The sequence below is a fragment of the Microcaecilia unicolor genome, unplaced genomic scaffold (genome assembly GCF_901765095.1).
Source record: "Microcaecilia unicolor unplaced genomic scaffold, aMicUni1.1, whole genome shotgun sequence".
Lineage (NCBI taxonomy): Eukaryota > Metazoa > Chordata > Amphibia > Gymnophiona > Siphonopidae > Microcaecilia > Microcaecilia unicolor.
Genome location: NW_021963039.1, coordinates 145,600 through 289,778, shown reverse-complemented (window position 1 = coordinate 289,778; position 144,179 = coordinate 145,600). Strand labels below are relative to the sequence as shown.

Here is a 144,179-nt window from a genome sequence, read left to right as displayed (position 1 = left end):
CACCTGAGGCTCCTGCCTCAGCAGAGGAGAAGAGGTAGCAAGGAGAAGGAACTGGCAGCACTTGAAAATGCTCCAGAGTTGCCTGCCTCATCAAAGGTATAGAGGAAGGAGCTGGGAGGAACTCACAGATTTTCCCTCTCCTCTTTCCCATTCCACTCAAACTGAGCATGATTGAACAGGAAGGCCCAAAGACATAGAGCAGGTACGGTTCTCCTCACAGCACCATCTTGGATCTTCTCATCTAGTCTATCTATCTATCTATCTATCTATCTATCTATCTATCTATCTATCTATCTATCTATCTATCTATCTATCTATCTATTGATATAAACACACTTTACTCATAAAGAAACCTCCTTCTACATGCTTATAATTGTTTTCCAAGCAAATCATAAGATTATCTGAGATTTTGTGAACTGTAAACTATTGGACATCATACCATCCCTTATAGTACTACCACTATCCATATGCAGTGTACCATAGGAAACACTACTCCATTTTATGCAGCACATTACCTACAGATGAAGTACTGAAACTATCCCTACATGAGGAAACAGTGAGAATAGATCATATATCTACAATTCAACTTTGACCCCTACATGCCTTAATTTCCACATGGAAATCAAATTGTATTCTATAATAATACATATATGATCATTTTGCCTTTCTGGTACAAAAGGTGGTGGACATGACACGTCACTTAGATAAAATTATAGACAGTGTTTGGGGGGAAGCTGGCTATTTGGTACACGTGGTACCATTGACTTAGTTAATGTGGTAAGGAGGTTCTGGAAGCCAACTTTACGCTCTTAAGTAAAGAGTTGAAACCCAGAACCTCATGGTAGTATTTTTGGAAATGTTCTTTATTCTACATGCAGGACCCAACAGGCAGGCTGCACTCTAGGTTCTCAAAGCATGGCTGAGATAATGTTGCATTGATGAGGGGTTTTGATTTGTTAGGAACTGTGCAGCATATTGGTGCAGAGAGAGCGCTATCTAAAAATATGGCTCTGTTTTAACCAGGATGGAAATACGGCCACTGGTGCTAACATCTAAAGAAGACATAGAACAGTTTGTAAATTAAAATCTAGTGGAAAACCAACAGTGCTCAGAGCATATGCTTCAGAGTAAGGGATCTTTGAAGGATATTATCAAAACAAGGAAGTTAGAGCATTCCAATAGAGGGGTTACAAAAAAAGGCAAAAGTAAGTCAGGAAGCTTCTAAAGGGAGAGCAAGAGTAAAGATTTCAAATTATCCCTGTCAATGCTAAACAGTATGTCAATGCAAACAATAAACACACTTTGCAATATCTGTATACAAATGCTATAAGCCTAAAAAATATATGAGAAGAGTTAGAATATATAGCACTAAATTAAGAGCTAGGTATAATAGCATTTCATAGACATGGTGGAAGGAGGATAATCAATGGGACACTGTGCTACCAGAGTTTAAATTATATGTAATTCTAGAGTGAATCAAATTGGAGGTGGGTTGGCACTATATGTTAAAGATGGAATTGAGTCTAACAATAACAATTCATCAAAGAAACTGATAGTAATGTGGAATCCTTTGAATAAACATTCCATGTGTGAAGGGAAGAGAATAACGGTGGGATTATGCTACTATCCACCAGGCCAGAAAAAAAACATTCAGATAATGAAATGTTAGGAGAAATTAGTGAAGCTAGCAAATTTTGGCAACATTCTAAAAAGAGCTGATTTCAATGTCACGTCAGGGAGATAAAGTACCTAGATGAAATAAATGACTACTTTATGGAGCAGCTGCTTCAAGAACAATCAAAAGGAAGGGCTACAATAGATCTGATCCTTAGTGGAATGCAGGAAATTGGTGTGAGAGGTACTGGCTTTGGGGCTGCTTGGCAATAGTGATCATAACTTGATCAAATTTGAAATAATAACCAAAGTGAAGACACTAATGAAATTTACTGTACCAGTCTTTAACTTTCGAATGGGCTACTTTGATAAAATGAAGACATAATTTTAAACAAAAAGCTAAAAGAAGCAGCTGAATGGGTGAAGGGCTCTGTTTACTAAGGCACACTAGCATTTTTAGCACATGCTAATGCTAGAGACATCCATATATTCCTATGGGTATCTCTAGTGCTAGCGCATGCTAATTTTTAGCGTGTGCTAAAAACATTAGTGGGCCTACAATGAGGCTTAGTAAACAAGAGTTTTAATCAGCATGGAAGTGGTTTAAAAATACCATCTTAGAAGCCTAGACCAGTTGTATTCCACATATCAAAAGAGATGGTAGGAAGGCAAAAGGACAGCTAACATAGATAAAAGGTGAAGTGAAAAAGGCTATTGGAGCCAAAAGAACATCTTTCAAAAAATGGAAAATGATTTGAATCTGAATGGAAAAAAAAAAAAACCCAGCATAAGCACTGACAAGTTAGATGCAAGTCATTGAGAACAAAGCTAAAAGACAACTTGAAGAGCACTCAAGGAAAACAATGCTTTAGTTGGAGAGATCAGATGAACTCTTTGCTTTGTGTAACCTGGGGTTGATGGTTTTTTTTGTTTTTTTTTTTTACCTCCGGGTGAGGGCTGCATTGGTCAGTGGTCCTGCCATGAGTATAGGTGCTCCATAGCAGCAGGACTGTTCCTGAGCTGTCAGAGACTTATTTTAGTAGGGGTGGCAGCAGCAAGAAAGGTCCTGGCTGTGTCAGAGCCTTATTATTTAATAAAATACCAATTCATTTTCTTGTCAAATCTCTTGGCTGTGTGGATTTTTTTTTTTTTTTTTTTTGTGGAAATACAGAAACTGTGACCTTTCTGTTCATTTATTTATATGTTGCAATTCCTCACTCCACCATTAGGGTTTTTTTTTTTTTACTTTTAGCTATTACTGAGAAGGAAGGGAGCTCCCTGTGCCAGAAATGGTATTTAAGGGAAATGATGCAGAGGGAAAAGAAGCAAACAGAATGTTAAGATTATTAGGAAAGGAACAGAGATAAAACAGAGAATTCATATTCATCTGTACCGGTCCATGGTGAGACTACATATTGAACAGTGTCCAATTCTGTTGCCGCAGCTCAAAAAAGATGTAATAGAACTGAAAAGGTTCAAAAAGGGGTGATTAAGGGAATAGCATGAATATCATATGAAACAAGGCTAAAGAAGTTAAGGATCTTCAGCTTGGAGAAGAGACTGCTGAAGGGAGATTTGACTGGGATCAATAAAATCTTGAATGGAATAGGGTACATGCAAATTGATTGTTTATTCTTTCAATAGTACAAAGTCTAGGGGACACTACATAAAGTTACATAGTATCAGCTTTAACACAAAATAGGAAAAAAAGATTTTTTTCACTTTACATATAGTTAAGCTTTGAAATTCATTGCTGGAGCAGATGGTAAAACAGTTAATGTAGCTGGGTTAAAAAAAAAAAAAAGAGTACATGCCTGAGGAGTAGTCTATAAATCATTATTAAGGTAGACCTGAGGAAAGCTACTGCTTATCTCTGAGGTTAAGTAGAATGGAATCTTGCTACTTTTTGGGATTCTGACAGGTGCTTATGATCGGGACTGGCCATTGTAAGAAACAGGACACTAAGGAGCACTTTTACTAAGCTGCGATAGGCTCTACACGCATGCGGCATGTGGCCAAAATGAGACTACCTACCGCCAGGCCATCACACCCTCCTGGTGGTAATTTCAGATTTGGCGCTCGCCCATAAACACCTGGATAAATTATTTATTTCCTCCTACGGCAGTAATCGGCACTTGGTGTGCGCCAACCTGTCACCACACGTGTAGCGTGTGAACCTTTACCGCTAGGATCAATTGGTGGCATTAAGAGCTCAGGCTGGTTTTGGGCACGTTGGTTTCATTTTTACCACAGGCCCTTTTTCCCGTCCCATTTAAAAAAAAAATGTGAGGATGCGGTAGAAACTGGCCCAGCACGCGCCCAATACACGCGCCTAAACTACTGTAGGCCACTTTTTACCACGGCTTAGTAAAAGGACTCCTAGGCTAGATGGAACCTCGGTCTGACCCAGTGTGGCAAATCTTATGTTCTTATGGGCCTGATATCCAAAAACTATGTAACCGGCCAGGAATGGCTTCTGGCTGCTTGAATAGCGTTTAGTGCCTAACCGCAGATATTCAGTGGGAAATAACCGGTTGGCATCGTAAGTAGTATAGTATACTATGCCATACTTTGTATTGTTATTTGAATGTTTTTAACTGCTGTAATTGTCTATTGCTCATGTTGGATTATATTCTTGTTGTACACCGCCTTGAGTGAATTCCTTCAAAAAGGCAGTAAATAAATCCTAATAAATATCCATGGTTAGCAGCTAGCCACTAACTGGCTATATCATGTGACATAGCTGGTTAGGTGAGGATATTCAGCACAAAAACAGTTATGTTTAGTGGTTAAAATAGGCCACATAAATACAGGCCTGTCTTTAACTGTTAAGTACTTAACCAGTCAGCACTGGAATATTGGCTTAACTGGTTACGTTGCCATGGTCAAACATGAAACCGATATTCAATGCCAGTCGCCTAAGCATTGAATATCCGGATTTAACGTCGCATTGCACAGCAAAATCATTGCCTGCTGCTGGCTGAATATAGTGGGGTATGTTCTTATTGTTTTTAAGAGTGATTTTCAGTATGTTTTTTACCCAAACCAGTAAAATCTACCCAGAACTACCTAAATTTTAGGAAATTATTGAAATCAGTATTGTTTAAAAAGGCTTATTCCCCAGGTTCAACATAATCAGAATTATACCTTACCATCATATGATCCAATGGACACTAATTACACATTATTATCTTCTTCATTTTATTATTGATAAATTGTTAATTCTATCTTACTTAATAACTATTGCTGTTCAATTGTTATTCCTACCCTGCTCTTAATTTGCAAAACTGTACTTATTTGCACTGCAACTTTACTACAGTATTATTGTAAGCCACTTTTTTTTTTTTTATTAAATTTCAAAATAATACATTCACAATAATAAATGTATAGAAATCAGGAAATACATCCAAAAGATTAAAGAACCATCCATTACATTTTCATGGATTTTCAAAAGAATATCTTTCTTACTTAGTCCACTATAAACGATCAAGATACAAGGTATTGATCATAGGAAACAAAAAGAGTAAAGAAACTCTTACATAAACATAAGGAGGACAGAATCACAAGTTTGCCTGCGGTTCAACTCCCTACTGGTGCCTCCTAGGCTTGAAGATCCCTGCTTTCTTTACTTATTATAGGAGCTTCAATTTTTCTGGATAAAAAAAAAACATAATGAACATTACCAAAAGAAACAAGACATCTGCACGCAAATTTCAGCTTAAATGATCCTCCCAGGAGAGAGTTCGAGGCCTAAGCCCCAAAATTCTCACCTTTCTTTTGTGTAGGTTTGCTGACGTCAGGAAAAATCTGTATCTTTGAGCCAAAAAATTGAGCTTCCCTAAATTTGAAGTAAAGGCGAAATATATTTATTGTAAGCCACTTTGAGCCTGCAATCAGTGGAAAATGTGGGATACAAATGTTGATAAATAAATAAAAGAAAGATTCACTAGATTGGCGAAATATATGTACAAGAAGTAATAAATAAAAATTCATTCTAACCAACTTCCTGAACTACAGTGCAAAACAACTTGTTAGTAAGGTAAGACACAAAAAACATGAAAATTCTAAATTCGGGAAACTTGGCACTCTTTTGTATTCTTACATCACAATAAATTTTCATATTTAGAAATAGGTATCAGATGATTAAGGTACCCTCTCAGATACAAAACATCACTGACTACTACTCTGTTTCAAATATATGAAGGTCACTGAAAGACTCCATGCATTGAAAACATGTATTATAAAGAGTTGGTTCAATATTCAACAGGGTTTAACCATGCAGAGATGCTTCTGCCCAGTTAAACCTTGTTGAATGACCCGGCACACAATATTCAGTTGGGTTAGTGCTGCCGAATGTCTCCACTAACTGACCATCTCCTAACCAGTTAAGTTAGGGGATGGAGTGTGGGGTGGAGGGCCTACTTAGCCAGTTAGCAGTGATTTAACACTATCATGTATTTCGTTACCATGTAACCCAAAACCCTCTGTAAAACCAAATGTATATTCTCTTCTACTTCCAGTATCCATGATGAATTGTAAGCCACATTGAGCCTGCAAAGAGGTGGGATAATGTGGGATAGAAATGCAATAAATAAATAAACTAAGTAATTGTATAAAGGTTCCTTTTACAAAAGAGCAGCGGGCTTACTGCCTGCACAGTGATTCAGCTCTGCTGCCGGGCACCCCTGATAGTTCCGGCTCCCACCACGTGCCTTTTCCTGTGCTGGGAAATAGTTTTGTATTTTCCAGCACCAAGGGCATGCTAGCAGTAATTGAGCAGCACCATACACTGCCCGTTTACCTCTGGGCTACAGCCTTAGCCCTTAGCACCTCCTAAATTGGAGACGGTAATGGCTCCACCGGCAAATGGCCACTCACCAATGCCTTTTCTTAGAGTAAGGCAATTTCCTTCCCCTTCAAAAAGAAGACTTTTACCCCTGGTGGTAAAATGTGGCCTCGGTGCATGGCAAACCCACTTGCCAATGCCACCACAGGGCCCTTTTTACCACTGCTTGTAAAGGGAGCTCAAAGTTAGGACCATAAAATAGCTCTCCTAACTTATGTGCCTCAGATTAACCGGGCACTGGTCTGAATATCAGTCGGCACCCGGTTAACTTCTGGGTGACTTCTGAGACCCAGATATTCAGTGCTGGGAATTGCACTTGCCCTGCTATTGAATATCCAGGGGCAGCTCAGAAGCCACATACTGCTGCGGGGTGGTCAATCTGGCGGAGTTACTTTAACATGAGATATGCTTACCATTTTAAAATATATGTTGTTGAATAAATAGAAGGAAATTGATGTGACATATTCAGTACATTATGCAAATATGGAAGTATATTTTCAATATTGCTATAATAGAACTGTGTATGTATTAGTTCTACAGTTAATCTAAGTTTAATAAAATCATATGATAGAAAAGGGAGCACAGTTAAATCTTGGTAAGGTACTGGTTGCTCTTGAGAACACACTACATTGATATATCTGCATATTAGGGTGTTCTATAGCAAATTACATACATATACAGTACACTGTATTATGTTTCTGACCCAGAAATCCTACAACATAGGTTCCCAAATCTAATCTGGGGATTCCACAACCAGTCAGGTTTTCAGAATAACGTCAACGAATATATGTGAGAGAAATCTGCCTCCATTGTATGCATAAGCACTACGGATATTCTGAAAACCTACTGCTATGAGTTCCTGGGTAGGCTTCAGAAATCTTAGCCTACAGCCTAAGAGGAAATGGCCTTACTCTGAAGCAATAGGAGATTTTTGACATGAGTTGCACAGGACAGAATCTTTTAGGAAAATTCAGCAGAACACTACAAATAGCTAAGCCTTCTTGATGTTATATATTTATATACCTTTTTGCTAGCCCAGCCTGTTACATATTAAGCTGTATTTCTATCTCTGCTCTTATCGTTATCAAATTTTATTCACTAAATATTTTGCTTATTTACCTTAATCTCTGTTTTGTTTAAGCTGTTCAGTATAAATGGTTACTTTTGTATTGAACCAATATGTCTTTTTGTTGCTTTTTTATACTACTCTAAATTGCTACTTAAAGGTGCCTTTTACCTAAGCTGCAGTAAAAGGGGCCCTGCAGTTGTGGTGGGGGCCGTTTTTCCCGTGTGCCAGGGGCCCTTTTTAACGCAGGCGGATAAAATCCCCCCCCCCCCAAAAAAAAATGGCCATGCGGTAAGATTACTCTTACCGTGTGGCCATGCGGCAGGGAGCACTTACCACAACCCATTGAGGGTGGCAGTGAGGGCTCCTGCGGTAACCCGTCAGTAACTGGGCAGCGATTACTGCAGGGTTAGTGCCACAGTAAAAATTCTAATAATACTTTCCGGCATGCACTTGAGCAGGAACTACCTCCGGCGGCCGGGTTGGCTAACGTATTTCCAGCTTGCCATGCGACAACTCTTTCATAAAAGGACCCTAAATGCCTTTCCAGCCTACCCCTTGTTCATCCACCCTAGTGTCTGGTTTTCTTTTTGGGACATATTAACAAATAACCAACATTAATCAATTAAAAATTGTGAAACACTTGATTGATATTAGACAACATTAGTACAAGCTAGTAAAAAGACCTTTGTTCAGTGCAATATTTGTGATGCCCTAGCCCAGCTTCTCCAATCAAAATAAATAAATACATAAATCAATAGCTTCAATTAAAGGAAGCCCCCTGACAATGCAGTATCTGATACTCTTATTCTTAGAATGAATAAACAACCCCCAAATAGAAGGATTACAGTGAAGTCTGGTTTATTTATGACCTATAACACAGAGACAATCCATTTACCAAAATGATACCGGTACAAATGCTTCTGCTGTTTTGGAAATTATGATACTCTTGAAATATAATCCAAAATGAAGAGAACCTCAGAGATGAAGAGACCCTTAACACAATCACACACCCTAGGCACTGAAAAAAAAAACCCAAAAAAGAAAATTACTACTACTGAGAGACCCCATGGCAACACAGTCTGGAAAACCTCAAAAATGCATAAGGTCTTCCAGGATCTTCAGCTATCAGAAATACAAATCAAATATTAGTGCAATCAAAAAATAGTGCCAGAATATTGGGCCGCTTGTGCCAGAAGACCAAGGTCCTGAGGGACATGGGCAGTGTTCTAGACAATCACATAACATCGGCAGAAGACCTTCCTTTAGATTGTAAGCTCTCTTGAGCAAGGACTGTCCTTCCCCATGCTAAAATTGTACAGCGCTGCGTAACCCTGGCAGCGCTATAGAAATGCTAAGTAGTAGTAGTAGTTTTTCTACCTTTAAAGTTTGGCTGATTTGTGCTGTACAGCCACAGAGACATAGACGAGATCCGGTATAGATGCGGAGAAGATATGATGGACATAAGGAAGTGTGCAGAACTGTTGTGAAGGCATTACATCTTTTTCATTGTAGGCTTTTTTGTTATCATGAGGAAGAGGAAGATCAAGCATAAACCAAGTGTGCATCCTGTCGATATTCCAAACAAAAAGTTAATTCATATTTTGACCTCCTTAACTTCAAATCCTGCCCTTTGGATAATAGGGTCATCTGTGATCCCCCTCCCTACAACCTCTCTTGCTAGGTAAACTTGTACCCCTGAAAACTCATCTTAGAAACATTGGTGTAATTCTGAATGCAGAACCTTTTTTTTTAATGTCATGTGGAGGGGCATTTTGACCAGGGGACGCCCATCTCTAAGGACGCCCATCTCCAAGACGGCGCCGCGAAGGGTAAAATGGCCTTAGCACACAGAAATGACCTGCATAAGCACATGCTAGGGCCACTTTTAGTCCCACAGTTTGCTAAAAGGGTCCCAAAGTATTCTATAACTTACACAGGTATAGGTGCAATCCACGCATGCTCATGTCCACCAGTAAAGAACATACCATGAAATTTTCTTCTAGTTGATATTTTATGAGATTATTTACATGCATAAATGACTAGAATATGCCATTTATCTTCTGCTGCTTAAAGCTAGCCAGTTCTTTAGAGAATTACCCCTCTGTATAGTGCTACTGAAAATTTGTGGATAGGGGAGTTATACATTTTAGTGGCAGATTCTAAACATATAAATACTTACAATATGGGGCACTGTGTATTTTATCATGGAAAGTTCATTTGAGCAAAAAAAAGTTAGAAAAATCTTTCTTGTTAATAATATGCTCATGGACGTGCACCATAAAAAGTGAAAGATTATTTTTTTTTTAAATCATTATTAATGAGTTGCTTTGATACAAAATCCTGTAAAGCAGCTCATTAATAATGATTTTTGCAAAAAAGATGAACTTGAAAACATTTTGCAAGATGTTTTTGCAAATAAGATAACTGCACCTTAATAGCTGTAATTATCTAAGTGTTGTCAGACTGGGAGCAGAGGTGCACATGAAGCCCTGTTTAAAGCAATCATTTGGCCCAGTAACAGTGATCACAGGGTGCAAAATTTGTGGTGGTTGTCAAGCAAATGAGATTTCCCTTTTATCTCATTTATGGACCAAAAATGACCCAAGAGTGTACTGTTGTAAGCCTCTTCTATGTTATTTCTATGTCAGAACTCCATTCCTTTCAAAGAGGTTTTCTGTGGTTCCTCATGCTATCGACTGCCTCCTTAAGCTTACCTCAAAGGTTATATTGTCAGTAGGAAGCAGGATCTCTATTTATAATCATTCGCCCCATTAGTTCCATCTTACAAAAATGAATGATTTATTTGTTGCATTGTATCCCACATTTTCCCATGTGCTCCTTTACTTCTCAATGTGGGTCAGCCAGTATCCTTTTTCAAGAAAGAATTGGTGGGATAGGAGCAAAACATGATGATTCATGCCCCATACTGACCACACAACCTCTGGGTTAATCGTTGTGAGGTAAAGAGTGGAAGAAGGCCCAAAAGGCATATGGGTACCATTTTGTTACTGGACAGTAGGCTTACAAAGAAGCTGGGCTGGTTGCAAGGGGTACTTCTCTTTGCATTTTTAGTTTGTGCATGGATGGGGTGGGATAGCCTTATGATGGCTTCAATACAACTAACAGTGGTGAAGAGGAGCTTTGCCTCTGGCTGTGCAGATACTTCATGCAAAGCCAGGCTTCATTGTGAGGATAATTCTATAAAATGTACTTTAACATTTATATGCTGAGAATGTTCTTACATGATTAGAATTAGTGGTATATATTGTAAAGGGGATCCTCTTTCCTCCTGGGTTGCAGCTCTTCCAAGAAAAAACCCAAACAAAAAAAAACACACTCCGGTATGACTCCCCTTTGTCTCAAAAACAAATATAAGGAAGCTTTTATTGAATAGGAAGAACGTCCCTCCTTCTCCCAATTGCTTCTCCAAAACAACAAACACTGCTACAACCATGCAGGCTTCAACCGCTGCTTTCTCTCCCCGGTCCCCTGGAGAGTAGCAGGAAAAGAAAAAACTAGGCTTTCAAAACACAGTTCAATTTTAGCCAAGCTTCAAAACACAGCTCAGTCCAGCTAGGCTTTCAAAACACAGTTCAATTTAGCCAAGCTTTCCAAAACACAGCTCAATTTAGCCAGGCTTTCAAAATACGTTCAGTTCTAGCCCAGCTTTCCAAAACACACAGTAATGGCTTTGCGCGGGCTCAAAGCCTAGGGTCCCACCCTCTTGGTCAGTCATACTCCTACCTGACCTCCTCCCGCTTGACCCGGCTTGGCCCCGCTACTTCCTTGGCTTTCGCTGAGCCAGAGCTGAAAAGTCCATCGGCTCCTCCAGGGTGTTCTCCGGTTCAGTCAACTCCATAGGGCAAGGCTCACTCTCTGCCTCTCTCTCCTCAGGAGCCCAATCCATATTCTCTTCACCCCGCCCTTCTCCCAGCTGCTCACCCTTTCTTTCATTAAAGCTCTTTGGTGTCTCTTCTTTCTCCACCCACCTGTTCCACCACCTCTTCCACCAGGTTGGAGAATCAGCCTTATTCCTTCCCCTGCGGCCCTCCTCTGGAGACTCCTGGGAATGCACATAGTTTCTCTTATCCCCGGTCTCCCTTGGGGCATGCTGGGAGTTGTAGTTCTTTATTTCTAGTTTTTTCCTGGGGAAGGCCTGCCTATAACGGGGGTATTCTGGCCTATCCCAAGGTTCCTTTGGGGCCTGTCCTACATACTCTTTACATACCCCCCCCCCCTTAAATTTCTACCCCCGCATTGAAAAGGAAAAATACCTCCTATTCCCTCTTCCTCAGCCTCAGGGTCTCGCCGAGCCTGAGAGCGGGTAGTGACCAACACTCTTTTTCACTAATACACTCGGTAAAGGGGGGCCAGTCCCTTCCCAAAATCATCTCCTGTGGCAGTCTGGGCAGAACGGCAACGGCTATCTCTATCTCCCCTGTGGGCCCCTGCACGTGAACCCTATGGAGGGTATAACGAGTACTGGCCCCATGTATACATTGAATAGCCACTGCTCCCTCATAGGTATCCTTACCTCCTGTCCTCCTCTTTCTTATTTGTTCCCATAACCTCCTGGAGATCATGGACTGGTCTGCCCCGGAGTCTAATATGGCTACTATCGGTAAACCCTCAACCTCCACCTTAGCAGTATACCGAGGTCTAAACCCTTGGGCAACCTGCGAGGTCTATCCCTCTCGACCTGGGCAATCCCTCCTGAAGTGCCCCGCCTTCCCACACTTATAACAGAATTTTCCTTCATACGAGGGGGCCTTTTTTCCAGGGCCCGAGGGCACTACGGGCTTTTTACCACCCCTTCCGTAATCGGGTTTCCCCCCCTGGGGATCTGTCTTAAAGACGGAACTTTTGGAACCCCAGCCTCCCACAGGTCGGGGCTTACCCCCCTCCAGGTCGGGTTCTCCCCAATGTTGGGCTTCCAAATAACACTCCAACCCGACTGTCACGGCCTCCACCGTCTTACAGCCCCTTTGGACCAATCCTGCCCTAATCTCCCTAGGAAGGCCCTGCAGGAACTACTCCACTACTAATTCTTGAAGAATCTCTCCCGTGGTGTGGCGATCAGGTTCCAACCATTTTTTTATCAAGTCCATCAGTCTAGTGGCCAGCGCTTTAGGGGTTTCCCCCTTTTCCCATTTAGTAGACCGAAACTTACGCCTATAGCCTGGGTACTCAGTCCATACCGGTCCTTCAAGGGCCTCTCTCAACCTCCCATAGTTGGCAGCGTCCCCAGGAGCCAAGTCTCTAAAGGCTCTTAGAGCCTCCCCAGATAATGAAGGCACTAATCGCATGGCCCACTGCTCTTGTGGCCACCCTGCGGCCACCGCCACCCTCTCGAAGGCGGTCAGGAAATCATCTACATTATCCTGCTCAGACAACTTTCCCCAAGTAAGTGAGTTCAGGGATAAAGGTCCTACCGCACCGCTTCCTCCTGGCCCCTGTCCAGTTGCTCCGGCTCCACCGCCCCTGGGAGCCTCGATCCCTCGCTGAAAAAAGTCCTGGAGCATATTCAGCACCGGTTGTTGCTGCTCTCGTGCCGCCGTCAAGAAGTCTTCCACCATCTTCCTCGTCAGTTCTTGCTGTTTCTGGAACTGCATCGTCATCCAAGCGAAGATCTCCTTGGGGTCCATCCTTGCTCCGGAACAGCGACTCCTGGTGAAAAAAAAACAGAGGACACCTCCAAGTGCGGTTTCACTACTTATATTTCCCCTTTTTCTAGGATCCCTTTATTTCCCCCAATCTAGGCCCCGCTTACCGGAACCCCAGATGGGTCTGCGCCTTTCTCAGCGTTGGCCCCTCCGTCGGGCTTTTCTGTCCTGCTGGTCTTGGCCTCCTCGAGCGACAGGTCCGCGAAGCGATCCCACTCCTGACACCAATTGTAAAGGGGATCCTCTTTCCTCCTGGGTTGCAGCTCTTCCAAGAAAAAACCCAAACAAGAAAAAACACACTCCGGTATGACTCCCCTTTGTCTCAAAAAACAAATATAAGGAAGCTTTTTATTGAATAGGAAGAACGTCCCTCCTTCTCCCAATTGCTTCTCCAAAACAACAAACACTGCTACACCATGCAGGCTTCAACCGCTGCTTTCTCTCCCGGTCCCCTGGAGAGTAGCAGGAAAAGAAAAAAACTAGGCTTTCAAAACACAGTTCAATTTTAGCCAAGCTTCAAAACACAGCTCAGTCCAGCTAGGCTTTCAAAACACAGTTCAATTTTAGCCAAGCTTTCCAAAACACAGCTCAATTTAGCCAGGCTTTCAAAATACAGTTCAGTTCCTTGCTTTTAGGTGCAAATACTCCCTCCCCTTGTAGAAAGCCGCTAGCAACTGCCGGAGCGGTAATGATGGCATAGGGTTTTAACCAGGTTTATGGTTGCCATAAGTGTGTGCACCTCTGTTATAGGCACATATTTTATCTGTTACACTAGGAAAGTAGGTACTTACTTTACTTTATAGAATAGCTGCCACACATATGCTGTGCCTAAATATAGGTATATAATTATAGAATCCCCCCCCCCCCCCCCGTGTTGCTGCTGCTTTAGTCTATTAACATTGTTCTCCAGGCTCCCTACTAATCTCCAGCAGAACCATTAAAAATCTGATAATTTAAACTATAAAAGAAGATAGTGGATCTGTAATACATTGGGCTTCTCAAATAGAGAAATTTTCTGAGAAAATTTGGTCTGCATTAATCTCAAATGTATTCTTCCAGTCACTGTGGGAGAACATCACCATTAATTTTTCAAAAGTACTATTTTACAACAACCCTAGATTTCAAGGCAGCATTACATATATTTCTTTTGTACCGAACTTGAACAATTAATGATTTGTATTTTTTTCTTATTATATGTTAATCTGCATAAATAATTTATTAAACACATGTAAAGAGTCTTGGTTTTGTTACACTGCCTTTCTATGGTTTTACATTTATTATACACAGGTACTTTCTCTGTCTTAGTGGGCTCAAAATGTAAATTTTTGTACCTGGGGCAATGGAGAATTCAGTGACTTGCCCAGAGTCATAAGGAGCTGCAGTGGGACTCAAACCCAGTTTCCCAACCCACTGCACTAACCATTAGGCTACTCCTCCACTCTGCACATTGTTAAAATAGTTAAAAATAAGCGACTCACACACAGAGTAGATCACCAAATAGATAGACAGTGGAGGTAAATTTCAACATTTTAGGGATAGAGTCTATATATCACACCTAAAAAAACGGCGCCAAAATAAAATACGCTTAGCACTTGTTCACAGGTAATCATTTGACCTAAATGTTGAGATTTAGACGGCCCGAACCGTATTATCGAAAGAAAAGATGGCCGGCCATCTTTTTTAATAATACGGTTGGCTACGCCCCTTTGCGGAGCCAGCCCCGAAGATGGCCGACCATCTATTTGGCCAGCGCCATTCTATTATGTCCCTCCACGCCAAGGAAAACTTGGGGCCCTGTTTACTAAGGTGCGTTAGCGTTTTTAACATGCCTACAATTAGCATGTGCGCTAACCATGTACGTGCCTATAGAATATTGTGGGCATGTGCGCAGTTAACACGCTTACATGGTTAACACATGTTAAAAATGCTAACGCACCTATAATGCGGCTTAGTAAACAGGGCCCTTGGTGTAAATGCTGATACCTAAATTAGGCATGGACTGAACAGCGCACATAGTTTTTAGAAACACTCACGACCTGCCCATTCCATGCCCCTTTACCAACTATGCACCTTAGAATTTATGTGCATTACTTTACAGAATAAACTTAGGGGTCCTTTTACAAAGCCACAGTAAAAAGTGCCCTGCGCTAGTTTTGGTGCGTGAAATTGGCATGCGCTGGGTCACTTTTTACTACAGTGGGAAAGAGGTATTTTTTAAAATGGGGCAGAAAATGGTCATGCACTAATATTAAAATTATTTTGCAGCTATTTACTGCCTTAGCCCTTACTGCAACCTATTTAGTAGATCGTAGGAACTCATATGCTACTCATGCAGTCATCAGGCAGCATGCGGCAATATGGCCGCACTCTTGATTACCATCGGGAATGCCCCTGCAGTAGAAAATAGAAAATTATTTTCTGCCATGGGAGACTGCATGCCAAATTTGGAACTACCACCTGGCTCCTGTGCTAACCCAGCAGTAAGGCTGATTTGGCATGTGCTACCCATGCAATAACCCTACTGCAACTTAGTAATATGGACCCTTAGACAGTTGTATTCATAAATTCTAATCAATGCCATTCAGTGTCAATAATTGCTTTTTAATTGGCAATTATCAGTGCTTATTGGCTTGTTAGCTAATTAGATTGCATGTACAAATCCAGAATATGACAGGATTTCTGCACGCAACATTATCTGCACAATATAGAATCCAGGGGTTAATGCACAAATGTATCCAGATCCCAATGTGGCCACATTTTGCCTATATGGCTGCATCAGGGGTAACATAAAAATAAACATACACAATAAATAGTATACAAGCAAATCATAATACATAATAAAATCATAATTAGAAAAATAATAAATCATACATAGAAACAATAAATCAATATGCAATAGTGTAATCATAAAATGTTAAATATTCACAAGCTTGTGCAATGATACCTCAAAGCTTGACTCAATAGTACATGTACATTTTTTCATACAGTGTACATTAATGAAAGGGTTGTTTTACGAAGCCAAAGTAAAAAGTGGCCTGCGGTAGTATGGGCATGTGAAATTGCCATGTACCACTCCAGAATTTCCAGAATTTTAAATGAAAGTTGTAAATGGCCATACACTAATAATATTGGTATGTGGCAATTTACTGCCTGAGTCCTTACTGTCACCTATTTAGGATACAGTAAGGGTTCACGAGCTAACTTGGTGGGATTTGGGACAGCACGCTAGGATGGCTGATTACCGCCTGTAATGCCTACACCACACCCCCCAATAGGAAATAGAAAAATATTTGCAGGCACGGGAAATGCCACATGGCAAACACAAAACTACCGCAGTGTGCCCAGATTTCAACCCAAATCGGGAGATAGGCGCCCATCTCGCGAAGGCGCCCAAATCAGTATAATCGAAAGCCTATTTTGGGCATTTTCAACTGCACTCCGTCGCGGTGAATGAACAAAGTTGATGGGGGCATGTCGGAAGCGTGGTGAAGGCGGGACTGGGTGTGTTTATCGGCCAAGCAGAGATGGGTGCCTTCACCCAATAATTGAAAAAAATGGCCGTTTTTGGCGCGAAATTAGGACACTTTTTTTTACCCTTTTTTTTCACGAACAAGTCCCAAAAAAGTGCCCTAAATGACTAGATGACCACCGGAGGGAATTGGGGATGACCACCCCTGACTCCCCCAGTGGTCACTGATCCCCTCCCACCAAAAAAAAAAAAAAACTTTAAATGAATTTTTTTCCAGCCTGTATGCCAGCCTCAAATGCCATACCCAGCTCCATCACAGCAGTATGCAGGTCCCTGGAGCAGTTGTTAGTGGGTGCAGTGGACATCAGCCAGGTGGACCCAGGCCCATCCCCCCTACCTGTTACATTTGTGCTGGTAAATGGGAGCCCTCCAAACCGCCCCCAAAACCCACTGTACCCACATCTAGTAGCCCCCCTTCAGCCATAAGGGCTATGGTAATGGTGTAGAGTTGTGGGCAGTGGTTTTTGGGGGGGATTTGAGGGGCTCAGCACCCAAAGGAAGGGAGCTATGTACTTGGGAGGTATTTTACTTTTTTTTTTTACTTGTTACAAATGCCCCCTAGGGTGCCTGGTTGGTGTCCTGGCATGTGAGGGGGACCAGTGCACTATGAATCCTGGCCCCTCCCATGACCCAATGCCTTGGATTTGTTCATTTTTGAGCTGGGCGCCTTCGTTTTCCATTATCGCTGAAAAACGAAACCGCCCAGCTAAAATCCGCACATATCCGATGCATTTGCCCAGCACAAACCGAATTATCGAAAAAAAGATGGCCACCCATTTTTTTTTTCGAAAATATGGTCTTCCCGCCCCTTATGTACCCGTTTCCGGACATAGACGCCCATGGAGATGGGCATTCATGTTCGATTATGCCCCTCTGTGTCTACCCCATGGTACTACTGTTTTGCCGCATGCTATCCATGCAGTAGCCCTACCATGGCTTAGTAAAAGGATCTTAAAGAGAACGGTCACATGACTGCTTTAACAAATTTAAAATACTAATAGCTCCTTTTACAAAGCCATGTTAGCTATTCTGGCATGGCAAATGCGATGAAACCCATGCAATTCCTATGGGCTTCATCACATTTACTGCATGGAAACCGCTAAAGTGGCTTTGTGAAAAAAGCTCAAGTAAACTGCACCACAAAGAAAATGTTCTATTCGATGTAGAGACTTAAATGTATAAAACCTTTCTTTCCATGAGATGTTTTTCTCAATCTAATACAATCAATGGTATTAAGGCACTTAGATTACTGCAACGAAATCTATGCAGGATGCAAAGAACATTTAATCAAGAAACTTCAGACTGCCCAGAACACAGCGGCGAGACTGATCTTTAGAAAATCAAAATTCAAATCTGCCAAGCCCCTTCGTGAAAAATTACACTGGCTTCCCATTAAAGAACGCATCGCCTTTAAGGTCTGTACCTTGATTCATAGGATCATCTACGGAGAAGTTCTCAAATACATGTTAGATCTGGTGGATCTACCACCCAGAAACAGTTCCAGTTTCTCTCGATCCTACCTACCAGACATCATCACTGTGTGCAGCACAATTATCACAAAGCAACAAAATCTGACGCTTTTGTGCTCGCATTCTAGTGTCTAACTTTTTTAGCCACTGCTTCCAAATTTCCCCAGTCATCCATGAATTTGCATTAGCCTCGTATGACACAGTAAGTCGCTTAACATTCTTGAAGCAACGGGGCTGTTTCCTCTTTCCAATGACGAGTGGTTCCAACTTCTCACTCCCATCCATATTGCAGCAAAGGAGGATCGTCAGTCAGTCCTTCGACGTTTTACCTCCTATAGTTTTGGCTTATTTGAATGCAAGTGTTCCATCAGGAATCGCTCGCCAGTAGAGACCGTTTTCGTCAGGATTGAAAATGTCACGAGGTAGGAAGAACTGAAACAACCCAATTTTCAGCACCAAAGTCATCAGCGTCTTGTTTTTCACCATGCTGTTTCTTGAATTTTATGTTGTTCCTCTCCTTCCATCTTTCCAACCATCCAACAAATTTGAATTGTTAGTCCAAGACTTTCAGCTAGCTGATTAGCTTTCTCCATAAGCAGTGGACCACTGACAGGAAACTGTCTGCTCCTGACTTGAGAAAACCACCGAAGAAGAGTATCTTCTACCTCTTCAGCTTTTCCCGCCCGATTTGTTTCCGGTGTGGATTTGTACTGTTTTTTCAGTCTTCCAGAAGCTGGTCTTTCTGCTTCAAGATACGTGAAATTTAACTGGGATTGACACCATATTCTTTAGCAATAGATGCTTGACTTTGTTTTCTAATTTTTTAAGAACTTCTATTTGTTCAGCCAGTGTTAGTCTTACAGTTGAGCGACGATGACAACTGCAGTGTACACTCTAACACCATTCTTTTGCTTATTCTACCTGTAGCAGTTAAAGAGACGGTAAATTTGAAATCTCATTGGTTGTCAGGCACCAATCGGCTTCCATATTCTGTGTGCAAACTTATGTGGAGTCTTTCCTGCAGAGGAGCGGTCTTAAACCATGCATATAAGCGAATCTTGCACTTATCAGTGGTGCACTAAACCGAAGTTTGTCCCCATAGAAATTGATGGCGCCAAAAATGGGACCGAAGTACGGCATTTAGTTAAACAGAGCATGCGCTTATCCGACGTGCACTTAAATGGAGTGCACTGTATGTATATATATATATATATATATATATATATATATATATATGCAGACAAAGTTGATGGGGGCGTGTTGAAGGCGTGGTAAAGGCGGAACTGGGGCGTGGTTATCGGGCGATCAGAGATGGGCGCCTTTCGCCGATAATGGAAGAAAAATATGCATTTTTAACGAGAATTTAGGGCACTTTTCCTGGACCCTGTTTTTCCACGAATAAGGCCCCAAAAAGTGCCCTAAATGACCAGATGACCACTGGAGGGAATCGTGGATGACCTCCCCTGACTCCCCCAGTGGTCACAAACCCCCTCCCACCACAAAATATGCCGTTTCACAATTTTTTATTTTCACCTTCAAATGTCATACCCACCTCCCTGGCAGCAGTATGCAGGTCACTGGAGCAGTTATTAGGGGGTGCAGTGGACTTCAGGCAGGTGGACCCAGGCCCATCCCCCCCCCACCTGTTACACTTGTGCTGGTAAATGGGAGCCCTCCAAACCACCCCCCAAACCCACTGTACCCACATGTAGGTGCCCCCCTTCACCCCTTAGGGCTATAGTAATGGTGTAGACTTGTGGGCGGTGGGTTTTGAGGGGGATTTGGGGGGCTCAACACCCAAGGGAAGGGTGCTATGCACCTGGGAGCTCTTTTACCTTTTTTTTGTTTTTGTAAAAGTGCCCCCTAGTGTTCCCGGTTGGTGTCCTGGCATGTGAGGGGGACCAGTGCACTACGACTCCTGGCCCCTCCCACGAACAAATGCCTTGGATTTATTCGTTTTTGAGCTGGGCGCTTTCATTTTCCATTATCACTGAAAAACAAAAACGCCCAGCTCACAAATTGTCAAATAAAACATGGACGTCTATTTTTTTTCGAAAATACGGTTCGGTCCGCCCCTTCACGGACCCGTTCTCGGAGATAAACGCCCATGGAGATAGACGTTTTCATTCAATTATGCCCCTCCACGTATCTATAGGGAAAAGATATTCATGATTAAAAAAAACCTACAGAATTTACTTGCACTAGAAAAACAATGAAGTTCATTTTAATATAATAACTTGACCTATTAAATATTAAGACAATGCAAAAAAAAAAAAAATGAAAGCAACACATGTAATAGTAGTACTTGGTCTAACCTATAAAGTATAAATGAAACTTCGCTATACTGGGTATATATGTACTGCAATCAGAATAATGTAAGTAAAACCATAAAAATGGGGAAAATCTTACTTAATCTCTTAGGAAAAATTGACATCATATCAAATACCAGCTATACACTAGCAAAGCATAGAACCTAAGATAAATGTAGCACTTATAATAAAGTAGATTTCAGATAATCGGGACACCGGTTAATTGGAGCGGCCATTTATTTGGACCAAAACTGGACGAACAAAAACAAAACACATTTATAACGGTGAAAATTTGCTCTTATTTGGGACAATGTGCCGTTTAATTGGGCCAGTAGCGTCCACGGAATGTCATGGATTCATCACTTTCCCATTAAGTATAAATGGGCAGCTGCATTTGCGTGCATGTGCAACTGAAGCTATTGAAGAAAAATTGCTCACATCATCTTCAACAGCAAAGGAGATCGTTTATAAGTAGTGCAGTTTATTGTTGATAGCTGGTGAAATGTTAGCATCACAACTATTCAGCATTGTTTTGCTCACTGTGGGTTTAAACACCCTGAATTGGAAACCCAGGATACACTGAAAATGTTATAGAAAATGAATATGATGTTATTGAAGCACACCATGTGGAAAATTATGAAGAGTTTTCATCCATTGACAATAATCTTCAGTGTTACAATGAAAAAGAGGGTTGTGAGGATGAAATCGTTGAGCAAATTTCAGTCAGACATTTGAAGATCTCAAAACATCAGGAAACTGAAGAGGATGACACAACTGAGTTTGAACAAGTGACAAACCAGGATGCCAGGAGATTTATTTCTGGATTAAAACTTTATTTCATGCAGGAAGGCAATGAAGGCAGTACTTTAACTGCTCTAGAGACCAGTGCCGATTTTGTACAGCTGTAGTCAATGAAGGGTGCTTGTCAAGGTAAGCTCAATCGATACCTCCAATGATAACATAGTACTGTGCTGTATTCAATGAGCAACTTTTCCTTTATTTCAACTTTTGCATTACAGAATAAATGTAACATTTTAAATCATACTGTACGGTTCTTCTTTTCTTCAACTTTAGTGCTTAACAATAAATGATAAATTTTATCTTTTACCTGACGCTAGTACTGTACTCATTTTTTCAAGGTACCTGATGACTTGTTTACTTGGGGCAGCCACTTAATCGGGACAAAGTACTGTGATCCCGATGTGTCCTGATGAACTGGAATCTACTGTATATTATCAGTCAGTAAAATGAGACAATCAGTATGAAATTATGTATGTGTTGATATAAATGCTGAAACAAACATTGGTACCAACGAGCTTATAAAGCGAGATATGGGAACACTCATATGTGTGTGATATGAAAGTAAATTAAGCCTTTCTTCTAAATGATGACTACATATATGTGACTTAACATTAAACAACCTTTGTTTAGTAGCATCATATATGGAATTCCCCTGTAAAAGTGTAAATGATGTGGAATGCACAGCTTCAAATTGGGCATATCTTGTGCATGGATTTGGTAGTCCATTAAATTACAGGGGCAATTCTATAACAGAACACCTAAAAGTCATCTGTTAAGAGCCTATTCTATAAAAGAATGCAGCTGCATATTTTGCTTTATAGAATACTAGCCTAGCAGGTGTTAACTTACCCATCATTTATGCATAAACACTTATGCCAGCCATACAGCTGGTGTATTAGCACCTAAATACTGCAGATATGCACCTAGTTTACAGTATTTCTAAGATACATATGCAAGTTTGTATCTTGCCCATGCTCCACCCCTGTGTATACCACCCTTGCAAATGTGTGCTATGTAAGTTAAGTGGGTATTTGCATAACATAAGCATTCACAATCCCCTTCCTCTACTTCCTTTTCAAAACAATGTAAAAAATAAAAACACACAAAACAACTTGAATGTGGCAATAGCTAGCCATAGCTTTATTAATTATCTGACCAAAATCTTGACAACTTCATAACCTCAGCAAAATTTATCCTTGAAATTATTAACATTTAAAATAGAAAATTGTCAGTCGGTACCAAACTAACTGCATCTCATCCAGACAAGCACTTGAACAAGCCACAAGGTATAGTCCAAAGTATCGCCAGACCTTGCTATTTCCTGAGTTCATGATGGTATTGTACATGGACCCCCATCCTTTCCCCCTTGCTTTCCTAGTAAAATCTTCCCTTGCCAAAAAAAAAAAAAAAAAACCTCCAATGATACTATCCAAATGGGAATGGCCCTTGCAGCTCTTCTGTGACAACACCTCATCCCCCAACTCCACAAGCTTGTAAAAAATAAAAACAATGCTTCCTCCCTTAAAAAAAAAAAAAAAGACATCAGGGAGGGTGAGAGAGTGAAAACCGTCCACCCACCTGGGGCTCTCACAAAATAATACTTGACACACCAAAATGCCTGGCTTAGCTCATCAGGGCTGGGCTCTGACTGATTCAGTGCCATCTCCCGTGCACCAATCAGAACCAATATTCTATACTGTTCCCAAGCCCTAATTCTCTCGTTCACCCAGCCTCCTTTTAACCTATACAGATGAGGGAAGGATTGGCTCAGGAGAGGTGTCTGCTGATTATTGCTTAGGTGGCATGTTGACAAACACTCATGTTTGTGCATATGCAGTTGCCCGTGCATGTGCCTTTATGTTAGTATTCTAAACATTTATGCACATAACACATGCACAATTTTTAACACCTATTTTATGAATTGTCACATATATGTATAGTCTCAATTTTTTAGAGAAACACCCATTAAAAAAACAAGGGTGTGGGATGGGTTCTCAGTTGGGGGGAGGGGTAAGGGGGACTCAGATGGGAGAAGGGTGTGGGATGGGGGTTCTCAGTTGGGGGAAGGGGGTAAGGGGGACTCAGATGGGAGAAGGTTGCAGGGTGGGGTTCTCAGATGGGGGGAGGGGGTAAGGGGGACTCGGATGGGAGAAGGCTGCAGGGTGGGGGTTCTCAGATGGGGGGAGGGGTAAGGGGGACTCGGATGGGAGAAGGCTGCAGGGTGGGGGTTCTCAGATGGGGGGAGGGGTAAGGGGGACTCAGATGGGAGAAGGTTGCAGGGTGGGGGTTCTCAGATGGGGGGAGGGGGTAAGGGGGACTCAGATGGGAGAAGGGTGTGGGATGGGGGTTCTCAGATGGGAGAAGGGGGCTGGAACTGGGGTTTGAGAAGGGGCCATATGGGAAATGGGGGCCATGCATGGGGCTGGTAGGAAAATAGGGCATGCGTGGGTCAGGTGGGAGAATGGTTCTGGGGCTGAAAAGGGGGGCTCTAATACAAGGCATGTGGATGAAGGGGGCTGGAACTGGGGGCTGAAAAGGAGGGTAGGTGGGATAAGGGGGCTAGTACTGGGACTGGAGGCTGAAAAGGGGCAGGGGCTGAAACTGTGGGTACTGGGGACTGAAAAAGGAGATAGGGAGAAGTGGCTGGGGCTGAAGCTTGGGGCTGGTGAGAGAAAAGGGCTGGGGACTGGGGTTGAAACTGGGGGCTGAAAAGGGGACAGGGAGGAGTGGCTGGGGGCTGAAGCTCGGGACTGGTGGGAGAAAAGGGCTGGGGCTGAAACGGGGGACTGGTGGGATAGTGGGGCTGGACCTGGGGGCTGAAAAAAAGGGGCAGAGAGAGGGGCAGAGCCTGGATGGAAGGGGGAGCGAGAGGGAGGGCAGACCCGGATGGATGGGAGAGGGAGGGCAAATGGTGGATTGAAGGGGCAGAGAGAAAGGGCAGACAGTGGATGGAAGGGATAGAAAGGGCAGACAGTGAATGGAAGGGGCAGAGATAGAGGGCAGATGTGCACAAAAGGGGCAGGGAGAGAGGGCAGACATTGGATGGAGGGGATAGCAGAGAGGGCAGACACTGGATGGCAGAGAGAGAGTGAAGACAGATGCTGGATGGAAGGAAGACAGTGAAAAGAAGATGAGGAAAGCAGAAACCAGAGATGACAAACTGTAAATAAAATATATATTTTTATTTTTTTGCTTTAGGATATAGTATTGTAGCTGTGTTAATAAATGTTCATAATAGAACATGTCAATAAGGTAATCTTTTTATTGGACTAATTTTAATACATTTTGACAAACTTTCGGCGAACAAAGCCCCCTTCCTCAGGTCAGGATAGGATACTGTAACAGCTCTACACTGTATTGACCTGAGGACGGAGGTTTTGGCCTCTGAAAGCTAAATGTATTAGTCCAATAAAATGGTATTATTTTATTTTCTATATTTGTTTTATTTCTATTTGTTAATTTGTAAAGTGGTGATTGGTATTTGTTAGTTTTTTTTCAAATTTACATCTGTTGTCTTTATATTTTGCACAGTACTAGGGGACATTTTCTGTTTCTGTGGTGTTGTATTGTATGCAGAGTCTGGCATCTTGGGAGTTCAGTTTAATTTTTGTCTAAATAGAAAGTTTAAATATTACTACTTATTCTATAGTGGATTAGGGTGTATCTGTGTTTGTGAAAAAGACATGGTTTTCAGTTGGCATTGACTGTGCAGGATCGACAAGTCCTGGAGCTGGGGGCCTTGGAGCTCGGAGGGAGGGGTGGCCGGCTCTGGAGCTAGGGTGGGGGTGGAGCTAGGGTGGGGCGGGGCTAGGGTAGGCGGGGCTAGGGTGGGGCCCCGTCAAATTGGTCTGCATAGGGCCCCGCACTACAAATTCATGCTATCCTCCTTCCAGTCCTCACTATTCCTTGCCAAACAGGACTATTACACCCAATTGACTAATTCTCTCAGCTCTAACCCTCGTCGTCTCTTCGCCACCCTTAACTCCCTCCTCAAAGTGCCCTCCGCTCCCACCCCCCCGTCACTCTCTCCTCAATCACTGGCTGACTACTTCCGCGACAAGGTGCAAAAGATCAACCTTGAGTTCACTACCAAGCCACCTCCTCCTCTTCACCCTTCAACCCTCTCCCTCAACCAACCAACCCAGACCTCTTTCTCCTCCTTTCCTGATATCTCCGAGGAGGAAACCGCCCGCCTTCTTTCCTCCTCAAAATGCACCACTTGTTCCTCTGATCCCATCCCCACCAACTTACTTAACACCATCTCTCCTACTATCACCCCCTCCATCTGTCATATCCTCAACCTCTCTCTCTCCACTGCAACTGTCCCCGACACCTTCAAGCATGCTGTAGTCACGCCACTCCTCAAAAAACCATCACTAGACCCTACCTGTCCCTCCAACTACCGCCCCATCTCCCTCCTACCCTTCCTCTCCAAGACACTTGAGCGCGCAGTCCACAGCCGCTGCCTTGATTTTCTCTCCTCTCATGCCATCCTTGATCCGCTTCAATCCGGTTTTCGCCCTCTTCACTCGACAGAAACAGCACTTTCTAAAGTCTGTAATGACCTGTTCCTTGCCAAATCCAGAGGCCACTACTCCATCCTCATCCTCCTGGATCTATCCGCTGCTTTTGACACTGTCAATCATGACTTACTTCTTGCCACACTGTCCTCATTTGGGTTCCAGGGCTCTGTCCTCTCCTGGTTCTCCTCCTATCTCTCCCACCGCACCTTCAAAGTTCACTCTCATGGATCTTCCTCCACCCCCATCCCCTTATCTGTTGGTGTTCCCCAGGGATCGGTCCTTGGACCCCTTCTCTTCTCAATCTACACCTCTTCCCTGGGCTCCCTGATCTCATCTCATGGTTTCCAGTATCATCTCTATGCTGATGACACCCAACTGTATCTCTCCACACCAGACATCACCGCGGAGACCCAGGCAAAGGTATCGGCCTGCTTATCCGACATTGCTGCCTGGATGTCCAACCGCCACCTGAAACTGAACATGTCCAAGACCGAGCTTATCGTCTTTCCACCAAAACCCACTTCTCCTCTTCCTCCACTTTCTATCTCAGTTGATAACACCCTCATCCTCCCCGTCTCATCTGCCCGCAACCTCGGAGTCATCTTTGACTCCTCTCTTTCCTTCTCTGCGCATATCCAGCAGATAGCCAAGACCTGTCGCTTCTTCCTCTTTAACATCAGCAAAATTCGCCCTTTCCTCTCTGAACACACCACCCGAACTCTCGTCCACGCTCTCATTACCTCTCGCCTGGACTACTGCAACTTACTCCTCACCGGCCTCCCACTTAGCCATCTATCCCCCCTTCAGTCTGTTCAGAACTCTGCTGCACATCTCATATTCCGCCAGAACCGATATACTCATATCACCCCTCTCCTCAGGTCACTTCACTGGCTTCCGATCAGATACCGCATTCAATTCAAGCTTCTCCTTCTTACCTACAAATGCACTCAGTCTGCTGCCCCTCACTACCTCTCTACCCTCATCTCCCCTTACGTTCCCGCCCGTAACCTCCGTTCACAGGATAAATCCCTCCTCTCAGTACCCTTCTCCACCACCGCCAACTCCAGGCTCCGCTCATTCTGCCTCGCCTCACCCTATGCTTGGAACAACCTTCCTGAACCCTTACGCCAAGCTCCCTCCCTGCCCATCTTCAAGTCTTTGCTTAAAGCCCACCTCTTCAATGCTGCGTTCGGCACCTAACCCTTACCGTTCAGTGAATCCAGACTGCCCCAATTTGACTGCCCCGATCGGACCGACCGTTCACTTGTCTATTAGATTGTAAGCTCTTTGAGCAGGGACTGTCTCTCTTTGTTAAATTGTACAGCGCTGCGTAACCCTAGTAGCGCTCTAGAAATGTTAAGTAGTAGTAGTAGTAGTACTAAGACCGGCCCTGCCAGGGAACCTAGCATTAGGACTCCACTGATATGGCCAACATCATAGGAGTGATACTTAGTGATTTTGAGCTATAGCTCTATGTGCAATTTTCTAAAATATGACACATAGGTTTTCATACCAGTACTTATATGTGTATGTTGCATGTACAAAATATTTCCTCCCACTCCATGTTTAGGGGAAATACAGGTGTATTTATGATGGACCTCTGCATATTTTACAATAGACTCTGCTTTTAATGAGTCTTTTGTAAAATTGCCTGGACACTGTAAACATTTTGACTTGTCCTATTTCTGACCTACATATGTTATTCAAAGTCTAGATTCACATGTCCAAGCTGACACCAATATACTGATCTTAGCTTAAATAACAACTTAGAAAAGCATTTACACATTTTGAGCAGTGAAAGTACTACTTCTAGCTACTGCAATTCTATGTTAACTAATAATCTGCATATAAAAATTAATTGCCTACAAAATGAGGTGCAGTGTCATTCAATTTATACCAATACACAAAGAATCTCAGACTACGTGAAAGAAATGTGCTGAATAAAAATAGTGTAGGGAGAATTTTAAACATTGACAGAAAACCTACAGGATCAACGTGCACCTTAAATTCTATCCTGTGATTATATAACAAATGGAGCTTGGCAACACTCTGCCTAGTGTCAAATTTTCATACTAAGGAATGATGTGATTCTGACAGAGAAAAATGAGAGGTAAAATGCAGCTCATTATATGCAGCCATTAAAGAACTGTGTTAGAAATGTGACATCCCCACTGTGCTATAAGCAATGCAATAATCGATCTGTTATCAAGGAGGGCTTGGGCCATTTCCACTTAGGTTTCTAAAGACAATTTTTTAAGTTCTTGTGTAAATTGGTCTGTCTGAAAAATGCCTTCCTCTACCCCATTAAAAGTATGAACAAGCTTCCACAATCCACCTACTTTTAACCAGCTTTAAAAAAAAGGCATTTATTCTGGTAAATTTAAGCCAAGGGAGTAAAACATGGTAACATATTAACATCGGAAACAAGATGGATGGATTCAAGATGAATGTTCCAAGAAAACCAAAAGTCCAATATCTTCAAAAATATAAAAGGTTTTATTCTCCAATAAAACAATGTGAGTTGTGTGAACAAATCAGACTCAACACGGGTCATGTTTTGGCGATAAAGCGTTCTTAAGGGGTCATAACTGAGAGCAAACATTCTGTTACTGTAGGAAACACTGCACCACTTTTAACACTGAGGTTTTTCTCCTTGCTGTGATTGCATTTACTGTCAGTTAAGACCCTTGAAGAAGGTTTTATTGTCAAAAAATGGCCCATGTTGGGTATGATTTGTTCACGTAATTCACATTGTTTTACTGGAGAATAAAACCTTTTGGGCTTCTGTTTTTCTTGGAACATTCATCTTGAATCTTGAAACCCTTTGTTTCATCTGTTTGACTACTGTGGGAAGCACTATTTTTCCCTTTTTAATATAATAAAATAGTAAATGGTGATAAAAATCTATCATTTTCAAAAATATACACAATTTTCTTTACCCCTCCTTAGCCAGCCACAAAGCTATTACCTTAGCAATGTATATGTAAGATGTGGGATCAGTGGTAGGATTGTGTCAAAATTAAGGTTGACTGTTACATTAGAAGATTTATATGAGCAATAAAGTGACACAGATATCTAAGGGCCAGCTCACAGTTTTGGTTTTGTGACCCCTATCTTCAGACCAAACTTGCAGTATGAACCATATAGATGGAGAAAATGATCAGCTATGACAATCAACAATTTAAGTGCTATCCCTGCATTTACTAATGCATGTATTCAGCATCAGTATATGTATCGGTAGTAGGGCTGAATATATTGAAAGTGTAGTGCCTGTGCTGACATGGTTATGTTTGTTATGATTATTGTAGCTGAAAATTTTCCTTATGTGGTTTATGCTACAAAAAACTTACTCAGGGCAGTTCTCCAAATGGGCACCTCCATTTAGGTGCCCTGAGGAGGTGCGGTGAAAGCCCAATCTATAACAACACCCCAGCACCTAGATTATGTTATAGTCTACAATTGTAACCAGGTATTGGCAAGCCTAACATTTATATACCCTCAGCCAGTCTAGCTGTAGACCTGGTGTAATGGCAGGCATTTCATTGCAGCATGGATGTGTTGTTACAATATTCTATAAGTTAGTGAATAAGTTGGAGTTCTGTCCATGTCCTGCTCATGCTCCTCACGTTTATGTATGATGTCATTTATATATGCTGTTACAGAATAGCACATAGGTGCTGGCACTTTCAGGAGTAAGTATACTTGTGCATAAAGCAACACTTTACATATTGACCTTACATAAGTGCTAGTATTCTATAGATTTATGCAGACAAGTAGCATGGAAATACAGATGCATAGATTACAGAACTGACCTTTACCTGTTTAGTTTAGGCCTAGTATCAGGCAGGTCTAAACTAAGTGTGTAGCTTATATAGATTGGGGGCAATTCTACAAATGGACCCCTCTATTTAGGCACCCTAAGGATGTGGAGTGTGAACCTATTTTCTAATGGCATCTAGGCACCTACATTTCTTTATAGAATACTAGCATAACCTGATATCATTACATCTAACATTTACGCACCCGCATTTACACCAGACAAAGACCTGACTTAATTTCAGCCACATAAATGCATCAAGGATGCATGTAACTTACAGTAAGTTATGCCTGTAAATGAAAGCCCTGCCCATGCTCCACCCATGTATATGCCCCCATATATTTGTACACTATCCCCCAATTTGGGTGTGCAATATAATTGAATAATATGGTGCAGGATCCACGTGTAAATTCTACTTGCGGTTCCAAAAAAGGGGCATAGCCATGAGAGGGTCATGGACGGATCAGGGGGCCTTCCTTTAATTTACATGCTTTGTTATAGAATAAAGGGGGTCCATGTCTAATTTAAGTGTGGGGATTTATGCCAAGGTTTCATTGGTGTAAAATAATCACACCGAAATGTACTCACGTCTCCTGGCAATAAATTCTATTATGTTAATCATGCCTAAATTTAAGTGACGTGTACAGAATATTATTTCTTGGTGCTATGCATCCCCAGCCACTGATGAACATATAATTTCATTTGAATATCAGGACATCTGTACTTAATTTATCTTCCAATTTAGTATTCATTATCATCCCCCTTTCTGTTCCCTTTGACCCCTTGTATAAACTGCCTAGCTGTCCATTTCCTATCAATAGATTTGAAACTTCTAACTTGTTAGATCTCTTTGCAATGCCATGGCACTACCTCTCTGCCATAGAGATAGTGACCATTTTACACAGCCACCATGGCTAAGCTGCTAGTGATTAAGGTCAATATGTAAAGTGTTGCTTTATGCACAAGTAGGAGTAGCAGGTAGGCATGAAAAAAGACAGGAAATTATTATTATTAGCATTTGTATAGCGCTACCAGGCGCACGCAGCGCTGAACACTGGACATAAAGAGACAGTCCCTGCTCAAAAGAGAAAATGGAAATGTCCTGATGATTTATCACTAAGGCAACAAGAAACATAGCAGATCACTATCCTGCTTATTTTCGAAAGAGAAGGGCGCCCATCTACCGACACCAATCGGGAGATGGGCGCCCTTCTCTCAGGTGCGGCCAAATCGGCATAATTGAAAGCCGATTTTGGCTGCCCTTGACTGCAGTCCGTCGCAGGAGCGGAGAAAGTTTAAGGGGGCGTGTCGGAAGCATAGCGAAGGCAGGACGTGGGCGTGGTTAAGAGATGGCCGTCCTTGGCCGATAATGGAAAAAAGAAGGGCGGCCCTGACGAGCATTTGGCTAACTTTACTTGGTCCATTTATTTTCAGGACCAAGCCACAAAAAGGTGTCCAAACTGACCAGATGACCACCGGAGGGAATCGGGGATGGCCACCCCATACTCCCCCAGTGGTCACCAACCCCCTCCCACCCTAAAAAAAACATTAAAAACATTTTTTGCCAGCCTCTATACCAGCCTGAAATGTCATACCCAGCTCGATGACAGCAGTATGCAGGTCCCTGGAGCAGTTTTAGTGGGTGCAGTGCAGTTCAGGTAGGCGGACCCAGGCCTATTCCCCCCCCCCCCCCCCCATCTGTTACACTTGTGGTGGTAAATGTGAGCCCTCCAAAACCCAACCCGAAACTCACTGTACCCACATGTAGGTGCCCCCTTCACCCATAAGGGCTATGGTAGTGGTGTACAGTTGTGGGGAGTGGGTGTTGGGGATTTGGGTGGCTCAGCACCCAAGGGAAGGGAGCTATGTACCTGGGAACAATTAATGAAGTCCACTGCAGTGCCCCATAGGTTGCCCAGTTGGTGTCCTGGCATTTGAGGGGGACCAGTGCACTACAGATGCTGGCTCCTCCCATGTCCAAATGGCTTGGATTTGGCGAGTTTTGAGATGGCTGGCCTCGGTTTCCATTATCGGCAAAAACTGAGGCCAGCCATCTCTAAATCCGGTGATCTCAACATTTAGGTCGACCATCTCTAAGGTTGACCTAAATGTTGAGATTTGGCCGGCCCCGACCTTATTATCGAAACGAAAGATGGCCGCCCATCTTGTTCAATAATACGGTTGGCTCCGCCCCTTCTAGGGGCCGTCCCCGGAGACGGGCGCCCTTAGAGATGGGTGCCCCCATTCGATTATGCCCCTCCACATCATGTATAATTCATTTCTCCCTGGAAAAATGGTTTATGACCAGTTTGACCACAGAAAATAAAAGGAACAAAAAAGTGCATAAGTCTGAAATCCAGTTCCTCTTTCACTGGATTGAACAGAACTAAAATGTCAAGTTTTGCAGAATAATGCCCCAGCCATTATTCTACATAATGTTGAATATTTCTGTGCTACTTTGGATTAATTTAATTTTCTTCTACTATCTTAATGTTAAATTCCTTTAAGATCTTCTTCATCTTAGAAATGTGGTTTGCATGTTGAACTTCTCATTTCTTGTGTTTACTTGTTGAATTGCTAAAGACTTTCTGTGAAACCACCCTATGGCATGGCAATGAAAAGTCACTCAAAGATAAAAGATTGCATGAAAGCAAATCTGTCAGCAATCACCTCCCAAATCTTTCTATCTACAGGACTACTTGTCATTGACCCTTCTGTTCTCATTTACAGTTGTTCTGGACTCTAGTACAGTATTTTCCATTATCTAGTCATATTACAGTGCCTATTATAGATTGGTCAGGTTGCTGAATGGCATGCATTTTTTTAGGAAACAGGGCCAGAATCTGTAAACAGTGCCCAAAATTAGGCACCAACAATATCCACGCTAAACTAATATTCTGCAAAGAATGCTCTGTGCATAGTGTGGATCTCATAACTAGCTTTGGGTACTGGATTTACCCTTGCTAAAACCTGGTGTAATGCTGGTGCCCAACTTAGGTGTGGAAATGACATTATGGTGTAACATAGAGCCTTATTCTATAAAGGTGATGCGCCTAAATTTGCACTCCTAAAATTTATGCTCCTAATTTATGAGCATAATCTATTTTGGAGCATAGAATATGCTCCTAATTTAGGAGCGTAAATTTAGAAGCATATATTTTAGAAGTGTAAATTTAGGAGCATATCCTTTATAAAATAAGGCCCATAGCAGTGGTGTGCTGGAGCAGGCTCTCACAGGCTCTCGAGAGCCATTTGTTAAGTTTTTAAGAATTTTGGGAGCCGTTTCTCCATGACTACTTTAACAAATGGATCCCAAAATGTGGGCTTGGGCCCCTCCTGAATTCTCTTTTACTTTGCTGGCGAGAGAGAGCCCCCTGTTCACAATTTACCAGCACACCCCTGGCCCATAGTGACTAAATTCTGAAAATGCCCCCGATCTGCCCTCTCCCATGGCCACGCCCCCTTTGAGTTGTGCACCATAAAATGTAGGCACGCATGTTATAAAATAGGGTGCAAGACAGAGCAACGCATAACTCCTAATGAGTGCCAATTAACACCAATTAATTGTTAATTGCTCATTAGTTTGTGTATGGATCTGGGCCAAATTTGGAAGACCTATATAGAGTCGGGGAGTTAAATTATATCAGCAGCTGTATTGCAGATCCATGTTATAGCAGAAAGGAAACAACTTCTTTAGAATGTGTAACACATTTTCCTTTAAAAAAAAAAACTCTCCCTTGAAGCTGCACAAAACATCAGTAAAAAAGGGAAATGAAAAAAAAAAGAATAGCTGCCAGATGGCAGTGTGAATGGTAAGGAGTTAGCTTGCAACGTTCTTAATTCTTTTAATCTCTGTACTGACAAACGTGTCTGATATCCTACTAAGAATCTCTGATATATTGTGTGTAGAATGAATGCCAAGACTTGTGATAATCATATAACTGCAGATGCAACCAATATTACGCAGTTGGGGATTCTTCCATCTGCAAAATAACCCTCACATAAATAGTCAAAAGAGAAAATTAAACCAGCCTAGTGTCTCATTTACTGTGCACTTCAAATATGTCGATTAAAGTATTTACATAACAAACATAATACTGTAAGCCAGAAATACTAGCAAAGTTTCAGTCATCACTGAAGGGTGACACCTTATAGCAAACTCAAGAATCCACTTCTACCTCCAGATTCTTTATAGTGTAATTTGAGTTGCATGTGCATATCCGGTCAAATTCTAGATTTGTGCAGGCAGCTTAATTAGTTTAACAAGCCAATCAGTGCAGATAATTAAACTTAATTATTGATACTCATTGAAATTAATTAGATTTTATACACACAAATGTCTAAGCATATTCTATAAAGTGATGATCGTAAATTCTAAGACGTGGATCTGAAAAGAGGGCATGGCCATGGGAGAGGCATGGGTAGGTTGTAGGCGTTCCTAGGATTTATGTGCCTGGCAACCTGGGTTCGATTCCCACTGCAGATCCTTGTGACCTTGGGCAAGTCACTTAACCCTCTATTACCCCAGGTACAAAAAACTTAGATTGTGAGTCCTCTAGGGACAGAAAATGTACCTGTATATAATGTGTACAGCGCTGCATATGTCTAATAGTGCTATGGAAATGAGTAGTGTTGGTACAAGAATATGTCCATTCTGTGTGTAATTTAGGCATTGGAATTCACACCAGGTTTTCATTGGCATAAATGGCCATGACTAAATATAGTCACAGAAAACAAGTGTTGGACGTATTCTATAAACTATGCCTACATTTAGGTGTATTCTATAAACCGTGCCTAAATTTAGGTGTGGTTTACAGAATATGCCTAGGTGTAAACTGATTTTTTTGGTGTGATATATAGAATCTAGTACCTAGTGGGTTCCACAGGGATGCTTCATTAATTATCTTTTACTAAAAACCATCTCTATAAGGGCTGGGCCAGATGGAAAGGGATGAAGCCCAAAACTGGAGAAATAAAATGACAGGCTGATATTCAAAGGAAGTTATAATCTGACCAGCGGCCAGTAAAGACCTTATTCTATAAATCACTTGCGAAACTATTTCGAACAAGATCATTTTAGAATATTAGTTCAGTCTCTCTTAGCTTCCTAATAGGATTATTGTAATCTAGTATATTTAGGATGTAATAAAAGTTTGTTGAGGAGATTGCAAACGATACAGAAAAAAGCAGTTAAACTGATTTTTGGATTGCCTAAATTTGAAAGGATAACTCCCAGTTATTTATCATTACACTGGTTGCCTATTGAGGCTAGAATCTATTTCAAATTTGTGTGTTTTCTCTTTAATAAGTCCTTTTACAAAGGCGCGGTGAAAAATGGCTTGCAGTAGCATAGGCATGTGTTCTGGGCACATACAGATCCATTATTCAGCGCGCCTGCGAAAAATGCCTCTTTTTTTGCCGAAATTAGACGTGCAGCAAAATCAAAATTGCTGTGTGTCCATTTTGGGTCTGAGACCTTACCACCAGCCATAGACCTAGCAGTAAAGAATTTGGGTGGTAATGACCTATGTGCATCAGATGCCACTTGGTGCACGTCCGCTATGTGTGCCAGAAAATAAAAAATATTTTTCAGACGCGTGTAGTGAACACGTGCCAAAATTGAAATTACTGTGAGGAGTGGAGGAGTGGCCTACTGGTTAGAGCACTGGTCTTGACCAGGGGCGTATCTGCGTGGGGCCACAGGGGCCTGGGCCCCCGCAGATTTCGCCCTGGACCCCCCTACTGCCGCTGTGGGTACCTTTGCTGGCGGGGGACCCCAACCCCCACCAGCCGAGGTCCGCTTCCTCCTGCCGCTGCGAGGTTTTTTAAGTTCATCGGGATTCGTCCTCCATCACTCTGTGCTGCTGTTCAAAGAAGCTGCTAGCTGAATGCAGTTTTCGGACTGAGTCTGACGTCGCTGCTGCACGTTGTACATGAGTCTGACGTCCTGCACATACAACGTGCAGCAGCGACGTCAGACTCAGTCCGAAACTGCATTCAGCTAGCAGCTTCTTTGAACAGCAGCACAGAGTGACGGAGGACGAATCCCGATCAACTTAAAAAACCTCGCAGCGGCAGGAGGAAGCGGACCTCGGCTGGTGGGGGTTGGGGTCCCCCACCAGCAAAGGTACCCACGGCGGCAGGGGGGGGGTCGGAAATGGCGGCGGCGGGGGGGGGGGCTATAATGTGCCCCCTCACTCTGGCTTCGGCCCCCGCTACCGCCAACTTTCAGATACGCCCCTGGTCTTGACATCCAGAGGTGGCTGGTTCAAATCCCACTGCTCCTTCTTGTGATCTTGGGCAAGTCACTTAACCCTCCATTGCCTCATGTACAAGCTTAGATTGTGAGCCCTCCTGGGACAGAGAAATATCCAGTGTACCTGAATGTAACTCACCTTGAGCTACTAGTGAAAAAAGTGTGAGCAAAATCTAAATAAATAAATAAATGGCAATGCAGTAACTGGGTGGTAACTCCAATTTGACATACATCATAGGTGCCTATACAGTTTAGTAAAAGGGGCCCTTAGCTTCTACATAGATAGGCACCAGACTATCTATATCCACATTTTACATTCATTTATGCTTTGAGAACAAGACGTACTGGTACTGTAGGTTATTCTTTTCCATCATCAAAAAGTAAAAAGAGGTTACATTTCATTGAATTAGGGCTGGCACTTCAAGCAGCAAGATTATGGACTATGATTTCACCTATATTTAAATCTTCTCAGTCCTATATTCTTTTTAGGAAAAATTTGAAGACAGTTTTGTTTCAGAAATATGTATCCCACGCTAACTACTGATTTACTATTTTTTCTTAATTACTAAATTTATTATTATGCCCCTTCTTCCCAGTTAAATGAAACTGGCTTCTTAAAAATTTGCAACCTGCTTAGAACTGCGAGGTAATAGTGGGATAGAAAATCAATTTACCATTACCATAAATGGGTGCCAGAAAAGATCAGTGCTAAGCACAATTCTATAAAGGGCATGTGCCATATATAGAATCACACTTAGAACTGATTCGTGCACCCAAACTTTAAATGCCAGACTTAGAGCTGGTACTGGGTAGGGGAGATCGCCATTTTGAAATTGTGTCTGCATGCTACATATATCTATGCTGGGGTTCCTGAAGAAGGATTGAAATGAGACTTTTTGGACCCCATGACTCACTGATTGAAGCTCAAAGTTTTTGACCAACATTTATGGCCTGTTCAGATAAGTGCCTCCTTTTTGATTGACTTTAAAAGAACTGTATAAGAACTAATCTATGAGAATCTGTATGAGTCTGGAACTCCATGGCAGTATGATTAGACTTAGACAAATGGGAGTGATCATGCTTCATTGTAAGTGCTCATGAGATAAAGACCTATTAAGTATAGTTTTGTTTTGTTTGGCACACATATTTTTGATTTGGTTAATTTGATGCACTTTGATGAACATATATTAATATGATATGGAGGCCCTATGATGGTATACAAATAGTGGCATGATAACTCTTAGGGCGGTTTATTGAAAAATAAAGCCCACAAATTTGTAGTATGCCATACAATTGCTACCGCTCATTAGATGTGGGTGGGGGGCTATACTGAGAGCTCCATTGTTTACAATTATTTTTATAAACTTAAAATGTACTGACAGTTCTTATCTCAGTTGAGATTTTTTGGAAGTAAGGAAAATGTTGGCAGTGAGGATCCAAAATGAAGTCAGAGACCCCCTAACAGTAGTCTCGTGGTACTACCGCTAAGGGTTATGTTGTCATATAAGGGCTTCTTTGCTTGGCAGCCTGATGCTCCAAGGTAGTAATATAACCCCAGCTTTTAGCTAGGATTAATTTACAGGCTATTCTGCGACTTGTGATATACACTGCTGCACACCACAAGCCACGTATAGTATAGTATAGTATAGTATAGTATATTGCCCTTTAAGTCATGTTAAGGGGCAAGTAACAAGGGATATTGCCCTAATTCAACTTGATAACTTCCTCCCTTAATTAATAAAGCTGAAAGACATTAGGGACTAGAATTACCAAGCTGTGATAAAATGTTCTGCAAGGGTCAGGCTGCCAATCAGCAAAATTTTATAGGCAACTCTAACTAAACTCTAACTAATAATCATAAGTTAAAGGTTGGATTACCTCTGCCACTAGAACGTGCAAACCAATTTTATTTATCCTGTCCATCATACAAGGTATGCATTTCATGTTGTATTAAGCAGAAGTTTTAATGTGTATATATTTTTATGATATATTTTGTATGTTTTTTTTCACAGTGTAAATAGGGGTATATTTATTTTTAAATTCAGCTTTTACCAGAAAATAAAAGTTTACAGTAAGAACATATATTTTAGTGCCGCAGAGAAAAATAAAGCATCATGTTCAGAGCTTTGAGACACAGTAATAATGTGAACCTCTGATGTAATAGTCTACAAATTTAACTAGATAAAATTAATATCATGTAACCTCTGTAATCTGATTTTACATGTTTAAATTTATGGATGCTGAAAAATCCCTTTAAAACAAAGACGTTTGCTGCAGGTATAATGTGTATAATAAACAGGGCTTTTTTGAGGGGGTACTTGGGGGTACTGAGTACCAGCATCTTTTCCATTGTCTGCAAAAATTGACCCATGGACCCCAAGTTTTAATTAATTTATTTATTTATTGCATTTGTATCCCATATTTTCCCACCTCTTTACAGGCTCAATGTGGCTTACAATACATCATGGATAGTGGAAATATATAAAAAACAGACATTTAGTATTACAGAAGAATCTTGGGTAACATGATAATGATAAAGCATGACAGTAGTATTACAAGCAAATATTATAGGACAATTCTGGATCTATGTGGATGAGGTCACATTTGTTGAACTTTGTGGTATGCCTTGTTGAAGAGATGGGTCTTCAGTAGTTTGCGGAAGTTAGTTAGGTCATAGATCATTTTTAAGTTGTGCGGTAGTGCGTTCCAGAATTGTGTGCTCATGTAGGAGAAGGTTGACACATGCATTAGTTTGTACTTTAGACCTTTGCAGTTGGGGAAGTGAAGATTAAGGAATGTGTGGGATGATTTTTTAGCATTACTGGATGGTAAATCTATTAGGTCTGACATGTAGGCTTGGGCGTCTCCGTGAATGATTTTGTGAACTAGGGTACATATTTTGAACGTGATGCATTCTTTAAGAGGGAGCCAGAATAGCTTTTCCCTTAGGGGTTTAGCACTTTCATATTTTGTTTTACCGAATATGAGTCTAGCTGCAGTGTTCTGTGCTGTCTGAAGTTTCTTGATTATTTTCTCTTTGCAGCCAGCGTAGAGTGCATTTCAGTAGTCTAAATGACTGAATACCACTGATTGTACCAGGTTTCGGAAGACTTCCTTGGGAAGAAAGTTCTTATTCGTTTTAATTTCCACATTGAGTGGAACATCTTCTTGGTAGTGTTTTTTGCGTGATTCTCAAGTGTTAGGTGTCGATCAATGGTAACTGCAAGAATTTTTAGGGTCTCCGAAATTGGAAGATTCAGTTTTGGTGTGTTAATGGTGGTGAATTTGTTTGTGGTGAGTATTAGGCTTTGGGTTTTTCTGCATTGAGTTTCAGCTGAAATGCATCCGCCCATGTATGCATGATGTGTAGGCTTTGGTTGATGTCTTTGGAAATTTCCTTTAAATCTTGTTTGAATGGGATGTATATTGTTACGTCATCTGCGTATATGTATGGGTTGAGGTTTTGGTTTGATAGTAATTTGGCCAAGGGTATCATCATTAAGTTGAATAAGGTCGGTGAGAGGGGGGATCCTTGTGGAACTCCGCATTCAGGTGTCCATGTGGCTGATGTAGTCGAATTAGATGTCACTTGGTAAGATCATGTGGTTAGGAACCCCTTGAACCAATTGAGAACGTTGCCTCCAATTCCGAAGTACTCGAGGATATGTAGTAGTATTCCATGATCAACCATGTCGAAGGCGCTAGACATGTCAAATTGTAGAAGTAGCATATTCTTGCCAGTTGCAATCATTTGTTTGAATTTATTCATGAGAGTGACTAGTACAGTTTCAGTACTGTGGTTCAACCGAAATCCTGATTGGGAGTCATGTAGTATTGAGAATTTGTTTAAATAGTTTGTGCGTTGTTTGGTCACCATCCCTTCCATTAATTTGGTTTTTAAGGGAATGGATGCTACTGGTCTGTAGTTGGTCAGTTCACTAGCACTTTTCTTTGCGTCTTTGGGTATGGAGGTGAGTAGAATGTTTCCTTTCTCCTTCGGGAAGAGTCCATTTTGTAACATATAGTTCAAGTGAATCATTAGGTCTGTTATAAATTGCTGAGGGGCATTTGTCATAAGGTTATTTGGGCATATGTCTAATTTGCACTGAGATTTGGCGAATCTTTTGAGCATTTTGGATATGAGATCCTCCGATAATATTTCAAAGTTGGTCCAGGAACTGTCTGCTGGGTATATACAAGGGTCTGGATCTAGACAATCAAGGAGTTCTGCGTAGTTGATGGTACTGACAGGTATTTTAAGTCCCAGTTGTACAATTTTCTCATTGAAGTATCTCGCGAGATTGTCTGCTCCTGGTGTGATTTTGCTGTTGGTTGTGACTGGTGTGATATCTAATAGTTTATTCACGAGTTGGAAGAGTTTATGTGTATCCTTGTAGTTTGGTCCAATTATGGTTTTGTAATATAGTCTTTTACTTTGTCTTATTGTATATTTATATTTTCTTTGGAGTTGCTTCCAGGCGTTAAGTGTGGGGTCGTCTTTCTTTTTATTCCACGCTTGTTCTAGTCTTCTAACTTGTGTTTTATGTTTTTTCAGTTCTTCATTGAACCATGGTATTGAGTTTTTTCTGTGTGAGGTTCTGGTTTGAGTTGGGGGCGATATTATCTAATATTGATCTGCATCTATCATCCCATTCTAGGGGGAATTGGTTTGTATCTGTCTTTATTGTCCATTGGTTGTGGTAGATCTGTTGCCAGAATCTTACCAGGTCTATTTTTCCTCTCGTGGTGTAGGTTTTTCGTTCTTGTTTGTTAGGTAGGCCTTTCGTTCGCCATTGAAGGGAGATGTATGCTTTATAGTGGTCTGACCATGGTGCGAGTGTCCATTTTGTATCTGTTAGTATAAGGTTGGGGTTGGGATCGAATTTGTATGAGATAATATCTAGTGTGTAACCTTTAGTGTGAGTTGGTTGCGTGTTTGATCCATGTAGATCCCACAATTGTAGGAACTCTTTGCGTTCTTGGGTGCTTGTTGAGGTAGAATCTTCAAGGTGTAGGTTGATATCTCCGATTATGATTAGGTTTGAGGTGGAGACACAAGTGTTCGAGATAAAGTCCATAAAATGTGTTTGGGCATCTTGCCAGTTGCCTGGTGGTCTGTAGGACTGCGTTGAGGTGTTCTTGCAAATTTGGGTGATTGATTCTGACCGAGGCGATTTCAAGTTGTGGCAGGATGGATTCTGCTGTGGTTGTGATGGTGAACTCTGATTTGTATATTATGGCTATTCCTCCTCCTCTTTTTCCGTTTCTTGCCGAGTGGATGATTTTGTATCCTGGTGGGCATACATCTAAGATTATGTGGTCTTTAAGGTCATGGATCCAGGTTTCAGTGATGAATAGGAGGTCAAGATTGTCTATGGTGATCCAATCTATTATAGTCTCCATTTTGTTTACTACTGATCTGGCATTTATGTATCCCATTTGGATTGGATGGTAAGGTTCGGTTTGGGACTTAGATGTGTTAATTTTTATTAATTGTCTGTTTTCTTGGTATCTGGTTTTGTTGTGACCTTTCTTCCCTTTCTGTTGGTTATTTCCGTATGTGTTTGTTTTTCCTTAGTTGGTTGTCGTTCCTTTGGTTTGGTGAGTTGTGAATGAGTTGTCTGTAGGGTTTGTGTGCTGTGGGTAGATTATTGTTTATGTTGGGAGTGGTCCATGCGTGATGGATTAGGAGGAGGAAGTAAATTATCATGAGTAATTTGTTGGTGTTCATGTTGGCTATGGTTCGTGGTGTTTGGTTATGCCTGAAGGTATTTTTGAATGAGAATTTGTATGAACATCACGCAGTGTTAGCATTAGGCAGTGTCAGCATCAAGCAGTGTGAACATTAAACAGTTAGTCGTTGTAGTTTCAAGCAGTATCTGCACTAAATAATCTTAACATCAATCGGTATCAACGTTAAGCAGTGTCAACATCACACATTATCGATGTCAAGCAGTGTCAACACTAAGCTGTATCAGCAATTAAACAGTGTCAGCATCGATCAGTATCAACCTTATTAGTTAAAGCCTATAGATCATTTAAGCATTTAAAAGGAGGGAAGTCTTTCAACAGGTTGTAAGGCATATATAAGGCTTTTAAAGTCTGCAAAGTATCTAAGCATTTAAAGGAGGCTCAGTGATCTGTTCAGCCGGTAGCTATTCCCTGCATTGCTTAGTACACATTGAGTGGGCAGTCTATCCATAACAAACAGTATAATGATAGAGTCAGTCATCGATTATACTCTACATGGTTCTGGAAAGCGTTAACTGGAAAGGTAACATAATTAATCAGTTAGCCTGCACTAGCACGCAGCAGCAAGGTAATTGTCTCTATGATAATTTTAGTTACCCTCCAACGCTGGGATTGGTTAGAAAGGTAACTAGAAAAGTAACATATTTAATCAGTTAGCCTGCAACTGGCACGTAGCAGCAAGGTAATGGTCTCTGTGATAATTTTAGTTACCCTCCAATGCTGGGTCTGGCTGGTGATCAATTAGTACCTCCACGGTTCGCATCCCTGACCTCTTTTGCCTTTCTCGCAGTTCAGCTCAGGCGCACAGTCCGGGGATGTCCCGATTTCGGCGGTTCTCGCATTTCAGCTCCCAGGAAGGTTGTGTCAGTGGGTCGGCCACTGGGTCCACCTGTCTTGGAGGTCTTAGGGTAAGGGGGAAGCCTGAGCACTTAGGTCTCACACCATTCTCCTGGGAGGGGGGGAGGTCACCTGCTTTCCTATACTCCAGGACCACTGAGGTATTAATGAAAGAGCTCAGGCTCTACACACCAATTCTGCCTTGTCATAGATTTTGTGACTGGTTGCAGGGAGCCTGGCTATTGTGGGATGAGTCCCTCAGTGATCACCCCACCCCTGAAGGGTAGCCTAGCATTTGAGTACCGGCACCTTCTTTGCTAGAAAAAACACACTGATAATAAATAAGCAGACAAATGCTGAACCTGAAAATAAACAAAACGTACAGTAATTCAAAAGAAGTCATATTCCAAGTCCAAAGGCACTGACTATACAGTACATGGTCTTATTCTCCCATTTTACAGTGCAACTTCCATCAGTGGAGTTGTCCCAGAAGCATGCACTTGCTTTATGCATCCCAGCACCGTTCTTTTGCATAATTACACAGGTAACAATATACTTGAAAGGCTTTTTCAGTTTTGCTAGTTGACTCAGAGTTGTTTCTACTATACTCTACTCCAATGATTTACTCTATTCTGTTGGTAAGCACTACCACCAATTGTATTTTCTATTGCCTCTTTAATGATAAGGCTTACTTCATCAACAATAAAAGAAGTCTCACCCACCAAATGAAAATCATCCATATTTTCCCTGTCATGCACTGTATGTTCTATTTGCCTATTTGCTAGTCAGACAGCTATTTTGACTGGTTTTATATTTTCTGGTGCCTCAAAAATTCTGATTGCTAAATATGTGCTATTCTTACTACAAGAGTTTTATTGTATACTAGTAAAACAGGCCCGTTTCTGACCCAAATGAAGCGGGCGCGAGCAAGGTTTTCCTTGGAGTGTGTACATTTGAGAGAGTGTGTGTAAGAGTGAGTGTGTGAGAGAGAGAATGAATGTGCGAGTGTACACAGATAAGTTTAAATAACATAAATAATATAAAGCCGATGAAGAAATGAGGTGCCTAAGATGTTGCCACAGAAATAATAACTGGGCAGGAAGCACCACTGAGGCAAGTTGTAAACTAACTGAAAAATAATTGAAGATGAATTGAAAAATATAGTGGAGGAAAATATTTATCTAGGATCCAGTAATTTGCTGAGATTAGAATTGAGACATTAACATAAGAACATAAGAGTAGCCATACTGGGTCAGACCAATAGCCCATCTAGTCCAGTATCCTGTTTCCAAACAGTGTCCAAACCAGGTCACAAGTACCTGGCATAAACCCAATTATTAGCAACATTTCATGTTACCAATCCCGGGGCCAGCAGTTGCTTATCCATGTCTGTCTCAATAGCAAACTATAGACCTTTCCTCCAGGAATTTGTCCAAACCTTTTTTCAACCCAGAAACACTAACTGCTGTTACTACATCCTCTGGCAAAGAGTTCCAGAGCTTAACTATTCGATGAGTGAAAAAAATATTTTCTCCTATTTGTTTTAACAGTATTTTATCTAACTTCCTCAGTATCCCATAGTCTTTGTACTTTTGGAATGAGTTTTAAAAAAATTGGTTTATTTCTACTCGTTCTACACCACTCAGGATTTTGTAGACCTCAATCATATCTCCCCTCATCCGTCTCTTTTCCAAGCTGAACAGCACTAACGTCTTTAGCCTTTCCAAATACAAGAGGAGTCCAATCCACTTTATAATTTTGGTTACACTTTTTTGAACCTTTTCTAATTCCGCTATATCTTTTTTGAGATATGGAAACCAGAACAATGAAATACTCAAGGTGCAGTCGCACAATGGAGCAATACAGAGGCATTATAGTACTTTTGGTCTCATTCACCATCCCTTTCCTAATAATTCCTAGCATCCTGTTTGCTATTTTGGCCACCACTGCACACTGAGCAGAAGATTTCAGCGTATTATCTACAATGACACCTTGATCTTTTTCTTGAGTGCTGACCCCTAAGGTGGACCCTAGCATCAGGTAACTATGATTCAGATTATTCTTTCCATTTTACAAATATACATGTAGAAAAACTAAGCACCAAAACCCAGAAATTTTGCAGTTTGCAGGTGGAAATGGTGCTACAATTTTGAAAGCCTACACATGTAAGTTCCACTAATTAAGTACTGAGGCTGAATTTTTTTTCATGTTGGGGTTGAAATAATGGGGGATTAAGGACCCAATATTCAGCCAGCACTGGACTGTGTGGTGACTGCCTGATGCCAGTGCTCAGACTGGATATTCAATGCCAGCCTATATGCAGTGACCAGCACTGGAATATCCAATTTCACTTTTGACAGTAGCATCTTAACCAGTTAAGCTGATATTCAGTGTTGGTTAAAATTAGTGGTTAAAGATAGGGGTTAAACATAGCTATTTTGGTTTTGAATATCTGGAGCTAACTGGCTATGTTGTACGATATAGCTGGTTAGTGGCTAGCCGCTAACCACAAGTAGTCAGTAGAGACAGGTTAAATCCTGCTGAATATCCACAGTTAGGGGCTAAAATGCTAATTAACTGGCCAGGAGCCATTCCTTTGCGGTTAAATAGTTTTGAATATCGGCCAGCATCTTCCCTATTCCCTTGTGTAATGCTCTGGCCAAAATTAGCACTTAAAAAAATATTCATGCCTTTGACTAGTGTTAAACTGCATTCTACTTGTAAAATAGGAAATACATGTGTAGATTTTTCTCCCACTCCATAAACGCCCCAATCAGACCTCTACTACAACCCCTTCATGTGGTGTGTTTCTCCCTGTATAAATAGCAGCTTGCTGAAATTGCCATTTCCACATGTATGTGATCTATATGTATAAATGTTGCTATCTATATGTAGAGATGCTTTTAAAATAACCCTGTTTATATAGTTAACTGGGTAAATATAGAAACAGCAGAACACAAAATTATTTTATCTACTGTAACTTTTTGAAAAATATATGCAAGGTATTTAGATCTACTTTTGATTTCTAAAGTAATACATTTTAATATATTAAAGTCTGAAAAGATCACTGTAAATTTATGTTCTGCAAGGCCTCAGAGACAAGCTCTAAAAACAAACTTACTATATATATATTTCAGAAATTACACTTTTATAGTGGCACCAACTAGCAGAAGGAACATATATTTCATTTTAGCATTTGGTATGTTTATGAGCATAGTAACCTTCATCTCTATTCAGAATACTCAGCATTTGGAATTAATATTCCACCCATATAGCCTGGCTATCCAGAATAACTTTCCAAATTTGCAGCAGCCTCCAGTTGTATCTGGATGACACTGGCGATAGCTTTATTATCTGGCTGGATAGCAGATGATTTGGAAAAAGAATGACAGAGAAATTAAACCTGCAAGGGAATAATGTCAGTCTCCCATGAATTGAGTTTTTCTGAAAGAGCTTAATTTAAATAAGTTTGTCCTCAGCTCAAGACTATGAACATCATAAAAAATTCATGGCAAAAAGCATGTAGGTTTTCTTTCTGCTGTGTATTTTAAACAGCTTTATGCTAATATGAAAGTTTTAGACTTTGTCAAAAATGAAACTGATCTACTGAGTCTATAGTCTATAGTCTCATTCTTTGTGCATGAAAATAAAAGCTTAGTAATGGAGGAGGGTGTCAATATTCAGCAAAAGTTAATGAAGTAACATAGTAACATATTAAATTTCAGCAGATAAAGACCAGTACAGTCTAATCAGGCTGCCCAACAAGGTGAACAGAGTTGTATCTGGCACTCTGCGGAGGTTACACTTCTTCATGTTTAAAACAGTGGCATCATAAACGTCGGTCACCTTGCCAACCTCATATAGGCAGACTAGCAAGGTTTTCCTCCCCCCTCCATCCCTCGCTCTCTCCCTCTGTCCCCCCCCCCAAGTCCCACGGCCCCCTTTCCTCCCCTCCATTTTCCATGGCTTCCTCCATCCGTCACTCTCCTTCACTCTGTTCTCCCTCTGAGTTGCAGGCCCCCCTCCCTCCCTCATTCTCCTTCGCTCTGTCCTCCCTCCGAGTGCCAGTCTCTCCCCCTCTAAAATCGCCAACCCCCCTCTCCCCCTCTCTTACTGGGGTCCCATCAGCGGCATTGAAGAGCGAACAGACTCAGCGAGTATACTACCTTTCCTTCTCTTTGATCTGAGCTCTGACTTTGGTCTCGCCCTCATTTCCTGTTTGCGCAAGGGCGGGACCAGAGTCAGAGCTAATAGAAGGGAAAGCAGCATACTCGAAAGGATGTATGATGTCAGTGTTATCTACCACACGTAGCAGACCACATCCAAGGGAGCCACGGTCCAAGGCAACGTCAGAACGTTGGAGGTGAGAATTATTATATAGGGTATATGATGCAATCTTAGAACATAATACTACAATACCATTGCTTTCAGTCCTTTCCCAATCCCATTGCTTTCAACCCTATAAATGTCTTCCCTTCCACACCACTAACTAGCATTATTTATTTGCTAATATCAACTTTATGATTTTACTCTTCCCCCTCGCCATAGAGATACACAACAACTGCAGTCATAGCATATGCTTTGAATGTGATATGATATTCACATACTTAATCTCTATCTCTCCCTGACAATTTTGGGGCATAGACTGTATAATTTTGCCTGGCGTCGGTCATACTTCCCAACTACTGGAGTTGCCATCGAAGCCCACTCCAGACTTGATCCTAATTTGTCTTGGCCATTTACAGGACCCAGATTATAGATGCCTGCCAGGGGGAGGGTAATATCCAGTGGGTGTTAATAGGGTAGGAGTGGATCCTCCCTGGTTAGCTTCCGGCTCTCACATGATAACCACCGTTACTTAACCGGATAGTGTCACTGAATATCATGTGCAATTGCAGTGACACTGTCCAGAGCAAAGATGGAGCTGGGAGTTATTTGGGCAACATTATTCAACTATCTGTGAAAGTAGGAATGCAATTTTTGTAATCCAAATGCACCCATGGGCTTCATTGGCATTCCCCCATGGGAACCTCTAGCATGGTTCAGTAAAAGAGCCCCATAATTACTTATTGAATGATGGTGGATAAAGGCCATCATAGCCCTTCCAGTCTGACCAGTAAAGTGATTTAGGGTTGCAACTATCACTTTGAAGGTTTTCCAACCCCCATGACTGTGCTTAGATACATATTTTTGTCATTTTGGGCTCCTCTGTGTTTATCCCTTGCCTTTTTGAATACCATCATTGACTTCCATCATCTCCAACAAGAAGGTATTCCACATTTTCATTGAAAACATATTTCCTGATATTGCTTTTAAATACAGGCCTAACCTTACATGAGAGGGGGCAGAGAGTAGGCTTGCCTTACACTAATGCGCAAATTGCCATGTGCTGCTGATTAACGCAGGTTTAGCACGGAGCCCTTACCAACTAGTTAATAGGTGGTGGTAAGGGCTCCCATGCTAATAGCCATGCACTGATTGGGAAATTAGTGCGTGGCCATTAATGAGGAAAAAAAAATTGCAGCCATTTTACAGACACGCTAAAAGTGGCCTTAGTGCATGGGAAAACCCCACACTAAAAATAGCATAGGGCAGTGGTTCCCAAATCTGGTCCTGGAGGCACCCCAGCCAGTCAGGTTTTCAGTATATCCACAATGAATATTCAAGAGATAGATTAGCATGCAGTGAAGGCAGTGCATGCAAATCTCTGCTGCTGGACCATTTCTCCTTCACCACTGTGCATGTGCAGCTTTGTATGCTTGTGCCTAACTGGTCAGACCTGCATCTTCCAGTGCACAGCACTGATAAGTGCTGCTGCCCTGACAGAACAACCTGCTGCCTCCTGCACTTCAGTGTGCTGGACCCTTATCACCCCCAGAGTGCTGTAGCCATGAGCATTTCCGGGTTCGAAGCAGGACCTACGGCTTGACCACAGCTGGCTGCCATCACTCCTGGCAGTGTCTCAGTTGCCTATATCCACTACCAAAGCCCTGCCTTGCAGCATAGGCAGGGCACCAGCAACAACAGCCTTCTCACCACCTAACCCACCCGGGAGCCAGAACATCCCAGCAACCCCAGATGAGTAGCCATCATTTTAAGAACCCTGTTTACATAACCTCTTAACTATAAATAACTTTGTGATATAAGACTGTGCATAGGTTTTAATGCTTATAATGTTTGGAGACAAGCAAGCTAGGAGCAGGAAGTTGAACAATTGTGCTGTTTTGGATTTGTACATTAATAGATGTTGTTGCTCTATGCTTATTTGTGTTTGGTAAAATTGAATTAAAATTGAAGTTTTGTTTTTATGTCTGTAGTAGTGCATTTTAGCATGTGGTAAGCATGCTTTAGTGCTTACCACTACTTAGTAAAACAGCCCCTAAGCTTGGAGATGGTTTCTTTTGCCCTAAAACTGCTAGAAATAGCTGAGGGGCCCTTTTACTAAAGTTTAGCATGCACAAAGCGCCCATAGGTATAAAATACCATGCCCAAAACTTAACACATGCTAAGCTTTAGTAAACGGACCCCTGAGTTTGGCTTTTGTTTGGCTGATGAAGTGGAGTGTTTGAGAGAGAGAGAGAGAGAGAAATGCCGTTGTGATGGTTTGTTTGTTTTTAGGGAAATTGTTTGTGCATGGTTGGGCAAGTTTAACAGGGATTTTGGAGCTAGTTTGAGGCTTTGGATGAAAAGCCTGGGTCCTTAGGCTTTAGCAATATCCTGCTTCTATAGGAAGGGAGTTCAGCCTCACTTAACCTAGGTAAGGCTAAATCCTGATTCCTGCTTCTGGAGTTCCTAGTTCCTGGCCCAGCTTGGTGAAGAGGCATGCCTATGCAAGAGAATAGAAGTTATTTTTATTAAAGTACTCACACATTGTTAACACTCTAAAGCTGAGTTCTCAAGCTAGTTTTTAAGTAATACTTACCTGGTGGGTCACCCAGGTGTTATCTTGTTCAGGCTCTGCCTTTGAAAGTTATTAAGCTGGGAAGAGAGCAGAGGCACATAACAAAAGGAATTTTTACACAAAGCAATGCATTTCTGGAGTTGAAAATGAGAGTTTAAATAAAGAATAATTTTGTCTGATGTTTTGCTGGGGAAACCTGTAGTCTTGTTAGCACATCAGTTCTGTAAGGAGCAGCTTGAAGTTAGATCCTGCAACATAATTGTTATTCATAGTCAGCACTTAGTAAAGAGTTACACACAGCTGTAGAATTTTAAACACAATGTTCGTAATGTTTTTAAAGAAATTGTAAGCTGTTACTGTACATTATGCTTTTTAGAAGCTGAGCTAACTTATATTTTTAACATCCTGTGCAATAAAAACTTTAAAGTGAAAGAAACTTGTAAAATCTCTTCCCGTTTGGTACCTGGAAGAGTTAACACACACACCAGGGGCGTAGCCAGACAGCAGATTTTTGGGTGGGCCTAGGCAAGAATTGGGTGGGCAGCAAGTATTCTCCCTCCCTCCAAAAAGAAAAAAAAATCTCAGCTGGTGGGAAAATGCTTCTTTCCACCTTGGCAGCAGGAATGCACTGAAAACTGAGCATGCACAGGTGCCGATGTCGTGGAGAGTAGCATTTTTGTTACCATCAGGGGGAAATCTTCAGCTGGCGGAGCTTGGGATTCCCACCAGTTACCACTAAACATGTGCTACTGTTGGGTGGGCCTGAACCATAAATGGGTGGGCCCTGGCCCACCCAAGCCCACCTGTGGCTACGCCACTGACACACACTCTCTTAAGACAACACTGGTTATTTTAACAACTGCAGCACTTTATACCTTACTTCAGTGGAAACCAGCACTTGACTACTGTGACCAGTAACACCTTTGCTGTTGCAAACTAAACTTAGACAGCTCTGACGCCACAAGGGGGTGTTAAAGTTACTTCATATAAGCCTCTGGCCACCAGTATGCACAGCCCTCTCACATTTTTCTGGCAACTTTCTAAATTAGGGTTCATTTTGCACCTGGTCAGAACACTTCACAGAGCATGCACATTCCTAAAGAAAACGTCCCTAGACCATTATTAAAATGACTTAGGGAAAATCCACTGCTTATTTCTGGGATAAGCAGCATAAAATGTATTGAACTTTTTGGGGATCTTGCCGGGTATTTGTGACCTGGATTGGCCACTGTTGGAAACAGGATGCTGAGCTTGATGGACCTTTGGTCTGTCCCAGTGTGGCAATACTTATGTATGTATTATTTCTCTATCTTTGTCCCAAACAATGATAGCTCCTTATCCATAAACCAACAACATTTAAAGTTTCTAACTTAATTACAGAGTTTGACAACTAATCCGCTTACATTCCCCACCTAGGGGTTTTCATTCTAAACCTTTCCTTCTGGCTTGGCTGACTGGAACTCCCCTTCCTGTCTCTCTGTAAACAGTCTAGCTTTTTCTTGAGTTGGCAGGAGTGCTGTTTAATTGGGCACAGGTGCTTGATTGTAATCCCCTTTGCTCTGAGCATGTGTACTTTTCCTACTACAGTTATCATCATTCCTATGAGCACATTGCCTTTGGAGTTTTATATATATATATATATATATATATATATTTTTTTTTTTTTTTTTAAGAGTTTCACTAACATCAAACTGACATATATTCAATCTTACCACACCTCACAATAGCCAAATATCTTTGCTATCTGTATAACTTAAGGCTGTATCCTTAGAACACCCTTGAATTCTCCTCTTTATATTTTTACATTTTTCAACTTATTAGGCCAAACGTTTTCCTTTGTAAATACAGGAAATGCAAATAAATGTACTTATGGAAGTTGGACATGATGCTAGCTACATAAGTGGTTTTAAATTTAAAGTTTATGGTTTATTAAAAATTTGATTAACTGCCCTTCATTGAAAACAGCAAGGTAGTGTACAGGCAAGTAATAAAATTAAAAACATAAATCAAACAAACAACACAGCACAGGAAGAAAGACATTAGCTATACATAAGTTATAAACAGTATTAGATAACCTTATCAAACAAATAAGAAAAATAAGGAAGGATAGAAAAGGAAAGTAAAGAGGGAACCAGGGTGCCTCGCATTATCCTGATAGAAATAAGACATAAAGAAAACATAGGTAAGCAACTGGGGGTCAATATTTATATCACATGCCTGCCATCAATACTCAGTTGCACTTAACCAGAGAGAGCCGCTGAATAATGGCACTCATAGCCATGTTAGAAATGGGCAGATAACGGGCAATACATGGGATGGAGCTGGGGAGCAGCCAGAATTTATGTAGGTGCCAGCACTATTCAGTGCCAGTGCCTGCACAGATAACCCACCTTATAAAATTGTGTAAGAAGAATTCCTAACTTGTTGCCCAGTTAGCTATGCAGGTGTCGACACTTGAATATCAATGGCACCTGCATAACTTCTGGGTTGTTAAAGCTGCTGTACTCAATCTCCCTCCCACCCCCTGAGCAAAGTAGTGTCCTCCCTCTCCCGCTTATACCTCCAAGAAAAGTATTGATTCTTCTTCCTCTCACCCCACCCCCTCCCCAAGTAAAGACCGAGCCCCCCTCACAGTGTTTTCCCCAAGTCATAGCAGCTTCCCCAAGCCTACCTGAAGAGGCCTGGTGTCTTGTTGTTGCCAGAGCAGGAGCAAGCCCCACTTCCTCCTGCCTTTCACTGCTTCTGTTAAAAATAGCTGCTGTGACCTCTAGCCATAGTCTCGTGATACTACAGATAGGGATCAGCCTCTACCAGTAGTACAGCAAGACTACCACTAAAGGACATACCAACCATTTTTAAGAGGAGCCATGAGGGACAGAAATAAGTGGGGTTCACATCTGCCCAACAACCAGACCTCTTCAGGTAGGCTCTGGTGAGGGGGGGGGGGGTCTGCTACCACTTGGGGGAGGGCAGGAAGAGTATTTGTTTTTGCTAGGGGAAAGAACCAGCAGGGGAATCACCACTTTGCTCGGGGGCGGGGGGGGGGGGGGGATCACTTATTTGCTCAGGGGGCAGGAGTGAGGAACTGTGGATTACACTTATGTGGACCCCATAGGTTCTGGTGACCAGGAGAAGTAGGATGAGAACTGGATAAATACTGGTGCCAGGACTTGGCATGGCATTAAATATCTGGGGCTAATTTAGCCAGCAATAGTCAACACACACACAAAAAAAAGACTGGTAGGGTTTTAAAGTTGCTTTAAATGTTAGATAATTTGATTTGGTTACTGGAAATTGATTCCATAAATATGGAACCAGATATATGAAAGAGAAATGACATATATAAGGATCTTTAAGTGTTTATGTCCTAGTTTAACAGGTACAGGAAATTGGTGTTTATTAGTACTAATGCCAAGGGCAATTTCTGGTTAAATCAAATACCTAAATTTTTACAGCTAAGGTGCTGTCAGTATGAAAAAGACAAAAATACAAATGGAGGGCCCAAAAATGTAATGAGCAGTCATAAGAATGACATGAAAGGAAACATTACACAAAAAATAATAAACAATGATTAATAACAGAAAGAAAGTAAAGAAGCAAATTAAACAAAACTCATTAATATTCTGATTTAGATCAGAGTAGCTTTCTCAGATATACTCCTTGTTCCATGTGCAGGCAGAGCTCTGAATTCTCAATGCGTGAATGAGACAATAGTGCAGGGAAGAGAGATTTAGTATTATTAGATACTGGGCAACATTCTCAAAAGGCTGGGAACCCAAGGGCCCAGGTTCAGATCCCATGGTGGCTCCTTGTGGTCTTACCTCTCCATTGCCTTGGAATGGCCAGGGGTGGTGCTGGCAACCTTACCCCATTTAGAGCCTGTCATTACAACCTTCATACTTGTGACAACCCTATTAGCCATTCACTGCTGGCTGCTTATGGGGAGCAAGGGTGAGAGAGACTGCACGTTTCTGAGAAACAGGGATTCTGTTTCAAAAAGATGGGATCTACCTTAACTGGGGTGATAGAAGGCTGCTGGTGCTATACTTAAAAAAGAGATAAAGCCGTTTTTAAGCCAGCACTCAGGATCCCATAGTTTGGAGTATGGTTTCTTTGAAAGATACTGTCCAAACAGAGATGTTAAGACATTGTGATGGAGAGGTAACAATAAAGGCAAAAGTAAACCAGGTGTCTGTAAGCTTTAAAGCAGAGCTTCACAAACTGTGTGTTGTGACCCCAAACTGTGTTGCTACCTGCCCCAGATGTACATAGGCATGTCATTCTGATGCACCTCTGCGGGCTGGAAGATTACTCCATCCATGATCACAGGATTCACGGCTTGAAAAAGTTTGGTAAAGACTTCCTTAAAATGTAAAGGAAGAACAGACAGAGAATAACACTTTCCCCCTAATACCTAAATTAGACAGTACTTCAAGTAAGAGACCATGATCAATCATGTCAACTTTTGATGCCATATCAAGAGTCAGAAGACAGAAGCAAGCATTCTGATCCATGCCGACCCATAATTCATCAATCATGGATAATAACAAAAACCTCAACACTATGGAATTTCCTAAACCCATACTGTTGCTTATCCAGAAGATAGGTCTCATCAACATACTCCCATAAGCCGATTCAGTACCAATTTTTCAGTGAATTTAACAAAAAATGGCAACACAGACATTGGGCTGTAATTATTCAACACAGAAGGATCAAGATAAGGTTTCTTAAGTAAAGGTTTTAACAATAGCTCATTTCAGAGAGTCAGACAACATACCATCTTGCAATGATCTATTAACAATCTGCATTAATGACAATTCTATCAAATCAGGCAATAACCTATATAATGCAAAAGAGCAAGGATCAAATTGAGCTCTTATAAGGGATGTTCCCTTAGCAACTTTTATGATCATATGTTCACCAACCAACTGAAACTCATTCCTAACCCTTTCAATTCCCAAATCCCCAGAACTCAAAAGACCAATGTCATTATTCCCACTCTGTACATCAACAGAATGCAATTTCTGAAATAACCATTCAGCATAAGCATGTGGATTTAGGTTTTGAGACAAATTATCATCAGTCCCATTAATCAAATCATGCACAGTTTGAAAAAGTTATTTTGGTCAATTAAGCGATATTGTAATCTCCTCACGACAATAACTATTTCTGGTGTCTTCAGAAAACACTTTGAATTCAAATAATTTAATCATATATGAATCAAAGTCATCAATATCCCCTGTTTTTCTCCAAACATGCTCAGAAACTCTGAGTTCTCTCCTAACCTGTTTTAAAGCAGGTGTATATGCCACTGGCAAACAGCTGTTAAATTCTTAATTTTAACTATTTGTTTAGGTGCAATCAAATCTAAGGATTCAGTCAAAGAATCAATCCACAAATCAATCATATGATCTTGACTCATATTATCAGAAATTACCAGTTTTTGAGCCCGTAATTCTTCCAGATCTTTTAATTCAAACCGTGATCTAACAGGTTGTACTAATGAATCATTCAATTTACTATGGGAAATATCTTTCCTCTGAAAATGAAACAGAGTTAATGAATGATCTGACCATCCTAATTCCTGTACAGTTGGTGTAGCAGACCAAAGAATGAAACTGCTGTGACAGAAGTACTAAATTGAGCATTTGACTAGCCCAATATGTTGAACTCTGCACAACTTGCTTAAATAAAAGTTTTTATTTATTTATTTATTTGTATCCTGCCTTTATCCAAGGTGTCTATTATTACCACTCAGACTCTTAGTTCTAATCACTAGTCTAAAAACCTCTCAAAAAGAATATAGTGCACATTAATAAATTTCATTCATCTTCTTACTGTATTTGTTATCCATATTAAATTCTCATTTTTTTATTTTTACTTTTTTTCTATATATAAATAGCAGCGATAGTATTTGACAGTGTCAGTCCAAATGCTATATATAAATTATTGCAGCTACTTAGTCTTTCTTAATCCTTTCAAAACAGGAGCAATTATATATTTTGACGGGGATCTCCGTTTCACTAAAGCTTCGTCAGGGGAAAGGAAAGTGCCTCTGTGAAACAATGACAATCTTCTTCAATATACAACGCTGCCTACAATCACTTCATCTGTGGTGAAATCGTGCAAAAAAGAGAGAACCACTGTTCTACAAAAACACATTTTTTTTATTCAGTTACATTCAGGTACAGTAGTTATTTCTCTGTCCCCAGAGATCTTATGATCTATAGTATCTGAAGCAATGAAGGGTTAAGTGGATTGCTCAAAGCCACAAACAGTGTTGGTGGAACTTGAACCCAAATCTTTCTGGTACACAGTCTGATGCTTTATTCACTAGATTACTACTCCACACATATAACTGTATCCTATTTTTAATATACATAAATGTCGCTCCAGTGATTAATAGAACTCTGGAACATGCCATTTAAAAGTCTACCTTTATAGACCCTTCTTCTGCTTCCCATTCTCCCCCTTAAACTGTATGCTGATGACTTCTTGATTGCTTGTTTAAATGGGTGCTGTGGTCAAAACAATGTCACTTTCATCCATTATTCACTCCAGTAGATTTGACTAAATTGTAGGTCTGTATGTGAATGGCAGGTTATTATGATGAGAACTGCTTGCATATGAATGAACATAATGGAGTGATGAAAAAGATGATACATGCAGAATGTTTTTTTTTTTTAAATATATAACAATAAATCATTGCTAGGGGATGAGTAACTCTATGGGAAGCGTCTGCCTTGAAGTTTTAAGTACCAACTGAGTCAGTCCAGGATTTTCAAGCCCTGTATTAAAGTAGTCTGTGCAAATATCTGAAGCATGAGCAGAAAGGTCAAGACTTAATCGACCACTTTGGATCCTGAATATGCCTCTTATTTAGGCTACTCCCTAATACCAATATACAAGTAAAAAATGAAAATTTGGAGCTGCCAATTCCTTCAGCAAGGCTTTAAAGTAGTTCTGAATATTTAAACTGGACCCAAAGCATTATGTTTTCCATAACTCTTACTTCTGCCATTGGAAATTGATGCTACGGGAACCAAACTGAAACAGAATGTGGTTTTACCAACAATTTGGATATGCATAAATGTCTATCCAGGAGATTGGAAGCTAAGAACATTATCCCTCTAATTCTATAAACACATGTACACAATTCAATGCTTAATATGCAAAGTTATGCTCACAAGTTATAAAATACTGTCAGTTATGCATGTAATTTAATTGAGCTACTAATTGGCATTAATAACCAATAACTGGCTATAATTGGTGTCAATTGACATTAATGGAGTGGAGGAATAGCCTATTGTTTAGAGCACCAGTCTTGACATCCTGCTGTCCCCAGTTCAAATCCCACTGCTGCTCCTTGTGACCTTGGGTAAGTCACATAACCCTCCATTGCCTCAGGTGCAAACTTAGGTTGTGAGCCCTCCAGGGACAGAGAAATACCCAGTGTACCTGAATGTAACTCATCTTGAGCTACTACTGAAAAGGATGTGAGAAAAGCCAAATTAATTAAAATAATAATAATTCACAATTTATTTATTTATTGCATTTGTATCCCACATTTTCCCACCTCTTTGCAGGCTCAATGTGGCTTACAATATAACATGATCAGTGGAAATAGATTAGAAAATAAACACTTAGTGTTACAGAAAATCTTAGGTAAATTGTGGAAATATAAACAAGCAGATACTAAAAGACAGTTCTGAATATATGTGGAGGGGATGTGTACATTTACGTTTGTTGATCTTTGTTGTATGCCTTATTAAAGAGATGGGTCTTCAGGAATTTACGGAAGTTGGTTAGTTCGTAAATCATTTTTAAGTTGCGTGGCAGTGCGTTCCATAACTGTGTAGTCAAGTAGGAAAAGTTTGATGCATGCATTAATTTGTATTTTAGACCTTTGCAGCTGGGGAAGTGAAGATTAAGGAATGTGCGGGATGATCTTTATCATTCCTGGGTGGTAAGTCTATCAGGTCTGACATGTAGGCTGGGACATCTCTGTGAATGATTTTGTGAACTAGGGAGCATATCTTGAATGTGATGCATTCTTTAAGTGGGAGCCAGTGTAGCTTTTCTCGTGGGGGTTTGGCGCTTTCATATTTTGTTTTACCGAATATGAGTCTGGCTGCGGTGTTCTGGGCTGTCTGAAGTTTCTTGATTATTTGCTCTTAACAGCCAGCATAGAGTGCATTGCAGTAGTCAAGATGACTGAGCATCATTGATTGAACCAGGTTTCGGAAGATGGTCCTTGGGAAGAAAGTTCTTATTCTTTTTAATTTCCACATTGAGTGGAACATCTTCTTGGTTGTGTTTTTCACGTGGCTCTCAAGTGTTAAGTGTCGATTGATGGTAACTCCAAGAATTCTTAGGGTGTCTGATATTGGAAGGGACAGGTTTGGTGTGTTGATGGTGGTGAATTTGTTCGTGTTATATTGAGAGGTGAGTATTAGACATTGGGATTTTTCTGCATTAAGTTTCAACTGAAATGTACCCGCCCATGAATGCATGATGTGGAGACTTTGGTTGATGTCATTGGAAATTTCCTTTAAATCTTGTTTAAATGGTATGTAGATTGTTACGCCATCTGCGTATATGTATGGGTTGAGGTTTTGGTTTGATAATAGTTTGGCCAAGGGTATGTATCATCATTAAGTTGAATAGAGTCGGCGAGAGGAGGGATCCCTGTGAAACTCCGTATTCAGGTATCCATGTGGCTGATGTAGTTGAGTTGGATGCCACTTGGTATGATCGTGTGGTTAGGAACCCCTTGAACCAATTGAGAATGTTGCCTCCAATTCCGAAGTACTCGAGGATGTGTAGTAGTATTCCATGATCAACCATTTCGAAGGCGCTAGACATGTCAAATTGTAGGACTAGAATGTTCTTGCCCGTTGCAATCATTCGTTTGAATTTGGTCATGAGAGTAACTAGTACTGTTTCTGTACTGTGGTTAGACCGAAATCCTGACTGGGAGTCGTGAAGTATTGAGAACTTATTTAAATAGTTGGTAAGTTGTTTGGTGACCATACTTTCCATTAGTTTGGTTGTTAGGGGAATAGATGCTACTGGCCTGTAGTTAGTTAAGTCTCCAGCACTTTTCTTTGTGTCTTTGGATATGGGGGTTAGTAGAATATTTCCTTTTTCCTTCGGGAAGAGTCCATTTTGTAACATATAGTTCAAGTTTTCAGGTAGGTCTGTTATGAATTGTTGAGGAGCAGATGTTATAAGGTTGTTTGGACATATATCTAGTTTGCAATGAGATCTGGCGAATCTTTTGAGCGTTTGGGAGATGGTATCCTTTGATAATGTCTCAAAGTTGGTCCAGGTTCTATCTGCTGGGTATTCGCCAGGGTCTGGGTCTAGACAATCAAGGATTTCTGCTTAGTCGATGGTACTAACAGGTATCTTAAGTCGCAATTTTACAATTTTCTCATTGAAGTATTTCACAAGATTGTCTGCTGCTGGTGCATCTATGCTGTTAGAAGTGACTGGAGTGGTATCTAGTAGTTTGTTCACGAGTTGGAAGAGTTTATGTGTGTCCTTGTATTTTGGTCCAATTTTAGTTTTGTAATATGATCTTTTAGTTTGTTTTATGGTATATTTGTATTTTCTTTGGAATTGTTTCCAGGCGTTGAGTGTGGTGTCGTCTTTCTTTTTATTCCATGCTCGTTCTAACCTTCTAACTTGTGTTTTGAGTTTTTTCAGGTCTTCGTTGAACCATGGTGTTGAGTTCTTTCTGTGTGAGGTTCTGGTTTGGATTGGAGCAATGTTGTCTAATATGAATCAGCACCTATTGTCCCATTCTTGGAGGAATTGGTTTGTGACTGTCTTTATTGTCCATCCATTGTAGTAGATCTGTTGCCAGAATATTACCGGATCTATTTTTCCTCTCGTGGTGTAGGTTTTTCATTCTTGTTTGTTAGGTGTATCTTTCGTTCGCCATTGGAGGGAGATGTTTGCTTTATAATGATCGGACCATGGTGTGGGTGTCCCTTTTGTGTCTTTTAGTATGAGATTTGAGTTGTGATTGAATTTGTATGTAACAATGTCTAGTGTGTGTCCTTTAATATGGGTTGGCTGAATGTTTGGTCTGTGAAGATCCCATAGTTGTAGGAACTCTTCGCATTCTTGGGTGTTTGTTGAGGTAAGATTGCACACATAACTGCCTTTAGTTGGTGCTCTACAATTTCAGCACACAAAATACATGGCACACAATTGCAGTGGGGCATGGGCAAGTCAGTAGCATGGCTATCGTTTATGCACTAGGATTATAGAAAACTATAGGTTACACACTTAGCTGACAGCAGTTAGGCATGAGTATTTCCACTAGCCATTGAGGCAGTGCAGGTGTTCATGTCTAAAGTTAGTTGCATAACTACAGACTTGTCAGTATTCCATAAAAGCAACTACATGCATAATCCATGCATCAGCCTACTGCCTAACTCCAGGCAACCTATAAAGAATCAGCCACTTTGAGCTAGATTCTAAATATGGCGCCTGAAAATTCCATGTGGAAAAACATGCCTAGGCGCATTCTGTAAAGTATGCCTAAATTTTATAGAATACGCATAAAGTTCTGCATGGTTTACAGAATAGGACCAGCATCCATCTGCATGACTAAATTTAAGCACAGCCAGTTATACCTAAATGGGTGTATTCTATAACAATGAGTGTAGATTTTAGAAATGCCCATGACATGCCCAAGGCCATGGCTCTCCTTTTTAACTATGCAACTTAGAATTTAGGTACATCGCATTACCGAATAAGCGTAAGTTGGTCTCACAAATACAGAAGATGCTTTCTTGCACACAACTTTAGTTGCACTATATAGAAATAGTTATATAAGGTCTTCTTTCTGAGTTGTTTGAGCTAGGCAGTAGGTACAGCGGGAGCGGAGCATCACTGCTGGAGACAAAGGAAGATGGACACTATATCCAGAGGAAGTAGAGCTAGGCAATGCAAAAGAGCATTGAGCCGGCAAGCCAAGTAACAACCAAAGACACTGTTTTTGGGAAGGGACAACAAAATTGGATACAAAGACTGACACAGAACACACATAGAGAGGCAACTTATACTTACCTTGGTGGGTTGGATCTTGTTCTGTCTGGGTATTCTTGAAGTTCCTTGCCTGAAAAGATAAAATAAAGGAAATAATTTTTCTATCTAATTAGTGAGAAAGTAAGGGAGGTGTGAAAAACAGTGAATTGAAGCTTATCTCATAGCTGACATTCCAGTGGTAGTTCAGAAGGGTTGTCTGTGAAAGGAGATACAAAGAATGTTACTGATATGAGCCTGTCACTATTGTAACATGTTATGATAATTTTGACATAGCTGTTTTTAAACATTAATGAAAGAAATTTCTGCCAGCAAACTGTTTTATTTGGTTACAGATCTCTATAGTTTAATTCATTTTATCAGCTAAAACAAACAATTCTTAAACATCAAAACTGTTGTACTTCCTCCCATCAAATACCATTGGTATTGGGAAACAGAAGTACCAAATTGCAACACAAGTGTACTCTTTATGAGCATTTAGTTGGAGTGAACTCACTTCAAAACCTGAACCACCCCAGCTATGACAAAAACAGTAAAAAAAATAAGCAAAAGTGCAATTCCTTCTTCCACCACTAGGGGATCACAAATGTGGCATCATGGACAGGATAACAAAGTGAGAGAATTATTGTTTCTGGTTGTGTTAACCTAGTCTTTCCTGTAGCATTCCGAGTCCTCTTGGAGCAGCATTCCTGAGCCAGAGGAATAGGGCACGAGTGAGAACAAACCTAGGGGCCCTGTTTACTAAGCTGCGCTTTAGATGCTTTAGTGTTTTTTAGCGTGCACTAAAAACGCTAGCATGCCTTAGTAAACAGGGCCCCTAGTCTTATGTATACTGTTTTAAAGAGAAATTGTGATGTTTTCTCATGTTTTGTGTCATTGGTTGTACCTGCGTAGTGTTTGGCTACTATCTGGGGTCAGAGTTTTTCCCAGCCTTAAGGAAGACAGGAGGATTTCAAGAAGAATGTCCTTCTACATTGTCGGATGGTTCAGAGAATGCTGAACTGGGATGAAAAGATTGACGAATATTTGCAACCATAGTGACAGTGGTTGTCACAAGAGCGAATGATATGGAAAGAAGAAGTAAAGAAGGTCTTTGCATGTCCCCTAGTCCTAGTATTTTTGGAAAGAGTAAATAAGCAATTCACATCTACCCATTTTACTCCACTCATTATTTTATAGACCTCTATCATATTTCCCCTCAGCTGTCTTTTCTCCAAGCTGAAGAGCCCTAGTCACTTTAGCCTTTCATCATAGGGAATGATACCTGGATGTCCAGGTTGATTTGTTGATTTATTTATGGTATTTATACCCCATATTTTTCCGCAGAAATTTGAGTTCAATGTGGCTACAAAAAGACAGTAAAAATATGAAATAAGACTATAATCCCATGCATATCAACAAAGGAAAGAATTGTAAATACATATCCAAAGGGGAGGGGGAGAGAGAAAACTAGCATCAATTAACAGAATTTGTTAAAAAGAAAAGATTTCAAAAACTTGTGAAAAACTAAGTAATCATGCTGGGATCTAATGTATTATGGCAAGGAATTCCACCACTTAGTACTCCTAAGCCACTCTAGTTTTTTTTCTCGATTGCATGCAATTATATCCTATGCATATGCATTATGGATATCATGAAAACTAGACTGGCTAGGAGTATTCTAGGAATGGCTTGAGAAATACTGCTTCAGATAACAAAGAAAAAATATTGAATTAGATGATCAAAATTATAAAAGAGAGAAAACATCGCATGAATCCATTTTAAGAAAGCATTCTCTATCCTGCATCCCACGTTGACGGACTATTTAAATGAAATTTGGGCCTTGAACCATAAAATAAGTATTTCAGTGACTCATTATTATTATCATCCAAGGGTTCTCAAATCAATCTTTGGAACACAACAAGCCTTTCAAGTTTTCTGGATATACACATGAATATGCATAAAGGAAATTTGCATGCAAGAAAGGTAACACATATACACCTATCCCATGATATTCATTGTGGATATCCTGAACATGTGATTAGTTGGGTATGATCCAAGGGCTAGGTTGAGAATCCTTGCTGTAGTCTGAAGTAAAATCTCTTTTCTGCCTCACATCTGTGTAGTTATAAATATCATCTTGTATTCTGAGTACAGCTTAATGCAATGCCTTATTTTCTCAGCTAACGCATTGCTTTTGTAAATTGAACTAATTTGCACTTAATTTACAGTTAGCCTAGTTGAACATTAATCTTCTTAGACTAATTGAGAACTGTAGAGGAATTAATGCACTGCAATTGGTATTACCAGTGTTGAAAATTGCAATGTATATATTGTGTACTATAAAACTGATATGGACAAACAACTCCACCTCAGAGTTTCAGTGTGAGCAGAAACATTATCTGACAACAATTCTGAGCAAGATAAAAGCCAGTATTAAGGCTAGAACTCTACAGAAGCCTCACCTTCAGTGATAAAGGAAGTAATTTTGTTATGTGTTCTGATTTACCATATACTGTGAAAATTCCTGAATTGCTGCAAAAGGGTGCTGAGTGGAGACAGGACGCTGCTTCTCAGCTGCAGAGCTATCTCACTTGTAAATGAAATCAACAGGCTATCCATTAGCAGGGTAGGTAATAATAGGGATGTACACCTGACCTGCTGTCATCCTGAGTACTGCACTTTTTCTCAAGCTGAAGACAATATTATAGGGATCCTCATGCTAGGTCTCAGGGGTCCATTTTTCATTAATTTACTCCACATCTATAATCGCAGGATACAGAAAAGTTGTGTGCTTTTTTTTTTCTTTAGCATTTAAAATTTCACAATTGTAAGTCACCACCAAGCAAATTGTCAAAAATTTTGAGGCAAGGAAGCCAAACATTGTTATTATTGTAAAATACCATTTCCATTTTCTATGGTGTTAAAAGCTATCAGAATAACATGAAGATAAACTACCGATCCATTTTGTGGAGTACTTGTATATTGTTCATATCAGTTAAAAGCTTTTATATATTTTTTAAATTGTGATGTATTCCATGAAATAACTGTTACAAATCAAAAAACGTTCTACAAGTTTGCCAAAAGATCTTGTAAGGTGATGCATGTTCAAAAGAACTGCACGAGGATAGTTTTATACCCCACATAAAAGTGTAATGGACTTTACTTTCAGGAGGGATTAGTATTTGTTAGTATGCATTTGGTTCATCAATAGCCTGTCTTGTCCACAATGTTGGTGAGCCCTTAGGTCCCACAAGGCCCCGAGGGGCTTCAAAGGACAGCCGTGCAACCCCAAATCTTCACCCACGGCGACTGCCGTTCACCAGGGGTTGAGCCCCCAGCTGCAGGCGACCAACGGGACTGCTGGAACTGCGGGGTTGACGGACTGACCTGGCTGGAGTCGGGAGACGTGGGCAACTAACAAGCAGTAGTCTGGGTCAAGCAAGTCTCTGTGCAGGCAGCTATCTAAGCCGTAGTCGGGTTCAAGCAAGTCTCTGGGCAGGCGGCTATCAAAGCAGTAGTCAGGTTCAAGCAAGTCTCTGGGCAGGCGGCTATCAAAGCAGTAGTCGGGTTCAAGCAAGTCTCTGGGCAGGCGGCTATCAAAGCAGTAGTCGGGTTCAAGCAAGTCTCTGGGCAGGCGGCTGTCAAAGCAGTAGTCAGGTTCAAGCAAGTCTCTGGGCAGGCGGCTATCAAAGCAGTAGTCAGGTTCAAGCAAGTCTCTGGGCAGGCGGCTATCAAAGCAGTAGTCGGTTCAAGCAAGTCTCTGGGAAGGCGGCTATCAAAGCAGTAGTCAGGTTCAAGCAAGTCTCTGGGCAGGATACCAGGAAGTAAACACGGGAACACAGAGCAGGGCTTCGGGAACAGAACCTGAAGCAATGTGTCAGCTCAGTTTCCATCTTTAAATATTGTGCCACATTAGCCGCCCTGCCCTCGTAGGAGTAGCCCACCAATCCGGCCCTGGGTATCGGCAGAGCCCCTCGGATTGGCTCTGCCCGATCTCCCAGGCGGAACCACCAGCTCGGCCTTCCAATCCGGCGCTTTGTAGGCGGAGCTCCAGGGTCCCCAGCTCTGGAAGGAGAAAGACGCCGACCCACGCGTACTAGCGTCGCCTCCACACCCGGTGACAGAGAGACCGGTGGCCGCAGTCGCCGGCCGCCGAACTCGGCCAGACCCGCCATCACTGCGGCGGAGCCTGCCCCCATGCCGGGGCCTACGGGCCGCTACCCTGCGCCATGGAGGATGCTGGCTCCCGCCCCTCGCGGCGGGAGAGCAGGTAGGGGCGCGGGACACGACATAGCCTTAAAAAATGTAGTGCTTGCAAAATTTACCTATGAATTGATGCATATGCAATGGATTTCCTCTAATTAAAAAGTTCAAATGTGTGTTCAAAATTCTTGATTAAACTGCATGAGTGAAGCGTCACTCAGCTAGTAGTACCTATATTTTCTAGCCCTATAGCGGGTCACTTTTTGTTTTATTCTGTTGTCGCTGCATGACTAAGATACATGTGCTCTGTCTTTCAGGCTCCTTTGGACTGTAGCTTGCCTCTCTCACCATCTGACCACTGCAAACGCAGCGGTCACACTCCAGTAAGCCCTGTCCACCCAGAAGCGTCACTCAGCTGTTAGTGCTTATATTTTCAAGCCCCTTAGTGGCACATGCCATGATAGATATGCAACGCATATACATGCCAAAGGAGCGTCTCCTCTGCCTGAGGATGCACCTCATTATTCTCTGCTCCTATCTGGTAATCCATAATTATGACACTCTCGTTATGCTATTTACTCTTCTAATCATAATGTACTTAGCTGAATCCATCCTGGTTATCTGGGGTCGTCAATGAAAAACACAAGGCCCTTCTTACTTTCATACACACTCTCCCTACCTCCCTCAAATTTATCAACTTTCACTAGTTCCTAGGGCAGCCCTCCCACTATTAATTCAGCTACTTCCAAGTTAAAACTCTCTGCCAGATTATTAAACTGTTGTTTGATGTGGCATAAACATGCACTTATTCATGAACTCATTACAAATAAACTTGATCTCCTTTTTCTTACAGAAACATGGCTATCTGATACAAGAGCAGCCAGTCTTAACCAGGCTATCCCTCAGGCATATCGTATTTTGAATTGTAATCGCGCAACCCGCGAAGGAGGAAGAGTAGTGTTAATTTACTCACCAGCTTTCGCAATATCCAATTTCACTCCATCCTCCCAACCCTTGTTAGAATTCCTCACATTTTGCATTAACTCTCAATCCACACTAGATTTCCCTCTACTCTACCACCCTCCACCTCCTTCCTTCGCATCCATTCGTCTTATGCAATCAGTGATTACAGATTTTTGCCTTCACTCAATTCACCCAATCATACCCCCACTGCGTACCCCTACTGCACCATTTTGCCAAGACATTATAGACCTATTTACTGACCTACAACTTACCCAATGTGTCTCCTATCCTACTCAGAAAGTAGGATACACTTTAGACCGTATCCTTACTATTCCAGACATAGCTACAATTTCAGCAGTTCTTCCTCTACCATGGTCATATCATTCCCTTATTCTTTTTATCTACCATATCCAGATGCCACACATGATCTCATTACCTAAATTCAAGTTTCTTCACAACCTAAAGAATTTTAAGCACACATCACTGCTATCCGACTGTACATTATCCTTAGATTCTTTTCATGAGCACTCTTTGACCGACCAAATTAAGATCTGGAATAATGAACTATCCTCGGCACTTGAAATAGTAGCACCATTACAAGACAGTCACTGTCAGGATTCTTGTGGAACCACTGGATTAGTGAGCCCTTGGACCACTGCCGAGGAGCGGCAGTAGAATCACCCAAACACAAGACAAGGCAGAACAGACATACCGGCAAACCCAGGACTGGAACTACCAGACGGAAACTGCAGCCAAGGCAGCGCAAGCTGGAGCAAGCAGGACAGGAAATCAGCCAAACTTCACCTGCACTTGACTGCCGTTCCTCAGGAGTTGAGCCCCTGGGTACAGGCGGCCAGCAGGACTTACTGGACAGGGCAAGAAGTCAGAACTGCAGGGATCAGCAGCCAGCCAGCAAACAGCAGATCACTCCAGAAACCACACCGGGGTGCCAGACAGCAGCAAGCAGAGAAATATTCCAGGAACCAGACAGGGACAAAGGCAGGCAGCAGGCAGTAGAATAAACCAGGGGACAAGCCGGGTCTAGGCAGGCAGCAGACAGTAGAATAAACCAGGGGACAAGCCGGGTCTTAGGCAGGCAGCAGACATTAGAATAAGCCAGGAAACAAGCAGGGTCAAAGCCGCAACAGGAAATAGCACAGAAGCACTGCAACTAATTCTCACCAAAGGAAAATCCTCTGAGGACCTCTGTTGCATGGTAAACTAGAAAGCTTCCCAGGTGATTAATAAAGGCAACATACAAGGGAGTTCACCAGGTACAGGTACTGCTTAGTTCCAAAAAACTCCCAAAACAATCTGGAAGGCTGGAAGATCCGGACCAGAATATCTTCTGGAACATGGGAAACAGCAAGCAGTCAGTCCATAGCAGCCATCAGGTCTAACCACCGGGGGGCGAGGTGACTGAGAGCATGAAACATGGGCACAACCGTGACAGTACATTATCTACTTGCCATAATATGTGAAACCCTTGCTACCACACACAACAAATTCACTCTATCAATTTATAGAAGTATTGCACAGTCTTACAAACTTGCAGTTTATAAAGCTAAAAGAAACTATTATCCAATTTAAATGAGAAGGCACCAAACACCTCAATCCTCTATAAGATATCTTTGACCACTTTTCACTCTACGGAAGTCAACCAGACACAATCCCCAGCATCACAATTATTAGCCACTCATTTCTTGCAAAAAATTAGTGTTCTACAGGATACTTATCCTCCTACTATCCCATCACAACTCCTCTCCCCAATAGTCATGGTTCCAGTCAGTATCTTCAGTCATTTCAATATGCCTTCTATAGCTGATCTGAGCCGTTTGATTACTTCTGTGAGGACAACCACTGCACTTTCCGACCCTATCCCAACTTCAGTACATAAATGTTCCTTGGATTCTCTATAACCATTTCTCCAAGCTATGATCACCAAAAGCCTAACCTTAGAGTTTTTCCCAGACTTCTGGAAAATTGCTACCATTCACCCAAAGATCAAGAACTTGTCTGGTTCTACTGCAGATCGACACAATTACAGGCCAATTGCCAATCTTCCATTTACATCCAAAATTGTGGAAGCTGTAGGACCTGAATAACTGCTTGACTTTATCTCCAAAACATCAGTTCTTCACCCAAACCAAACAGCATTCCAGAAACACCATAGTACAGAAACTTCTCTGCTAGGCATCACAACTTTTTTCCACAATTTACTTAATCAACGCAAATCTGCTCGTCTTATGTCATTAGATCTTTCAGCAGTTTTTGACCTGGTCAACCACTCTATTGCATCATCTTCACTCTATAGGTATTGCTGATACGGTCTTAGACTGGTTTACCTCATTTCTCACTGATCACACATACACTGTGTCCTTTAATGGTTCAACATCCAAGACATTTAAACCCAGAATAGGGTCCCTCAAGTATCCCTTCTTTCACCAACGCCCTTCAACATCTTTCTTGCCCCTCTACTAACTCTGGCACAAACTCTAGGATTCACAATGTATGTGTACACTGATGATATCCAAATTCTCTTTCCCCTAGACTCTTGCTCATCTCTAGAAGTTACTGCTCTTTTTTATAGCACCAGAAATGGCACACACTGGGGTTGGGAACTACCGCTGGGCTCCTGTGGTAGTTCTGGATTGGCGCATAGCAAGCCTATTGTTGTGCGCTAACTCTTTAGTAAATAGGCCCCTTAATCAGTTATCAGTCTGAATATCACCACTAACCAGTTAAATACCAACTCTTCCCAGTACCACCCTCAGACCGCCCCAGCACTAGCCATACAATTCAGGGGCAGTTAGTGCTGATATTCAGAGGCACTGTCTGGTTAAGTGCTGCTGAATATCATCAGTTAGGCAGGAACAGACAATTGAAAATTGGTCAGCAGTTCTTTATCTGTCACCATTTACTAATTACTATGTACATAAATGACCTAGGAAATAACACAAAATAAAATTTTCTGGCTCCCCATCCCTACAGGAAAGTACTTATGCAACTGTCATATGTTAAGTAAGGAAAGTTGTTAATAAGAAGTCTATAGAGAAGTTTCCCATTTAAACATGTGAAATAAGCATGTAAATAGCATACTAGGGTCCTGCTCATTCATAGTAAAAAGTTTTGTTTTGAATTCCTGCCCCAGAGAGCAGAAGCCTGAAGGGATTTTTACCACAAAAAACATGTGCTAATTTTTGTTAATGGCCACCAGGTAATCATATCATTAATGCACGGCCATTTTCTGGCTGAAATAGAAATAGCCATAGTGCACGGGAACGACCAGCGAAAGGGTGCACTACCACAGCTTTGTAAAAGGACCCCTTATTGAATAATTACATTTGAATATTAGAAACAAGAGCAAGCAAAAGGGAGAGACACCCCTACACAAAAGCATAAGTTCCAAAACACCAAAGTAAGGGTGAAAAAACTGCCTTCCAAAACAAATCCAAGAGGAGACTCCAATGATGAACACAGAGGTCAAACTGTATTAAAGCATCAAAGTAAGCCAAGACTCAACATGGAGCCATATTTCATCATGAAATGCCTGCATCATGAGTCAAAGCTTCTTGGTCACTTGGTCAATTGTAAAAGCGCTGTGTACGACTGGTAGCGCTATAGAAGTGATTTATAGAAGTAGGTCACTCCTCTGTATATTATTGCTGATAATGTACTAAATATGCTAGCAAACATTACTGCAGGAAAGAGCAATGTAAATATACATCCAAGGTACTGAACAACAGGAGGCCCTTCAGATGTACCGGTCAAAGTATTGAGCAATTACATGTAAATATTAGTGCCAATTTTATAGAAATACCCCATAGAGTCATTTATAGCTAATTTAAAGAAAGAGGGATGGGACTGTAATTATGTTTAAAGCAAATTATGAAGGCAATCCCCTCCTAATACTTCTGTCTGAACAACCATATACAATAATGGAGAAGATAGATAAAGAATCAACTGGCAATAAATCTGACCATACAATAAATTTATAGAATCGAGAGGTGACGCCTCAAGAAGCCCCCGGCTGAATAACTCAAAAGCTCACAGGGGCTGGGCTGCTTCATCATCGGCAACCACCTCTACAAATAATTTTTCTCTTATTGCTTTTCCTTTACTTAGAGATTTCAATATACAAATTACTTAGCTTTCCTTCCATCAAAGCTCTCAGGACGCTAGATATGACCATGACCAACGGTGGCCAGCGTTTCGTCACCTGCCTCAGGGTCAAATGGTCTGTGTCAATCTGTAAAGGAAAAATAATAATGAGAACAACAAACTAGATAACATAGCACTAGTCTCATCCTAGAATTTTTTAAGGACCTTAGCTTAAAGAATACTCAGCTTCAACGGGCCAGCAAAAGAAAAGATGGCCCCTCTGGTTTAAATACTGAGTTACGTCAGATGCCAGGATACAACCTGACCAATCAGCTTGTAGACAGTCCGTTACGGTATCCAAACAGAACCCCTGATCTCTTTTATTAAAGTGTCCCAACCTCTCAAACTAGAAAAAGTGACCCCATTCAATTTTACCGTTCAAACCCACTGGAACCAGTGAGTTCAAACGGTGTATCCACTTCTGTTCATACTGAAACAGAATCCGCTTCCTGTTGACTCCTATCCTTACTGGAGAGACCTCAATCTGCTGTAAAACAAAGCATTTCAATTCAGAGAAGGAGTGTTGCATTACATCGCAATGGTGAGCAAAAGGAGTGGCAACTTTCTTAGTGTTTAACACGCTCCGATGTTCACTCAGACGAACATATAGCGTGCATGAAGTTTGCCCCACGTAAAGCATCCTACAGGGACAAACCAAACAATACACTACATAGTCTGATTTACAGTTGGTATTCACTTTTAAAACAAACTCTTGTGAAGTAACCGGGTGTACAAACACCGTTATTTCTAACATAATGTCACACATACAGTAACATCCAGTATTTAAAAATCGGAAGATACGTTTTGCCTATAGCAGATCTAAGAATCTGAAAGAACTTTTATGCCCCTCTGTGCTACCTGTGCATAGGGATATATCCCCCACCTTTGCAGGACACAAATGTTGTGGAGGTTGCTGTATGTGTTAAACACTAAGAAAGTTGCCACTCCTGAGGCATTCTTTAAGCTAAGGTCCTTAAAAAATTCTAGGATGAGACTAGTGCTGTGTTATCTAGTTTGTTGTTCTCATTATTATTTTTCCTTTACAGATTGACGCAGACCATTTGACCCTGAGGCAGGTGACGAAACGCTGGCCACCGTTGGTCATGGTCATATCTAGCGTCCTGAGAGCTTTGATGGAAGGAAAGCTAAGTAATTTGTATATTGAAATCTCTAAGTAAAGGAAAAGCAATAAGAGAAAAATTATTTGTAGAGGTGGTTGCCGATGATGAAGCAGCCCAGCCCCTGTGAGCTTTTGAGTTATTCAGCCGGGGGCTTCTTGAGGCGTCACCTCTCGATTCTATAAATTTATTGTATGGTCAGATTTATTGCCACTTGATTCTTTATCTATCTTCTCCATTATTGTATATGGTTGTTCAGACTGTAATTATGTTTGGCATGATGTAACATAGGGGCAATTCAGTAAAGGTTGCTCAAAGTTAGGCACTGGGCTACATGTGCACTATGTGCAAATTTAATAAAGGAAGTTCATAAGAACATAGGAGTAGCCATACTGAGTCAGACCAATAGTCCATCTAGCTCAGTATTCTGTTTCCAAAGTGGCCAAGCTGGCAGAAACCCAAATCATGGCAACATTCTATGCTACCAGTCCCAGGGCAAGCAATTACTTCCCCATGTCTGTCTCAATAGCAGACTATAGACGTTTCCTCCAGGAACTTGTCCAAACCTTTTTTAAACTCAGATTGTTACCACATCCTCCAGCAGCAAGTTCCAGAGCTTAACTATTTGTTGAGTGAAAAAATATTTCCTCGTATGTGTTTTAAAAGTATTTCCATTTAACTTCCTTGAGTGTCTCCTAGTCTTTATACTTTTGGAACGAGTAAAAAAATCAATTTACTTCCACTCACTCTACATCACTCATGATTTTGTAGACCTCAATCATATCTCCCCTCAACCATCTCTTTTCCAAGCTGTAAAGCCCTAACTTCTTTAGCCTTTCCGATCTGACGAAGAAGGGCAACCTTCGAAAGCTAATCAAGAAATGTATTAAGTTATGTCCAATAAAAAAGGTATTATCTTATTTTCTTTTCCATGTTTTATTTTGTTTGATTTCTATTGATAACCTTTAAGAGTGGACTAACACGGCTACCACACCTCTCATACAAGAGGAGTTCCATCCCCTTTATCATTTTGGTTGCTCTTCTTTGAATTTTTTTCTAATAACTCTATATCTTTTTTGAAGATACGGTGACCAGAATTGAACACAATACTCAAGGTGTGGTTGCACCATGGAGCAATACAGAGGCATTATTTAATTTTCAGTCTCATTCACCATCCCTTTCCTAATAATTCCTAGCATGCTGTTTGCTTTTTTGGCTGCTGCTGCACATTGAGCAGAAGATTTCAGCGTATTATCTACAATGACACCTACATCTTTTTCTTGAGTGCTGACCCCCAAGATGGACCCTAGCATCAGGTAACTATTTTTATTTATTTATTTATTTATTTTTTAAATTTTTTTTTAAACTTTAACAGAAAAACATCTGTCAAGTGAAATACAGCCAGAAATATAAATATAAATCAACATCTTCCTTCAAAAGAATAATATTATATGCTTCATTTAGACCACAATAAATGCAGAAGAAAAAAAAAAGGGGGGGGTAGGGATTAGAGAAGATTATTAAGGAATTAAACAACACAATATTTAGTAACCTTTCTTCCCAGTCTATTAAACTTAAATTTACTACTTGGATAATTTAGAGTCCAGAAAGGATCTTAGCTGTTCTGGTACATAAAAAATGTATTTTGTCTGAGCCAACCATATTAAACATTTACAGGGGTAAACTAACATAAAGGAGCCACCTATATCTTTAATTTTTGATCTCATATTCAAAAATTCTTTTCTCCTTTGTTGTGTCGCTTTCGTGACGTCAGGATATAACCAAATTTTTTCCCCTCCAAACTGAGAGTTTATAGTTTTAAAGTATAATCTCATGATTGAGTTCATGTCCTGTTCAAAAACAAAGGAAACTACCAAAGTAGCTCTTTCGGTCACATTTTCTAGAGATTGTTCCAAAATTTCTGAAATATTATTCACATCAATTTCTTCTTTTCCTGTATCTTTTCTTTCTCCTTCTGCTTCTTTAGGTTTATTTGGAATATAATAGATTTTATTAATCGGTGGAATTGCTTCTGAGGAAATTTTTAAATTTTCTAAAAGATATCTCTTAAACAAGTCAAGAGGGTTAAATCCCAGGAGCTTGGGAAAATTAAGTACTCGTAAATTCAATCTTCTATTGTAGTTTTCCATATGTTCTATCTTCCTTCGTAAGTCAGAGTAATCTTTAACCACTACCGAATTGAACTCTTGCATTTGTAATACTTCTTTCTGTAACTTCAGAACTTTTGGTGTTAAGTCCTGTTTAACTAATTCTATTGATTCTTTGAGACCTTCAATTTTATGGTTTAAAGTTTTTACCTCTTCAGACGAGTTCTGTAATGTGGAATCCATTTGTACCAGTTTAAGCCAGATCCTATCTAGCTTCATCTCCGTGGTTCCCTCCAAAGCTTGCGTGATCTTCAATTCTTTGGGCTTCAGCGATTCCAATGGCTGAGTCGTTTCCCCAACAAGCTTCCCTCCGAGCGCACTTCCGGCAGACGTTTGGGTTGCTTCACGACTCGCCAGGGTCGCTGGACACGGAGGAATTATCGATGATGGTGGGGGAGAAAGGGATGTTTCGATCTCCAGCAACGGTTCCGCTTCCCCGGATACCGCTGCAGCGGATCCTAATCTCCATTGTTCCTGGGAAGACACGGGGAAGAAGCGTTCCAGGCTTGTTTGTATCGGGGAAGAAGTTGAGGTAGGCTGGGGTGCTAGCCTCATCGCCCCTTTGCGTTTCGAATGTGGCATTTCAATAATGAAAGTCACTATTGTTAAGATAATTCAAGAAACAAGCCGAGAGTGTCTTACACTACCCCCGATCACGGCGCCATCTTGCATCAGGTAACTATGATTCAGATTATTCTTTCCAATATGCATCACCTTGCATTTGTTCAAATCAAATTTCATCTGCCATTTAGATTCCCAGTCTTCTAATTTCCTAAGGTCTTCCTTCAATATTTTACTGTCCACACGTGTTTTAACAATCTTGAATAGTTTTGTGTCATCTGCAAATGTAATCACCTCACTCGTCATTCTGATTTCCATATCATTTATAAATATCTTAAATAGCACTAGTCCCAGTACTGATCCCTGCGGCACACCACTATTCACCCTCCTCCATTGAGAGAAATGACCATTTAATCTTACCCTCTATTTTCTGTTGAATAACTAATTCCTAACCCACTCCAGAACCTTGCCTCCTATCCTATGAATCTAATTTTCTGAGGAGTCTCTCATGAGGACCTTTATTAAAAGCTTTCTGAGAATCGAGATACACTACACCAACCAGCTGACCTTTATCCACATGTTTATTCATGCCTTCAAAGAAATTGGTGAGGCAAGACTTCCCTTGGCTGAACCTATGCTGACTCTGGAACTGTCCTTATAGAATATGAGGTTAGGGGACCTTTTACTAAGCTGCGGTAAAAAGGGCCCTGTACTAGTGGTGGGTGCCATTTTTGGTTTGTGCTGAGGCCCTTTTTACCACAGTGGTAAAAAGGATGAAAAAAGACATGGCCATGCAATAAGATTGGTCTTATTGCATGGCCATGCGGGGGGAGCACTACCACCACCCCTTGAGGTGGTGGTAAGGGCTCCATGCTAACCTGGTGGTAACCCCCTTTGGAAATATTTTTCAACTATTTCTACTAGCGCCGGAAATGCCATGCGTGGGGGGGGGGGGGTGGAACTACTGCCGTTGCCCGCATTGGGCTGGTAACCATTCTGGATTGCTGTGTTGGCCTTACCGCTTCTTAGTGAAAGGGCCCCTTAGCATGCAATTTTGTGCCTAACTTTGCAAGCACTTATGCCAGACACAGGATGCTATAAATGATCACGACCAACTACTTGATAACCAGTTAACCTTTGAAGCACAGGTGAACTCTGCAGTGAAATCCTGCATCTTCACCCTTTGGTAGTTCTGTGCAAGCCACTCATTCCTTGATCAATTGTCTCAAATTATATTTCTGCTTTCATTGCTAATATCTCATCCCAGTTATTATAGTGTAATTTATACTGGTCTCTCCCAATCTCTTTTGTGAAGAGTACAAGCAGTTCAGAACACAGCAGTTAGGATTATCTGTCACACTGGCTGCATTGATAATGTTGCCCTCCTATTAAAGGAACATCACTGGTTACCAGTCGTTTCCAGGATAAAGTTTATGATCCACACTCTGGTTCCCCTCTATACCTTTCATCTCACATTAAGGCATCGCCACACTGGGACAGACCAAAGGTCCATCTAGCCCAGCACCCTGTCTCCAACAGTGGCCCATCCAGATCACAATCACCTGACAAGATCCATGGAGCAAAGCATTTTATACTGCTTGTCCCAGGAATAGTGGATTTTTCCCTACATCCATTTAATAACATTGTATGACCTTTACCTTCAGGAAGCCGTCCAAACCTTTCTTAAACGCTGCTAAGCTAACTGCCTTAACCACATTCTCCAGCAATGAATTCCACAGTCGAATACCGCGCTGAGTAAAGAAATTTTTCTCTTATTTGTTTTAAACTTACTGCACTCCAGCTTCATCGCATGCCCCCTTGTCCTAATATTTTTGGAAAGAGTAAACAGACGCTCCACATCTATCTGTTCCACTCCACTCATTATTTTATATACCTCTATCATATCACCCCTCAGCCGCCTTTTCTCCAAGCTGAAGAGCCCCATCCACTTTAGCCTTTCCTCATAGGAAAGTCGTCCCATCCCCTTAATCATCTTCGTCGCCCTTCTCTGCACCTTTTCTAATTCCACTATATCTTTTTTGAGGTGCGGCGACCAGAATTGAACACAATACTCTAGGTGCGGTCACACCATGGACCGATACAGTCGCATTATAATATCCTCATTTTTTTTCCATTCCTTTCTTAATAATACCTAACATTCTATTTGCTTTCTTAGCCACAGCAGCACACTGAGCAGAAGATTTCAACGTATCATCAATGATGACTCCCAGGTCCCTTTCTCGTTCCGTGACTCCTAACGCTGAACCTTGCATGACGTAGCTATAGTTTGGGTTCCTCTTTCCCACATGCATCACTTTGCACTTGCTCACATTAAACATCATCTGCCATTTAGACGCCCAGTCTCCTAGTCTTGCAAGATCTTCCTGCAACCTTTCACAATCTTCCCGTGATTTGATGACCTTGAACAACTTTGTGTCATCAGCAAATTTGATAACCTTACTAGTTACCCTCACCTCCAGGTCATTTATGAAAATGTTAAAAAGCAAAAGTCCCAGCACAGATCTCTGAGGGACCCAGTGGTGTAGCTAGGGTAGTTGACACCCGGGGCCGATCATTTTTTAACACCCCCCCCCCAAATCCAGTACTAGGCATACCGAGAATACAAAACACTCAGGACCTATAGAGCAATTCTACCATACCATAAGCAGTAATTTGTACAAGTCACACAAGGAAAAGGAAAGCATCTTAAACACTACAGTGAGCACTAGAACATCAATTCACCTATTGTAAAACGAAAACAGACAGATTAGTACAGATCGTCGATCCTGCACAGTCAATGCCAACCGAAAGCCATGTCTTTTTCACAAACACAGATACACCCTAATCCACTATAGAATAAGTAATCATAAACTTTCTATTTAGACAAAAATTAAACTGAACCCCCGATGCCAGACTCTGCATACAATGCATTAATCCGCAAACAAACCTTTTCCGGAGATGGTAGAACAAGAGGACATGAAATGAGATTGAAGGGGGGCAGATTCAAGAAAAATGTTAGGAAGTATTTTTTCACGGAGAGAGTAGAGGATGCTTGGAATGCTCTCCCGCGGGAGGTGGTGGAAATGAAAATGGTAACGGAATTCAAACATGCGTGGGATAAGCATAAAGGAATCTTCTGCATAAGGAATGGATCCTCAGGAGCTTAGTCAAGATCAGGAGGCAGGGCTGGTGGTTGGGGTGCGGGGATAGTGCTGGGCAGACTTGTACGGTCTGTGCCAGAGCCGGTGGTGGGAGGCGGGACTGGTGGTTGGGAGGTGGGGATAGTGCTGGGCAGACTTATACAGTCTGTGCCAGAGCCGGTGGTGGGAGGCAGGGATAGTGCTGGGCAGACTTATACGGTCTGTGCCAGAGCCAATGGTTGGGAGGCAGGGCTGGTGGTTGGGAGGCGGGGATAGTGCTGGGCAGACTTATACGGTCTGTGCCCTGAAGAATACAGATACAAATCAAAGTAGGGTATACACAAAAATTAGCACATATGAGTTATCTTGTTGGGCAGACTGGATGGACCGTGCAGGTCTTTTTCTGCCGTCATCTACTATGTTACTATGTTACTATGTAGAGGATCTGGATTTGAGCTTTCTACTAAGAGCCTAAATTTGGCTTCCAGAACCTCTCTCCCACATTTTCCTATGCCATTGGTACTTATGTACCAAGACAGCCGACTCCTCCCCAGCACTATCTAAAATCCCGTCTAGGTGACCCTATACTTCAGTCCGCAGTTTACTGTTGCTTGATGATCATCGCCTCTGGCACCTTTTTTACTTGGCACCTTCTCTTTTGAATTCCCTTCCCAAGGATTTATGACTGAAATTGTCCTATCCCATTTTCAAAGCAAGTCTAAAAACACATCTATTCTCGTCTGCATTTGACATATCTTTTTACTGTACATCTCGTTCTCCTAAATCTTTTTCTTTTTTATTCTTTTTGTTCTTACCTTTCCTGTCATTATTGTAGTTCCTTTTCATTTCTTTTGTTGAAATTTTGTGCACCACTCTGCTGTTACTTATGAAGAGCACTATATTAAATGTAATAAACCATAAACCATACTTATTCATCCAGACCTGTCCACTGGCTACACCCCCTTTGGAGTTGTGCATGAGTTAAGTTAGAGCGCAGGTTAAAGAATAAGGGTGTGTGGTATTTTGGGGAATAACTACTAATGACTGACATTTAGCATTTCTTAATGCCAATAATTAATTATCACCTATTTAGCCAATTCACTTATGCATATTTTTCTCGCATTATTAACACAAGAAACATTCAAAATTTAGAGTTTTAAGGTAAAAAAAAAACAATAAGGAAAATGTAATTTCAAATAAAAGCACTTCCCTACTAACTTGCTTTCTTATTGCCATCCCCAAAGATTTCTGACTGGAATCACCACTCTTTTCTCTCCATACCATTCAATATCTTGCGTATGACTTTTTGCATTTTTCCCTCTCCTTAAAATGGTCAGCAGTATCTCATAATATCCTATTGCTATTTGTGCAGTGTATCATGGAACTCCTTGAGGCAGTTACTACTATCTTTTGTAATTCTTCTTTTTCATAACACTGTTATTTTTCCTAGCTTGGTAGTCCTTTTACAATACTATAATCTCCTTTTCACTAGTGCAGTGAATTTTCTGGTTCATATTTTGTTAATAATTTGAAACTATCCCTTTAGCTATTTCATCCTATGCCTTCTTATCAGACTGCATTAGCCTGGGCTTTCAGCTACTCCATTTCTTCTCAGACTGTATTTATGAAAATGTTGCATCGTAAAGTCTATAACATTCTACTTCCTTTCTCTAACTCTGATAAAATTGATTTGGGGTTAATGTTATGAAACAATTTTCATAGAGAAAACATATTTTAAATGTAAAAAATGACTGTTCACTGTGCACGGCACAGCTTAATTTCTGGGGAAACAATCTGAAATTCAGTCTTCAGAGCAGCAGGAGTGTTCTGCTTCATCCACTTCCTTCTAGGTGACCTGAAGGGAAGAAGAAGTGAGCCTAGAGCAATTGGAGGAGGAAGGTGGCCTCCCTTCTCTTCCATCAGCACCACCTGGAAAATGGCTGCACCAGCTCTGCCCAGTACATCCTGGGTGGGGGTAGTTGGGCTCTGTTGGTCCCATGGACCTCCAGCCCCTGTGTTTGACAGGTCTGGGCTTTTGACAACCCAGACATGTCAAACAAGTGCAGGAGGATTGTCAAGTGCGGGAGAATTGTGTCTGAGCGCATGCTCAGGCACAATCCTCCCGTATTTCTATCCCATGATCAGAGAGAATTGCACTCTTAAATTTGCATGCAATTATCTCTGATCATAGGTGTGGCAAAGCCCCACGCTGTCCCAGCGCTATTTTTAGAGTGCTGTTTGGAACAGCGTGGGGCTTTTGATCATCTGCTCTTCAGTTCTCTCACAGAGAGCAATTGGACGGATGGGGAAATTCTGCTCCTCCCAGTATGCCCAGAGGCAAGCAGTAACAAAACTCTAAAAGATACCGAGGCCTCGATGTTCAAAATTCTGGCACAGTTCTGAATAGCGCCGTAAAGTTAGGAAGCAGCACAGAAGAACAACGCCCTAATGCTCAATGTTAATGAAATGCAAATATAGGCGCATTCATAGCATTGAGCATTAGGGAATTCAGTGGGAGGATTGTTCTTGGCACAAGCACAGAAACGTTCTGCAGCAAGCTCAGCTCCTATGCACATGTGCCTGGTAAAACCCGGACATGAAGCACATATTGGTGTCTGTTTTCTGTGGCCTAAATATAAGCATTTTAAATTTTAGCTTGGATGATTGTGTTTATTTGAGTCCATGAATGTTTATTGAATTTTGCAATTTTGAAACATTACAATAGGATAATAACACTAAAATTAAACGCCCCTTTCATATAATCTTTTTTTAAACAAATTGCATAACAGAAAATTACAATCGGATAGTGGCTACAGAGAATAATAAGGCTCTAAATATTTATCAACAGGAGATCAAATTTTAATAGCTGAACATGTCTTACTCAGTTTCCCTGCTAGAGATATTTCAAATTTATGAATTTGTAAAACTAGGTGCCACCAAAAGATAGAGTTGAGAGTAGAGTTATCTTTCCAATGCATAAGAACCATTTTGAGTGCAGCAGTAAGTAGAATGTCCAGTAATTTTTGTTGGGAAATATCTAATTGATCCTGGACTGACACTGAACCAAGGAAGATAATAGGAGAGGTAATTTGACCTTGTATAGGAAGGAGTTTAGTTATAAAAATCCATATTTGGAACCCAAATTCCTTAGTTAATCTACAATCAAAAATCATATGGATTAGTGTGCCAGGATGCATGCGACAAGACCAACATTTGTTATTAGGAGCAAGCCCAGCTGCAGCCATCTTATGGGGAGTCCAAATCACCCTATGATGAAAGAAATATAAAGACTGTATGTAGCTAGCTGACATTCTAGGCTTATTTACCCTAAACTAGAGATAAGTCCATTGTTGAGGAGTAACATGAACTTGGAGATCATTTTCCCAAACTGAACATAAACTAAGCTTACTGCAGGACTTTTTTTGCAAAAATAATTTGTATAATTGTGATACCCTATGGCCTTTATGACATTTATCAGAAAGAAAAACATGTATTGAGGGTGATTTGAAGCTTAGTTTGGAAATTATATTATTATAAGTTAGACAATGTTTAAGCTGTAACCATTTAAAATACTGGTTAGCTTGTAAAGAGAAGGTAGAGCATAAGTCTTCAAAGGAAATGACAGTATTGTCAACGAATACATGTGCAATTGTCTTGATTCCACACTTTGACCATTCCTCCCAGAATATGGATAATTTATTGATTTTGAGCAATGGATTGCCCCATAATGTGGAGTGCAGTGAGATATTACTTGAAATCTCCATATGACTATCTAGTTCATGCAGACAAGAAAATGAGGAGGAAATTATATTGTTAGAGTTAAGATGTTTCAGTAAAAACATTGGTAAGAGATTAGGACTTAAGAAAGAACCCCACAAAAATTGCTCCACTGCTAACCAAATAGGAGAATAATGCAAAGGTGCAGTTAACCAATATGTTGCCTGTTGGAGAATAAATGCTTTATGATAAATAAAGAAATCAGGGAAAAGAACACCAGCCTTTTCTTTAGTATTCTTTATCATATTCAGGGCAATATTAGGAGGCTGAATATTCCATAAAAAATTTGATAGAATATTATCCATTTGTGAATAAAAAGTCTTAGGAAAAAGAATTGACAAGATACTGAGAATTAAGTTAATTTTAGGCATCAATATCATTTTAATTGTATCTAGGCGACCCCACCATGAGAAATGAAGAGGATTCCATGAATTAATTAGACTCTTGATCATATCTACGATATTTTTCCTATTTAAATCCAACGTTCCCTCCAAAGATGGGCAAACACTGATACCTAATGAGCAAATGCAGTTGGATGACCAAATCAGACCATGCGGCAAAATCATATCAGGAGTCACGTGAACATTAAGTGGCAATACTTCAGTTTTTTACTTATTAATTTTATAACCAGATAGCTTAAAGTAACCAGAGACGAGCTGAAACAGCGTAGGAAGGGAGTCATTAGGATTTGTTAAGAAAAGCATTATGTCATCTGCATATTTGGAGATTTTGACCTCTAAATTTCCAAACAAAAAAAAACAGCACCACGGGCCTTTAAAAATGGAACACAGTTCTTTAATGAATGAGCCTTGACAAAAAGACCCGACACGGGCTGTGTTTCGGTGACTAGCACCTGCGTCAGGGGTCTACATAGAATACAAAACATAGAAATAATATATTTTTAAAAATTTTTTTAAATATAATGAGTAAAACCAAAGATTAATATTTAGACTCATCAAGCATACATATATAAGCCTATATAAACACCTAAAGCATTTAATATTATAACATTGCATTTAATATTTTAACATTCTCATATATTATTATATAGTAATTTGAAAATAAATGGATAATTAATCAAAACAAAAATGGTAACTCACCACAGTGATGACGTGGAAAACTTGGGGAATAACTCGAATATATTCCTCTACAATATATTATTCCTTACTTTTGGACAAAAAATTTTTCATATATTAATATTATATGTTTAAAACGCTTATTTTAATTATTTATAATATATTTTATAAAAAGGTCATATTATATAATACTGGCTATAACTAAATTTCCCACAGGAACATCAGAGATATCCATATTGTCCCTAATTGCTATGAGGAGTGGCTCTAGAGCTATGTTAAACAAGAAAGGAGACAAAGGGCAGCCTTGCCTAGTACCTCTTTCTAGGCGAAAAGGATCTGATAGAGTATTATTAATTAGAATTCGAGCAGTTGGATTGTTATATAATACTTTAACTTGAGTCACAAAGAATTCTGGAGTGCCAAACCATTCAAGAACCTCAAATAAAAATTGCCACTCTATTCTATCAAAAGTCTTCTCTGCGTCTATAGAAAGTGCTATAATTTGAAGCATCTGGGATGTAGCTAAAATAGAAATCTGATGGAAGAGTCTTGAGTTATCCGAAATAAGATGATGAGGCATGAAGCCCACTTGATTTGGATGAATAATAATTTCAATAATTTTAGCCAGCCTATTAGATAATATTTTAACATAAATCTTATAGTCTACATTAAGTAGAGAAATTGGCCTATAGTTGGAAACTAAGGTATGATCTTTCTCAGGTTTTGGAAGAACTGTAATAGTGGCTTCAGCAAATCTATTATTGATATTTGGATTCACTTCTAGAGATTCAAAATAAGAGAGTAAATGAGGTAAGACATCTTTAAGGAATAATTGGTAGAATTCACAAGAAATGCCATCAGGCCCTGTAGATTTTTTGGTTTTCAATTGAGAAACTGCTTGTTGGAGTTCCTCTGAGGTTATGGGAGACTGCATATGCTTGATATAATTGACTTTCCTTTTGTTACTTGGAAATGTGTGCAAGAAGGGGAGAACAGGGAAAGGGAATGGGACTTGATATATCACCTTTCTGTGGTTTTTTAAACTACATTTAAAGCAGTTTACAAGGTATATACAGGTACTTGGGGCAATGGAGGGTTAAGTGAGTTGCCCAGAATCACAAGGAGCTGCAGTGGGAATCAAACCCAGTTCCCCAGGATCAGAGTCCACTGCACTAACCACTAGGCTACAAGGCATCCAAATCTGCTGAATCACCTAAGAATTCTGACTTATATAAAGCAGTATAGAAAGAATGAAATGCCTCTAGAATATCCTTTTCTATTACATTCTGCTTTGAACAGTCCTACACAAGGTTTAGGGGGCCTTTCTACAAAGCCACGCTAGCATTTTTAGCTTTTGGTAAAATCAGTAGGCAGTAAACGCTGAAACTCCCATAGGAAGTAATCGACTTCTCAGCATTTACCGCCTACTGATTTTTATCTCGAGCTAAAAACACTAGCATGGCTTTGTAAAAGTCCCCTAAATGCCTTACTGCATGTCATTTATAAACACTCCCTCTCTGTCTATTCCTCCCTGTTTTCCATTGTCCATTTAGTTTCTTTCCTTTTCTTATGATTTTATGGTAAACTACTTTGATTGTTCCTGAAAGGTAGCATATTAACAGGGGCATTTTCGAAAGAGAAGGGTGCCCATCTTTCGACACAAATCGGGAGATGGGCACCTTTCTCTCATGGGCGCCCAAATCAGTATAATCGAAAGCCGATTTTGGGCATCTCCAACTGCAGTCTGTCGTGGGAACGGACAAAGTTGACGGGGGGCGTGTCAGAGGCATGGTGAAGGCGGGACTGGGGCGAGTTTATCGGCCAAGGAGAGATGGGCGCGCTCGGCCGATAATGGAAAAAAGAAGGGCGCCAGAAGCCAGATTTTGGGTCACTTTTTCTGTACCCTTTTTTTTAACGAACAAGTCCCCAAAAAGTGCCCCAACTGCCCAGATGACCACCGAAGGGAATCGGGGATGACCTCCCCTGACTCCTCCAGTGGTCACTAACCCCATTCCACCAAAAAAAAAAGAACTTTAAAAACTTTTTTTGCCAGACTGTATGCCAGCCTCAAATGTCATACCCAACTCCATGACAGCAGTATGCAGGTCCCTGGAGCAGTTTTTAGTGGGTGCAGTGCACTTCACGCAGGCAGACCCAGGCCCATACCCCCACCTGTTACACTTGTGATGGTAAATGTAAGCCCTCCAAAACCCACCACAACCCCACTGTACCCACTTGTAGGTGCCCCGCTTCATCCCTAAGGGCTATGGTAGTGGTGTACAGTTGTGGGGAGCTATGCAAGGTGTTGACAGTATAATGTTGCTTGGTAGTCAACATATCCATTGAGTCTGGACCAGAGGTATTCAGATAAGAGATTAATATAGGCCACAATACCTTCTGTTTAATTTCTCATCTTGACCAATAGTGGCCTTGGATTGGTTTCTGTCTAGACATAATCATTCTCCAATTAAGGGTAAACTCTAGTAGAAAATTATCTGACCAAAACTAGAAGTTTGTTTTTTGTTTGTTTGTTTTTTGGGTGGTTTTTCTAACCGACGGTGTAAGGCAGGAGTTTCTGCGATTGAAGTCTTGGGGAGTTGGACAATTATCTAGAGGACTTGCTTTTATTAAACTCCCTGCTTGTGTATCTTTGTATTGAAATCTGGACCCCTGAGGCAGGAGTTGTTCATGCAGAAACACGGCCCGTGTCAGGTCTGATATTAATAAAGGACTCCTATTGTCTCAGTCTTGAAGGCCCAGCTGTGCTTTTTTCTGTGTTTGCTATTTGTGCATACTGTTTTACCCTCTTTGGTTACTGAGGGTAAAGACCAAGGCAGAGAAGCTTGCATCCTGGAGATGAATATTTGGCTGTACAAATGGTGCCATTAAAAGCATTTTGACTTCCTGAACCAAGGGATGCATTTCCAAGGGCTGATGAGCAGAGATGGTGTCCATCTATCAAAGAAGGGAAGACGTGTATTCAGCAACAGACTGGCTAACCTACTGAAGAGGGCTTTAAACTAGAATTGTTGAGGCAGGGTGATCAAAGCACCTAGGTAAGTACAGAAATTAGGAAAGCTGGCAAATTGGGCAACATTATAATAATGGGTGATTTCAATTTCTCTGATATTGACTGGATAAATGTTATATCAGGAAGTGCTAAGGAGGTAAAATTCTAGATGTAATAAATGACTGCTTCTTGAAGCAACTAGTCCAAGAATCAACAAGAGGGTGAGCAATTTTAGGTCTAGTCCTTAGTGGAATGCAAGGCATTGAATGAAATGTAATGGTGTTGGATCTGCTTGGAATTAGAGATTATAACATGATCAAATCTAATCTGAAACCTGGAGTGAAGTCACTAAGGAAATCTACTGTAACAGCATTTAATTTTTGATAGGGCAACTATGACAAAATGAGGAAAATGGTTAAAAAGAAGCTAATAGGATTTGCATCAAAGGTTAGGACTTTAAATCAGGCATGGATGTTGTTTAAAAATATCATCATGGAAGCCAAGACCAGATGTATTCCACGTATTACCAAAGTTGAAAAGAGCAAATGACAGCCAGCATGGTTAAAAGGTGAAGTGAAAGAGGCCATTAGAGCCAAAAGAACAACTTTCAAAAAATATAAAAAGGATCCAAATGAAGAAAATAAGAACCAGATGGCATACACTCCAGGATACTGAAAGAACTCACACATAAAATTGCTAATCTGCTGTTAGTGATATGTAACCTGTCTTTTGCCCCTAGTACCTGAAGATTGGAGGGTGGCCAGTGTAACGATTTTTAAAAAGGGTTCCAGGGGTGATCCTGGAAATTACAGACCATTAAGTCTGACTATACCCAATATAGGGGAAAAAAGCTAACTCACTGTATGAATGCTTCACATAATTAGAAGTGTTATATCTGTAGTTACTACTACTATTTATCATTTCTATTGTTCTACTAGATCTATACAGTGCTGTTCACATGATATGCAGGTACCTTCTCTGTCCTGAGTGGGCTCATATTCTAAGTTGGTTTTGTTTTTCTGTATCTGGCATAATGGAGGGCTAAGAGACTTGCTTGCCCAGGGTCACAAGGTGCTGCAGTGGGAATTTATCTAAGTCCCTCAGGATCTCAGCCAGTGGCATACCAAGGGGGGGGGGGGGTGGTCCGCCCCGGGTACACGCCGCTGGGGGGGTGCTGCACGCCTGTTGGCTGAGTCCGCTCGTTCCCTCCCTGCTGCTCCCTCTGCGCGGAACGGGTTACTTCCTGTTCCAGGGCAGAGGGAGCAGCAGGGAGGGAATGAACGGACTCGGCCAACAGGCGCGCGGCACACCCCCACCAGGTAAAAATGCACCTGGGGGGGAAGGGAGTAATTTTGCCAGTGGGGGGGGGGGGGCACGCTACACATGGGGGGGGTGCATCGGCAATCTGCCCCGGGTGTCAGGCAGCCTAGGAACGCCACTGATCTCAGCTTACTGCACTAATCATTAGCTACGCCTCCACTCTACTGGTTAGCTACTTGCCCAAGTCTACATTCACTGGCTGATATGCTTTCACACAAAGACATGCCTCTCCTTGTATTTCAGGACTTAATACATTGAATTCTTATTGCCTGGTAATACAACCTTAAGTTGAACAGCACTATCCCTCTCACTGCTTTATCCATATGGCTTCAAAGCACTTATCCATGCTTTACAAAGCTAGGCATATAAAGCTCAGTGAATACCTGTGGTAAGGTATTACACAGGACATATTAGAATAAATTAAAAAAGCCTGAATTGAATATTCATGTTAAGAATATTAATTCTTTCTGCTCAACATACTAATAACTCATTCCATTCCTTTGCATCATACTTAATTACGCATATTAAGGGGACAATTTTAACCTTAAAAGTATCTCAAAGTTTAGGGACAATTGCTATACCAATATACATAAAGCCTGATGTTACCAGCTTGAAATTGGTCAGACAGACAGACAAACTAGCACAGTGTACCAAAGCCCAACCAGCACTACTGTCAATGTACCACAACTAAGGGGGTCTTTTACAAAGGCACAATAGCATTTTTAGCGAGTGCTAAATGCTAGAGATGCCCATAGGAATATATGTAGTGAAGCTTGTAGAATACCAATTTTGTTCTAATAACCAATCAAATACGAGATATCTACATATGCAAAGATAAGTATTAAATGGAGGAAAAAGCCTCAAACGAACCGCTAGGGCACTCCTTTTGTTAATAAATCAACCAATCTGCTCGTCATTGACTCATGGAGTGCCCTATTGTCTTAGCATTTAAAGATAAAAAGAACTGTACCTTATTGAACAATTCTACCAAGCTCAGGGGAAAAAGATAGATAGATAGATAGATAGATAGATAGATAGATAGATAGATAGATAGAATACCCCATTATGATCCTCTCTTTTCAAAAACCAAAGAGTTTTAACATATTAGCCTTTCATCATGATAGGCTTTCAAACTCCTTTTATCATTTTTGTTAGCTTTCTTTCAACTTTTGCTGTTTCTGCTATATCTTTTTTGAAATGGGGTGACTTGAACAGCACACATTACTCAAGGTGTAGTCTCATCATGAGCTTATACAACAACATAATATCATCAGCTTTTCAAATAATCCCTAGCATTCTATTTGTTCTTTTGGTAACCACAACTGATTGGATTGAAAATTTTCATTGCTTTCTTCAAATAACTCCAAAATTATTCATTTTGTTGGGTGGTGACACTTGAAGTTGGGTTTACTTTTTCCTATTTGCATCATTTTGCGCGTGTCCATTTTACAGTTCATCTTCCTTTTAGATAATCACTTGCCTGCTCTCACAAAATCCTTCTGCAAATATTCCAATCCTGTGCTGTTTTAAGGATAATTATTTTCTGTCTCACTCATTGCTCCTTTCTCTATATCATTTATGAATATATTAAACAGCATTCAACATTGACCCTTTTCAATTTGCAAAATAAATAAATTAGCCTTGCTTCCTATTTGCTGTCTGTTAGCCAGTTTCTAATCCACAATGAGGTATTATCTTCTATCCATAAAATATTGAAAGATAAATAAACTCTCTTCATCAACTAGAAGATTGAGTAAAAAGAGCAAAGTCTAGCATACTTCCCTATACCTTACCATAGGACATCCTTGATATCATTGGTTGGCTCAAAACACCCAATACAAAAACTTAAAAACTACACAAATTCACTATGGTGGAGAAAGACATTGGGAGAAAAACACCCAAGTCAAAAACTTCACCCACTATGTCAAAAGTTTCAAAAATAGTTCCTTGCATAGAGAAAAAAAATAGAAACAACAACATAACAGAAAAACAAAAAAGAATTTTCAAAAAAAAAAGGATTGAGTTAGAAAGAACAAAGTTTAAATATGTGAGCTACAACTTAATTGTGAAAACAGAATAAGTCGGTACTTAGCTAAATAAAGTCTTCACGGGACTGGTAATATGAATCTACCAATCATCCCAAATTCATATAACAAACTCCCTACTATTCTGTGCTGATAATAGCTTATCCAAAAGCCTCCAACTCCTCAGGCTTCAACTATAGTCACAGTCTGCTGGCACAATTGATCCATTCCTACCAAAGGGCCTTTTGTTTTGCCAATGGTTTTGAGAGCAATGCAGATAAAACTGATGTGAACAAAACCTGGATGCTTTCAAAAAGTATTGCTTCAGAGAAAGAAATGTATCCTAAATTACAGGCTGCAGGAAACAAATACATCTTTTGACACATATCTAGCAGACGTTAAGGGGTCCTTTTACTAAGCCGTGTAAGCATCTACGCATGCCCAACGCACGGCTACCGCGTGGCTCTTGCAGTAATTTCATTTTTGCCATGTGGCTGAAAACTAATTTTTATTTTCTGCCACGCATATCGGACGCACGCCAAGTGACATTTGGCACGCAAAGGTCATTACCACCTGGTTGCTGTGTGAGACTTTACCGCTAGGTCAGTGACTGGCGATAAGGTCTCAGCTCAAAAATGGATGCGTGCCGATTTTCATTTGGCTGCAAGTCCATTTTTGGCAAAAAATTTTAAAAGGTCTTTTTTACAGGTGTGTTGAAAAATGATTCTGCGTGCACCCAAAACCCGTGCCATTTTTCAGCGCACCTTAGTAAAAGGACCCCTAAGAGTCTAATAGAATAGTGTGAGTACAGATCTAGAACAGTTAATCATATGGGATAGAATTGACGGGCTGGAGTGTAAATTTTAAGGAACATTGATGTTAGCTTCAGAACTTTTAATACAGGAACAGTGCTAGGCAGACTTTTACTGTCTGTGCCCTGAGAAAGGCAGGGACAAATCAAACTCAGGTACATATATAAAGTGTTACATACCATGTAAAATGAGTTTATCTTGTTGGGCAGACTGGATGGACCGTTCAGGTCTTTATCTGCCATCATTTACTACATATCTTACTATGTATTGGCATCAGGGATGATGCTACTCAGCGGAAGCTTCTCTAGACAAAAAGGCTACCTTTGTAAAACATCATTGCAGTATGCTGCATGAATAAGGTTGCCTTTAAGCACATGAAGGACATGATTGGTGAGGAAAAAGTCCAGCTAGAAGCTGGCCAGAAGGGAATGGCAGTCATGAGGCAAAGAAGAAAACATGCCCTGCATATGGGGAACTTTAAGTGCTCATGCGTAAGGTTTGGCATGTAAATGTGGACATACACTAGTATTCTATATCAGTCATTGTGCATAACTCCTCATTATAGAATATTAACTTAGGAGGTCTTTTACTAAAGCTTAGCTCAAGTTATCTGCAACAGGGCCCATAGGAATAAAATAGGCTCTGCTGCAGATAACTTGAGCTAAGCTTTAGTAAAAGACCTCCTAAGTTAATATTCTATAATGAGGAGTTATGCGCAATGACTGATATAGAATACTAGTGTATGTCCACATTTACATGCCAAACCTTAGGCATGAGCACTTAAAGTTTCCCATATGCAGGGCCCCATATGCAAGACCCCCTTAGCACCCAGTGTTTGGCACCTAAATTTCCACGATATCTATATTTACCCTACTATAACTAAGATCAGTTCCTAACTGTATATATATTATTTGCTTTCACTTTAGCCACCCATCTATTTATTCCAATGGTTTTGTCTCACCCATCTTCTTCTATCTATGTTTCAACTGCACCAATTCAAGCGGTTGCTAAAAACGCATCTGTTTGTCAAAGTCTTTTTGGCTACATAAAAACTTATCTGATTGACTCTTACAGGATTTTTTAAATTATTTTTATTACTTGTTTGTATGCCAGGACCAGGTTATTGATCATGTTTTAGCTTAATATACCTAGCAACTGTTACATGTTCAAGACTATGAGGCTCATTTTCAAAGCACTTAGCCTCCCAAAGTTCCATAGAAACCTATGGAACTTAGCCTCCCAAAGTGCTTTGAAAATATGCCTCTATGTATGTGGATATTGTTACCCACCTTGTATAAAGGCAGGATATAAATGTAGCAAGTACATAAATAAATATCTACAAGTAATTTGAATGTTTAATGCATGCCTATTAAGTTTTTTTTATATTGTGCTGAAATCATGAGTATTGTATCTTTGTTAAATGACTGTTTTTTCATGCTGCCTGTTATAGTATCATTCACATGACATTTATCATATTTATGTTGTATTATTGTTTTACAGTGTTGTTAAATGTGTATATATCTGATATAGGATTCAGTTTGCCATCTCTAAGTTTACCTCATTGACTATATTTATGCTTATATGTGCAGACCTGTCAAGTCTCTCACATTCAGCTAGTGGGGCCTGGGTATCTCGGCCAGTGATTCAACCAGTGCCATAATTTTGGAGTGGACTTAAGCTGAAAGTGAGGGGGTAGAGGCAAGACCCCCTCACAGTTATGTGGGGGGAATAGATGCTGGATAAGGAATATAGTACAGTGAACTGAACCACTTTTTCTTACCCATCCCTGCTGTCACTGGTATAAATAAAATATTTTCTGGAATGTCCATGGGATGGAGATTTGCCAGGGGGTGGAGCCATGAGGTAGAGTGGGTAAGGCCAAGGCAGAGTAGAGCGAGGCTCGGGATGTGTACTAAAATCTCCCTCTCAAAACTTGGGACCCCTTGGCAGCTCCATATGTGGGCATTTAACTGTTTTTATGCTGTTAACAAACTGGTAAGTTTTATGTCAGCTAATACACCCCAATAAATAACTACATTAATAAGTAAGATTGCACCTAGTTTTAGCTGCTAAAAATGACCATAAATGTTAATACTTGTCTTGTATGTTCATTAATGACATTGAATAAAATACCAACATAAAAGTATGTGTGGTGTTCACATGGGGGTAAATTCTATAAATGGCACCTAATGTAGACCCCGAGATAATGTGCGCAGAGTGCAAATTCTGTAATGGCAGTTTCATGCCTCAGTTTAAGCATGAACACTTATGCCATGTCAAAAGCTGGTATAAGTGCTTGTGCATAGCAGTTGGTAGTCAGATGCGAAACCCCTAATATTCTATAACATGCACGCTTAGGGCCTCTTTTACAAACCGCGCCATTGCTGGACTATAGGGTGGATGGAAAGGGAGAGGGGACATGGAAATGCTGGATCATAATGGTGGAGAAGAGAGAGTGGGGTGAGGATGCTGGGCTACAAGGGTATAAGAAGGGAGTGGGAAAGGAGATACTTGGCATGGTAGAGCGGGGGGGGGGGGGGGGGGTTCTCAAGGAAATAAGTGAGAGGAGGACAGTAAGTTCCGGGGGTAGGAGTGTAGAAATAGGGAGTGGGTGAAAGAGAAGGGAATAAGTGAGACAAGACAGGTAGGAGGTGAGAGGAGGATCTGGAAAGTTGATAGGTAATGGTAAGTGAAATATAGATGGAGAATTGAATTGTGAGAAGGTGACTTTTGAGGAGGGAGACAGAAAAGAGAGAAAGAGGAAATAAATCAGAGATGGATATAGTGAGGGAATAGAAGATAAGGGAGAAGTGGTGAAAGGGCAAATGGACCACACCCACTGAAAGAGAGCAGAAGACAGACAGGAAAACAGAAGAGAATAAACTGGAAAAATACCCAGACAAAGGTAGAAAAAAAGTGTTTTATTTTGAATATATTTGGTGGAACATGTTAGCTTTGGGAAATGTATATCATGAATGTCGTATTTTGCTCAGTACAAGAGGAAATGCATTTCTGTTTTTATTTCTCCTATTTTGTGGTATATGCCTAGTTTGACTTTTTGGGGTTCTCAGTTCAACTTTTGTCTTTATACTTGCATTTCTTATTTTTGATCCCCTGTTCTGTATTTGATGTAGGTTTGTCTTTGTTTGGTGTGTGATGGTTGTGTGTTATTCTGTTTGTGTTACAATTTTTTTAGATTTTGTGTCATCTCGTGTACCTTGGGCAGGGCGTTGGGGGGTACGCCCTGGGTTCTGGCAGTGAGGGGGTGAGCGAGCAGGCACACGGCTGTCGGCTCTGCTGTTCCCCTGCCCCAGAACAGGAAGTTGACATCAGATCGAATAGGGGACCACCAGAGTCAACAACCATGTACCTACTCCGTATACCTCCTTGCTTGGAGGAGGGGAGAGTGTGCTGCCTGGGGGGGGGGGGGGGGGGGGGTGGGGGGGGGAGGCACTGTCCCAGTTGCATATCAGGTAGGTATGCCTCTGTGTGTTATTTCACAATGTGCCTGATAGTGGAGAGATGTATTTCACTATTACAGAGATGACATGAGAATCAGATTTTTTTTTTTGTTAATTTTTGTATGGTAACTTCCATGGAGAAAATGTGTTGATTATTATCTACACTTGTTTGTTGTTGTTTTTTTGGGGTTTTTTTTTGGGGGGGTAGGGTGGGGGAAATAAGGTTTTGTGGATGCAAAGCATGTTTACCCTTAATACATAAGAACTGACATACTGTATCAGACCTAAGGTCCATAAGAGTCATGTATATAGTGTGTCACAGATGTGAGCAACATCCATCGGTGTGTCCTGACTCCTGACTGAAAACAAAGTTGAGAACCACTGAGATATAGGGATATCAATTGTATAATCCTACCAAATTTCAGCCTCAGGTATGGACTAATTACATCTTTAAAAAATAAGAAACATTTATCAATAAAAAAGGAATTATCCACAGAAATCACATTCTTGCATTTGTGAAAAAAAAGATTGCATAGACCTATTCTATTGACTATATAGTACATAAAACTTTCAAAAATCAAAGTTGCCCCTCCAGACTTTTATAGCTTTTATTTTTGTAACCCTTCCTTTAGTACTTTTTCACTCAGGGGGGCCACACATTACTCCAAATTTCTCCAGTTTGCTGAAACTCTATTACAGAAAAGCCATGTTAAAGAAAATAACAGGCAAGAAAGGGATAAGTAATATCTAACACCTATGAAACAGCTTTATATGGATTTGTTTTTATTCAGTCACATCATGGACACATTGCATCTGATTTCATTTAAAAATGTTTCCCTGCATTACTGTCACAGGTAAAATATAGCATTTATTAGGTTTGCAGATGCTTGAGAATAAAGACAAATAGATCTGCTTAGTGTGAAACTGAGCAATAATGAAAAAAAAAAAAAAACCTGAAAATTATCACTGTAGAGATTAAGTAAATTTAGCCTCACTCTGATTTTTTTAAATGTATTTATCAGTAACTGTGATGTACACACAGCATGAAGGCCACTGTTATTTGCGGTATTTTGGAATGTAACTTTTTTTAGAAAGTAAAAAGGGATATAAAGCAATATTACTTAAATCAGTAAGGGATCCTTTTACAATCTGGGCCCATGAAATGGCTGTGTGTTGATGTCACTTGTTACTGCAGCTGGAATTTTCGATTATTTAAAATTGAAGTCGTAAATGGCTCACGTGATAATAAAAATATTAACATGTGGCAAGTTACTGCCTGAGCCCTTACCGACACCTATTTAGCAGGCGGTAAGGGCTCATGTGTTAACATGGCAAGAATCAAGACAGTGTGCAGCGATGGCCAGTTACCACTGGGCACACCTACACATGCCCCTGTGCAAAAATACAGAAAACTAATCTCTGGCATGGGAAATGCCACACGACAAACACAAAACTACCACAGGGCACCTGGGTATGCCACGTGGTGGTGCTGTTTTGCCGCGAGCTACCCACACGGTAGCCCTACCTTGGCTTAGTAAAAGGACCCCTAAGTTATTCAATATCATAATCTTTAAACTAAAGGCAAAGCACTGACTATTGGAAATTTGCGAATGTTGCACAACTGCAGGCACTGACATGGTTTAGTTTGGTTCAATAATAGTTGAATTTGAATAAAATATATCCTCATAGATCTGTATGCCGATAATACACAAGGAGAACTGAATTGGACTGCTCACAGATCTAGGGGTTAGATTTGTATTTATCACTTAAGCTGGCCCTGCAATTTATAACCATTACTGCAAACATAAATCTTGCATTTGTTACAATTTATTGCTAATGCATCCGGAGCAAATAGTACATTGGGCCTCATTCAATTATAATGAACAAAAAAAAAAAACATTGAGTAAGCACATAGGTAGCTGAGAATTAATTGCATACAGTTATGATTCATTCCTAAATGTTAAATCCTTTTTCAGGATGGAGTGAATTTTAAAACCCTTAAGTACTTATTTAGTCATATGAAGAGTACATTTTTAATATGTGAATTAGCTTATACATATCAGTAGCACTTTTAGTCAAGGCTATACTTATATGTGAAAGCATGTGGAGATTTAAAAGAGGAACTTCCTGGTATGCATGTTTTCTCTGTTTTAGAACCTGAATGGAGTGGAATAGATAAACATGAATCAAGTACAAAGACTAGAGGATGCTCCATAAAGTTAGATAGTTGCACATTTGAAACAAATAACAGAAAATATATTTTCACTATACATACTGTTAAGCTTTGGAATTTACTACTGGAGCAAGTGATAAAAGCAGTTAATGTAGCTGGTTTAAATAAAAAAGGTTTGGACAGATTCCTGGAGGAAAAATCCATAAACAGTTATTAAGATAGATCCTGAGAAAAGCTACTGCTTTTCTCTGAGGTTAAAAAAGATGGAATCTTCTACTTTCTGGGTCTCTGCCATGTACTTGTGCCCTGGACTGTCCACTGTTAGGAACAAAGGAGGATTCTGGGCTAAATGGACTCTTGTCTGACCCAGTATGTTCTTAGGTACTCATATCTCCAAAATTTTATCCATTGTCATTTTTTCCTGCTCAAAGTCATGCAAAATCCCCAAACCTCAAGCTCCACCAAAATGTTTGCGCCAACAAAGTTTTGTATTTTTTTTAAACTTGGGATTTTGAGGTCTGCTTGGCAGTAGTGATTTATGCACCAATCTGACAAGGGTATCTGCCATCCTCAGATCGAAGTGGCAAAAAGGCTATTCTAAATTTAACTGCTTAGTAATATGAATAGTAGATGAATATTCCTGCTACCTCTAGGCTGGCACAGTCATCGATATGCAAGTATATTTAGTGTCACCAACTGTCTAGATAGTGGCACTAAATATAAAAACACTATCTGCATTGGCTGAATATTGACATGCTAATTTATGCAGGGATCAAGTGTGGATTTTTTTGTAGAACTTGCTATTTCCAAACGTTTTGGCATGCTTTCCAAAAGAGTTATGGATGTACTGATTGTTAAACCTATAGAGAGCGATTCTATATATGGCGCCTAAAACAAACTGGCGCTGAAATTAGTGCAAACTAAGCGTATTCTATAATCAGTGCCCAGATTTAGGCGCAGATTATAGAGTATGTTTAGTTGATATTTCAGCACCTAAATCTATGCACATCCATTTACACCAATGAAAATGTGGCGTAAATCCCAGTGCATAGATTTAGGCACACTGGGCTATATTCTATAACTAGGTGTGTAAATTTCAGAATGCCCATGAAACGCCTATTTCCCTGCCCATAACCAGGCCCCATTTTGCCTGCACACATTAGAAGTTCAATGTATATCATTACAGAATAGGCTTAATAAGGTGTGCACCTAAATTCTAATCAGTGCCAGTTAGTGCTCATTATTGCTTGTTAAGAGCAGTTATCAGTGCTCATTAGGTTGTTAAGGGTTTTTTTGTTTTATTAAAGATTAGCTCAAGTTATCTGCAGCAGGACTCATTTTATTCCTATGGGCTCTGCTGCAGATAACTCAAGCTAATCTTTAGTAAAAGACCCCCTAAACTTGTTAAATTACACGCATTGCAAAATTGAAGGTGAACAAAGCCAGGGCTGACGAAAGGGGGGACTGGGGGGGGGGGGGGGACAAAAATACCCTGGGCCCAGTGCTGGCAAGCTTCTTCCTGTTTCCTGGTCTATCTGTCTCTCTTCTTCTGCTCCTGCATGCCGGAACCAGGATGATTGCATTAAAGCGATAATCAGGGTCACCGAGGTTATCGCTTTAATACAATCGTCCGGGTCCTGGCACACAGGAGCAGGAGATGAGAGACCGAGAAAGGTAAAGGGGTGGGGCAGTGGCCCAAATGTGGGGGGTGGCATGAATGTGTGTGTGTAGGGGGGGGGTGCTAGTATGGGGGGTGGCACAGCAGCGGCCAATGTAGGGAGGCAGTTTTTCCCTGGGACCGGCTGTGTCTCTCTGCGACCCTGGACAAAGCCATGGGACTGGACGGGATCCATCCCTGGATATTGAGGGAACTCAGAAAGGTTCTGGTGGGTCAGGTTCTGTGGGATTAGAGAAGAGCAGATGTGGTCCCTCTTCACAACAGTGGTTACAAAGAAGAAATGGGAAACTTCAGGCTGGTAAGCCTCACTTCGGTAACTGGAAAAGGAATGGAAGCATTGCTGAAGGAAAGGATAGTGAATTTTCTGGAAACCAATGGGTTAAAAGATCCATGGCAACATAATTTTGCCAAAGGTAAATTCTACAGAATTAATTTCATTGAATTATTTGACTGGGTGATCAGAAAATGGGATCGAGGACATTCACTAGATGCTACACGGATTTCAGCAAGGCCTTTGATTTGGTTCCTCATAGGAGGCTTTTGAATAAACTTGACAGGCTGAAGCTAGGACCCAAAGTAGTGAACTAGATTAGAAACTGTTGATAGACAGACGCCAGAGGGTGGTGATCAATGGAATTAATTTGAAGGAAGGAAATGTGAGTAGTGGAGTGACTCAAGGATCAGTGATGGGGATGATTCTGTTCAATGTATTTGTAAGCAACATTGCCGACGGGTTAAAAGGAAAGGTTTGCCTCTTTGTGGAAGATACCAAGATTTGTAATGGCGTGGACACCCCGGAGGGAGTGGAGTACATGAAAAATGCTCTGCAAAAGTTAGAAGAATGGTCTAATGTTTGCCAGTTAAAAATTTAATGCAAAGAAGTGCAGAGTGATGCATTTAGGGATAAGAAATCCAAGAAAGCTGTATGTGTTAGGAGGTGAGAGGCTGATATACACAGACAAGGAGAAGGGATCTTGAGTGACAGTGTCCAAGTATCTGAAGGTGACAAAACAGTGTGACAAAGCGGTGGCTGTAGCCAGAAGGATGCTAGGCTGCATCGAGAGAGGTGTTACTAGCAGAAGAAAGGAGGAGTTGATGCCCCTTTACTAATCATTAGTGAGGCCTCACCTGGAGTATTCTGTTCAACTTTGGAGGCCGTATCTTGCTAAGGATGTAAAAAGACTTGAAGTGGTCTAGAGGAAGGCGACAAAAATGGTATGGGATTTTTGGCAAAAGACGTATGAGAAGAGAATGAAAGACCTGAATATGTATACCCTGGAGGAAAGAAGGAACAGAGGAGATATGATACAGATGTTTAAATACTTGAAAGATATGAATATAGAAACAAATATTTTCCAGAGAAGGGAAAACAGTAAAACTAGAAGGCATGAATTGAGGTTGCAGTGTTGTAGACTTAGGACTAATGTCAGGAAATTATTTTTCATGGAGAGGGCAGTCAATGCCTGGAATGCCCTCCTGAGGGAGCTGCTAGAGACAAAAATGGTGACAGATTTCAAAAAGACATGGATGAACCCAGAGGATTTCTAATTATAAAAATGGATGGTATAAAAAAACAGGATGTCTGAATGTATGTGGATGTGTTGAGTGGCGCTTAAATGGCAACTCCATATGTGAATAACTAAGGCCAGGCAGACTTGTACGGGCTGTGTCTCACATATGGCAATCTGGTTGAGGATGGACTGGAAAGTGCTTCGACAGCAAGTTCAGTAGCTGGAGCATGGGAACAGTGCCAGCCAGACTTTTACAATCTGTGTCCTGCAAATGGCAAGATGGATTTGAAGAAGCTAGAGTGGGCTTTTATGGCAACTCCAGTAGCTGGAACATAAGACAGTGCCAGGTGGATGTCTACAGCCCATGTCCCAGAAATGCCAAGAAAGACCAGGATCAATTATTTTATATCACATTCATTGTTGGTTTAATCATGAATTGACAATGAGTGTGACTGTTGAGCAGACTGGATGGACCATTCAGGTCTTTATTTGCTATAATTTAGTGTGTTACTGTGAAAACAAACAAAAACACCCCCCCCCACACACAAAAATTCATATTGCGTCATTTGTGAATTCAAACTTCTATTGACCTATATGTGCATTCACTCTGCCGCTCCCCAGTACCTCTCCACTCGTCTCCCCCTACGTCCCTCTCGAGTACTCCGTTCTGTAGATAAATCTTTATTATCTGTCCCTTTCTCCTCTACTGCTAATTCAAGACTCCACTCCTTTTATCTCGCTGCACTTCACGCCTGGAATAGACTTCCCGAGCCTGTATGTCTAGGCCCGTCTTTGGCCGTTTTCAAGTCCAAACTCAAAACCTACCTCTTTACCACTTGCGTTTGACTCCTGACTCACTTGCCCTGTCCTTTATCCTCACCGCTTTATTCCCTTACCCTTAATTGTTCTGTCTTAAGTGTACTGTCTTATCTAGATTGTAAGCTCTTTGAGCAGGGACTGTCTTTGTGTATGGTGTACAGTGCTGCGTATGCCTTGTAACGCTATAGAAATGATAAGTAGTAGTAGTAGATTGTGTACACTATTTGGCAAAGAGAACACCCATTGTGCATGCACAAAGTATTGCACATTTGCAAACCTCTGTGCATGCATACATAGCATGCACTCTGTATGATGTCATTAGGTGAGGGGCAAAGGGTATAATGTCAAGGACCTCTTGGCATTGAGTATTGCACTCATTCTCATTTGGTAGCAGGACAAGTGCAAACAGGATCATTACAGTAACACCTGGGCAGGCAGTGGGTATTACTTTGGTTAAAGCACAGGCTCTTATGATAGATTGCAATAAGCTTGAAGATTATCAAAAATGTAAAGGTCTGCAGGAATGACAGAACATGGTTGTTTCATGTTCCAAGTGCTTATGTTGTTTAGAAGTTTTGATACCCCATTGTTACTGTGTGCAGGTCACAGGGCTTACAAAGTTAAAGCATATCATAAAATTGGAAGGAACACCAAACAAAGATAGGAGAGATTAGAAACCAACCATATCAAGACTCATTCATGCAATGGGAAGGGAGAGAGGCAAAGCAAACCCAATACAAGGGCTGCTGCAGCCGAGCAGGCCATCTCAGCTTCAGGAGGTCATAACAGAGATGCCAAATACATTTTTTGTAAAAGTATTTTCAAAAGAATTTTAAATTTGGTAAATGACAACTGTGTCATGTGGCTAGATGACTGGCAAGGGTTAATATAAATGAAACGTAAAGGTCTGTTTGCTGGTGAGTGCTTTCTCAACTTAGAGCCAGATTTTCAGCCAGTGCAAAAGACACATTCATTTAAGTGTCAGTAGCAGCACTTAAATTAATATGTATATTCAGAGCCACTTTCCATTTATCTACTAGTACCAGATATATGAAAAGTGCAGTCATGGTGTTGGCACTATCCATTTAGATCAGGCCTATACTAGACTTATTAATTAATTGCCACTAAATAGACAATTTTATTCTTTTCTTTCTTTATTTATAAATTACAAAATTATACAATATTCAAGAATAACTTGATAGGCAAAACATCTGAAATTAACAGAAAGTAATAAGAAAACAAGAGAAAAATATATGCAAATACTATCTGCTTTAGGCAACCATAACCATAAACTAAAAATGCCAAACTCCCACTATTTGAGCTGAGATACAGGGAAATCCAGGAAGGATAAAAGGAACTGATGATACCATACTAACAATAAAGAAAATATAATATATAAAGGAAATCCAAAAATAAAGGCGGATTTCATGAGCTCAAACATAGAGCTCTGAAACTTCTTATGCAGCCTCAAGCATGAGTTCTGGCTGGTCATCCTCCACAGCAAAGATGTCTACTTAGATGCTGATATGTTTTTTATGAGGATGATGAAACTGTGTTTTTTGGTTTTTTTTTTTTACTTGCATTTGATGATTATATATGTATATGAATGTGATTGTTATGATTGGGGTCTGAACCCCTCTCAAACTTACCTCTTTCATGGGGGTCAGCTTCTTAGCTGGTTTCTGTTTCTTTTCTCTGTCCTTTCTGAGCTGGCTCTGTCTCTCTGTGCTGGCAGCTTCCAGCAGCATGGCTCTAATTGTTTCACTATATTGCACCTGTGTGTGTGTTGCCTGAGTTGCTCTACCTCTCTTTGGGTGTACTGGCTTCAAGTGCTTCACAGTGTTGCATTGGTGTGGGTTGGGCCTCTCTGGGTCAGTGTGCTTTTGCCTAGGTCTAGGGAGTATGACATCATCAGGGAGGGCCTTGATAAAGAAGTGGTGTTGTTTCCTTCAGGGCCTTTGCAACAGTGGTGTTTGCTTTAGGTAGGGTGGTGCAGTGTGCATTTCTGACTTTGTGTCTGTTTCCCTGCTTGCTTTTGCTAAGGGCCAGGTTAGTGTTATTGCAGTGTGCACTGGTGTCTGTGTGTTTAGCTTTTCCCTTTGGTTCCCCTGCTTTTCCCTCTTGGTTTTGGAAGCATTGCTATGTGTAGGGCTTTGGAAGCTCTGTTGCTGATAGAAGTACTTCAGGGTTTGGTGTTGTTAGGAACACTGCAGAGTTTGCTGTTAGAAGTACTTCTGGTGTTTGTGCTATTGGGAGCATTGCAGTCTTTGCTGTTGGTGTTTGGTGCTTTAGAAGCACTTTTGGCTTATGTGTTAGCTTCCCTGCTTTTTCCTTGTGCCTCCCCTGTCTTCCCTTTTAGTGCTAGGAGCTCTTCTGGTTGCTTGCCAGAGTAGTGCTTAGGAAGCACCTTGTTAGTTTTGTATCTAGCTTGCTAGAGCAGTGCTTAGGTAGCTTGGTAGTTTTGTGTTTAGCTTATTAGTGTAGAGCTCTGCTTGTAGCTTGGTGCTTAGTAGCACCTGTGTTAGCTTTGTGTTTAGTTCCCTGCTCTGTTAGTTTAGGGTTTAGTAAGTCCCTTTCTTGAGCAGGGCTTAGGAGCTCCTGTTTAGTATAGGGCTTAGGAAGTCCTTTTGTCAGTTTACTGTTAGGAACACTCCTGCTGGTTTAGGGCTTGGGAGCACGTAGATCAGTTTAGGTTTAGGAGCACTTCTGTTTCCAGTCCTGGTCCCTGTGTCATCCGGTATCCAGTAAGTCCTGCCGGCTACTCGAACCCAAGAGCTCAACTCCTGGGGGGCTTAGTAGCTAAGCGCAGGTGAAGCTGTGCGGACCAGTCCAGTGTGCTCCAGTCCAGTGTGTTCCGGTCCGGAGTGTGTTCCAGTCTGGTGTGCTCCAGTCCAGTGTGTTCCGGTCCAGTGTGTGTTCCAGTCCTGTGTCCTCCAGTCCGGGGGATTCCAGTCCATGTGTTCCGGTTCGCTGGGCAGTGCCTGCAGTCCCTGCCGGTGTGCTTACCCAGTGTTGGTTGGTGGGTTTTGCCTGCTGCTGTCGCTCCTTGGCAGCAGCACAAGGGCTCACGTTTGCTCCAGAGCCCGGCCCCGCGGGCTCTGAACCTGAGAACCTGACAGTGATTGTTTTAATGAATATGTATGTATTTTCTTTAACCTGCTTAGTTAATAGCAGGGAAATAAATGTTTAAATACATAAATCACACAATATTTTGCAGCAGTTAAGCCCTTACCCATCTGTAGAAGGCCTACTGTCATGAACATATATAACCATATTGAAAGCCTTAAACTGGTTCACGGAATATAAATCCTCCCATTTGCTAACACATCTACAAGAAAAATGAAGTAGAAAATGAACACCCATGGTGGTAGTTTTTTGTCTGAAAAATAAATGTTCCCTGCACCTAAGGGGTTAATTCCACAACCTGTACACCTGAAGGCTATTGAAGTGGTATATAATCAGGTACAGCACAGGTGGTGAGTGACTCGACTGTTTGGGGAAGTTAAGGTGGGGTGGGGCTGGGGTGGGAAGGGCTAAGTTGGGGCATGTTAAAATCCTTAGGGTGGGAGGAACACCTATATCAGCAGTAAAGGGACAGTATGGGCAGGGACACACCCCTTTGTTGTGTATCAGCAACCCACCCCCAGTACCTCTGTTACTAATGGTATTATGCACACTGAATACACTCCAGGAATTATGTACCAAAAACTAAAAATCCAAATAATGTACACCAAAATAATACAAATATTAAACAATAGTATTTGCAGTATTCTGGAAATATATGCAGGTACTTTCACACTTGGTTCCCAGTCATCCCTAGCTCCCCAGTCTAGCATCTTCTTGTTGGATTTGTGAACAGTGGTGTTCAGCAGCACTATTAACAAAAATCCTGTGGTTAGTGGTAGGTTGCGCACATATAAGAAACATATAAGAAAAAGGGCATAGCACAGTGGCCTGTAGTAGAACAGAGAAGTTTCATAACCACTGGCCATGGATGCTGAGCATTTAAAAGAGCCCTAAAGGTTACTCTATGGGCCTGCTCCAGCTCTAATTGAGGATCAAACATAAGGTCCAAAATTTTTCGGGATAAAGGAGTGGAAAAGAGAAAGCATGTTAGTACCTTTGCTTGCCTCTAAAAATCCAAACAGGCAAATGTTACTTTTCAACCTATTCACCAGAGCTTCAAGCTCCCACTGCAGATAATCAGTCTTATGAAGTGTATGACACGATTTCACTAACTTCAGGTCCTGGAGTCCATCAACTACTGAAACTGTATAAGTTGTGCCATAAGTGCAGACATATCACTCTTTATTTCAGCAGTATTTATCAGATTTTCTTGAAACAATTCATGAAGTGTCCTAAGCTCTGCTATTACAACTCCTACATTTCCATACCCTACTATCCTATCTTTATATTTTAGTTCTATCCATTGTCCTCACCATGTCTTGTCTTGTTGCATGGCACTAATTGTACCACCTTTTAGACAGTAAGACACCCAGATGGCCTGTCTGTTGGGTGGGATAGTGAATTTTTAATAAACTTGAAACTTGAGCTTGATCTATAGAACAGGCATTGGGTTTAATCTGTATGACTTTATCCAGTGTTGGGGGTTCGTGTTTTGACCTCTTAACTGCCGAATGCAGCTCAAATAGAATCACTCATAGTGTTCTTAGTTGTCATATTATTTAATAATAATAATAATAATATACATCAATAACCAGTGGTAAGAACGTGGGAAGCCAGATATTGCTCAAATTTTAATATTGCTGGTCAGAGGGCATCACTTAGGCATGTATCTTTGATGGCTCACATGACTTCTTCAAATTTTACATTTTCTACTTTTATTTGGGCATTTTATATGGTCCTGGTATCCTTTTTGGTCTTCATCTAAGTTTTTTCCATGGTCTACTTTCCATTTTCCATTAGGGGTGAGTGAGGATTCAAGACAGCCAATGTCCCACTCATTCCCCATTCATATGTATGCCCTCTTGTATGTACATTGTCAGCAAGCACCCCTCCGTGCTGTCCGCTCTTGTTTTGACACCTCTCCGTGCTGTCCGCTCTCCGCTCAACACCTCTCCGTGTGGTCTGCGCACAACTTAGCACCCCTCCGAGCTGTCCTTCTTCGCCCACACAATTGGGGCTAATCCATCTCTTAAGCGGAACTGTTCCTGCTCACTTGCAAAAAGTAATTCACAGTACTATTTATTCTGCAGAGTACTTTATTCCAGAGCACAACCAGCGGGAAAATAGTATGTCCTCTGTACTACAGCTGCTGGTCTCTGTGCACTTTGCTTCCCTTCTCCCCCCACCCAACAATCCCCAACAGTTCCGAACAGTCAGTCTTGGAACTCCATAACAACTTGCAATAAACCTTTGAATCAGTCAATTCCTCTACTCACTTTCTCCTACTGCCTAGGAGATAGAGGCATTTTCTCCACCCTCGCTTGTCAGACACCAACACTCTGACAACCTCCCACAAAAATGTCCAGACTGACCTTCTTCAGGTAATTAACCTTTTTCCTGAGCAGAAGAACTCCATTTGCTCCTGCTCAGCCTCCTTCATGACATTTTCACTGTTCTCCTCCAGCTCAATCTCCTCCCACTCCATGGAGTCTTCCCCCACCCTCTCTCCCAGGTGCTGCTCCTCCACTTGATTATCCTCCATCTCCCAATCACCTCCTGACTTTTTTGCCTGCTGGGAGTTGGAGTGCTGTCTCTCATGTTCCCTCCTCCCTTGCAAGTGCTGCTGGGTTCTGTAGTTCTCTTCCTTTCTTGCAAGTCTCCTACCCCCTTTTCCCGGCAGAGTGTGCTCTTCCTTTCTTGGCTTACTGCCCCTGTCAGCTCTTCTCTGCTTTCCCTCTACCTCCTCCTTACATACCCCCCTGCTTAAGAACCTTTTACCCTCCCGGGGCTTGACTCCTTCAACCTCCTGACCGGCCATTCGGGACAAAATATCAACATTCCCCAATAGTTTCCCTGCCCGATGCTCCACCCGGAACTGAAAGGGTTGCAAGGACAGATACCAACGCATAAGTCTGGCATTAGCGCTTTTCATATGCATTAACCATTTCAGGGGGGCATGATCCGTAATGAGCCTAAAGGGCTGTCCCTCTAAGTAGTATTGACACATTTGGGTGGCCCACTTAATAGCCAGACACTCCTCAATTGTGGCATATCCTTTTTCATGAGGAAGGAGTTTACGGCTCAAATATAACACAGGATGTTCCTCCCCATCATGGATCTGAGAAAGTACTGCCCCCAATCCCACCCCCGAGGCATCCGTTTGCAGCACAAAGGGTTTGTCCCATTCAACTGCCTTCAGCACCAGATCCTCACATAGCGCTAAACGCAAACCTTGAAAGGCTTCCTTCTCCTCCTCCCCCCATTTCAACTGGTTCGGCCGATTCCCTTTTAACATGTTTGTTAAGGGCTCAGCCTGTGAGGCAAAATGGGGGATGAACCTGCGGTAGTACCCGACCAGCCCAAGAAAACTCCGAAGCCTTTTTTTCGTTGCCGGATAAGAAAACTCCACCCCCCACCTTATAACCCAGATATTTAACCTCCTGCCCTGCGAAGTGACATTTCTGGGGATTAAGTGTGAGTCCTGCATCCCGGAAAGCTGCTAACACCTTCCTGACCTGCCTCATGTGCGTATCCCAGTCCTCACTATGGATAATGACGTCATCCAGATAAGCCGCAGCATAACTCTGATGAGGCCGTAAAACCCTATCTAGCAAGCGCTGACAGGATGCCGCTGCAGAGTTCAATCCAAACGGCATCCTCTTAAATTGAAAGAGTCCCAAGGGAGTAGAAAATGCCGTCTTGGGCCGAGCCTCCGCAGATAAAGGAATCTGCCAATATCCCTTGGTCAAGTCCAGCGTAGAAAGGTACTGGGCCGACCCCAACCTATCTAATAAATCCTCAATACGAGGCATAGGATAGGCATCGGGAGAGGAGAGGGCATTAACCTGGCGGAAATCAATACAAAACCGCCAGGTATCATCTTTTTTTGGTACCAGCACCACCGGACTTGACCAAGTGCTATACGATTCTTCAATAATACCATACTCCAGCATTTCCTTCACCTGTCTAATCACCTCTTGTTTCACCGGGGACAGCCTATAAGGTCTTTGCCTAACCACCCGGCCCTGATCTGTAACAATCTCATGCATGCTTAAATGTGTCTCCCCCGGACAGGGTGTAAGGACATCCTGGAACTCTTCTAGTAGTGCCCCAAGTTCCTGCTGCTGACCCTTATTCAACTCCCCTGCAATGTGGGGTTTCAGGGACTTAAAGATGTCCGAGATCTGAGGCCCCAGATCCTCCTCCTCCATCGCCTTAGTCCCTCCCCACAGCACCTTCCTTTCCCTCCACAACTTTAACACATTCACGTGATATGTTTGCTTTCTCCCCATCTTATTCCTCACCTCATACGTAACTGGCCCCAATTTCCTAGTAATCACCACCGGTCCCCTCCACCTACTTTCAAATTTATGAGGGCCATCTGCTATCATTATTATGACCTTCTCCCCTTCTGCAAACCCTCTCTCTTTCACTCCCCGATCATAATATGATTTCTGATATTCTTGACTCTTCCCTAATCTATCCCGGGCGTAGTCCCCCAACCGTCGCAACCTACCCTTCAGGTCAAAAAGATACGAGGCCACCGTACAGTCTCCTTTATCCGGAGGCACCCATTGTTCCCTCAGGATATCCAAAATTCCCCGCGGGCCCCTCTCATACATTAACTCAAACGGAGACACTCCTAATGAAGCCTGCACACTCTCCCTACATGTGTATAAGACAAACGGCAGGAGGCGATCCCACTCATCCATACAGCTCCCCAACCCTCTACGCAAGAGAGTCTTAAGAGTCTTATTAAATCTCTCTACCAGACCATTGGTCTGAGGATGGTAAGCTGCAGTACGGATGTGTGCAATACCAAACGCCTCCCATACTTGAGCCAATGTACGGGAGAGAAAATTAGTGCCTCTATCCGTAAGCACTTCCCGTGGAAACCCCACCGTACAGAAAATGTGAATCAGCTCAGCGGCAATAGCCTTAGCTGACACTGTACGCAGAGGCACTGCCCACGGGAAACGGGTGGCCATATCTAACACCACCAAAATATAGACAAAACCCCTCCGAGACTTGGGAAGCGGTCCTACAATATCCATAGCCAGACGGCCTAGCGGAACCCCAATGCGTGGCAAGGGACATAAAGGCGCCCGCTCTGGCCCCCTCTCAGCTACCTTCTGACAGAGGCCACAGGAATTGCAATACCCTTCCACTTCTTTATAAACCCCTGGCCAATAAAACCTTCTCAAAACCTGGTCCAGGGTACCCTGTGCCGCCTTATGTCCCCCCAGCGGGTGATCATGAGCTAATCTCATGATCAGGCTACGAAACCCCTTGGGTATCACCAACTGTTTCTGACACCCTTTCCCTGTTGTCGAGTTAACTCTAAATAGCAGCCCCTTCTCCACCCCAAAATGCGGGAAAGAGCCCCCCTCACCTTCTCGGGCCCTACTCCAGGCGTACTGCAAGGTACCATCAGACTCCTGCTCCCTCTGAAAAGAGGGAAACTGCTCTAGGAGCTTCCCCGGGTCCCTTGGAAAATCTCCTTCCCCCTCGACCTCTATCATGGCCTGCCTTCTTCTCCATTGAGCTCCTTTATTTTGTCGGCCCCCTTTCCTACTTTTCCCCGGAGTACCTAAAATCTCAGGATGAAAGGGGAAAACCTGATCCAAAGGAAGAACCTCCCCACCCTCCTGCTGTGAATGACACTGAGCCCGGGTAGTTACAAAGGCTTTTCCCCACTTCACATATTGGGAAAACGGAGCCCAGTCCCTCCCCAGTATCAGGTCCTGGGGCAGCCGAGACAACACCGCTACTAATATCCGGTGTGCCCCCATAGGCCCTTTTACGGTCACCCAATGTAAAGGATATCTGGTACTAGCCCCATGAATGCATTGAATAGCTACCTCACCATGACTAGACCCTCCCTGATCATTCTTTCCCTTACTTATACGGGACCATAACCTCCTCGAAAGCATAGATTGGTCAGCTCCCGAGTCTAATAGGGCCTCCACTTTCACCCCCCCCCCCCCCCACCTCCACGACCTGGGTAAAGGGATGAGACACCTGCTTATAAGAGTGAGAAGTAAAGCCCTCCTTGGCCCTACAATCTTTCCTTAAGTGCCCTTTATGCCCACACCTATAGCATATACGATCCCCGGCATACCCCGAGACCTCCACTCCCCTTTCTCCCTTACCAGCCGGTTCACTCTTTGCCTGCAGAGGCTTAGACCCTGTCATATATCTTTCCTTCCCCGCCCGCCCCCCTCCCCCACCCACATGCTGGGACTCTAGAAAGCATTCCATACTTTTAACAGCTTCATCCAAGGACCCACAGCCCCGCCTAATCAAATCCCTTTTAAATTCTTCCGGTAAGGCCTCCAGAAACTGCTCCAACACCAGCTCTAACATTACTTGTGTCACTGAGTTTTTTTCTGGTTCTAACCACTTGGTGGCCAAATCCAGTAATTTCTGGGCCAAAGCCCTGGGCGTCTCCCCTTCTGCCCACCTCCACTCTCTAAATTTCCTTCGGTAGGACTGTTTACTTAGCACGTACCTGTCCAGAATAGCTCGTTTAAGCTTAGCATAGTCCGCAATCTCAACAGCAGGGAGACTGCGAAAAGCTGCCAGCGCCTCCCCGGATAACGCCGGGGCCAGTCTCATAGTCCATTGCTCCCCTGGCCAGGCTGCAGCAACCGCTACCCGTTCAAATGCCCCCAGGTAATCATCTATGTCGTCCTTATCGGACAGCTTACCCCAGGGTAACCAGTTCATCCCCATCAGGCCTCCGGTCAACGGTCCTCCTCCAGTTGCAGTTCCCTCTGGCACCGTCGGCCCAGGCTGTACCCATGCTCCTCCTTTCAACAACTCCTGACACAGTTCCAGAAGCGGCTGTTGCTGGGCCCTCGACGCGGCCAAGGAGTCCTCCATCAGTTTGTGCGCCAGTTCCTGTTGTTTTTGGAATTGATGGGCCATGAAGGAAAACATCTCCTTTGGATCCATTGCGCCCGGCCTTCTTCTCTCCTAGACAACACACAGAAAAACAACCTCCAAGTGCAGCTGCTTTTATAGGTTTGCCACCCTGCGGCCCCACACATGCATCAGCAAAATCCCCTTCCGGCCCTGCTATATGCTCACCGGATAGCCAAGGATTTTGCGCCTTGCTCCTCCTCTTGGAGAACCAGGAAGTTCTGTCAAATCCCACCACTGCCACCAAATGTCAGCAAGCACCCCTCCATGCTGTCCGCTCTTGTTTCGACACCTCTCCGTGCTGTCCGCTCTCCGCTCAACACCTCTCCGTGTGGTCTGCGCACAACTTAGCACCCCTCCGAGCTGTCCTTCTTCGCCCACACAATTGGGGCTAATCCATCTCTTAAGCGGAACTGTTCCTGCTCACTTGCAAAAAGTAATTCACAGTACTATTTATTCTGCAGAGTACTTTATTCCAGAGCACAACCAGCGGGAAAATAGTATGTCCTCTGTACTACAGCTGCTGGTCTCTGTGCACTTTGCTTCCCTTCTCCCACCACCCAACAATCCCCAACAGTTCCGAACAGTCAGTCTTGGAACTCCATAACAACTTGCAATAAACCTTTGAATCAGTCAATTCCTCTACTCACTTTCTCCTACTGCCTAGGAGATAGAGGCATTTTCTCCACCCTCGCTTGTACCCCACATTTTCCCACCTATTTGCAGGCTCAATGTGGCTTACATAGTACCATGAGGCGTTAGTTGCCTTCAATGTGTGGGTATCACACCATGTAATGTCTTTGGTGAGCGTTAGTAGTAAATTTGAGAGGATGAGTTCATACTCCACATGCTCTGGCTTAGGAGTGAGGTTCATTCCTGTCATGGTATGCATAAAGCTAACAAATTTTGGAGAAATTGCCCTCACTTTATATAAGTACACACATTCACCGAGACACACATACAGAGATACAAACACACATACGTGCACACACACACACATACATACAAACAAACATACATCTGCAAATTATCTCAGTTGAAATGTGTATATTGGTGTATCTAGCCCACTCTTCCTTGCCCATTTGTTAAGATCTGAATATATAATAGAATAGTTTGTGGTAACAATGTAAGTGCCTGGTATTTTGCTGACCGCTGCCACCATTAAACCTGGAAATTTAATGATGAGCTATTTCCAGGCACCAGCATTGAATTTTCAGGTTTCCAGAGCAGGCTAATGGATAGCCAGTTAAGTGTGATTTTCAGCATATAACTGGCTATGGGTTACCACATAAAATAGGATTGACTTTTATGTGGTTAACTTTTCCAATTAAGTACTTTTGTATGCTTAACTGGCCAAGTGTCGAATCTGCCCCTGGAACACCCCCAAAATAGCCAATTTTTAATTTGGTGCTAACTGATTATTTTCAGCGGCACCAGCCAGTTAAGTGTCACTGAAAATTTGTGGTTATCCCCAAACAGGCAATTTAACTGGGCAGGAGCCATTTCTGGCCAGTTAAATCATGTTGAATTTTGACCCCTACATTGGGATAATATGACTGTTTTGCTCTGGATTGAACCACTTTGTGGAGCTTAAGGAATAGAGGATTCTCCAATACTCTACAGCATCAAACTGCTTCTGATAAGCTACCTAAAGTCAAAAAATACAAATGCACACGTACACATACATGCATGTATATGCATGTGCACACCCATACACAGACGCACAGATAATGGCTCCTTCTAAGCTAATTTCCTCTTTCCCCTCTTCTGAAACATTCCTTCATTTCAACAAGTACAGTAAAAACATGTTGCATCAAATGAAAACCATAGTGAAGCACAGCATGCACTCAATTTGTAATTAAGATTACCATTACTTTATACCAAGGGTTCTGATCTCAGTCCTCAGCGTACACCCAGCTAGTGAAGTTTTCAGGATACCCACAATGAACATGTATAAGATTGCATACAATGGAGGCAATGCATGCACATTTATCTCATTCATTTCATTTTCATTGTGGATATCTTGAAATCCTGACTTGCTAAGCGGCCCTTTTACTAAAGCACGCCCAAAAGTACCCGCGCTGGTGTAGGCGCATGTTTTGGATGCACGCTGGTCTATTTCCTGAGCGTACCTGGAAAAAAGGGGATTTTTTAATGTGCCAGAAAATAGATGTGTGGCAAAATGAAAACCAGCACGCGTCCATTTTCGGCCTGAGACCTTAAGGCCACGCACTGACTTAGCGGTAAGGTCTCACACGCTAACATGCAGCACATACGCCACATGCTCCACATGTGGAGTATGTGGAGTATGCCAATTGCCGATTACCGCTGGGTAAGGGCCCTGCAGTAGAAAATAGAAAATATTTTCCACCGCGTGTTTTGGACGCGCGCCAAAAATGGAATTACCACCCAGGAAACATGGTAGCTAGGTGGTAGTGCCAATTTGACATATATTGGATGAGCATAGGCACCTATGCGCCTTTGTAAAAGAACTCCTTAGTGTGTCCTGAAGACTGGGTTGAGGACACCTGCTTTACATGAATCTTGAAAAGAAATCCAGAAGAGGAAAACAAAAGTTCTGCAGAAAGAGCAGGACAGTCCACAAAAGCAGAGCACATGTCTTCTAATATTGTACACTGCCTTGAGTGAATTCCCTCCAAAAGGTGGTAAATAAATCCTAATCAATAAATAAATAACAGTTTAAAAAGTTTTTATTCTTGCCACTTTAAAACACAAACCGATGTGGCCACGTTTCGCCTTTCTAGAGGCTGCATCAGGGATTATCAACCATGTAGTGAAACATTAAAAAAACATACATTTATTAAAAATGAATAATAACTAAACCATAAAATATTGTCTCAAAATTAACATACACACTAAAGACAAGATTATCAGTTTTCAATAGAGACATAGTAATTGATATAATTCAACAATATTAGTATATATATAATTAATATTAATAATATTAAAAAAACACTTGGAGTTATATTGGATTCTAACTTCTCCTTCTAGGATCTTTGTACATTGTCTTCTATCTTGTGCCTTTTAATTTATGTGTTGAAAATTTGTGCATTTTAATATTAATTATATATATATATATTCTAACATTTTAGAATTATATCAATTATTAGTATGTCTCTATTGAAAATTGATAATCTTGTCTTTAGTTTGTATGTTAATTTTTAGACAGCATTTTATTTTATGGTTTAGTTATTATTCATTTTTAATAAATGTATATATTTTATGTTTCACCACACAGTTGATAGTCCCTGATACAGCCTATAGAGAGGCGAAATGTGGCTACATCGGGTTGTGTTTTAAAGTGGTGGGTATAAAAACCTTTGTATCTACTATTTATTTATTAGGATTTATTTACCACCTTTTTGAAGGAATTAACTAAAGGCAGTATACAGTATTAGAAGACATGTGCTCTGCTTTTGTGGACTGTACTCAGTGGTGTGCTGAAGCCAGCTCACACCCACTCACATGAGCCGGTTGTTAAATTTTACTGATTTTTGCGAGCCGGTTGTTGATGGAGTCAGGCAGCGAGCACACAAACATCTGTTTTTTTTTCCTCCTCTCTCCCTCCTCCCCCAGCCCCCACCCACTCGTGAGCCCCCAGCATATCTCAGCTTCCTACCTCATCATGTCATCCCTTAGGTTCATCATCCCCCCACCACCACCACTGCCTGACCAACCCGGAGCCTTTTCTCTGCTATATCCCACCCACACGTAAGTAGGAAGTTGCATCTGCGGGGCAGTACTCAGCAGAGACAAGGCTCCAGGTCGACCAGGCAGCGTGTTACCACTAGAGCTGCTGGAAGAGTGAGGTTTGAAGAATGGCCAGAGAGGGAATGGAAGCTGAGAGAGGTAGGACTCGCAGAGGAGCAGGAGGGAAATGATGCTGGGTTTGAATGAGGACGGAGACAGCATGAAGTAAAAAAAAGTTGAAGCTATTTAGGTTAGTCTGTTTCCCATTCCCGCCAGCTGTCTTCGCCGTTAAACCCAAAACAAAATCAAGCAAACTTATGAGCTGCTGCATCTACGTTGTCATTCTTTAATTTAATCTCACTTATATTTTCAAACATGCCAGCTTGTACAGCATACGGATGTACATAGAGGTAGTAGTAATTTCTTATAAATCGTATTCAGTGTATCATTTGGAGGGGCTGGTTATAGGGACACCCTCTTCCATGTGTTATATTTGTGCAGAGATTTTTTTTTCTCTTGGTAAAGGGCCACTAAAACAGATATCATGTTATAAGAATCAGGTGTTGCATCCATGTTGTCGTTCTTTATTGGTGGTATCATTTTAATTCAATCTCACTTATATTTTCAAACATGCCAGCTTTTGCAGCACACAGATGTACACAGAGGTCAGAGGAAGTATAGTAATGGAATAACTTTTCATAGAATAGTAATTTGTTATAAATCATAATCAGTGTGTCATTTAGAGGGGCTGGTTATAGGGACACCCTAGCATGTATTATATGTGTGCAGAGATCTGGTGAAGGGCTATTAAAACAGATGTCATATTATAAGGATCAGGTGTTCAACATTCAGAGAGAGCCTGTTAAAAATTTACCAGCACACCACTGACTGTACTGCTCTTTCTGCAGAACTTTTGTTTTCCTGTTCTGGATTCCCTTGCAAGATTCATATAAAGCAGGTTTTCTCAACCCAGTATGTATGTTTTTTTATGTTTTGCCATAGTTGACAATCCTTGACACAGCCTCTAGAGAGGCAAAACGTGGCCACGTCGGGTTATGTTTTAAAGTGGCAAGAATAAAAGCCTTTTTAACTATTAGAAGACGTGTGTTCTGCTTTTGTGGATTACATAAATCTTGGACATCATTCCCAAAATCACACATTTGTATGCTTAACCCTCTTATTTTAAAACTGTATTATTGTTTAATCAAAATTCCTGCAACATATCCCTTTATTTTATCAGAATCTCTACTGAATCTTTACATTATTACTATAGCAATTGTTTCTCTATTGTTCAGTATTCAATCTAATGTTTACTGCATTATTTTTCACTCTTTCAGTGCATTGTAGAAGTTCATGTAAGTTATAGCTTGTTGTCTCCTGGTGTTTTATTTCAAAATTGAGATAATCAAATATTTCTTTTATTGATGTAATCTCTGGATCCCCCACTGGGTTTGAAAATAAAGTGGCCAGGATTTTCTTTTTTCATTCACTGCTTTTTCTGCCATTTACACGGGGGGAAGGGGCATTTTGGAAGTCTGCCCATATTTTTATGTACATTAATGCAAAGTTGGTATTTTTTTATGAGCGTGCCAATATGAAAGGATGGCAGCTGAAAAGTTAAGCATTTACAACTGTATCAAATATATGTTTGTGGACTTTTTATGGAGGAAATTTTCCAGGAAGAACACCTTTGGAGGTCAATTTAAAGAGTGATTGTATAAGCCAAAAGTTATAGCAGTTTGATTTAAAATCCCAGTTGCACGTACTCCATATCTAACTGAGTTTAATCAAAATAGTGGCCTTGTAAAACATTTTATAGGGCATAAACCAATCTCAGGTTTCAAATAGTTTTATTATATCAGTTCAACAACATGCTCATATTGCTGAACTTATAAAATGCTAAAGTAGCACAGTTGTTCTTAATTTGTTCTCTTACCTGTTAAACTTCACCTGACTGTCTCCACAGTCAGTGACAATTTTCCTTAAGCATACCAATGAGATTTTTCACTATTGTTTCAATCGAAACATAAGGAAAACCATGAGTGATTCAGTAGTCTTCAAACAGAATTTTCTCTCAAGACCATGGGGGTCACTATTGAATTCTGTTGCTCTTTTGAAGTAAAACATGCAAAAGTAAAAGAATGTTAGTTAATAAAATGTTGATATAATCATCTTAACAAGAGAATGAAGAGCAAACAGTGGACATATTAGTTATCCATCATCTAAAGCAATACTGCAAACTAGATTACTCAAAATAATTATTTTGTAGGAATGTTAATCCATTTAAAAACTAATAGTATGGTGGGATGAATGAGGCTATTTTAAGTTTCTGTTTTTTTACTATTCAAATAGCTGCATGACCCTATTTTAATTTGAGTCTCACTGTAACTGAAAAATTAAAAAAAAATTTCAGATATAATGAGACTCAACAATAAAAGCATACAATATACTAAATAATCTTAAAACCCTTTAGTCTAGGTATCTCTGCTCCCTTAGCAACCTTTAATAACTAAGGGGCTCTTTTACTAAAGTTTAGCACACACTAACAAACATTAGAATGCACTAAGTGTTAAGCCCATTATATATCTATGGATTCTTAGCATTTAGTGTGGGCTAATTCTGGGGTCCTTTTACCAAGCAGCGGTAAAAAAAGGCCCTAGAATAGCGGAGGGGCCATTTTTGCCTCATGCCAGGGCCCTTTTTACTCCAGCGTGTAAAAAAGCCCTAAAAAAGACTTGACCATGTGGTAAGATTATTCTTATCACATGGTCATGCAGGGGGGAGCACATAATGCCACCCACTGAGGTGGCGGTAAGGGCTCCCGCAGCTACCCGGCGGTAACCGGGCAGTACGCAATGCTGCCCGATTATCGCTGGGTTAGTGCTGCACTAGAAATTATGGAATTATTTTTCATAGTGCTGGAAATAGTGTGAGCTTGAGGCAGAACTACCACCACCAGCCATGTTGGGTCGGCGGTAGTTCCAGGTTACCATGCGACAAGTCCGTTGCTGCACGGCAGTCCTTTAGTAAATGGGCTCCTTAGTTAGCATGTGCTAAACTTTAGTAAAAAGGCTCCTAAATGACTCACCAGTACTAAGTTGCAGAGAGCAGTTGAGCAGTTTTGAGCATCAAGATGGGTGCTATCCAATATTTTGCATTGAGTGATTATGGAATAACAAGAGTGACATCATCATTTTTACAAGCCCTATACAAAAAACAGATTGCAGAATTTTGTAGGGTTTGAAGACATTTAATTTGATAAGAGGAGGCGTGTGCATAGATGTAGTTACAATGGTCGAAGTGAGAAATCAAAAAAGCATGAACAAGAGCATGTAGTGAAGGAAAGTTCAGAAAATCATGAATAGATCACAGCTGACGCATGAAAGGGCATTTTCAACATGACATCTAAGTCCTTGGGAGGGGTCACAGTTTCCACCACAAGTGTGACAGGTAGAGGGAGATAGGGACCTGAGTCCCCCACTCCATAGTGTGCTGCACTGACCACTACATTACTCTAGGGATCCTGTATGCTGCTCTAATAGACCTGACTTTAACATCTGAGGCTGTCATAGAGGCTGGTAAGTCATATTTTTATTCACATTTTTTGGAGGTGGGAGGGGGTCAGTGACCACTGTGGGGTATTGGGGTTCACCCTTGATTCTCTTCAGTGGTCATTTGGTCATTTAGGGCACCTTTTTGTGCCTTATTCGTTCTGAAAACAGGTCTAGACCAAAATATCTTTGTTTTAGTCCTGGACATTTTTGTTTTGTTCCATTATGGCTGTAAAATGTCCAAGTGTTAGGCATGCCCTAATCCAAACTTTGAAATGCCCCCAAGATGCCACCGTGTGACTTGGATGTACTGCAGAAGAACAGCATAGAAAAACATCTGAAAAATAGGTTTCGAAAATACTGGACGTTTTTGTGAGAAAAACATCCAAATGTTGCTTTATGCCACTTTTTAGATGTTTTTCTCTTTCAAAAATGAGCCCCCAACATCCGATAACCAAATTTCATAACATTTGAAATTAGATCCTGGAAGGAGACGCAAGAATCCAATACAACTCCAAGGTAGTGAAAGGATGACATGGGTGGAAGAGAGAGTCCATATAGTGCAGGAATAAAGGACAGCTGGGAATTAGTGTCTGTCAAGCAGCAGGTGACACTTGTCTCACAATTAAGAGCTAATTTATGTGCAGAAAGCCAGACAGAAACAGCATTCAAACAATCTTGCAGAGGATGTAGATCAGGATCTATTGGTGAGGTAGGATAAATTAGAAAAGCATCATCAGTGTAGAGAAAAAGCTTTAATATTGAAGGTCTGAAAGAGAGTTTCCAAAGGGCTCAAAAAGATGTTAAACGGTAATGACAAGAGAACAGAACCTTGAGAAATGCCGCAAGAAAAGGGATAAAAGACAGAACATGAACTGGGAAGCATCACTATAAAAGAACAATTAAGAACTGTGTCTTTGAGGCCAATTTCAGAGAGAGAACAATGTTGCCTGCATCAAGGGTAGAATAAACTTCACCCAGGACAGCAGTAATAGTAGTTTCAGTACTGTGGCCTTGACAAAATCCTAGCGGTGGTGGAAGACTGACTGTTCTTCTGCAAATTAACTAAGCTGATCTTAAACTGCCTTTCTGACAATTTAGAGAGAAAGCACGGATTAGAAATACGGCAATAGTTCACTGGAATACTACAGTCCAAATTGCTTTCTTTTTTTTTTTTTTTCCAAAAACAGTTGAACAACAGTCTCTTTCCAAGGGGTAGGCATCGTGCCCAAGGAAAGGCTGTGGTTAATAAGAATAAGTCCCAATGAAGAAAGGCCTTGTTGAAGCAATTTAAGTCAAGGGGAAGGGATGGGGTCAAGAGCACACATACTAAGGTGCATAGAAGTCATCACTGGCTACTGGTTAATCAATGGATCATCCAAAAAGTGGCTACTCTCACATTAAAAGCTTTTCAGATAGATATTTATGACTATTTGTCCCATCTCACCATTCCATACTCTCTGCATAGGCTTCTGCGATCTCTGAATGACTACCACTTCATTCACTCAACTTGAATCCACTACATGATCGGCTTTCTTTTTTCTTGCACCTTTTGTTTGGAATGGGCTACCTTTATCTCTCTGTAGTAATCTTTCTTTTAAAGTTTAAAAGTGAACGAAAAGCTTGGCTTTCTTTTCCCAGGTGTATGAGGATGGTTTTCTGAGGCCGTAACTGCAGTCCAGCTATCCTCATCCCTACTATACTGTCTGACTCTTCCCCCCTTTCTTCTTGTGTGTTTGGTGTGCTATCCTATTGTTATTGTAGTTCTTAGTCTTTTATGTTTATGTAGTTTGATATTTTTTAATTTGTAAACTGCTCTGCCCTGCACGCCAGCTAGATTGGTATAGTAAAAGCAATAAACTATAACTATAATAGTCATTGTAATCCTGCATCCCTTCTATTGCAAGTAGTATAATGATTACCTTTGGATTTACACAATCACAGTCCTTTGGCTTACTGGCTCTTTTCACTACTCATGTGAGCGGCATTCCTGCCAGTGATTATTGTGAAACATTTTAATTTTGTGCAACAGTTACCTACTGATCAATTGTTTTGAGGATTTACTGGAGATATGAATCATATGACAAGTTTTTAGACCCCTGATGCAGGCCAGAATGGCCTAAACACAAGTTGTGTTGGGTCTTCTTTGCTGTAATTTTTTTTTAAGAATCATTAAAGAGAATTTGGACACCATCTCCTCTACTGTTTTGCACTTGGTTGCTTCATCCGTGGAGGTTTTTTCTTCTGTTTGTGACTGAGCTCTTTTTCATAAATCACATAACCACTCTGCCTGTTTCTATTGTCCAATCATATTACTATATTCTGTTATCCTTCTCTTTACTTGCTTACCTGCTCTTGATACCCAGATATTTTCAATGGATACAATTTTGCCCAATCCAGTTGGTCTTTTGTACTTTCTTTTTTTAAATTAAAGTATATAACACTCCTGCTTCTAGTAGCCCAACATTTTTACTCTTGCCCCTTGAACGTGTTGCAAGAAGAAGGAAGTTGGTTAGTATTTTAAATGTTGCTATTATTGATTTTAAGCTTGCACAATATGGCTGTAAACGCCAGTACTTAAGGTGATAAGAATTGTGGCATGCCACTGAATGAGTGCAGCAAAGGGAATGTCACTTTGTGCACCCCTTTATGGAACAAGATTGTGCTGGATGCATTAGGTTGTTTTTATTATTTTTTTAAAATAATGTTTGTATATGTGTGTATTAATGCTAATAAAAGTTTACATGGCTATCAAATTTGAGTTACTTCTAGGAAAACGAGATATAGTGGATGCTATTGGTGATCAGGTTTAGAGTTAAACTGGGAATTTCCCACTCTTATTTGTGTCAATAGAATATACAGTTCTACTTTGAATCATGTTTAAATAGGATATGTCCTCTTAAAGTAAGATATATGAATGCAAGGTCAAAATAGATTAGATCCCCTTGCTATATAATCTTATTACTTTAGATTCAATAGATATTATGGTCATTTCAAATACCTGGCTTAATCCTTCAGATGAAAATTCTTAATGGACTATACAGATCTGAAGGTATATGTGTGGTGGTAGGGTAGAGTATTGTTTTCCAGCCACTTTGATACATCTCAACGCCTGGTTTTTCACAGTCCATTTTAGACTCTTTTCCCTTCCCTTCCCTTCTTCCTCTGTTCCTCTACCTCCTCTCTTGTCATTGTAATTGTTCTCAGTTCATTGTAAACCGCTTTGGGGCTGCTTTCAGTGGCAAAAAGCGGGGTATAATGTTCTAAATAAATAAAATAAAGATCTGAACAGTACATCCAGTCTGTACAACAGTCACATTCGTTATCAATTTATGATTAAACTGATAATGAATGAGGTACACAATACGTATACTTGATCCTGATATTTCTTTTGTCCTTTTCAGTACACAAACCATAGGAGTCCACCCGACACTGTTCTTATATCCAAAGTATTGGAGTTACCCTTGAAGTCCACTCCTGCCCACCCTGATTTATCTTGCCATATACAGGACACAGAGTATGGAAGTCTAACCGGCACTGGTCTTAGTTCGCCATTGCTGGGGTTCCCCTGTAAGCACCACTCCTGCTGAAATCATTTAAGTTTTGCTATAACATCCTCTTACTATTTAGGGATCCTCTGTGTTTATTCCATACTTTTTAAATTCTATCACTGTCTCTATCTCTTCTACCTCCACTGGGAAGACATTCACCCTTTCCTCTAGTAGAAGAGAAAGAGGGAAGGGGGAAAACAATGTGTTGTTTCCCATGTCATTTGTTTTCATTGGCCATTTGTTTTCATCACTGGAGCAAGTCATTGAGCTCATGCTCTTTAAAAAGTCTGCACACTATTTGAGAAATGTGTGTCATGTGCCAGCTAAGATTTTGAGACCTATACAGATTTTTAAATTTAGTACTTGTTTGGTCTAGGACATGAATGTTTTTATTTCTGGATGGGGCTAAAATAAGAGTTCTCAAACCAGTCCTTAGGTACACCCAGCCAGTCAGGCTTTCAGGATATCTGCAGTGAGTATCCATGGAATACATTTGCATGCACTACCTGCATCGTATGCAATTCATGAATATCCATTGTGGATATCCTTTATAAACTGACTGGGTAGGTGTGACTTGAGGACTGGATTGAGAACCACTGGGCTATAATAATGGCACTCCACCGGAACTTGACCTCTAATACAATTGTGGGATTCTGAATTTACCCAATGTTCACATAATACTGCTGTTGGGAACACAGGCAAAGCTGAGAGAATGTATACTACACCCTGGTTTTCAAATATGTAGAAGAAATCAAAAAAATGGATATGCACTGCCTTGACAGAGTATGGCAGATTAAACCAGGATGACTTATTTGGAGGAAAATTTAGATAAATGAAAAAGAGTTTTTATGGTGCCAAAATGTAATGTTTGTTATTATGATCATTTAAGCTATTTGCTATTTCCCAGAATCTTTTGCATGAATTGTCACACATTTAAATAGCAGTATTGCAGCCTCACAGGGCTTTGTAAATGTTGTTGCATCTGATGTGAATAATATTAGCACCTCTTCATCATTTTTTCATTACCTCAAATGGAGGCAAACTATACCATATTATGGGATCAGTTTTCTCAGGGCTTTTTTGAGTGGGTACTTGGGGGTACTGAGTACTGGCACCTTTTCCATTGTCTGCTAAAATTGACCCATGGAACCTAAGCTTTAATGAAAGAGCTCAGGCTCTATACACCAATTCTGCCTTGTCATGGATTCTGTGACTAGTTGCAGGGTCCTGGCTATTGTGAGTGTGTGGGGGGGGGGGGGGTCCCTCGTGGGGGGGTCCCTCAGTGATCACCCCCTGTAGAGTAGCCTAGCATTTGAGTACCGGCACCTTCTTTGCTAGAAAAAACACACTGAGTTTTCTTTGGTAGATGCAGAATGATTCATTAGAATTTTACAATATGTGAAGGTTTCTGCTTGCCCGCTACACAGAACATTAGTTGCTTCTGCTAAATTGTAAGAGAATCTGTACCAAACTTCTTGTATGATTAAGGGGCCTGTTCATTAAAGTATCATAGGTTTTTGCAATTAAAGTAACTTAAATAAAAAATCTCTCCTGTAAACGCAAGGGGTGTGCCCAGCATCTTCTCTGCAATCATCACACAGGGCAGACACCTACCACAATGGCAGATTGCGTGGCCATTAGAACTAAAATACCCTAAATTTATGCATACTTTATAGAATACACCTAGGCATATTTTGTTTTGCGCTGATATTTTAGGCGTGATATGTGAATCTAGTCCATTATTTATGTATTTATTTGCATAATTGACTAACCCGCACAATCCAAAATGTTCTTGGTGGCTTTCCAAAAAGAGCATACATATTTTTTTTGTTACATTTGTACCCCGCGCTTTCCCACTCATGGCAGGCTCAATGCAGCTTGCATGGGGCAATGGAGGGTTAAGTGACTTGCCCGGAGTCACAAGGAGTTGCTTGTGCCTGAAGTGGGAATTGAATTCAGTTCCTCAGGACCAAAGTCCACCACCCTAACCACTAGGCCACTCCTCCACTAATTAAGACCAGCCCTGCCTTCTGGGGGTCTACTTACATCCTTATTTAGCATGTGTTTTACAGATAGATATCCACATAGGCAGAGTCTGGGTGGAGCATGATCAGGGCTCACACTTACATATATAAATTACACTTTACCACCAGAAATTAAGTACACCCATTTACGCCAGTTCCTTGACTGATGTAAGTGCTTGCACTTAAGTTATTGGCGCATGTTTTTGGCGTTATGCTAGTGTTCTATAAAGGTAAGTAGGTGCCTGCTTTCCTTTGTAGAATAGTCTCCCACCAGGTGCCCTCCAGGGGCATATTTATAGTTATAGACATACCCCCCTTAGTGATCTGATCAGCTACAAATTATCCATATATTTTTGAAGCTATTTGAATACCTTAATTATGCAGTTGGTGGTGGCCAGTGACAGAATAATAGTTTATGAATGTCATCCCATATTTATTTCTGAATGCCTATTTGTATGCCTGTATAATTGCTCCCTTAATAAGGGCTATTCAACCACTCCAGAAAGTTTGCACAATTAGTTTGCAGGTGTCTCCCCAATATTAAATAATTAAGCAAATAGGAACCTCAAATCTCCAGATAGGGAAAAATACAAATGTATTGAAAACCACTATCTGTTTAGGAGTCCATTAATATCATTGGTTCCAGTAAGGAGAAAAAAGAGAAGAACCAATCAAACGCAAAAACTCACTATGAGTGAGAAAAACGAATGGTTTAAAAAACACCCCTTTCTCCTTACTAATCACCTAGTGGGGGACACCAAACACCAAACTAACACAGACTGTACCCGACTCAAATGAAAAATGCAGACCGCACGGACCAACCCTTGTTCAAAAACCCCCAAACCAGTCAGTCCCCAATATCAACCATGAGAACCATCAAGGTGCGATCTAAAAGACCAACAGTACTTAACTTCAGGGTATGGTAGAACCAAAACACACAGGGCTGGTACCGGTTTGTAGAGAAGTTTACCGGCAGTCCTCCTTTGTTTCTTGGCCACAGCCTCCTATTAATAAGGGGACACTTTGCAGTGTGTGTGTGTGTTTCACTATGAGGATAAATTAATAACATGTACCCTAGATTGAGAAGGAGGTGCCCATTTATAAATATTTATTTAGAAAGACACATGTGCCCTTGTTTCTTTAGCACATCCTAAAGAAATCATCGGTAAAATGAAGTCATGGGCATTTATAACTGATTGGAAGCAGATGTAAATGTGCCTTTGTAAAGTATATGTGAACATATGTATTTTATAACCTGCATTCATTCATCATGGCACTGTCTGTGCTCCACACAACTCCACCCTAGAATACTTACACTGAAGAGGCATACGAGTGTGCACATTCTTGCCATTGGTCTACTTGTACACATGGAATAATTCTATGTCACATTTTATTTATATACACTATACTGATATATACTTGTGAAAACACTGTTATAAAATTACTCCCATTGTGACAAATTGGATTAAGACTACAAAACTGGAGGAAAGAGAGTAGTTCTCAATAAATTGATATGGAATGGGTGCATATCTTTCCTCTTCCCCTGTGTCAGAATCCATTCATTATTATTATGAAAGGGGCAGCAGAATGCCTCTTTGGTTGATGTGGACAAGCTTCACCTCTAGCTCTATCCCAAGCAATGCCCTAAACTGCAACCTAGCTCTCACCATTGATTTTAATGTCATTTTCTTCTTTCTTGCTGGGATCATAACCTTTTCTCTCCCAACCCCACCACCATAGGCGGTCGGTGGCCCAACTGTTTGGGGAGGCTAAAGGGGGTGGGGTTAGGGGTGGGGCCAGGGGGCGGAGCTTACCTCCAGAATTGTCTGACAACACACAGAAAATAAAAATAATAGTCACAATTAATACCTTTTATTAAATTTAAATATTAGATATGTATCATATGTCAAAGAATAAAGTGGTTGCTCAAAGCATATACTAACCACAATTGCTCAACTGCAAAACACTATGCACAACATTGTGCAAAAACACACTCAGAACCTTACTGTACCATAAATATTACACTGGGCAGGCCCCAATACACCACCCATACGGAAAATGCAGACCGTCAACAATATGAAACAAGGGATCATGATATCACAATTCTCATGTAGAGCCATTGAACATCCTTTTAGGGTGGATAGTGTTCACAATGAGCTCCTTTTATTAACGACCATATGTAGATCCTTCAAGAGGTAGTGTGTCATGATTTAGGCTCTAAAACCCTTTCTGCACACAGGCCAATACACAATCTCCCCACTGCAAAACACTATACACAAACTTGTGCAAAAACACACTTATAACCTTACCAAACCATAACAGCACTAATTCCAAGGACAGGATGAGCTACAATCTTATGCGTGGAAAGGCAGCACTGTAATTACACCGGGCTCTAAAACACCTAGTGAAACAACCTAGTGCAGTGATGGCGAACCTTTCAGAGACCGAGTGCCCAAACAGCAACCCAAAATCGAATTATTTATCGCAAAGTGCCGGTACTCATTATGGGCGGGGTCACCACATATGACTCCACCCCTATGATAGCCACACCCCTTACACCAGCCATGGCGCATATAAACAGACATCATCATTGAAAATATTGTACTAGTAAAGGAGAAAAAAATAACATGATTTTCTTCCATTATAAATCATTTCTATAAGCTGTTACAGCTCCAGTATACCCAGTGCAAAATAAGACAGCAGATGTACATTCTCAAATTCGACATATTCCAAACACTAAAATGAAAATAAAATGATTTTTCCTACCTTTGTTGTCTGGTGATTTTGTTTTTCTATCCATATTGGTTCTAGTCGCTGATTCTGCTGCTCTCTATCTGTTCTCTTAACTCCGTTTCCAGGGCTTCCTTTCCATTTATTTCTTTACTTTCCTCCTTTCTTCATTTCTTGCCCTCCATCCATGTCCAGCAACTATCCTCTCCCCTCCAGCCACAAATGTCCAGCAACCCTCCTCTCCCCTCCAGCCATAAATGTCCAGCCACCCTCCTCTCCCCCCCTGCCCTCCCTCCTAGCACCCAGCACCAGGCCTCCCTCCCACCCAGCACCCACCATCAGGCTTTCCTCCCACCCAGCACCCAACATCAGGCCTCCCTCCCACCCAGCACCCAACCAGGCCTCCCTCCCACCCAGCACCCAACATCAGGCCTCCCTCCCTCCCTCCAAGCACACAGTAGCAGGCCTCCCTCAGTAGCAGGCCTCTCTCCTCCCTCCCACTCACCCACCCACCCACCCACCCACCCAGCAGCACCCAGCACCAGGCTTGCCTCCCGCCCTCCCTCCAACCAAACAAGCAACCATCAACCCGCCCATCCTCCCTCCCAGCACCAGGAACCCCCCCTTCTGCTCTTGAATTTTAAAAGCGTACCTCCTCGGAGTTCATTTAGGCGGCGTACGTCGGCAGAGACAGCGAAGCGCGTGTTCTTCACTCTTCGTGCCTTCCTTTCTGTCTCTCAAGCTCCCTCCCTCCCACCCACCCAAGCACCAGGCAGGCCACCCACCCAAGCACCAGGCAGGCCTACCACCCAGCACTCCCACCCAAGCACCAGGCCTCGCTCCCTCCCTCCCACCCGGCGTGCACCAGGGCACCCTCCCTCCCTCCCGGCGTGCACCAGGGCACCCTCCCTCCCTCCCTCCCACCCGGCGTCAAGCATTCCTCCCTCCCTCCCACCCGGCACCAGCTTGCCATCCCTCCTTTCCTCCCTCCGAACCCGAAGAAATTTAAAAGTCTTCCCTTGTCCGACTAGGCGGCGGCAGCATCAGCAGTAGCAGCGAAAAGCGTGCTGCTGGTTCGGCACGTTTTCAGCCTTCCGTCTCTCAAGCTCTCTGGTCCCGCCCTAACAGGAAATGAGGGCGGGACCAGAGAGCTTGAGAGACAGAAGGCTGAAGACGCGCTGAACCAGCAGCAGCACGCTTTTCGCTGCTACTGCTGATGCTGATGCTGATGCCGCCCACTCAGACAAGGGAAGACTTTTAAATTTCTTCGGGTTCGGAGGGAGGGATGGAGGCCGGGCGGGCTGGTGCCGGGTGGGAGGGAGGGAGGAATGCTTGACGCCGGGTGGGAGGGAGGGCTGAAAGTCTCGAGTGAGGCGACCGGCAGTGCACGTGCCAACAGAGAGGGCTCCGCGTCCCCTCTCTGGCATGCGTGCCATAGGTTCGCCATCACCGACCTAGTGAAACAAAAAAAAAAACCAAAAAGAGCTGCAAATACTACTCGCTAGCAGAGTACTGCACCTTGATCACACATGAAATACACGACACAACAGATATGAAGGCAAAATACTGAGCTGGAAAGTTACCTCAAGAAGTCGGACTCAGCATGCAGCAATACTAGAAAAATTGAAACTTACATGCAAAATATCACAGATGCACATTTCCAAAAGCTGACATATTCCAATTAATAAATTCTGAATAAAAAAATGTTTTCTACCTTTGCTGTCTGAGCATTTAGTTTTTCTATTAGTGTCTTCTGTTTTATGCAGTGTCTTCTTTCCATTTGATATTTTTTCTCTCACCATGTCCTTTTTCAAGATCTTATTTCCATTTTGTTTCTTCATGACGCCCAACTCCTTTCTTTTCCTTTCTCTCCTCTCCTATATCTGTCTCTGACACTGATCTTTGTTTCTCATCTATATTTTTATCTCTCCTCCAGTCCTCAGTCTCCCTCCACTTACCTCTCTAGTCCTCCCATTTTCATGTGTCTCATTCTTTGTCAGCCTCCTATTCCATTGTCTTTCAGCTACTTTTTAGTTGCCCATTTTCACTCTTTCTGATCATCCTCTTCCTAGACTCATCTATATTCATCTGCCTCTCATCCCTTCACCAACCAGTTTCTTCCTCATCACTCATCCTCTCTCCACCTTCAGTTGCTGACTTACATCACACCCCTTATCTACACTCCTACCCCACTTTTACTTCCCCATTTCTAACCTCTCACACCTCCATCAATAACTTATCTTACCCCCTTAATAGCCCTCTGCCTCTTTCTTTTCATCCCTGTGTAATCTGAGGTTTAAAAAAAAAAAGAGGGAAAAAAAGTTACTGTCCTTCTGATGGCTGCAATGTTTTTGAAGGATGGCTAGCAAGAGAGAGAACCCTGGGAGCACAACTGGCTTTGGGGGTTGCTCTGTAGCTGTGTGGTTGAGGTGGAAGCCAGCAGAAGACTGTCAGTATTAGCAGAAGAGAAGGTAGTGAAGGCAACAGCCACAAACCAGCGACGTCAATCAAGAAAAAGGCATTACAGCCTCACCTCCAGCTTCTCCCTTCACACAGTGTCCCGCCCTCGCTGAAACAGGAAATGCATCATCGGAGAAGGCGGGACACTGTGTGAAGGGAGAAGCTGGAGCCAGAGGCGAGCCTGTAGTGCCTTTTTCTTGATTGACGTCGCTGGGAAGTAAAAGGTTAAAGCGCGCGCGCAGAGGGGGGTGTAAGTGAGGAGGAGGGTGGGCTGCAGTGCCGATCGGGAAGCCGGCGACTCGCGAGAGTGGGAAGGAAGGAGGCGGAGGGAGAGCTATCTGGTGAAAGTGCTGCCGCTGCGTTTGTGAAGGCAGCAGCCAAAGGAAGTCCACGATTGGGCTGGGGAGGCTTAGCCTCCCCAAGCCTCTTATACGGGGCGCCTATGCCCACCACCACCACCAGTCAAGCATTTCCCTTTTCCCTCCTGCTCACCCCATCAGTCCAACATTTCCCTGTTCCTTCCCAACCCTGCCCAAACAGTCAATCATCTCCCTTTTCCATCCCAACCCTCAGTACATAAGTACATAAGTAATGCCACACTGGGAAAAGACCAAGGGTCTATCGAGCCCAGCATCCTATCCATGACAGCGGCCAATCCAGCATCTCTCTTTTCCCTCCCAACTCCTCGACTGTCCAGCATCTCCCTTTTCTCTCCTTTCTACTAACAGTTCAGCATCTCACTTTTCCCTCCCTATCCCCTCTCCAGCCGTCCAGCATTTCCCTTTCCCCTTTTCCTTTAACACCCTCTCCCTTTGTATCAGCATCTCTAACTTTTTCCTTCCTCTTATTGGAAGGATGACCTCTAGCAGCTTATAGAAGCTATTTTAACACATGGATCTGCTAGAGGCAGGATTGAGTGGGGATTGCCCAGGATACCCCTCTCCAACCACCAAGGATGTAGGTAGTCCCCATAGGGGGGCTGCTTTTGTGGGGGGTGGTCTAGAGGAGAGATGGATCTCAGGGGTGGGGGATCAATCTCAGTGGGAGAGTTTGAGTGGGTGTCTGAATCAGCAAGAGAGGGATGTCAGGAGGTGGGTGTCTGAATCAGTAGGGGGGGGAGGGTGAGAATGAAACTGACAGAAACACTTATGTGGGTCCCACCCAGTATTCAGCTGGGACCCATAATTATCTTATATAGGTCCTGGCTAAATAATATTTAGAACCCACATAAAGTTCTACCAGTAGCAATCTGATTAGACTCTGATATTCAATGCTGGTGCCCATATAGGATCCAGCATTGAACATCTGGGTCTAACTCAGTCAGTGACAATTAGCATTTGAAAGTTAATTGGAATTACAAAAAAATATATACAATTTTCAGGTGTGGCTAAATTACAGCACTGATGTGGATCCTTTCCTGTCCAGTTAAATCATTTTGAACCTCAGTCCCAATAGGCCTAGATTTAAATTACACTATGTCAATAGTAGATGTAAGTGGGCATGCGTAAATGCAACAATTTAGCACGTAACTTACAGTACTCTGTAAGTTATGGTTTAAGGTCAATTGATCTAGAACAACAATTGATTGCCAGTCTATGGATTGCCTGTCAGTTGGTCACGGTACAATTGATTGTCTGGACTTTTGATCATGCAGTCAATTAACTGCATTACAATTGATCGCAAACAGAAGACTTGAAAGTACACTGGTTGCAACTACAGTCTTCAAAGTGGCGTGAACACAAGACTTCAAAGCATTAACTAGTGAAAGTTTTGCGAAAACAAGGCATCAAGATAACTCATATGCATACAAGGTAAGCGAAAAGTAGACATTAAGTAGCACAAAGAGATTAAAGTGAAACGATTTAGATAGGCTACCCATAAGCAACAAGTACTTGATCCATAGAACTTTTGATCTTCTGGTCATGAAAACAGGGCATTAATTAGCATAGAGATAAAAGTGAAATTAGCATAAGATTAGAGTGAAACACTTTACCTAGCGTTACTATAAAATTTTCATGTGCTAGTTCTGTTACTAGCATATTTAAAAGTTGTAAGTCAGAAAAGGCATTTGAATGAAATTAGAATATATAAATAATGAGAAAGGAAAACCAAAGCTTATAGACAATAATAAAGTCTATTGGAAGTGTGCAAAGTCAAGAACATAAAGTTTTAGGGCATGCTTATATACAGCTGATGTTGCCCATGTTGAAGCAGCCAAGGTCATACCAGGAGCTAAGACCACTCAGAATTCGAGTCACCAGATTGTCGTACAAGTATCCGTGGGAGTTTCTTCAGCTGTTGCTGCTAAGCTACCGGCACAAAATGTAATGTACTTTACGTAGTTTGTGACAGAGCGCTATGATGCCAATTCTGAATCCACAATCTTGACAAGAACTGCAGATTCTAAGAGAGGTAATCATGCTACACAATGCAGAAAAGTTTTTAAAATATGACAGTGGTGCTAATGAAAAAAGAATTTTAATATTCAGCATGAATCGAAACATGCGTTTACTTTCTCAATTGCAGCATTGGTATGGTGATGGAACTTTTAAAACTGCACCCCCTTTATTCAAACAACTTCACTCACAGGATTGCAAATGACAATGTCATTCCAGCAGTATTTGCATTGCTGCCTTATAAGACTGAGGAATCGTATGTACATTTCCTGGCAAGTTTCAAACAGTTGATTACAAATGCAGCTCCGCAATCAATACTGACTGATTTTGAATCGGCTGCAATTAATGCAATTGTCCTCTGCTTACAACAATGCACATCAGCGAGGTTGCTTCTTTTATTTCGCTCAATATGTATATCTTCAGTCAGTCTCCAACAAAGATATGAGAGTGATGCAGGCTTCGTTCTGACAATGCAATATTTACCTACTCCAGCATTTGTTCCACCTGCTGATGTAACACAGGCATTCGGTGTGCTCTCTGAGAGTGGCCTATTCCTCCTGTGGCACAGTCAGTACTTGATTATTTTGAGTACACTTGGATCGGTCGACCAATTCATTGTAATAAAAAAAAGCCTCCACAATTCCCACATACGATGTGGAATTGTAACGGATCTGTTATTGATGGATTTCCCAAAACAAACAATTCATGTGAGTGTTGGCATCATAGCTTTGTGGAAATGCTAGGAAGTTGCTATCTTCCATATGGAAATTCATAAACAATCTAGAGATTGGAGTAACTAGTGAGGTAATTAAATTTGCTGATGACACGTGGAGGGGTATAATTGAAAGGGACGCCCAAGTTTTGTTGAGGACGTCCTCGCAAAACATCCCGATGGAGGGGCAGGGAAACCCATATTATCGAAACAAGATGGACGTTCATCTTTTGTTTCGATAATACGGTTGGGAACGCCCAAATCTTGAAATTTTGGTCCTCCTTAGAGATGGTCGTCCCTAGACTTGGTCATTTCTGATTTTCAGCGATAATGGAAACCAAGGACACCCATCTCAGAAATGACCAAATGCAAGCCCTTTGGTCATGGGAGGAGCCAGCATATTTAGTGCACTGGTCCCCCTGACATGTCAGGACACCTACCGGGCACCCTATGGGACACTGCAGTGGACTTCATAAAATGCTCCCAGGAACATAGCTCCCTTTCCTTGTCTGCTGAGCCCCCCACCCCCCTAAAATCCACTACCCCCAACTGTACACCACTACCATAGCCCTATGGGTGAAAGTGGGCACCTAGATGTGGGTACAGTGGGTTTGTGGTGGGTTTTGGAGGGCTCGCTCTTTCCTCCACAAATGTAACAGGAAGGGGGGATGGGCCTGGGTCCATCTGTCTGAAGTGCACTGCACCCACTAAAACTGCTCCAGGGATCTGCATACTTCTGTGATGGAGCTGAGTATGACATCTGAGGCTGGCAAAAAATATTTTGCAAGATGTTTTTTGAGGGTGAGAGAGGGTTAGTGACCACTGGGGGAGTAAGGGAGGTTATCCCTGATTCTCTCCGGTGGTCATCTGGTCATTTCGGTCACCTTTTTGTGCCTTGGTCATAAGAAAAACAGGACCAGATAAAGTTGTCCAAGTGCTCGTCAGGGATACCCTTTTTTTCCATTATGGGTCGAGGACGTCTATGTGTTAGGCATGCCCAAGTCCCGCTTTCGCTACGCCTCCGATACGCCCCCTTGAACTTTGGCTGTCCCCGCGATGGAAAGCAGTTGGGGACACCCAAAATTGACTTTTGATTATGCTGATTTGGGTGACCCTGTGAGAAGGACGCCCATCTCCCGATTTGTGTCAAAAGATGGACGTCCTCTTTCGAAAATAAGCCTGCAGATGTCCTATGTATTTCTTAATATGGAAACCAATAAACATTTGGATCCATTTTCAAGCCTGTAGCAGAAGTCCAAAACACAGTCTGGTCGATATTCAGTCTGCCAGAAGCAGGCCAGCTAAGTGCTGCAGTTGGCACTGAACCCAGCTTCTCAATGTCAGGTAGTTTCCAGAGAGCGGCATTGACTATCCGTGTTTTTTTGGCCGGCTTAAAATTAACTGGCCAAGTTAATGTTCAGCACTGGCTGGTTAAGTTTATAGCAGCCCAAGATAGGACTACTATTTATACGGTCTAATTTGGCCGCTAAACATAGCCGTCAAAGCACTGAATAGTCACAGCTAGCCAGTTCTATCGTGTGATATAGCCAATTAACCACTATCCCCCAAATTATATATATTGTGCCTTAAGTTGTGTGTGATAATTTGGTCACATGGCCAAATTGCACGTACAACTTAATTGATTAACAAGCCTATCAGTGATAATAACTGGTACTTAATAGCCAATTAGCAGCACTAATTCACGTTAATTAAAATTTACACACATAACTTTCTAGGTGTATTCTACATTGTGATGCGCGTAAATTCTAATGCACAGAGTCAAAAAGGGGACATGGCCATGGGCGTGGAATGGGCAGCTTGTGGGTATTTAAAAAAATTATGTGCACTCTTATGGAATAAACCCAATCTGTGCCTAACTTAGGCACAGGTATTTAGGCCTGATTTTAGGTGGCCTAAATGGGTGCGCCTACATTTTAGTCACAAGAATGGAGCATAGGCATATTTTATAAACTACGCCTAACTTTAGGCATAGTTTATAGAATCACGCTAACTGCTGTGGTTTTTCGGTGCTGAGTTTTAGGAGCCATTTATAGAATTTGGCCCTATGCGCTAAGGGCTTATTCTATAAAGGTTATGCTCCTAAATTTTCACTCCTAAAAGGTATGCTCCTAAATTACGAGCATACTGTATGCCCCAAAGTAGATTATTTTGTAATTTAGGAGCATACATTTAGAAGCATAAATTATGCTCATAAATTAGGTGTACGTGCATAAATTATAGGAGCATAAATTTAGGAGCATAACCTTTATAGAAAAAAGCCCTAAGCGGTAATATTCAGCAGAGATAATTGGTTATCTCACACTGAATATTAGTGCTTAGGGCTCTGTTTACTAAGCAGTGTTATAGGCATATTAAAATTTTTAATGCACTAACCATGTATGTGCCTACAATATCCCTATAGGTGCCTACATTGCTAGCATTTGCGCTAAGTGTACACACACTAAAAACATTAATGTACCTTAGTAAACAGGGCTTAGCCTCCCAAAGTGCTTTGAAAATATGCCTCTAAGTGCTTTGAAAATATGCCTCAATGTCTACTAAGTGCTATTTAACCAGCCATGAGCTGTTCCTGACCGGTTAAATAGCGTTGGATATTGGTGGGAGTATCTCTTGATAAATGAGAGATATGTTAAGCCAAAACACAGCATTCTTATTAGTTCTGGTATTTATTCAAAGATTTTTTTTCTCATATTCACATTCTTACTGTGAATATGAGTTAAAGTAACTGTGTTTTGACTTTTCAGGGCAGTATATATACAGATTGTGAATTTGATTAAAAAGAATAAAAGAGAGAATTATGTTAAGTAAATATTCTATGATTAGTTATCAGTTTCTCAACACTCAAAGCAATGACATTCATTTGTTGTCGCACACAGGTATGTATTTTTTAACAGCCACTAACACATCATGAAAATAACAAAAGATTAATTGTGACTAAATTGCCCACTAACCTTTCAGAAACACACTCTAACTTGGAAGAAAAACAATGGGGCTGTGTACTTGAATGACATGTTTCTGTCAAACAACTTGATAGTGTTCCACCTGGCACCACATCTGGTACATGAAATTGGCAGTTTTCCAAGACATCTTATTTTCATCCTCTTCATTCTTATGTTAAAAATAAGCACACATACAAACACAAATCTAATTATTATTCTAACAGTTTTTAAGTAGAAATTTGTATAAATGTAGCTAATGTATCCTATGTTAGTCTTGCTTTTCTTCTACTAAAATATCATTATTTTAACAAATCAATATTTTCATCCATTCATCAGTCCAGATGTTAATAACTTACACAGTGGTGTGATAAATTTTCTTTGCTTGTTGATTTATTAAGAGAGGTGTTGCTGAGCCTTGACTACTAAAATAACAAAAATAATTTTCAAGGAAGCAAGCATACTAAAATATATTAAAGTAGATGGCATTCAAATAGCCATTGAATCAAAAAGAGATTGTTAGTAGATACTTGAAGACATGATGACAACTGTCAGCCATATCCCTGAAATAGTCTTAATGTGTCATGACCCCCTCTGCCCCCCCCCCCAGCTATATTGAAGTCCTGCTTAAACCTCAGTTTATATAAGTTACTTATAATCATTAAGGGGAAAGTTATCAAGGTGCAATAAACAAAGAGCCTTTATCATACCTTGATTTACCAGAGGAGAGTTGCCAAACTGTGGTATCCTGCAAGCCACCTCATATGCAGTGTTAGTCCACTGGCTCAGGAATATTGAGTCGCTACTCCCAGGTGCGGGTGATGGCCTGATACCCTCCCCCCCCCCCCCCCCCCCCCGAGTAGCTCCCACACCTCTCTATCAAACTCTTGCCTCCAAGTAGCATGCACAGTGACCTGATCACACACCTCTGCCCAATTATACCCCTTGATTAAAAGCCCCCCATTCTGGCTAAAAAGTCATGTCGCTATATCACTTATAAGGAGAAGTGGTCTTTGTTATTGTCCTACTTTAGAGATGCTTGATGAGAAGTGTTTTTCTTTTTTCTTTTCTTCCTCTCCACTCTTTCTCTCTTCTGTCCTTTACATGATTTTTGCAATTTGTATGCTGTTGTACTGTTACACTGAATTGTCTTCTGTTATTCTCTTTTAAATTTAATAAAAATACTACGACCAGAAAAGCCCCCCATTCCAAAACCCCTCTGGCAGACATTCTAATCCAAAGCTCCTCCATGAGCATCCCCCCAATCCAATACTGCTTTGAAGAGACCCCAACCTCCCAAAGGACTCTCCAAATCCCAGGGACAGACTGGCCCTTATCTGATGGTCTAGTGGTTTCTTGGGCAGGAAAGACCGATCCTTAGTCACCTCTGCCCTTTCTGGTGCTGTTACTTTATTTATTTATTTTTTTTGCTTTGTGAACAATATCATAATCACTAGTGTACATTATTATACAAATGTAGTGGACACTAGTACTCACAAAGTGTTCCATACTGCTTAATAACGTGCACTATTCAATAGTACCCAAACCCAAGAAACAACCAGGAGAAACACATTTTTATTTGCCCTGGTTATTGTGTGTATTTTGTATGTTATTGTGACATTATCTCAAGTTTTTGATAGGTTTACTGGAGTTCATTGATGGATAAACAATGCATGGTATTAAACACTAGTGGAAGTCCCTAGTTCCTGGCCTTTTCCATTGGTTCCTATGGAACTTGGTACTTAAGGAGCCCTTTTACAAAGCAGTGGTAGGGCTACTGTGTAGGTAGCGTGTGGCAAAACAGCACTACCGTGGGGCACGCCCTGTCACCCTGCAGTACTTTTGTGTTTGCTGCATAGCATTTCCTGTGCCAGAAAATATTTTACTATTTTCTAGTACAGGGGCACAGTGTAGCATCGCTGCACGCTGTCCGATTACCACTGGGATAACGTGTGAGCCCTTGCCACCTTATAAATAGGTGATGGTAAGGGCTCAGGCAGTAATTTGCCGTCCGCCAATATTTTTATTAGCACATGGCCATTTACAACTTCCATTTAAAATAATGGAAAATCTGCGATAAAAAGTGGCTTTGGTACATGGCAATTTCAGATGCCCGCACTACCGCAGGCCACTTTTTACCACAGCTTAGTAAAAGGACCCTGAAATATTTTATACAGACGTGGCTGAGTTGTAAGTAAAGTATGGGAAAGTGATTTGGGCTTATTTTCCTTAAATTACTCCAATGGTGCTCCTAGGTCGGCTGCCATCCAGGGTGGATCGCCGCTGTGCTCCCCCGGTGCATCACCTCCACCCCCCAGTGAATCACCCCTCCCACAAATCATGACCCTCCCCCCGGAGCATCACCTCTCCACCCCTCAAACACATCACTCTTACCTCCTGGGGGTGCAGGGAGCAGTTACACGGCTGTCGGCTCCACTGGTTCCCTGCCCTGGAACAGGAAGTAACGTCAGAGGGAGCAGGGAACCAGCAGAGCTGACAGCTGTGCGGCTGCTCCCTGCACCCCCTTGCAGCGTGCTCCTGGGCGGACTGTCCTCACCATCCTGCTCTTGGTATGCCACTGAATTACCCCAATATCAGTCCTTCCACATTTTCTGACCGTTTCAAGGTGATTTTATATGTCCAAAAAGTGATAATGGGGTCAATATTCAGTGTGGTTTAAGAAGGCACCAGAGGTTCCTGCCTGCTTAAATCATGCTGAGTGGGCCAGATGCACTTAAGGAGCAGAGTCATTGAATGTCAGCTTGCATGAGGTTTTATATCTATCTATCTATCTATCTATCTATCTATCTATCTATCTATCTATCTATCTATCTATCTATCTATCTATCTATCTATCTATCTATATATATATATATATATATATATATCTTTACAGGGTTCAGTGCGGTTTACCTTCTAGGTGACACAGAAGCAAATAGTGTTAGTGTGAGGTACAAGAAACCTTAGAGACCATTGGTGTAATGCATGAGACTAAAAACATTAAAGAAAAGGATAATGGATAATACTAGGAAGTAGAAATCATGATGGATTATTATGAAGCAGTCTTTGCGGAAAGAAAGGTTTTAGTCTTGATGCACACATTGTAAGTGCTGCTATTGTGGCACCCCAAGGACCCTCTTGCACATTCAAAACAGCCTATATATGGAAAATTTCCTCATTTTCGCATTGATTGTCCTGGCCAGCCCTACCATTGAGCAACTGTGATTTTTACACATGGCCCTGCAACTAAGGTCACCCTGGTAGGAAAGGAGAGGTTAGGTAATCAGTCATCTTCAGTTAGTGTTTTATGTCCGTCACTGGCTGTATTCCCGGGTATTCAATGCTGGATCATGTTTGGGCACCGGCAATGAATATCCAGTTGTATCATGACCACTAAAACTTATGCGGTTAAATGCAATTTCCATCCCTTAACTACATAAGCTAAAATGCATAAAGATAAGACTGGAATTTACCCAACTTAAGTGTTTATCTTATGTGGTTATGGGATTAATATTGGCATTTAACCGCATAAGTGCCAACTCTGCCCCTGCTAGTTTCGGAAAATTCAGCAGCATTAGCCGGTTAGGCCAATGCTTAAGTTAGAACATTGATAATTTCCAGACTATTTTACAAAAAGCTTGGTAATTAATGTTTCATGTTTTCAAAGCTATCCAAGATATCCCATTTTCTGTCTCTTCTTTGAAGTACTTTAGTAGATGGACTGATGGACACAGACTTTTTTATATAATGAAAATGATAGAAATCCTAGGGGCTCTTTTACTAAAATGTCTTAAAATTTGCAATTATCACAGCTTAATGTGGGATTTTACCACGCCATAGTTGCAAATTTTATGTGGCACCTTTTGAGAGCTTCCCACTATTTTTATTGTGTGATACTTGCTGTGAGCTGTGGTGGTAAGTGGTCCTGTGTTAGTTCTTTGTTAGCCAGTTAGCATGTGATAAATGTAACACACTAGATGGTTAACACTTCCATGCCAATGTCCACCCATGCCATGCCTACTGAGGGAAAAAAATCTGAAAGAGTAACACGTGGTTTAATGTGTGGAAACAGATACATTTCTGCAAAACTCCTTAATGCATTCACACAGTAGCCTGTTTCCACATATTAATTAAGGACTTAATGCCTTTTATTAAAAAGGTCCTCATAGTGAATATGATTTTGTTTTGAAGATATAGTAAAAAAAAAAAAAGGAAATATCAAACCACTGCATAGACAATAATAACAGAAATTATTAGGAAATACCCTTATGATCCCTTCCCCAATTTTTGTGACACTGATCACTTTCTCAGAGGTCAAAAATAAAAACAGCTCCTCTGCTTATTGAATTTAAAAAAAATCACATATCATAGGTGTATAGCCACAAAATAATGATTCTTCACATAAAAGAACTTTCATTAAGGTATTTTTCATAAATTAATATATTGATTTTCAACTGTAGCCTAATGGGTAGTGCCATGGGCTGAGAACCTGGGGAACTGAGTTCAATTCCAGTTACAGGCCCTTGTGACCCTGGGCAAGTGAATTAACCCTCTATTGCTCCAGGTACAAAACTTGGAGGTCCTTTTACAAAGGCGCACTGAAAAACGACTTGCGGTAGTGTAGGCACGGGTTTTGGGTGTGCACCGATCCATTTTTTTAGTGATCCTGTAAAAAAAGGCCTTTTTTGCCGAAAATGGACGTGCGGCAAAATCAAAATTGCCACGCGCTCATTTTGGGTCTGAGACCTTACCGCCAGCCATTGACCCAGCAGTAAAGAATCCGGGTGGTAATGACCTACGTGTGTCAAATGCCACTTGGCGAGCATCCATTACACATTCCCGAAAATAAAAAATATTTTTCAGACGCGCATATCGAACATGCACCAAAAATGAAATTACCATAAGAGCCACGCAGTAGTTGGGCAGTAACTCCATTTTGGCGTGCGTTGGGCAAGCAAAGACGCTTACGCAGCTTAGTAAATGTAAACCACTTTGGTTTATCAAATCCATGACCCTATATCCCTTTACATTCCAGGGGGAATTTGTTTTTTTATGGGGAATTGAGTAACACTGCCTGACAACACTTTTGTCCTACATGTGGCAGCTCAGGAACCATATTCACTTTTATGTCTGAAAACTGGTATGATGAAACATAACTTAAAGCAATTCAGCTGATAGGTGCACAGCATCTACATGGTATTTGGTAGTCTTTTAGAAAAGTATTATCGGGAAATAAATTAAAATGCTAGTGAACACTAGAGCTGATATTCAGCCTGTGGTAGTCAATGGTTTTTATGCTACTGACAATTGCAAGCTAATCCTATCTTGGATATTTAATGCTGGGCCGTGTTCAATTCAGACACCAGCCCTAAAATTATGCAAATGCCGACCAATATTCAGTGTTGGTACCTACATGTAATGCCACCTCAGGAGCATCCCTGGGTTTGGAGCCCAACTTGGCAGAAGACCCTTGCAGAGCTGCCAAGGGGTCCCAATTTTGAGAGGGAGATTTTAGTACACACCCCTAGCCTGCCCACCTTTGCCCAGGCTCCACCTACTCTACATGACTCTGCCCCTTGGCACACCTCAAACCCACAGCCATTTCAGAAACTATTTTATTTAATAGCCTAATACCCTTTTCAATTAGCTTTCAGAGGCCAAAACCTCCTGCCTCAGGTCAGTATAATGCTGTTATGGTATCCTCTCCTGACCTGAGGAAGGAAGTGTTGGTCTGTGAAAGCTAATCAAAAAATGTTTTAAAATCAGTGAAAGTATCACCTTATTTTCTATTTTGTGTTTTATTTGCATTTATTGAACTTTATTAACACAACTACCACATTACTTTATCCTAAATTTAAAATAAAATTATTTTATTTACCTTTGTTGTCTGGCCATTTACTTTTTCTAATTGTGTTGCTCCCAGTCTCTTGATTCTGCTTTCCTTCATCTTCTCTTAACTCTCTTGCCAGGGTTTCCTGTCCATTTGCTATTTTTCTCTCCTTTTTCTTTGTTTTCTTCTATATTTTTCTGCTTCTCTCTCTGTCCAGATTTAATTCATTCTTACTATCCATTCTTTAATTTCCTTCTTTTTACTTCATCTACCTATAGGTTTTCATCTTTTCCTCACCCTTGTTCTCCCCATGCCCCTTCCTCTTATTCTCCAGTCTTTCACTAGTCTGTCATCTCCCCCTTTCCATCCAGCAGCTCCCCTCTTTCTCTCCCCATCCTTCCAGTATTTTCCCCTCTTTCTTTCTGCATCCTTCCATCCAGCGTCTCTTCTATTTTTCTTCCTACCCTTCCATCTAGCGTCTTCCTTCTTTCTCTCCCCATCCTTCTACCCATCTACCCTCTCTCCAGATCCTTCCATCTAGTGTCTCTCTCTCCCTCCCCCTTCTTCTATCCAGTGCCTCTCTATCTCTCTACCCTTTTCTGTTCTGTGTCCCCTCTCTCTTTCCACATCCTTCCAGTCTCTCCCCTTTTTCTCTGCATCCTTTCATCCATCTCCCCTTTATCCCCCTATCATTCTATCCAGCGTCTTCCCTCTTTCTCTCCCTATCCTTCCATCCAGTGTCTTTCTCTCCCCATCCTTCCATTCGTATTCCTTCTTTCTCTCCCATCCTTCCATCATCTTCCCTCTTTCTCTCCCTATCCTTCCATCCATCTACCCCCTCTCCCGATCCTTCCATCCAATGTCTAGCCCCTTCTCCCAATCCTTCCATCCAGTGTCTCTCTCTCTCTATCCCCTACTTTCGAGCCAGTGTCTCTCTGTCTAACCTTTTCCATTATGTTCCCCCCCCCCTCTCTCTCTCTCTCTCTCCCCATCCTTCATTGTCTCTCCTGTTTCTCTCCCTATCCTTCCTTCCAGCATCTTCCCTCTTTCTGCTGTCAGCCAGGACCCCCCTTTCTCCCCATCCTTATCTACAGCAGCTTCTCTCTTTCTCCAGCCCTTCTCCATGTCCCCTCCTTCTCTCCCCATCTTCCCACTCTCTCCATTCTATCTCCTGCCTCCGTCTCCCCCTTCCACCCGATATTCATTTCCTGGCCACTGCTGCTTCTCCTGTTGAGCAGCAGCGGCCTTGACAAAAAAAAAAAAGCTAACAAACAAAAAATGTAAAAAGCAAGCACGGCACAACAGCAGCCTTCAGGCATGGGCTGTCGGCTTTGCGGCTGGTCCTCTCTCCTCTCTGTCCCCAGAGCGGAGCAGGAAGTCGATGTCAACTTCCTGCTCCAGGGGCAGAGAGAGGAGCGGTAGAGTCAACAGCACGTGCTGAAGGCTGCTGCGGCCCTTTGCTTGCTTTTTTAATTTTAATTTTTGGTCACGGCCACTGCTGCTCAACAGGAGATGTAGCAGTGGCCAGGAAATGAATACCAGGTGGAAGGTGGAGCTACCACCACAGTGTCTCAGCGGGAGACTTTCCCGCTTTGGCGGGTGTACAGGAGATGACCTGCCAAAAGCGGGAGTCTCCCACTGAATACAGGAGAGTTGGCAGGTCTGCCCTTGGGCCACCTCAGTTGGTTCCTTTCTTGCTATGGAGAAGAGAACAATTCACTACTGAAACCACTGCTGAGTCCATAACACCCCAACTAGAAATTGCTTCATTCAGAATCCAATATAAATCTCTGATTGATCAACTGAACTGTGTCCTGTTTTAAAGACCGCCTGGCAACTGGAACGGAAGCCAGCCTATCTTCATAGACTTCATTTCAAACACTTGCGTTAATAACTCCAATATATTAATACTAGGTGACATAAACCAACACTTAGAAGACCCTGACTCCGCCAATGCATGCGAATGTAAAGACTTCCTACAGTCCTGAGATCTCAAATGGCCTCACATGCAAACTACCCACACCAAGGGACATACACTGGACCTTCTAGCACACAAACTGTCCACAGATCATAACCGATCAATAACAAACATCAAATGGTCAGAAACACCTTGACCGACCACTACAAACTGAACTTATCCCTAAATTGGCGAAAGAAGGGATTAACATGCACACCAGAACAAACAACTTACACTATGAGAGGGCAAATAGACCCACAAGTATTTTGGCAACTTATATATGACAATGAATGGACAATATGAACGGACTCCATACATTACCTCAATCACTGGGAGGATAGGTGCAGAAGCGTACTAAACAAAATAGCACCTTTAAAGACGAGAACATCAAGAAGACAAAACTCAACACCATGGTACAATGACAATCTAAATAAAACTCAAAACACAATCCAGAAAACTAGAATGAGCATGGAATAAAATAAAAGATGAACACACACTAAATGCATGGAAACAAATACATAGAAAATACAAATATGCAATTAGACAAACCAAAAGGTGCTACTATAAAACTAAACTAGGACCGGATAACAAAGAGCTGAAGAACCTATTTCAATTTGTAAATAAGTTACTAGGCACCACCCCTGTCACCACATCCAACACAGACATCCCACCTGCAGACAAACTGGCTACCTACTTTAAAGACAAAATAACAAAATTACGCAGCACCCTTCCTCATCACAACACCAACATCGAAAACTTCTTCGATGACCTGGACCTAATCCCGGGCGGATACCCAGCTGACAGTATTGGTCAACATTCAATTTACTCACCACTGAATCAGTCACACAAGCGACTCATAGGTTCACCAACATCCACTGCAAACTGGACACATGTCCCAGTCATTTACTTAAATCCACCCCCAGCCGATTCATAGAAGACCTCACATCCCACCTAAACATCATGCTACAACAAGGTTCCTTCCCCGAGGAATATAGTAACATCCTACTTACCCCAATACCAAAAGACACTAAGAAAAATACAAATGATCTCACAAACTATCGCCCAGTTGCATCTATCCCTCTAGTAGTAAAATTGATGGAGAACTTGGTGACCAAACAGCTTACGGATTACTTGGACAAGTTCTCAATACTACATGACTCACAATCAGGATTCCGCTCCCACTATAGCACTGAAACTGTCCTAGTCACTCTCCTGGCCAAACTCAAGCAGGAAAAGGAGGGGAGGGAAGACAGAGGAAGTAGATGCACATAGATGGAGGTGAGGGGAGTGAGGAGAAATGCTGGATATGGATGGAGGGGAAACTGCTGAATTTAAGGGCTGGATTGGAACGCTTTGAGGGCAGATACTGAAACTTGAGGAAGGATAGCGGCAGGGCTACAGATGGTAGACAGGACGCATGGAGCGGCATAATCGACCAGAAACGCCTATCTCCATGGGCGTTTATCTCCGAGAACGTGTCCGTGAAGGGGCGGAGTGAACCGTATTTTTTAAAAAAATAGACGCCCATGTGTTATTCGCCAAGGTGTGAGCTGGGCGTTTTTGCTTCTCAGCGATAATGGAAAATGAAATCGCCCAGCTCAAAAACGAATAAATCCAAGGCATTTGTTCGTGGGAGGGGCCAGGATTCATAGTGCACTGGTCCCCCTCACATGCCAGGACACCAACCGGGCACCCTAGGGGGCACTTTTACAAAAACAAAAAAAAAGGTAAAAGAGCTCCCAGGTGCATAGCACCCTTCCCTTGGGTGTTGAGCCCCCCAAATCCCCCTCAAAACCTACTGCCCACAAGTCTACACCATTACTATAGCCCTAAGAGGTGAAGGGGGGCACCTACATGTGGGTAAAGTGAGTTTGGGGGGGTTGGACGACTAAGCATTAAGCAGCACAATTGTAACAGGTAGGGGGGGGATGGGCCTGGGTCCACCTGCCTGACGTCCACTGCACCCCCTAACAACTGCTCCAGGGACCTGCATACTGCTGCTTGGGAGGAGGGTATGACATTTGAGGGTGAAAGTAAAAAGTTGTGAAACATCATTTTTTTGTGGTGGGAGGGGGTTAGTGACCACTGGGGGAGTCAGGGGAGGTCATCCCCGACTCCCTCTGGGGGTCATCTGGTCATTTAGGGCACTTTTTGGGGCCTTATTCGTGAAAAAACAGGGTCCAGGAAAAGTGCCCTAAATTCTAGCTACAAACGTATCCATTATCGGCGAAAGGCGCCCATCTCTGTTCGGGTGATAACCACGCCCCAGTTCCGCCTTCACCACGCCTCCGACACGCCCCCGTCAACTTTGTCCGCATCCGCGACGGAGTGCAGTTGAAAGCGTCCAAAGTTCGGCTTTCGATTATACCGCTTTATTTGTTTTTGTGAGAAAAACGCCCATCTCCCGATTTAGGTCGGAACTTGGGCGTTTTTCTCGTTCGATTATAAGCAGGATAAGGACACAGGAGGATGGTGAACATGGTGAGTGAAAAAATATCAAATGGAAAGAAGACACTGTATAAAACAGAAGACACTGGGACCAAAGCGAATAGAAAAACTAAATGATCAGACAACAAAGGTAGAAAAAAGTATTTTATTCAGAATTTATTAATTGGAATATGTCAGCTTTTGGAAATGTGCATCTGTGATATTTTGCATGTAAGTTTCAATTTCTCTAGTATTTCTGGATGCTAAGTCTGACTTCTTGAGGTAAATTTCCAGTTCAGTATTTTGCCTTTATATTTTTTTATTTCTAGTTCCTTGTGTCATGTCTGTTGTGCCATGTGTTTTTCATGTGTGATCAAGGTGCAGTAGTCTGCTAGTGTGTGGTATTTGCAGCCCTTTTTGTTTTGTTTTTGTCACTAGGTAGTGTACTGGTGTTTTAGAGCCCGGTATAATTACAGTGCTGCCTTTCCACACATAAGGTTGTAGCTCGTCTGTCCTTGGAATTACTGCTGTTATGGTTTGGTAAGGTTATAAGTGGGTTTTTGCACAAGTTTGTGTATAGTGTTTTGCAGTGGAGAGATTGTGTGTTGGCCTTACTGAGGTGGCACCACAACATCAGAAAGGGTTTTAGAGCCTAAATCATGACACACTACCTCTTAAAGGATCTACATATAGAGCGTATGCATTTCTAAGGTATACACTGGCATGGTATGGGAAAGGGGGTGGGGAAATACTACTGGAGAGGAAGAGGGAGTGCTGGGTAAGGAGGAAAAAAGGAAGGAAGGGAGAAAGAGCTGGCTTTTTTGGGAATAACCATAATATATACGTATGAGATATCTCATACATATTCATTATGGTTATTTACAAAAAAAGCCAGCTCTTTCTCCCTTCCTTCCTTCCTCCATATTAGCATATTCACAGTCATATATATATATATATATATGCAAATGAATATGCTAATATGCCCCGCCCCATCCTTTGCCCCCCCCCCCCCCCCCCAAAATGAAACAGTCAAACTACACCCATGGAGCTACTGGATCAGGGGAGGGGAAAGAAGGAAAGTTCTGAACTGAACTGGAGTGCAGAAATGCCAAGTGTGGCCCATCCCTAATGAGTGAGGCTTTTCTCATGATGCATTACGGGCATACATTTGGCATAGCTGTGAAGGGACTGAAGCCTGAGGAGAGGCTGCTAGCTATCAAGGCATGCTACATATTTTAAGCTCAATTATATAAAGCATTTACCAACACTAAACCACATACACATGTAAATACAGTTGAATTGTTTCCATAAAGATCCCTCAAGAGGTAGTGTCTCATAATTTAAACCCGATTAGACACGAGTCTGCTAGAGACAACCACCTCATCACACAGCAGATTCTGCAGAATATTCTAAAACCCCC

General features: G+C 41.5%; 1 pseudogene; it reads right to left on the bottom strand.

Annotated features, from left to right (window-relative positions):
- Positions 1-42,883: 42,883 nt before the first annotated feature.
- On the bottom strand, positions 42,884-43,224 carry LOC115458816 (annotated as a pseudogene).
- Positions 43,225-144,179: the final 100,955 nt, after the last annotated feature.